Source organism: Lytechinus variegatus, chromosome 14, assembly GCF_018143015.1.
Source record: "Lytechinus variegatus isolate NC3 chromosome 14, Lvar_3.0, whole genome shotgun sequence".
Lineage (NCBI taxonomy): Eukaryota > Metazoa > Echinodermata > Echinoidea > Temnopleuroida > Toxopneustidae > Lytechinus > Lytechinus variegatus.
In genome coordinates this window covers 13,276,624-13,378,355 of record NC_054753.1, presented here as the reverse complement: position 1 = coordinate 13,378,355, position 101,732 = coordinate 13,276,624, and the positions used below count along the sequence as shown (strand labels likewise).

General features: G+C 36.5%; 3 protein-coding genes across 4 annotated transcripts; 2 read left to right on the top strand and 1 right to left on the bottom strand.

The window, feature by feature from the left end:
• Window positions 1-4,690: 4,690 nt before the first annotated feature.
• LOC121427544 (Hermansky-Pudlak syndrome 3 protein homolog) lies at window positions 4,691-34,983 on the top strand. Of its 2 annotated transcripts, none has more exons than XM_041623989.1 (20): window positions 4,691-4,775; window positions 11,348-11,593; window positions 12,164-12,947; window positions 13,653-13,759; window positions 14,315-14,499; window positions 15,306-15,416; window positions 16,071-16,207; window positions 16,575-16,826; window positions 20,010-20,127; window positions 23,972-24,055; window positions 24,540-24,697; window positions 26,457-26,628; window positions 27,328-27,426; window positions 27,948-28,049; window positions 28,789-28,887; window positions 29,308-29,371; window positions 29,946-30,103; window positions 30,802-30,930; window positions 31,193-31,373; window positions 33,055-34,983. In XM_041623989.1, the coding sequence occupies exons 2-20, from the start codon at window positions 11,380-11,382 to the stop codon at window positions 33,231-33,233; spliced, it is 3,333 nt and encodes a 1,110-aa protein (XP_041479923.1). In that variant the 5' UTR covers window positions 4,691-4,775; window positions 11,348-11,379; the 3' UTR covers window positions 33,234-34,983. The 2 variants fall into 2 exon arrangements, with proteins under 2 accessions (XP_041479923.1, XP_041479924.1); XM_041623990.1 differs by lacking the exon at window positions 4,691-4,775 and adding an exon at window positions 10,449-10,550.
• A 4,736-nt stretch (window positions 34,984-39,719) lies between these two features.
• Window positions 39,720-78,376, top strand: LOC121427348 (RING finger protein 207-like). The gene is made up of 14 exons (XM_041623696.1): window positions 39,720-39,823; window positions 61,490-61,736; window positions 65,037-65,148; window positions 65,722-65,866; window positions 69,572-69,653; window positions 69,923-70,171; window positions 70,644-70,785; window positions 71,593-71,816; window positions 72,294-72,510; window positions 73,231-73,323; window positions 74,630-74,722; window positions 75,526-75,695; window positions 76,767-76,970; window positions 77,387-78,376. The coding sequence occupies exons 2-13, from the start codon at window positions 61,519-61,521 to the stop codon at window positions 76,807-76,809; spliced, it is 1,788 nt and encodes a 595-aa protein (XP_041479630.1). The 5' UTR covers window positions 39,720-39,823; window positions 61,490-61,518; the 3' UTR covers window positions 76,810-76,970; window positions 77,387-78,376.
• Window positions 78,377-85,682: 7,306 nt separating this feature from the next.
• On the bottom strand, window positions 85,683-92,502 carry LOC121427671 (protein-S-isoprenylcysteine O-methyltransferase-like). The gene is made up of 4 exons (XM_041624185.1): window positions 92,262-92,502; window positions 88,328-88,586; window positions 87,557-87,774; window positions 85,683-87,214 (listed from the first exon to the last, which is right to left on the bottom strand). Exons 1-4 carry the CDS (start codon window positions 92,478-92,480, stop codon window positions 87,038-87,040), a joined length of 873 nt encoding a protein of 290 aa, XP_041480119.1. The 5' UTR covers window positions 92,481-92,502; the 3' UTR covers window positions 85,683-87,037.
• Between the last annotated feature and the right edge of the window lie 9,230 nt (window positions 92,503-101,732).

The window sequence follows — 101,732 nt, the reverse complement described above, 5'->3', positions numbered from 1 at the left end:
TCAGGGTGTGATCTACCTGTCTTCATTTTTAAAATATTTCTAAAACGTTCCTTTGTGGACTTATGACCCCTTTTGCAACCTAACTGAAAAGGACCTAACCACTTTTGAAAAAAGTGATTTTCTTTGCCACTTTTTAATGGGAATTTCAACTTTTCTTTGATATCTTATACTTTATAGAGCTCCTTAAATCTATACATTGAGACAGACAAATCAAATTTGATTTTCAAAAATGGACCTAACCCCTCTTGCAATTGAGCTCTTCATCTACACTTCCTGCATATGCTGCTCAAATGTTTTTTTAGCTGGTATTGTATTTTTTTCAACATATAATACTCAATTGTGTAAGATTCTTATTTGATCAATAAAATTTAATTTACTTATTTCGTTCGTGTCGAAATGACAGCTCACAGTTCGTCAGGTATTATTTTTTTTGTTAGTACATTTATTTATTTTGTTTGTGTCGTTTGTTTTTCTTCTTCTTCTCCCCGTGATATACACTAAGATTCAAATTTGAACCCTATAGTGGTACAATAGCAGCATGCACCGGCACGATGAGAGTGATAATGCTTATTTGTGCACCAAAGTTGAGAAGAACCATGTATTAATAAAGATTCAAATTTGAACATTTTTTTAATGTTGTAGTATTAGGTGAAAATTTGCACCTTTTACGGTGCAGACGAGCATTTCTGGGTGTAAATAATAATAAAAAGGTGTATTTTTGCATCTCAGTTTTTCCACTTATAGGGTGCAAGACATTACACCCCAATATATAAGTAAATTTTGTACAAGTGTTTAGTTTAGGGTTAAAAATGTCTTCGTGTGTATGCACAAAACCCTATATAGTATGCGAAACAACTACAGTGAATTTAATATTGATTGAAGGAGTTTAAAGGTTAATTTCTATGTACAGACCATATAAGGCTGGCTTTAACTGGAAAATGCAAACCAATCACTTTAGTTTCGATTCCGGGGGGGGGGGGGGGCCACTTACATTGACGGGTGGATACCATGCGCGACCAAAAAAAAACACGTAAAAAGGATGTCTTTTTCGCGATAGGGCACGTTACGTACGTAACGTGATAAGGGTGTCAAAAACACAAAAATAATGAAAAAAGGGTATCTATTTCCCTTGGAAAATTACGTGTTTAGGATCGAATTTGCGGGGATGATAAAACAAAATCAAAATGTTTTATAAAGGATGTCCTTTTTGCCCCAACACTTCGTGTTTAGAGTCCGATTTGCGCGAGATGTAGAATATGGGGTCGTACTAAACCAAATGAGGTAAAGCCGACGACCGAAGGACCCGTAACAATAAAACATTCCTGTACTTGTTTAGGGGTTCATTTCAGGGAATATTTGCCAAGAGTATCGTTTTGTTTCCAATACTTGTAAAGGGTAGGGTTTCACACGCCAATACTTGTTAAGGGGTGCATTTTCAGAATATGGAAATTACGTGTTTAGGGTGCTTTTCGAGACCCCATGGTCGCGCATGGTATCCACTCGTGAATGGAAGTGCCCTTCCCCCCCCCGGGTTTCGATTTACTGCCGTTGTGCATTATTTTCGAGGAAGCGACACTCGGACGGTATCGCCGATATTTCCTTGGCCCTGGGAAGCGGGAGTACAAAATGATTAAGCACCCCCCGGGCAAAAAAAATGCCACGGGGGTGCTGCGTCCATATATACGCAGCACCCCTGGTATTCTGGGAGATGTTTTAAAATTGAATAATTTAACCAAAATGACCTTATTTCGTAATAAAACCCATGTGTTTTCTTTTTCAAATTGTAGTGAACATTTTTTTTCATATAGGCCTAATTATAAAGAAAATACAGTTTAAATTCCTCAACGCAGAGTAATATAAGGACTAAGTGAAGGAATATCTATTTCATTCATTATGTGTGATATACCGTGTTTTTAACAGAACATCTTTCCGTCGCTTTAACATAGATTAAGAAAATAAACAAATAAGTTTTTTTAAAAAGAAAGGGAGAACAAGGAATGGGGATAAAATAAAGCGGTATAGAAGCAGGAAGAAAGCCCCAAAATTGATAGTATACGATCAATATTTTGGGGCTTTCTATATGTCTATAGACATATTACATTAAACTTCTCTAAACTTTAAAAAAAAATAATGCTTGATAATTTTTGCCAAATGTCATTAATTCAAATACAAATAAATATTCTGATGCGAGTGCGTAGCCCGCGAACTAAATTTGGTTGATAACTGAAAGTGAACTTATATTTACATATTTTGTAATATCATAGTCGCGACGTGAAAAAGAATCTTATTGAATAATGTGTTTGAAGCGTGATCTGAAACTTGGTTTACAAACACACACACACACAAAATGACAGTCGTGTGCCTTGGAAGAGAGGGGAGGGGTGATGGGGTGGTATTCAGCAGAAATCCTTCGAGGCGAAATTTAGCTCCATTTTTTGCGAAAACCTTCTTCTTTTTCTTTTTGCTTGTCAAACTTTCTTAGCTCAAACCCCCTCCATTTTAGAGTGATTTTTTTTTCTTCCAAACCAGCACCCCCAGTAAAAAAAAAAAAAATCGTGCCCATGTAGGGACTTGAATGCAGGCATGAGTGCAAAATGGGACTTAAGTTGACAAAGGCCTCATTAATCTGGGGGGGGGGATCAAGCACCATTTTGTGATTTCTCTCTCTCTCTCCTTCTTTCCCCATCCTCTCCTTTACATTATATCAATTTCCCTCACTCTCCTTATCATTATTTTTCTGTCCTTTCCCTTCATTTTCATATTAGGATTATGTTGTAATTTTTATAAACATGTTCAATTTGGTCATATGGGACCTTTAATTTTATCATGTATCTCTGTTTCAAACTGAATAAACAAAATAGAATAGATACATGAATAAAATTTTCATCCCCCTCTATTTTTCTTTCTTTTCCCTCCTATTTTCTTTCTTTTTTTTTTACTTTTCCACAATCCCTCCATTTCTTTCTCTTTTCTCTCTCACTTTAACTCTTCATTCTTTTCAGGCTCCTTTGCTTATTTCCTCCTGTCCAGTCCTCCCTTTCCCTTCGCTTCTTGCGGTGGGGGGAGGGAGTGGCCCCATCATACTGTGTACACGCAATGCCATCGGCTGAACCCGCCAAACTATAGTGACCAATTGCAAAAGCTTTTGCAAATGTGAAAAGTGACAGAGGTTTTTTTATCCAATCAAAATCATTCTTAGGTATTCGCAATCTACAGTATTTTCTGCAAAATGTCTTTTTTTTATAGGGTCTATTGTGATGTATATATTTTTTACAACAATGCATGTGAAGTCGCACCAAACGTTTCGTTTCCCGCACTTGCCCATTGGCTCATGTACAAATGGATTTCCAAAATCATCAAGAAAGGTCAAAAACCTCAAAAGTGACAGAACTTAATTTGACAATAAAAAAAATGATATTGAAATAACAATGAAATAATGATGAAATAATGAAGATTTCAAGGTAATCTTCAAGATAGTCTCGCAACTCGACCACCGATAGGACCCACGCCGAATCTCATGTTCAAGGTGAGAATCTGCTCTATTCTATTCTGTTTTGATAGATCACCTTGTTGACGCGTTTGGGAGATATCTTAGCAAATCCCTCAAAAACTGCGTATATTTTCTATTATTCTCCATAGGGAAATAATTTAACACGCTACGCACTGCAAAAAAGGAGCGCAAACAAATTGATATGCAAGTGCATGCAATTGAAATTTTATCGAAATCGGATGTAAAATAAATAGTTATGACAGTTTGAATTTTCGCTAGCTTTCACAAAACAGCAATATGCAAATCAAAGAGTCAGTGATATCCCATTCACTATTTTTTTTATTGTTTGAATTATTCAATATTTTTATTATGATTTGGTGATAAGCCTAGGACCCTCTTGTTTGAACCTCAAACTGTTATAACAATGGTTATTCTACATGTTCAGGAAGGAATCACACTCTACGGTTTCACATCATGACAATCGGGGAAAATTAGAATATGTCATTATGTTAGACATGTAATTCATAGTGAATGGATGACCGTCTCCAGTCTCCATTTTAGTGACCCCTGGAACATAACATGATAACCATGATAACTGTTTTGTGAAAAGACATATCATAACTTATTTTTCTGACATCCGATTTTGAAGAAATTTTCAATGCTTGTTTGATATTTCTCTTTGTATTCAAACCATGGTTTTGTTGGGGTGGATTTTTATTAAATGTTCATCGGCTCGATCTATGCACATTCAATGTTGTGATGAAACCGATGACGTCACCTACTCACCATATCACTTTTTTTACAATAGAAATATGAATTATCCTTTCTCATTAAAATATGAAACAAGGTTTGACTCCGCCCTGATCATGCGGAACTTTTTGCAAATGTGATTCTTGTTGACAAATTAATAATAAAAAAAACAAGATATCTAGTGACTAATAAGTGACACCAAAAATTGTTATAGCATTTTTTTTTCGCTGACCATGCAAAAGTCACAATCCTATGGTCATTTTTACGTTTTTGTACATGGTTTTGGAAAAAGTGGGACCCCAGCTCCCGCTTCCGCGCCCCCTGGCCCTCCACTATACTAAATCTCTTTTTATTCACAACTACTTTTAGTTGGGTACCGGATGTAGAGACCGTGCTGCCAACATCCGCAAAATAAAAAGGAAAAGGCTGAATAAAGACTAACCTTCGTTTCGTGATTTTTTTATTTTTTCAGCTGAGCCTAGGAGTAGGAAAAGGGGAAATTGGTCCTAGGCCCGGGTCCTAGGGCAATACTTTGGTGAGTTTTATGTGTATTGATTTTATGGCCGATTTAATGTATGCTATTTATGTATGTTCTGTCCGTTTAAGATTGTTTGAAGCCGATTTTGTGACCGCGGCGTGACTCATTTTTGGTCTGGCCGAGCATCCGCCGCGCCGCCGAGCCTTCGCCTGGCCTGGCTGGGGGAGTGCTTTACTGCGGCAGCCCGAACTGTCTGAAGACGTGTCGGGTCCCCGGGGCAAGGGGAGTGCTGTACTCCTGTAGCCTGCAGTGTAGGCCTACTGCTGGTCCTGGGGCCGCGGGACTGCGATGAGAGTGGGGGTAAATTAGGATGGCTTTTCCTTTTTGGGAGAACATAAGATCTAAGTGAGACCAGGAACAGGGTCCCGTAACACAGAGGTTAGACTTAAACTTGAACTTGATGATCGTACACTTGATTTTCATGATTGAATCTAGACCAGTATACTCATGATATTACCGACCGGCCTTTACCGAACGTGCGCATCATAATTCATATGCGTCAGAAAATAATCAAATACGCTCAAACCTTTGCAACTTCCTTCCAAAGGGAACTTAAATAGAAAAATGATGAAAAATTATCAAAAACACAATTTCGAAGTCTTTATATCCTCAAAACAATAAAATATTGTCAAAATAGCTCATCAGTGACTTTGTTGTTTTCCCAACTTTTCCCATATAGAAAACACATGTTCGGTAATACGACACCTTTTCTAGTGACCAAAATATTTCACTTGCGAAGAGGGGTCCGATTGGAAGCTGATGTCGTAAAAATGAAAAACAATTTCGGCAAAATTTCTGCATGTTTATATTTTGTAGGTATTTGTGTATTTATGGTGAAAGTTTGGTGAATTTTATTGGAATAATGTGTTTGATATGATCAAATTCATACTCATGATATTACCGACCGGCCTTTACCGAACGTGCGCATCATAATTCATATGCGTCAGAAAATAATCAAATACGCTCAAACCTTTGCAACTTCCTTCCAAAGGGAACTTAAATAGAAAAATGATGAAAAATTATCAAAAACACAATTTCGAAGTCTTTATATCCTCAAAACAATAAAATATTGTCAAAATAGCTCATCAGTGACTTTGTTGTTTTCCCAACTTTTCCCATATAGAAAACACACGTTCGGTAATACGACACCTTTTCTAGTGACCAAAATATTTCACTTGCGAAGAGGGGTCCGATTGGAAGCTGATGTCGTAAAAATGAAAAACAATTTCGGCAAAATTTCTGCATGTTTATATTTTGTAGGTATTTGTGTATTTATGGTGAAAGTTTGGTGAATTTTATTGGAATAATGTGTTTGATATGATCAAATTCATGAAAAGTGTTCGGTAATACGATCCACTACCATATAGTATAGACAGAAATACCCGTCGTTTCTGGCATATTCTGCCTTTTCTGGGGATTTATTCAACAATTTCTGGCATTTTACCGTAATCCCCATTCACCGACGGTAAAGTGTCCGTGTGGGCTCGCATTTGTTATAACACCAGCACTTTTGTCAATCCAGAGTCCAAAATTTGGGGTTATGATACACATGGAGGTTACACTCTAAGGATATATAAACTACAAATTAAAAATATAGAACTATTCACAGAGATGCCAAGTTCAAAGACCAGCTATGCGTGAGATTTTCTGTAAATCTGAGTGAGATCACAGACATTGTGTACAATGTATATGGGGATAGGGCCGATAGGCTGTGATAGTTGCGTGAGACAGAGATTTGAGGGGATGAACAAGAGTCCAAAATGCTTGAGTCTCACGCATAATGCGTGAGACTTGGTAGCTCTGTATTCAACATAAAAATAGTTAAAACGATATAGATGAAAATGCATGAAAATTATACTTTACCGATGTTTTGTTGGGAACGACACAGGAAAACAGATCAAAATGGCAGCCAAAATATGAAATATTTACAAACGAACGGAGAGGGCATCAACAATTTACGAATGTGATATCAATATTGCATTCCACCTGCACACCTACAAGGCAATACGATACACTACACGAAGACAAACGATTCTAAATATAATCGCGATATATCGAGACATTACTTAAGTTAATAACGATAATGACGTCATTCAAGATGGCAACTTGCAAGAAAATTTAGAAAAACCGCCAGGTCAGGTGAAAATGTCTTAGATGACAGATTTCTCAATCATCCAGTGGATTTTTTTCAATAACTCCGGTCCAAGGTATGCAATTACTTAAGTTATTTATATTTCCCTGATAATGGAAACCATGAAACTGTAAATTTCGCTCAAAAAAAAGTTTTAAATCGCGATCTATAAAACGCCAGTTCACTATACATTGTCTGTAGCCACGGGCCCCTAAGCTCTTCAGTCTATGTATGGTGAGTGGAGCCAACGTAGTTCAGCGGAACAACCAAAATACAGAGACTGAAGCTTTTGGTCTAGATCGAATCATGATTGATGGGGTGACCATAATTTGCACACATCATTGAACATAGGCCTAATAATGCAGTTCATTTTCAATAAAAAAATTTCTCACAGTTCACAAAAAAATCAATCAAAATCATAAATTATACCAGATGAAAGGCAAGATCCCAAAGTCAAATTCGTTTGATGGAATAATAAAGTAGGTCAAGGGTTCCGCTCGTATCACGATCTAAAAATTCCTTGGAGATCGACTAGTGTGCTCTTGGCTGAAAAATTGTCATAAAAATTAAGACCTCAATTTGCGCACGATCGTTTTGCAAAGCTCGATAAAAGAAATCAAGCAGAAAAAGGTAAGAAAATTATATCAGATGGAGGTTAAAATGCCATAAATTTGGTTGGTATCACATTCTAGTTCTACTTATTTGGAGACCTCTTCTTGCAAACTGGCGATTTCTTGATGCTTGTCAAGAAGATCGGATTTTCTTGGAGCGTACGCAAATGGTTACAAAATTTGCCGATTTTTTTACTAATATTTTTTACAATGTGAGACCTTACCCTCAAGAAAATTGCTATACCGAGTATTTTTGGGTCGATTTTCTGTTGGTGATATCGGTTTTTGTCTCACCTGCGAAGCAGAGTGAGACTATAGGCGCCGCTTTTCCGACGGCGGTGGCGGCGTCAACATCAAATCTTAACCTGAGGTTAAGTTTTTGAAATGACATCATAACTTAGAAAGTATATGGACCTAGTTCATGAAACTTGGCCATAAGGTTAATCAAGTATTACTGAACATCCTATTAAAGTTTCATGTCACATGACCAAGGTCAAAGGTCATTTAGGGTCAATGAACTTAGACCATGTTGGAGGAATCAACATCGAAATCTTAACCTGAGGTTAAGTTTTTGAAATGTCATCATAACTTAGAAAATATATAGACCTAGTTCATGAAACTTGGACATAAGGTTAATCAAGTATCACTGAACATCCTGCATGAGTTTCACGTCACATGACCAAGGTCAAAGGTCATTTAGGGTCAAAGAACTTTGGCCGAATTGGGGATATCTGTTGAATTCCCATCATAACTTTAAAAGTTTATGGATCTGATTCATGAAACTTGGACATAATAGTAATCAAGCATCACTGAATATTTTGTGCAAGTTTCAGGTCTCTTGATTAAGGTCAAAGGTCATTTAGGGTCAATGAACTTTGGCCGAATCGGGGGTATCTGTTGAATTACCATCATAACTTTGAAAGTTTATTAGTCTAGTTCACTAAACTTGGACATATGAGTAATCAAATATCACTGAACATCCTGTGCGCGTTTCAGGTCACATGACCAAGGTCAAAGGTCAATGAACTTTGGCCGAATTGGGTGTATCTGTTGAATTACCATCAAAACTTTGAAAGTTTATGGATCTGATTCATGAAACTTGTACATAAGAGTAATCAAGTATCACTGAACATCCTGTGCGAGTTTCAGGTCACATGATCAAGGTCAAAGGTCATGTAAGGTCAATGAACTTTGGCCATGTTGAGGTTTTTTTGTTGAATAACCATCATATCTCTGTAAGTTTATTGGTCTAGTTCATAAAAAGTGGACATAAGAGTAACCATGTATCACTGAACATCTTGTGCGAGTTAGAGTAGTATTCAAAGTCAGCACTGCTGCTATATTGAACCGCGTGATGCAGGTGAGACGGCCAGAGGCATTCCACTTGTTCAAGATATTGATTAGATAAAACGATATTCGACTGCGCAAAATTAGGTAATGCACAAATCAATGTCACACCACCATACATTTGTAGTCAGTGCAATCACTTGTAGAAAAATTTTCTAGTTGCAAAGCTAAGCATTATAATTAGTGTTACGGCCCGGCGTTGGGCCCCAGATTTCATAAAATGAAATACAGGACAATCGACAAAGCATGCTTGCACGAGCGGATCAACCAAGATGGAACGACCGGGCCAATAAAATCAACAAAGAAGGCTACACAAGGTTAGACTATTGTGAAAAAAATTATAAAGAGAAGGAAAGAGAGCAAGAATCAGTAAAAAAAGCTAGGAAAGATTGGATATAAAGATAGATGGAACAAAAAAAGCAAGCAGGAAGGATAGAAGGATGAATAATGAAGGACAGAAAAGAAAAAGGTGGGATAAGAAAGCCCAAATGTTGAATTTTTAGATTTCATTAAGAAAAAAATGATAGTATGCATATTCATGCTAATTTGGGGCACCTAATTTGCATAGTTGGTAAAATGGGTGTTACGTATGGGACAATTGTAATTTTCAAAAATAGAGTTCACTTTTTAATTAAAACTGCAGATCTTTTCTCTCTAAAAGGTCAAGGTCATTTGTCAACCATTTTTTGCATGATTATTCTCCTAGATGTCCACCATCATGAGGGTATTCAATCTAATCAAAATAATTTAACACTATTTTTCAGGTCATTAAAGCCTCTGAAATGTCCCATACGTAACACGCACAAATTCCTGGACTTGCCCAAGAATGAAGGGAGGAGAGAATGGAAAAAAGAAAGTACCGTAATGGAAGGAGAGAAAAAATGAAAAGGAGAGAAAGGAAGAAGGAAGCAAAGAAAGTTTAAAGAAAAAAAGAATGAAGGAAATAAAAAAGGAAATTTTAAAAAAGGTGGAAGTAAGAGAAAGGATCAGTAATAAAAGCTAGGAAAGATGGGATATAAAGATAGATGGAACAAAAAAGGCAAGCAGGAAGGATAGATGGATGAAGAATGAAGGACAGAAAAGAAAGAAAAATGAAAGAAAGAAAGAGGAAAAAGGTTCAAACTTCAAGCAAACAAACGCAAATCTAACAAAATGATGGAAACTTTTCTCCATAGACGCTGTTTTTGTGATGCAGAAGTACCAGAAATGTACCTAAAAAAATCTCCAAAATTATTTTTAAAATGAAAATTGTGTATGGTGTACCCACCTCAATTCTATAGATATATTTCTTTTCCCGGTCCATAGCTGTAGAATGGAATTATGATTCAAGCTAGTTTACCCTGAAAAAATGATGAATAGCTCGACATTTGATCTCTTCCATTCATAACATGGCCAAAGAGGTACTGATGCGCAGGAATTGCAATTGCTTGTGTACTAATGGTTGTGCAGAGGGGAAAAAGGACAATAAAATGGGGATTTTTTTAAGCTCTGCTGAGCAACACACAAAAGCATTATTCTGTTATAAAAAATCTATACTGTGGACTGGGAAAAGGAATATCCATAGAGTCAAGGTGGATGCATAATTTTATTGGTGTATTGAAGTACATTTGTGATACCTCTGCATTGCGAAAATCAAATAGTGTGTTACGATCCTGGGCTCCTGCTGACATCGAGACTACCTGGGTAAGAAGGTCACTAGCAACTTACAACAATTCAAAATGTCAATGATCAAAGATGAAAGTGCATCGTTAGTCATGATCACAGCTACTTGCCTTAAAGTTAATGCCATAGAATACTAGGTTCTAGAATTCCATCTTGTGCTGCTCTCTGGTTGAAAAAAATATGGGGGTGTAATAACCATAAGCAAATTGCAGCCTCTGTGTTAAGTTCCTTCAGCAAGAATTCATCCACAGTCACTGTGCTGCAATCTACTCAGGTGAGCTGGGGTATGGCAAGAAGGAATTCCTCAAGCTATGAGCACAAAATAAGTAGCCTATCTAAGCTGGAGTAATTGGCATCATTAGCATCTAATAATGTGTGAATATGTGCGCAATTTTTTCTTCTACTTTTTTAATCATGTTTTTTTTTCTTAGGAAATAATTAACCTCATACAAATTTTTGATAGATAGGTCTATTCACTTCTGTTTGAATCTTTGAGCATTGTGATTGTGTACGAAAAATACTATATTTTTTATATTTATAAATTACATTTTAAGTACTTTGGATGAGATACCCAAATGCCATCCCCTTCTCCTCAACTCCCTTATCCTCTCCCTCTTTCACTTTGCTTCCCCTCCTCTCCTCATCCCCCTTTTCTTCACCTTTCCTTCCCTACCCCTCCCTTTCTCCACTCCCTTCCATACCTACCCCTTCATCTTCTTCCCTCTTCCCCTTTCTTTTTCCCTTTCCTATCCCCCTATTCATGAAGAAATGGGACTTATCAGTTGAAAACAATGAGAAACTTTCAATTTATTCTGTAGGGCCTATAGAGCAGTAAGAGGTAGAACCAGACATGGTCCAGGTACTATCCTGTCACCACTTCAAGTCTCAGACTGTTGTGAGTCCAAGCCATGAGCCTCACATCATCTTTGCTTCAGGAAAGCACCTCTTTGTGGCTACATCGCATCAAACAGTTGAGGTGTACTTGCTTGATGGATCGGACTGTACCCTCGTCCATACAGTCAAGACTATTGGCCTTGCATGGAAAGGAGCATTCTGTCTACCTGGTGAGAGATCCAAATATAACCTAATAACCAGAGAAAAGATGATAAAAAATTCTCTCTCAAATCTGTATAAATGTACTTGCATAATACCTCATTTAGTAAACTTATATCTTGTTAATATTTTTTCTCACTGATATTTAACATGGATGCATTGCTTATGATTTCTTTTGTATATTTCTTATTTTACACTTGTTAGATCTAGATGTATACTTAGACAAACTTCATATGCATGTACATTTGTACATGTTATTTCTTTTACAGAAGACTAATGCAGAAAAATAATGTACTCTGATCTTATTTTCCTTTTAAATTTGAATGATACTAAAATGAAGTCTTAAAAAGAAAATTAAAAAATGAACTTGGAAAATATACAATCAGTTGCAAGACCTTTGATTGATTTTTAAACCAAATATTGACTTTCAGTTGATTGCAGATACTTTCAATTCCCCCTAAGATCACATTTATTTGAAGCAGTGAAATCCGATAAGAGTTGCTACACTGAAAATTTTAAGGTTTTGACATTGCTGTGTCCCATTGATCTTTTAATATTTAATGAATAACTTATTATTCTAGGAAATTACATACTCCTCCTGGAGGACGAGGATGGCAAGTTTAACAATGTGAGAGCTTACTTCAACTGGGATCAATGGGACAAGTCAACCAAAACTAAGTCAGGTTCACCAACCAAAGTAGTTCCAACTGAATCACAGGGCTTGGAGGTTGTTGAAGTGCGCCCCAAGCGTCATGTGCAGTGTTTCTCTTGCTGCAGTGAGAATGGGAACTTGGTCTTGGGAATGCGGGATATCATCAGCATTTACCGATTAGTAGTCCATTCCGGCCAGCATGACTTTCAGCTTTTCATCGATATTGTCATTGATGGCTTCAAGACAGCCAATGTTGATATCTGTGGTGCCCATCTTGCCTTCACGTCATTCCACGAAGCCCACGTCCTCCGCATCAACTCCCAGAAATTCCACATATCCTGTGCTTCAGATGGAGCAGCCGATTCAATAAGTGTAAGAGCCACAGGGTCGTCAAAGCCTTCGGAGGGTAAGTCCCACATGTGCAAGTCCACGTTAGATTCTTTCACTGACCGTAAACCGTCGGATACAGAGCAGGACAACTACTTTGTCAATGATTCCCATTTCATTGAATGTACTTTTGATGCCAGGAGTCTGTCAGTGAGACCCTCTGAACCATCAGCAACTCACAATCGTATCGTTCTTCAAAGTATCCTAGATGAGGAGTATCTTAAACAGAAGGATGGTCCTGCAGAAACCCTTGGGCCAGTCAGCAGTATTCCTGGCATTGCACCATTCAAAGTGAGACATGCTGAGAAGGCCAAATCAGAAAAGAGGTAAATAAATATAATTTTTGTCTTTAGATATAGGCAACTAATAACTTGACAAATGGATGCTTAAAATAAAAATTTCACAATCTTTCATATTGTGTGTTATGATGTTTAATAGCCCTTACTCTCTTTTCTCATTTCTGTATTTTGTATTTCTACTTCTCTTTACTTGAGCTGTAAAGGCAAGTTAACTGCAAAGTACTTGTTGATTATTCAAGAAATGGTGTCATTTTGATAACATTCTGTACTTGGGTTATATTGTGCAAAACTAAATATGGTTGATTCCTCAAGGGAAAAAGGAGTACCAAAAATGGCAACGAATGCTGGGTAATCTCAGCTGCTGGCTGTAATAGTCAAAGTGATCAACTGTCTCAAAAGGCCATTAACTTTGTTTCCCTTGAAAAGAATCCCTGTATAAACATGTATCAAAATAACATTTTTATAAAGACCACCTGCTCATGACTATTTTTGTGTCCCTCGGATGGTCTTTAATAGTCAGGTTTCATTTTATTCAGTTGTACAAATTGAAACAATTGACTGTTAAAGATATACTGTATCCATGCAAGTCCCAAGTTTTTCTTTTTCTGATCAATAGATCATCTTATTGAATTAAACATGAACGGATGATTGCATGAAATTTTGGATGAAAAGAAACTACAGGAAGTTTTGGAAAGTGTTTATGGTTTTAGGTCATTATTTTTTCAACCCTAGGTCCAGCTCAGAGAAAGTTCCATCCTATGTTCATCTGCTGTACTGTAGGTTTTCCAGTACAGAAGCCAGCCTCATGCTCGCACAACTCCTGCCTACCTACACAAAAGGTATTGACATAATGTTACAATGGTTTAGGGAGGTGTCCTTGCTGCTGCACATGTTGCAGACTATTATTCTTTTCCAGACCATTCTCTAGGTTTTATCAAACACACAAATATCAACATTTCACTCTTACTTTTCAAGTTACACAATTTAACACTTTGAATTTCTTATGTCATTGTTTTCAAGGAAAAAAAAATGAAATCAGTTTCCCCAAAATTTCAGTCATTACTTCAGTCTTTCCAAACCATCTGTACTTTTGCACTCTTTCACACACAGAGAAAAGAGAGAAAAAGAGACAGAGGTAATGTAAAAGAAAGAGATTGAGAGAGAGAGAGTGTGTGTGTGAAGTATATATATCCTTTATCATGTTTAATAATGGGACTTTGTTATATGTCCTATTTCAGCCATTTCACACTGGAGAAAGCAAGAGAAAGAGAGAAAAAAAGGGGGGGGGGAGATAAAGAGTGAGTGTTCGAGAGAGGGGTGGGAGGAGATAAATATCAAAAGCATAGCCTTTGTCATATTTGATAATGAGATTTTTATGTGATGTCCTGTTTCAGCCCCCTTTACACTGGAGAAAGCTGCATCGGCACAAGCACAGACTTCTGAGTCATTCCATAGTCGAAAACTACTGGGCATGTGTTGCCTCCTCAGTACCCCCAAGCAGGGCCTGGTCTATGACGTCACAGGCCAAGTTATTCCCCTCTCTTGTTACCTATATACGGGAGAAGCAATATCTTTGCAGGTAAGTGGTGGATGCATGTAGTTTTTGCAACCCCCCCCCACCCCAAACTCAGGCACTCTTAGGGCCCATTTCATACAACTATGGTAACTATGGAAACAGCCATGGTAACAAAGCTTAGCAGCCAATCACAATCAAGGTTTCCATGGCAGTAACAATAATGGCATAGTTACAATAGTTGTAAGTCACTATGAAATAGCTCCCAGGGGCTACCTACAACTGTGTTCAATTTTACTGGTAATTTTTTCCTTTCAGACTGAATGTTGCATCGAGTAGGCATCTATATATTGCTGTCTATCTAGAATTCCGAGGCAGAAAATTTTTATCATTTCATTTGCTCTAGCCCCAGGTGCTGTTTTCAATGCCCAATACATGAAATGATTGAATCCTACCCATTTACCTTCTCAGAGTCAAGTGCATTCAAACATGGATGAATGATATTTCTATGTCATCAAAAAAGTCCATTCTGGCACATAGTATACTTCAATTTTTTGTTACCTTCGGAGCATTCATGAAACAGATATTCAGTGATTATCACTGGCTATTTGTTATAAGCTACTGAATTTCTTGCATCTGGTTGGCTCCGAGCAAATTTGTCTGTGAAATTTACTGACAAGATGCTTCAAGAAACACTTCTAGAGGCAACTCCCTGCAGCAATGGGGCTACCAGCATGGAGGCAGTGAGGAGGGTATTCTGACTTCTTGTTACAAGCTATTGAAATCCTTGCATCTGATTGGCTCAGAGCAAATTTATCTGTGAAATTCACTGACAAGATGCTTCATGAAACACTTCCCTTATGTTTCCACAGGCTGGGGAGGATTTCCTGTATGCTGCTTCATCCAGCGGCCTGGAGACCTACTCCCACAGAGTGAGTGCGGCCGCTATCTACAATAAAGAGACATTCGATGGCAAGTCTAATGTGAGTGAACTCCCTTTCTCTAATCTAACCTCATACATGTATATCTTTTAATGTTTACTTTGTTTATGAATATATAGCAAGGCTGTAGGCTGAAGCAGAGGCCAGACTGTCCAAGGCCAATGACTGACTGCTGATCCCAAGGTCTTTGGAACCCCAAGGCCAAAGACTTGTTATCTGAAGCCAATTACGAGGCCAAGGCCACAGTTTTGTCATTGAGTCTGACCTCAAATGAGCATAAATTTATTGTAATTTGAATCTTTGGTAAAGATCCTGTAATAATTAAATATAATTGTACTCTCCCCCCCCCTCAAAAAAGAAAACTTTCAAAACTGAAGTGGCCTTTAGATTTTTTTTCATCAGTTTGACCATTAATGAGATTTGAGTGCCTTCTTTAGATTAGGGTCAATTTTTTCTTAATATTGGGCCGTTGAATGCTTTATTGATATAAGAAAGCAATATACATTAAAATCTGCTTTAGCACCCATCTGAATAGGACCACAAGTTATTCTCCCTTGAATAGTTCTTGCCATTGAAATGCATGAGAGGAACCTTTCTATAAAGAACACCTTCTCATAAAGACCGTATTTCTTGTCTCCCTTGGTTAGTCCCTTTAGACAAGTTTCATTGTATATGTATCTTTACCTGTCCAATTAGGCTTGCCCTGATCCAACTACGGACATCTGCCTAGTAGGACTGCGGCCGTTCTTGAGTGTTCAGAAGGTGGTGTCATGTGACAGTCATGTGATTCTCCTGTGTAAGGCACCCAATGACCAGGGAGAGGAGTCGGGCAGGTGAGTCCACCTGTCACTTTCTAATAAACATTATACCCGGTGGCTGTTTCAAAGAGCTGTTCGGAAGTTATACATGACTTGTACTTGACTTTATGCACAAATTTATGCTTAACTGGTGAATCTTTCTTTTGCTAAATGATGTATCCCTATGTAGCTGACTTGGCATGTAAGAACATGTTCCAGTCATGCGTATCTTTTGTAATGGGTATCTAGGCACTTCAGAGGTACAGAATTATTTTCACTAGCAGATGTTAAAAGCTACTGAAAATCCTTGCTTCTGATTGGCTGAGAGCACTTAATTCGGTGAAAATCAATGACAAGACTATGAATGACATTCTCTCCTGTATTTTTCCTCTTCCAATCCCAGTGATTGGAGTGTTTATGTTCTTCAGAAGGCCCCGGCCTCCGACCTCCTCGACGACATGATCGAGCTTGCGACAGGTTTCCGTCAAGCAAGCGTTTCGGCCTACCAGCATCTCATCATGGAGGCCCATCTGATGATGCGATCCAAGATGCTCCAGTGTTGTCATGGTGATGAGGAAGATGAGACTGAGGAGTACAGAACAATCGAGCATCGGTATCGAGAGACGAGTGCTCTTCTTGGCCAGATTTATGCACAGTAAGTTATTTTCTTCATGATCCATTTTAGGTCTGCATGTGATATAGATGTAATTAGTTTGATGTTCAATTTATTGATATATTATGTAATTTTTTTAAATTTGTAATACATATGTTGATATGCTTATGGTGTGTTTCTTTTTGTGCACCAATTTTGTCAAAAATATTTCTCATTTCTGCACTGGAAGGTATATTTCTAGCTATTGTATGAGTTTTATGATATTGTCATTCTTATTTCATTATAATTTTTGTTCATTTGTTTATTCATTAATTGATTTATTAATTTGATTATTTACTTGATTATTTATTTAAAGTATTTAAATATTTATCTATCTGTCTGGCTGGTCGTCCATCCATCCATTTTTTTTTTGGGGGGGGGATTGTGACAGGGTCACATATAATTGAAAATTATTGGCAAAGGTTTGAGGAAATCCATCAAAGAATAAAAAAATTATTATAATTTTAATTATTTGATTTCTGACATCATGTACAAGCAGCTTGTTATTAATGTGGCCTATTATACATTATGGGTATTTCCTAATTACACATTAGACAATATGGTTAATGGGCTAAAGGGCAATGAGACAAAATGGCTGATACACCTGATTGTAGATGAACCATGATCATTAGACCATGTTGGATGAGACCAAATGGAAATTAGTCCAAGTGAGTGTAGACCAAGTGCATTAGACCATGGACCTATAAGAAATGGACGAATAACGCGAGCATTCTTTTGATGCAATCATAGTCACCATATCCTGATTATGTGCATAATTAAGGAGAATATACAGGTGTTTTGACAATAGCGGCTACCGAGGCGAATCTGATCTAAGTTACAAATTAATCTTTTTCCTCTTGGCATTTGTTGGCTGATGTCCTGTAACAGATTATACCTTTCAATTAAGATGGTTCAGTTTTGGAACAGCAAATTGAGAAGCAGACGATTTTTGTGATATCAAATATATTATTATCGATTTGCACACTTCTGCACACTCATAATGACCTTACTAACAACGAGAGGGGGACGACCCCTACAAGAAACCCACCACGTTTCTCTGGAATGTCATGAGGAAATCTTTAAAATGTGATTATAAATTACAATCAATCAATTTCATTTCAGCCTCTATCTCGAAATATTCATACATTTTCCCAAATAAAAACCATGGAACTAAGATATTTATTTGTAAACCAGAACTGCACATTAATTTCAGAGAATTTAGTTAATTTATTACCTTCTGCGCATACAATTTGTCTAATGTTAAATGTCTAATCACCGAAAGCTTCTGTAACTCATGGTTTAATTGACGGCGACCATGATGGTATCACAGGAGATAAAATATGAAGAGAATGTTATTCACATGACAATAACAGTCAGATGTTAGTGAATTCATTAACTAACCGATGACTGTCCAGCTCCCATAGGTCCATGATTAGACTAAATGGTTGATACACCTGATTGTAGATGAACTATGATCATTAGACCATGTGGAATAAGACCAAATGGAAATTAGACCAAGTGAGTTTAGACCAAGTGCATTAGACTAAATGGTTAATACACCTGATCATAGATGAACTATGATCATTAGACCATGTGAAATGAGACCAAATGGAAATTAGACCAAGTGAGTTTAGACCAAGTGCAATTAGACTAAATAGTTAATACACCTGCTCGTAGATGAACTATGATCATTAGACCATGTGAAATGAGACCAAATGGAAATTAGACCAAGTGAGTTTAGACCAAGTGCAATTAGACTAAATAGTTAATACACCTGATCGTAGATGAACTACATGTATGATCATTAGACCATTTGAAATGAGACCAAATGGAAATTAGACCAAGTGAGTGTATACCAAGTGGCAATTTACCCCATAATCCACTTGATAGCCTTCTGTACTCCTGGCTTTCTAAACACAATCTACTCACACTGCAAGTAAAAATATATTTCTCCTGCAATGAACAGTATTAATCTCCTTGTCCACATGTTACTTTGGGGCAAATGAAACATTCTTAGTTACTGTCAAGGAAATATGGCCATTTACTGATAAGTAATAATAGCCATGCTCTCACATCAGTCTTTATGATGTAGTTTGACATCCTTTGTGATATTGCCTTTCCTAATGCTAAAATTACATCTCGTTTTAAGTAGAAGGCCATGTGGTACTGCAGTGATAATGATGCTCTTGTATTGTTTGACCATGTTGATCTATTGGAAAGCATTCTCCTATTATTGATATTCTATGAGCTATCAAGAAAACATGACCTTTTTGTTATGGGGACAGTAGCTCTATTACACTCTTATCTATTCACAATGTTCTATTTCTTGTTAGTTATTACACACAAATTGAACGTACTGAAAGAATTGTATATACTTTTCAAATGGGTCTTTTAACCTTTTATTATGATTCTTGTAGTGTTATTCTTTTGAGGTATCAAGGAAATATCATTTCCTTACTGAAGAGAGTAATAGATCTGTCCTTCCATAACCTCCTAATATTGTTGGTTTCTTGTTGTTGAAACCAAATCGAAAAAAACATATAAAGCATTTTAACAGAATTACAGAGATTACATGTATTTCCCAGCATAGTAAAGTGTTTTCACATATATTGGACAATTACTTTATAGTAGTAGATAAATATCTAAATACTTGAATGGTGAAGTTCATTAGGACCATTTTAACGTTTCATGAAAATATTTTCACGTTTATAAATTGGAAAATAAAAAGCTTCAATTGAATAATGAAGTACAACATGAGCATGAAGTGATAGAAAATAGTATTTTTTAAAAAATTCTAATTGAAGTCATTCAAAACCAAATGAAGATTGAATATTTGTCAGGCTGGAGTGTTTTTTTGTTGTTGATGAAATGTGTTAACACTTCCAGGTTCAAAAAATGCTTGTAGGTTAAAGATTTTTTTTTCTTTCATAAGTGAACATTTACTATTGATATATATGTATACATGTACAGTACATGTATACTGATCCCTGCCTATACAATTTTATCTCTCTCTTGATCCACTGTGCATGCTAAAGAAAAACTAAAGATCTGACTCAGTTTTCTCTTGTGGCCAATAAAAAAACCCAATCTGTAATAAAAAAAAAGGAGAAGATAATAAATTGACACAGTTTTCTCTTGTCGACCATGAAAAAGCCCTAATTCTGTGATCTCAATTGTCTTCCCAAGGTCTACTAATGCCACAGACTGGTCGCTTGCTGTTCCGTACCTCACGATGTCTGAGCATTCTTTGTCAGAGGTGCTAGAGGCAGTCACTGGATCCTTCACAGAGCCATTCATACCAGAGGTAATTTTCACATCTTTTGAGTAGTTAGAATTGATACAGATCATTCAAAATTGTGGAAGGCCAATACTGTCATAATTCATGATCTGTTCTACATGTAATAGTATCATAAAAGGGGCATGTCTGATCATTCTATTTCAGAGGTGTAAGAGGTAGTCACTGAATTCTTATAAAAAAATTCATGTTAGAGCTAATGTTTCATATCCCTCAAAGAGTTTCAATTGATATAGATCATACCTAAGTATGGAAGGCCACTGCTTGCATAATACATGTATGAGAGCACATCTTGAACATCTTACAAAGCTTTGATAATTCTTGAAAGACTGGTATTATACAATGACAGATCAAACGGGAGAATGTATTTGATAAAATTTGAGCAAGAGAGAAGAAATGCAACATTTCAAAAATCCTTCGTAGATCAAATGAGTGGTAAATTTCCCTGTTTTGTTGCAAAAGAGGGGAGACACATTGGAGTAAACGAAGGATGATTCTTCAAATATGCAAGGTTTATTTACTGTTTAAGCACTCTTGTCTGAAGTGCTCAAGGTTACTAAAACATCCTTCACAGAAAATTTTCTACAGCAGATAATATTTAACTAGGCCCTGTAACATGAAGCTTTTTGATTGATCGTAGGGCTGATTTTACGATCGATCATGCATAATAGTCAATGCAATCAATCGTAGAAATCATTTCATGATCAATCGCTTAGCTTTATGTGAACAAGGCCATGATTTCATAGCAGGAGAGAAAAATTTTAATCATTCACTCAAGCTTCATAGCAGAGCTTATCTGCTCATTAGTCAATCATAAAAAGAAAAACATTGATTCAACCTTTTGGAGTAAAGATAATCTCTATTTGTAGAATGGGAGTGTCGGGTAGGAGGATCATTAAATAATCAGATTTAATGGTTGCTTGGTTTCTGCTGTGGTTAAGATACATGTACATGTAAAGATGGCGCTCTTTCATTGTAATGAGCCAGTGCCATTGATTAGAATTGTTTAGGCTTTAGCTGTGCAATGCTATTGCTTGCAGACAATTACAATGTCAGGCATTCTCGAGGAAATATTTGGTCATCAAAGTAGCATTATAGTTTTTGTTCTCACTATCAATATTTTCATTAAATTCAAAAAGGTTTCTCACTCCCCCCCCCCCAAAAAAAAAAGGAATGAGACAGTGAATTTTTATTCTTGATTCACGTAGCACTTTCTAGAATTAAAAAAAAGTATCAACAAATTAAAAACAAAATTAAGAGGACAAAGTCTACACCATTGCAATTTTGTTAACAGTTCATGTAGTGTAACATATGGCACCCATAATAAAAGGGGAGAAGAAACATGAACACCAAAATAATTTAAACCTCTCCTGTTCATTAATCTTAAACATTTTTGTTACTCAGTCCTTGAAAAGCGCTCAATGGAAATCTGATCCTTAAAAGGAGTTATGTAATGTAATCCCATATCCCTTGAGGCTTCAATCGCCCATGAGTAACATTAATGTGCTTTGTGAGATGTAATCCTATCTATCAATTAGTCGCATGGGGGTATTTTGTCACTTTGCCACCAATTCAGAAGTCTGCATCAGGGCCCTGTCACATAAAGCTTAGTGATTGATTGTTGAGCTGATCTTTACAATTGATCATACATGTTAGCTTATGTAATCGATCACAGAAATCAGCCTCACTATCACTCGCTAAGCTTTATGTTACAGTGCCCAGGATTGTCCTTGGTGCCAAAGAGTTGCTCAAGTAATGTGGCCTTCCTTTGCAGAATACTTTGTAAAGGGTCTGTCACACATAGGGTCCCTTCGCAGAAAGAGTTGCAATTAAACACAACTCTAAAAATCAAGTGCAACTTGATTTTAAACCAATGACATGCCTGTATTAAAAGAATGATGATAATAACATATTTTACCCAGGGAAGCCTTTTCGCTTCAGAAAACTGTTCTCCCAGCAGGCCCTGATAATGTTATTATGGACTCTTTGCGCTTGAAGTTTTTAGTCGTGTTTCATGCAATCTCTTCATGCAACGGGCCTCTGGGCAAATAAAGCCAGTGTATACCAATATATTGTACAGCAAGCTTTACTACAACATTGCATCATGGCAATTGAAAAGAACAAAAAAGTATGATTATATTCCAATAGAAGTCTGTACCTGAAGGGAAGAAGGACCTCTGTAACCTCTTTATTTATATCAATAATTGTTATATTTTCAATAATTGAAATATGATCAATAATCATGCAGGTCTGACAGCCTTTTAAGAAGAAAAAAAAGTATAGAGGATCCCATGATTGCTTTACACCTTCCCTCTCAGGAAAAAAATCCAATAAATCATGAGAACATTTTCAGGTCTCAAAACATATTATGAGATGGTCATTCACATCTGCCTGTTCCATGTAAAGTTCTTGCAAGTATGTTCTTAGCCTTTGACAAGTCTTGCATTCCTATAGCAAATATCTTCCTACTGCAAATATCACTGTGACCTCGTAGAAATCCTGTAAGCATTTTATTCTTGGGATATCACAAGTACTTGCGTTCATGCTGTCAAAATACTAGGGGCCTGTTTCATAAATGACTTAAAGGTCAAGTCCACCTGAGAAAAATGTTGATTTGAATCAATAGAGAAAGATCAGACAAGCACAATGCTGAAAATTTCATCAAAATCGGATGTAAAATAAGAAAGTTATGACATTTCAAAGTTTTGCTTTTTTTCAACAAAATAGTTATTTGAACAAGCCAGTTACATTCAAATGAGAGAGTCGATGATGTCACCCACTCACTATTTCTTTTGTTTTTTATTGTTTGCATTATACAATATTTCAATTTTTACGAATTTGACGATTAGAACCTGCTTGCCTGAAGCACAAAATGTTAAAATAATGGAATTCCACGTGTTCTGGGAGGAATGAAACTTCATTTCACATGACAATGACTAGAAAATAAGAATATTTCATATAATAAAATACAAAAGAAATAGTGAGTGAGTGATGTCATTAACTCTCTCATTTGGATGTAACTGGCTCGTTCATATATAACTATTTTGTTGGAAATAAGCGAAACTTTAAAATGCCATAACTTTCTTATTCTACATCCGATTTTGATGAAATTTTCAGTGTTATGCTTGTTGAATTTTTCTCTTTTTATTCAAATAAAGTTTTTGTTGGGGTGGACTTGTCCTTTAACAACTATGCTAACTTTGTAATTACACCATGATGGAAACCTAGATTGTGATTGACTTCTGAGCCCAATAACCATGATATTTGGCATACATGTAATTAAACCTCTTTGTGAAACAGTGCCCCAGGTATTTTTTCATGATGAGGTGGTGTGAAGGCACCTTTAGGGGCTTCTTGACAGATCTGAAGGAGCAGGTCTTAAGGGTTTACGTCTCATCCCATTGTGATGGGAATGATTAAAGAGGTATCTTGCAAGGCTTCCTGTTCATAGCAGGATTCTTTGTGATTCTACACAATAGCATATGCTTAGGCTATGTTTACGTGGAACCACTGCAGCTAAAAGTCACAAGTGTGAACCTAACTGATATATTGAAAGGGTAACATGTGGTGGATATCACTAAGTTTCACTTCAGCCAATTTGAGAATACGTTGTTGGTTTGATGAAAGCATATCATTCATTAATTTGTCAATGTGAATGAATGACCAAATTAAAAACTTTCTCCACAAAGTTCACATGCATCACTTTTGGTAGTCCTTCCATTTCTGTTGTCAATATTTTTATGTTTTGCTATTTGCATTTATATGGATAATTGATTAATGTAGTTAAAAAAAAACTAATATCAGTCCTTACATGCATTAAAACGTAAATTTCTATATATTTTTTTTTTGATAGGATCATCATCTTGGACTAGGGTTGACAGATTTTTTAGATGTCAAGCTCTTCCAGGAGGATTCTTCCAACGAACCAATGAATGAGGTCAGAGAATGAGCTTTATTGTGTACCTTCTCTATTCAGTTAGCATTGTATGGACCCCATCCCTCTCCCCCATGATTTGTCAAGTATGAAACAAGGAAACGAAAAGGAAAGGAAAAAGAATGGAAAAATAAAAAGAGTGAAGAATAAAGAAGATTATAAGGAAGAGAGGTCTGGACGTACATGTAACTGTGTTATTCATGCTACTTCTTTGAGCAAAAACAATGTTCTGTAGGGAATCTTGGCCTCCCCCTGCCCCCACCCCACCCCAATGACAATAGATGTACCTTAGAACTGCACCTGTTCAAAGGGTGAGGTTCAAATCCCAGCTCAGTGCACACATTCTTTCTGTGACTCAGACATTGATTTAAACTTATTGTAAGAGCTTCATTCATACAAGGGTGCTCTAACCAGCGAAGCCAACATTATTAAAGCTTTCTATACAAAACTTGTCATCAATTTATTCATCTTAACTTTGTGTTTATAGGAGATTGCAGAACGTGTAGTTGATGTTTATCATCATGTCGTTCCTTCGCGATGCTCGCAGCTCTTTCTTTCAAGTGAGGTCAAAGGTCATTTGAGTCCGCAGAAGAAGTTGGAAGTCCTTCATAGTTTGAAGAAGCTGCAGTCAGAGAATAGTTATCAGTGAGTTTTTTAAAGTTACCCCTTCAAACTTTTCTAATTTAATTGTATGGCTATGCAAGACTCTGTGAGTTTTTTTAAGTTATCCCCTTCACACTTTTCTAATTTAATTGTATGGCTATGCAAGACTCTGTTGTATGATAATTATAGCTATCTATTTACATTTAGTTTGAATGTCAGTATAGTGTTTGTTAAGTTTTGAATATCTGCTATTCACTGTTGACAGACAACTATACTTTCTTTTCAGTATTTTTAACTCTTTTCCCCCAAAATGGTCGAAAATATTGCTGTCAGCCCTCAAAATACTACAATGCCTCTCTCCTATTTAAGCACCAAAACTGGTCTGTAGGCACAGACCTGATTAAACTTAAGATCAACCAGTGGTTCTTCACCCAAGACTAGCACATTTGCCTTCTATACACCAGTCATTGAAGGCTATGTATTGTGACCACTTTAACCCAAGTGAAGGGTTTGCACAGCAGACTACATCAACTTCCTGATGTTCAAACCCTTACTGTGCAATTAGCACTTGAGTATTGAAATAAAGACTGGGCAATAGATGGCGCTATTCCACAATCATATTTGGGAATTTCCCTTTGAAATATTCAGGCTCAGATTCACATCAATACAGTTGTAAAATGGGAGCCAATACTTCAGTCACATTTGCTCTACTGTGAGTTGAAAATAGCCATTATAACATTTTTGTACCAGCTACGTGTCGATGGTTTGAATGAAAACGTTAAAACGGCTGTTTTTGACTCGCTATAAAAGTAAATGTGACTGAGGTATTAATGTGGAAGTGAATTGGGATGAATTAAGTGAAAATTGATGACATAAGCAGAGTTGGCTTTATTAAAGGATTTGTGCAAGTGTTAGAAGATGGGGAGTGTTGATCCCTTACATTTGATGGTTTATATGAAAGTAATGAATTTTGTGTGAGGCTTAGCTGGTGAAAAAGATATTTTAAAAATGCCTTGGCACACAGGGTTCACGATAGTGTGCAGAAATTAAATTGTTTTGAAGTTTTCTTGTATAAATTATGCTCATTTAAACAAATTTCAAATGCTGATGCACGCTTTTGCCACAGGAGTGTTGCCATGATTGTACACTATTTCATTAATGAAAATTTAGCCATAGCAACAGGCATCAATTTAGCATGGTATGGCAAAAGTGTGCATCAGCATTGGAAATTTGTTTAATATACAAGGTAAATAAGCATAATTGATACAGGAAATCTGCATATACCATGGGTGTAACTGATGATTTTCCAAACCACCTTTGTGAATTCGGGCCAATAAATGCCAGTTAGGAGGAGCATTTTTGGCCCACTGGAGTAGTCTCTGAACTTTGAAAAAGAGGGTCGTTGGTTCGAATCCCAGCCATGGTGTAACTTCCTTCAGCAAGAAATTCATCCACACTGTGCTGCACTCAACCCAGATGAGGTAAATAAGTACCTGGCAGGATCAACACCTTGAAATGCATGTGCATTGTCAGGCTGCCATACTAAAGCCAGGGTAATAATATACCCAGTCCCTTGGAAACACATAGAGAAGTTTATAATTATTATTTTTATTCCTCTAAACAGGATCAAGTCCATATTTTTTCTTGAATGACTTTGCTCTAACAAAAAGCACTAGGTAATTTCAAGTGCAACTAGGAACTTTACACAATATTATTATTATTATTGATATAGCGCCATCTATCTCAAACTATTCTGAGTCATTAACACCATCATCAACACCTCTGTTCTCTAACAATACAGGTGGTCAGCCCGTGATAATATAGCCATGATTCTCATCAATCTAGAATTGGGTGAGATGGAACAAGCAAAGTTTGCCACGTCCTGTCTTACGCCGGATGAAGTAACGCATCTTATTCCCGACAACTCCTCCCTCATCCTAGACGCAAACAGACAATTCACCGACTTTGCTAAGGTAATCCAAATATCCATATATATCCTATATTTGTATTTTATTTTGTCCAATATTTCCTGTATATTATTAAAAAAATATATTTGTATTTTATTTTTTCCCAATATTTCCTGTATATTAGTAATAAAAAATGTAATGGTGTTGATTCTAAACAAAGGGACGTCATTTTATTATGGCCAAATAGATGCAAAGAAATCCAACAAAATGCACTTGAAAGAAAGGAAACAAATTTTACAGAGAATGTCCATTTTCAATGATATTTTATTCGGTGTGAGAAAACACTTTAAGAAAAATAATATGAAAAGTCCCTGAATTGATGACAATGTTAACAGTCACCCAAATTTTGGTCTATAGGTATTTCCTATTCCTTATCATTTTGGGGTAAATAAAAAGAAAATGAAGTGAAATTATGCTTGATGTTGCCAATTTGAGGAATAAAAACTGATCTAATTAGACTTTAGAGTTTTGTCATGAATGTGTCAAATGAATTTCCGAAAAGATGTCAATGTCATTGGAGGTATACTGAAAATTTTCCCAAGGATTGGAGATAGTGCATATATTGCATGTAGGAAAGAGTACACCTGATCACCAACCTAAAAGTAGGTTTAAAAATTCCATTCATGTATGAATCAAAGAAAGGCCATTTTTATTCCTATGCTTCCATAATATTTCATTTGTAAAATTATCTTCGTCTCTTTACAGCTGATGTGTAAAGAAGCAACAGAGTGTATGGTCGAAGTCTTACTCTGTCTCTTAGATCATGATCAGCTCACTCTCAAAGAGACTCTATGTATTCTCAAGGTAAGAAATAGAGATCAGTCAGAAATGACTCTTAATATGGTAAAGGGAGTAAAATGGAACTTGGTATCAAGAGATCTGAAGTAACCGAAATCCTAATATAATAATAATGTTTCATCTACCAAGGGTAGCCACTTCAGTTAGGAAACTGCCCTACCAGCGGGCCCTGCATAACATAATAATTTTATTATTACCCTTCTCAAATCTAAATGCTGAGCGCCTAGCAAGCATGCAGAAGGTCCCATTTTTATAAGTCTTTGATATGACTCGGCCGGGGATCGAATCCATGACCGCCCGTTCATGAGGCGGACTGTGCCTCTGAGCCACTGAGCCACCATGATGTTTCTTAACCCTTTCATTGCAGTGGATAATAAAAGGAACTCATTCACAATGAGTGAAATAAATCTTGGTACAAATCCAAGGATGTGATATATTATTCATAGTTGATTTCAAAGGCATTTCGACTTTGTTCCTCTTTGCGATTGCCAAAACTTTGGTTAAATTCTCTAACCTTTTTCATGCAGGAATACAGCCCTGGTTCACTAGGCAGCTGCCCATTGCTGACCAGATTATTAGAATTGGTGATGTGCTCTGGAAAATGGCAAAATCTTTACTCTGAAGCAATGGTGAGAATTCATACAGTTCATAGAATGTCTGTACCACATACAGCTCAACCTGCTCTAGCTTCCACCTGTACAGGAAGACCACAAGTTCTGTTTCCCTCAGAGAGTTTTTCCCCATTGAAATATCAGAGCTACCAAATCTCACGCATAATGCGTGAGACTCAAGCATTTTGGACTCTTGTTCATCCCCTCAAATCTCTGTCTCACGCAACTATCACATCCTATCCCCATATACATTGTACAAAATGTCTGTGATCTCACTCAGATTCACGGAGAATCTCACGCAAAGCTGGTCTTTGAACATGGCATCTCTGAAATATGTATCAAAAGAACCTGTCCATAAAGATCTTAGGTTTGGTTTCCCTTGAAAAAGGGATCCCCGTTGAAATATGTATCAAATCCACCTGTACAGAAAGACCAAATTTTCAGTTTCCCTTGGAAAGCCCCCCCCTTCCTGTTGAAATAAGTATCAAATAAACCTGTCCATAGAGACCACATATTTGGTTTACCTTGAAAAGTTTTCTCCATTGGAACATGCATCAAGGGTACCTGTCCATAAAGGTCACAAGTTTGGTTTCTTTTGAAAAGGGTTCCCCACTGTAACAGGCATCAAAGGAAACTGTTTCCTAAACACCACATTTCTTGTTCTTGTCTCTCTTGGGTGTCCTTTCTTGGAGAGCATTGTAAATGCTGGTTGTGTCTATTGTTTTAATGAATTTTCATGTTTTATTTCCAATTGTAGCCAGAGATTGTCTCGATATACTTATCCCAGTTGCTCCATGCTGACCAGCCTTCTATGATGAACACATCCAGAGCTTGTAGACGTACACATGCACATGTGGTAAGCTACAAATGTCATATCCTCTAGTGGTTTTGACTCTCGCCTTTCAAACAGAGGGTCATGGGTTCAAATCGTAGCCGTGGCGTGTTTTTCTTCAGCAAGAAATTTATCCACACTGTTTCACTCAACCCAGGTGAGGTGAATGGTTACCGGCAGGAAATAATTCCTCAAAAAGTGGTGTGCACCTGAATCGGTAGCCTAGCTCAGTTGGGTAATAATAATAGCAGGGCTCGCTGGGAGAACAGTTTTCGGAACTAAAGTGGCTACCCTTGGTAAATATGCTGTTATTATCATTATTATTAATATTATATTTTGCATTTGGTTTTTGTCCCCCTAATGTTTTCTATTGTTTGAGATAAAGCCTCAGACCTGATTTAGACCCCACCCTTCATTCCATCCTTTGCATTTATTTTCTTATAGCCACAGGGAGACGGCTGCTTTGCTGCAAGATTCAACTGGCTTAACAAGCTCCCTCCTTTCCAAGGTAAGACACACTTTATCAGGGGTGCATTTCATGAAAGAAACCCTCATTGATTTGCAGTGGTTATTTGTTAAAAGCTACTGAAATCTGTGCATCTTATTGGCTCAGAGAAATTAGTCAGTGAAAAATCATAAATTGTTTCATGAAATGCCTCCCAAGGTCAGGATGATTCTAAATAAGTTGAGGATTCTCAAAATGATATTCAAAATGATATTCTTTAGGAGAGAGCAAGTCTGGGGAAGTCAGGAATTATTTATCAAATCTTCTCGAAAGTCATGGAAAGTGATTCATTCAAGATACATTTTGAATGATGTTGAATTGATTTGTGTAAAGTTAAGTACAGTTAGCAAAAAAAATAATAATAATAATTCACACTCTGACAAGCCCTCGATAAATGACATTCATTAAACACAGAAACTATGAATCAGAATTCAAGTTATGGCAGGAGAGGAAATTAACAAGTACATGAAATGCATACCAAATTAAAGGAAAAAAATGTGATAATTAAACTTGGGGCAAGTTTCTTGTTAAACTATAGTAGTGGTGAAGTGCATTTTTTTCTTCTTCATTTTTCAAGGTTCTTTAAGGCAGACCTGCACTGGTCTAGAACAGAAGGCCAGGAACTGGAGGCTACAGAGAGGCCGGAGTGGTTCAGTGACCCAGCCCCAGACGCCCACAAAGAGTGGGGCTCCTTGTCCCTGCTGCTGCTGTAATGAAGTCCTTATGAGATTACAGGTCAGTAAACCTCACGCAAGGTTCCAACTTATCCATGTTAGTTTTTGGAGATGCAGTTTTTAATTAAATTGAATTTATTTCCGTTGAAAAATGAATAATGGTACATATAAAATGAAACATGTAAATTGGTAAATGAAAAAGTGGAGAATGGTCCTACTCAGCAGCATCAATCATGGTGCTGCTGGTCTACCGAGGGGTCCTCATTATTAAGGGGTTCATGCACATAACTTTTCCTTCTCAAGGGTAGATGCAGACAAAGAGCATGGTTCCTTGCTTCCTACCTGCTGTAATTAATTCCCTATGAGATTACAGGTCAGTAAAGCTCTGGCAAGGATAGCCTTGTGCCATTGATGTGGAGATGCTGTGATGTAAGGGTTCATGCATAGAACTTTTCTTTCCAAATGTTATATGCCAACCAAGAGCAATGTCCCCGTTTCCCTAATGAGAATACTGGTCAATAAACCTCTGTCGAGGTTCCAACTTAGGCATATGGGTTTTCTCCAGATGCTATGGATTATTGCTTGCTGTGATATAAGATTGCAGTGGTTGTTTGTTTTTTTCTAAAGGGTTGAATGTTCCAATTCTGTCTTGGTAGTTGTATCCCTAGGCAAGGCATTTATTTATTCTATTCAACTCTACACCCAGGTTATTAAGTTGCTCGGCAATTAACCATCAGATTTCCTCTTTCCTTTTCATAGAGTCTACTCTGCTCAGAGCACTTGACAGATGAAGTGTCATTGTACGTCATCAACGGCATTGAGGACATGAAAGAATGCAGGGGAAAGGGATCATTGCAGCTCCTCTGCCAAACAAAACTAGATACAAAGGTCAGTATGGTAAAATCTACTAATGATAATGTTCAAATATTCTGTTAAGTTTTGCATGGGGCTATTGACATAGAGGAGGCTTACATCTTTTACTGAGTAAGCACCTAATGAGCATTTCATGAAACATAGGAAGCGATTTTGACTGACTATTGTTATAAGCTACTGAAATCTTATAGCAAGTTTATCAGTTCAAATCACTGACTGATTCTTTCAAAGCACTTCCCTTGCTTCTATGAAATGATTAATATAACTTTTTCCTTAGACTGCTTTATCGGTAGTCATTCAAGAATACCCAAGCATAGCAGTAGAGTTCTCAAGCCAACACTGCGGGCATCGGGAAGACCTGTGGTCTCATGTTCTCTCAGATCTTGTCAAGGGTCTGGAAGAGAAGACTACTGATGGGATGGAGACTCGCAAAGCCATCTCTCTTCAGATGTTGTCAGGTGATTATTTTACCAGGGTAGCTTTTCACAAAGCACCTTACCACATTTTCAATGACAAATCTGTTCATGTCTGTAAATGGACCAATGAGGTACTTGGATTTTAGTAGCTTATAATAACTGTCTTGTGGCAAATTGATGTATGAAGTATTCCTCTATTCAGGGTCAGGGATCCTGCTCCTTACAACTCATTAACAATATTGAAGAAAAGAAATGTTAGAATTCTATGAGATATTTGCTCTTGGCCACATGAATTGCACCATTCAGGAGTTTCCATAAATTTGCATTTGTTGATATCACTGCAAATGACAACGTATGAATCTTAAAGACTTTATAACTCCGGAATTTGCTGAAACCTTTTTAAATCATGATATACCGTAAGTAACGGTGTATTAACCGCACCCCCAACTTTGGACTAAAAAAAAAAAAAAAAAAAATCTTACATTTACATGCATATTTGAGGTACAAAGAAACAAAATCTAAGTTTTTAAGATTTCAAAGTATCCAAAGAGATTACCGGTATGCGGAAATCTGCTGTTCTTGATCAATTCATCTACAAATGTTCGAAAGAAAGAACGGTCCCGACAATATTGGCAACTTACACACTCACTCACCTCACAGTCACAGTGTACACACACAGCACTGTCATTACATTGCAAACTACGATACAGTACCAGTCATGCCAGTACATCAAATTATGATCTGTGTCTTTCCCAGCGTAGGAGGAAGAAACATTCACATTTCTTGCATCACAACCTCACAATCACTTTCAGAAATTTGATGTCTTAGCATGAATTTTGGATACAGGATTACAGGAAGGTTCAAGAAACAAAGAAATTGACATTTTTTCCAGTTGTTTTTTACGGCTTCGTGCCGTCTCTCTCGTGCGTGGTTTACATGGTATCTTATGAAAAGCAAACAGGAAGGAAAAAAAAATCTGGCACGAAACGGAAATTTGAATAGCGCCAGCTTAAGTCGCACTATAACCACATTACAACGCAATATCTAAGCTCACTCAACTCTCGCTCATCGGTGACAAAATATTACCGAGTATGCTTGGCGTCTCTTTTAAATTAGCCAGGGAACTTCACTACTTTAAATCGAGAATAAAGTCAAAATTAGTGTCATGAAGGTGGGTGCGTTTGTTATGGACAACATTTAATTAAGATGATCATAATAATCGATTCCCATTACCCGTGGCTCATACCCCTCTAAACGACATTGCCTGGGCGGCTACGCCCGGCCACTCGATGTGTTGTGAACTGGCAGACATCGTACATGTACAGGAGGGGTTACGGCGGGCTGGCTCAGACCCGTCACCGTGTATAAACCGCACCCCCGACTTTTGATTCTATCCCGCCGAGAAAAAGGTGCAGTTAATACACCGTTACGGTATTTGCCATTATCTTGATGACTTATATACTACAAATTAATGCCAACTTTTCAGCCTTTTGCCTGAATCTAGCTAAATCATACTTTTATTTCTCGCATTTCTGGCTTCATTTTGTATTGAATATAAATGGGCTTCTCATCTGATATCATTTAATGTAATTTGTATCTCTGTGTATTACTTTCTGCTTGACCTGTTTGCATATGGGGATTAAAATTGTGGATTGAGATGAGCCTCTAATTCTTTTTTTTGTTGTTGTTGAAAATTTACTCTTTTTTTTCAATCTCCTTGTAGGTGTACTTGGCTACCTTGTACAGGAACTGGAAGCATCAGCCCTTATATCCCTTTTGCCCTCCGACCTGCCTCTGACCCTTACCATGCCATATATGGAGAGGTCATTGCTTAGAGATCGAGCTAGCAGACTCAGAGAGGAGATAGTAGCAACAGGAATGGAAAGCATCAAGGGATGCTAAGGAGATAGAGAGAAGGAAGTAGAGGAGGTGTGGGGTGGATTAACAAGTAGATGTCCTGTGGAAAAGCTGCCCATGACCTTTACTATGTGCTACTAGTGTATGGAGAGGTCATTGCTTAGAGATCAAGCTTGCAGACTAAGAGAAGAGATAGTAGCAACAGGAATGGAAAGCATCAAGGGTTGCTAAGGAGATAGAGACAGAAGGGGGTATGATAAGGGTGGAGTTGACTAACTAATTGTTGTCCTGTGGAAAAGCTGCCCTTGACCTTTACTATGTGCTATATGGAGAGGTCATTGCATAGAGATCGAGCTAGCAGATTCAAGGCCACCGCACATCTTATGACTGCTTGCGATCCGATTTTGGAACAAATCGCATTTTGCTAATTTTCTGAGATTATGAATGGAGCATATGATTTTATTACAGGTTGAAATTAATTGAAAGAATACTGATATAACCATTTTGAAAGATTGCAAGCGTTTATTTTGGAGTATAGGCCAATTTAGTTTCAAATCCTAACCAATCATACGACTGCTATGACGTCATTACGGCTAGATGTTAAATTTCCTTTTATTCTAAGAAGGATGATAGCATAGTCACAGATTTGAACATGTGTATTCGTAAAATGATTTCGAACATTACACAGTAAGATATTCCATGTCTCTATATTATCATCAAATTATACTACGTATTATTCCAAAATCAGGTCGCAGACCGATCGTAAGGTGTGCGGTCGCCTTTAGAGAGGACATAGTAGCAAAGGGGATGGAAAGCATTAAGGGATGCTAGGGAGAAAGAGGTAAGAAAGTAGGGGAGGGGTGGAGTGGATTAACTAATATTTGTCCTGTAGAATAGCTGGCCTTGACCTTTACTTATACCCTATGTGAAGCTATCATTGCTTAGAGATAAGGCCAGCATTAAGAACTGAAGCGGGGGAGTGTTTCTTAAAGCTCTTTGTAAGTTATGACCTAAGTAACGAGCGACTGAATGAACAACTGGTGATCCTTTTTTGTGGTAAATAATATACTGCATATGTTCATTGACGGTTTATTTAGCTTCTAAGACAGGATTACCAGTCGTTCGTAAAGTCACTCGTAGCTTGCGAACAGCTCTATTAAACACGTACCCAGGCTGGAAAAAAAATTAACTGGTGCAAGGAAGGAAAATAGGGAAAGAGAGCTTCAGAAAGAAAGAGAAGAGTGGAATCAACAAAGTAACTGAAGGGCATCAAAGGCTTTCAGGTTGAGAATGAGAGAAAGAGAGAGTAATAGTAAGGAATTAAATGTAGATATATGTAATGCTACATTATCAATAGGTGCTATGGATGTCCTAAGAGTGTATTGTTTATAAGAGAATATTCCCATTTGAACTTGTATTTTGTCAACTATATTGTTTCAATAATTTGGAAATGTCACAGTTTAACTAAAAAGTGCAATATTTAAACTATATATCTCATATAAGTGTTTGTATTTCTATGCATTTTGTTATGCATGGCCCCATTTAAAACAGCATCTCATTTACTGATGGGGCTACTGCGTTTTGAAATAATATGCAATAGATAAATATATATATATGTATATAAATATATCAAATGATAAAACAAGGTTGAAACGTTCATGCTTTGTTCCAACATGGTTGTACATAGAATTGCATATTTTGTTGTCAGTCACTTGAGAAAGACACTTGGGCATCGTGAAAATTTGTGCATCAAATAAACTTATATGTTGAAACAAAGCATCGTGTCAACCCTGTTTTTGTCTCACCTGCGAAGCAAAGTGAGACTATAGGCGCCGCTTTTCCGACGGCGACGGCGGCGGCGTCAACATCAAATCTTAACCTGAGGTTAAGTTTTTGAAATGACATCATAACTTAGAAAGTATATGGACCTAGTTAATAAAACTTGGCCATAAGGTTAATCAAGTATTACTGAACATCCTATTAGAGTTTCATGTCACATGACCAAGGTCAAAGGTCATTTAGGGTCAATGAATTTAGACCATGTTGGAGGAATCAACATCGAAATCTTAACCTGAGGTTAAGTTTTTGAAATGTCATCATAACTTAGAAAATATATGGACCTAGTTCATGAAACTTGGACATAAGGTTAATCAAGTATCAATGAACATCCTGCATGAGTTTCACGTCACATGACCAAGGTCAAAGGTCATTTAGGGTCAATGAACTTTGGACGAATTGGGGATATCTGTTGAATTCCAAACATAACTTTGAAAGTTTATGGATCTGATTCATGAAACTTGGACATAATAGTAATCAAGCATCACTGAACATTTTGTGCAAGTTTCAGGTCACATGATCAAGGTCAAAGGTCATTTAGGGTCAATGAACTTTGGCCGAATTGGGGATATCTGTTGAATTCCCATCATAACTTTGAAAGTTTATGGATCTGATTCATGAAACTTGGACATAATAGTAATCAAGCATCACTGAACATTTTGTGCAAGTTTCAGGTCACATGATCAAGGTCAAAGGTCATTTAGGGTCAATGAACTTTGGCCGAATCGGGGGTATCTGTTGAATTACCATCATAACTTTGAAAGTTTATTGGTCTAGTTCGTTAAACTTGGACATTAGAGTAACCAAGTATCACTGAACATCCTGTGCGTGTTTCAGGTCACATGTCCAAGGTCAAAGGTCAATGAACTTTAGCCGAATTGGGTGTATCTGTTGAATTACCATCATAACTTTGAAAGTTTATGGATCTGATTCATGAAACTTGTACATAAGAGTAATCAAGTATCACTGAACATCCTGTTCCAGTTTCAGGTCACATGATCAAGGTCAAAGGTCATGTAAGGTCAATGAACTTTGGCCATGTTGGGGTTTTTTGTTGAATAACCATCATATCTCTGTAAGTTTATTGGTCTAGTTCATAAAAAGAGGACATAAGAGTAACCATGTATCACTGAACATCTTGTGTGAGTTAGAGTAGTATGCAAAGTCAGCACTGCTGCTATATTGAACCGCGTGATGCAGGTGAGACGGCCAGAGGCATTCCACTTGTTATCATTAATCCATCATGTAGACCACTTAAAGAATATATATTTAAATGAAAAAAATGGGGATGAATGATATGTGTATTGTATTGTGCATAATTGAAATTGATGAAAACTTGGAAATGTGATGGAAAGTTAGATGAATCTGTAAGCTTCTAAAATTCATCAGATATATATATATTTGAAAACTGAAGAATTTGTATATAGTAAAAAAAAGAATTATGTACAAAAGTGAGAGCTTTTAGTGTGAATGATTGTGTACAAATTACCCCCTCTCCCACTACATCTAATGTAGAGGTTAAACCTCATGGGCAGTATTCTGATCATTAAACCTAGGTTTAAAGGTAAATGCCAGTTTTGGTAACGATATCAAAATGAGTTTGTACAGAATCCAATGAAATGACCACCAAAGTGTCTGTTTGTATAAATAAAGAGTATGTGCCAAAGGATTCTGGAAGAAATTGTGTAATTGCTGAGAAATTAGTGAATAAGCACAGGATTCGGGTCAAGTGTCGGGCACGACATTCAAAGCAATGATGTCCCACGTGCGCTTATCTGTGTTGGTGATCTTCAGTGTGAATATTTTCAGCGTAGATTTCAAGATTTCACAAAGTTCCGTTTATGTGACTGTACCAGATCTAGATCCTCGATGATATACTGACAATTAAGCCTGGTTTTACAGACTTTCTCATGAAATCAGTGTTTACTGCAACTACTGGCATTTCTCTTTAACCCCAGACTAAACTAGAATTTTAAACCACACATCTATTGTATGCTGGCTTCATGATATTTCTTCCAGATTCGTGGCATTTGTAATGTATCATTTATTTTGTAAAAGTTCATTATATTTTTGTATTTTCCTATTCCCATTTGACGACTCAATTATTTTTTGACAACTCTTTGCAGCAGGATAAGAATGGTTTTTGATTGGTCAATAAGTCGACAACTTAAAGCCTGTCTAAACTTTTGGTAAATGGTTAGTCATGTGAACCATACCCAAGTATCATTGAACATTACAATATTAGAGAAAGCATGGTAATCTTTGAATGAATTTTTTACCCATTAGAATTTAAATGTGGCTTTTTCCCAGTAGTTAGGTTTCAAATTTAAATCAAGCGCTTTCTCTCTCTGCAATGTTTTTCTTATTTTTCAAAATAGTTATTTGTGCACTTACCTTGCATTGTTTAGTAATTGGATATTAGAAAGCTACTGACAAAGATTATATTCTGAAATTTTCAGCCCATTGTCTGAGAAGGCGTTATATATAAACGAAACAAAAATATGCAGATATTCTATTATGATCGGGCACCCAATGGAATTCTGATGTTAAATTAGTAAATTGATCCAATAAAACACCTTTTTTTTTTGTTCACACCACAACAGTATAGGGGCACATGTATTGATAGAATCTAATAATGGACTTTAAAAAGACATGCATTTTTTTTTGGGGGGGGGTTACTAAAGATAAATCTAGGTTTTAAGGTTCAGAGTTGGTATAATCAATGGTTGGTCCAATGACCTCTTGGTCTCACACTCATTTGGGATACTTTCCAGTTTGTCTAATCATATCAAATCTTTTCAAATTTTCATTTGTTATAAGTAGACCAACTGAGCATTAGACTAATGAATATTGGACTAAGTGGGTGTTAGATCAAGTGTAGTGTCGACCAAGAGGCAATTGGGCATATTGGTGGTAGACCAAATGGGTTTAGCCCATGTAGTATTAGAATATCTGAGAAGTAGGCAAATTGTTGACAAAGTGAATAAAAACGGTTTTTCCCCCTGAAGGAAACATGAACAGATATTTATATACAGGCATATTATTCCGAACGAGATGTGATATTTTCACAAGTATTTATACCTCGGTCACATTTGCTCTAAGGTGGCCCTACAGCGAGTCGAAAACAGCCGTTTTAACATTTTTTGTACCAGCTACATATAGGTTGTCTGTATAAAAATGAATAAAACTGCTGTTTTCGACTCGCCGTGAAGAAAGAGGAAACTGTCAGAGATAGTATGAATCATTATAAAGTTGAAACATATCAAATGCAAATTTTATTTTGTGCAATAAACTAGCAAACTAAAGACTTTCTGTTTTATTTTTGTTTTAAAATGATTTTGCTGGAGAAGGATGGATATGGAAGAATGATGATGATGATGATGGCGGTGGCGGTGATGGTGGTGGCGGTGATGATGATGATGATGATGATTGTAAAGTTGAAACATAAAATGCAACTTTTATTTTGTGCAATAAACTAGCAAACTGAAGACTTTCTGTCTCATCTTTGTTTTAAAATTATTCTTAAAAGCGATCATGTTTGTGTGCTGGAGAAGGATGGATATGGAGGAATGACGACAATGGTGATGATGATGGTGATGTGGTAATGATGATGATGATGGCGATGATGATGTTGATAATGATGGTGATGATGATGGCGATGATGATGGTGATGATGATAAAGATAATGATTGATGGTGATATGATGGTGATAATGATGATGATGATGATGATGGTGATAATATTGGTGATGATGGTGATAATGATGATGAAGATAATGATTGATGGCGATGATGATGGTGATAATGATGGTGATGATGATGGTGATAATGATGGTGATGATGATGATGGTGATGATGATAAAGATAATGATTGATGGTGATATGATGGGGATAATGGTGATGATGATGGCGATGATGATGATGGTGATAATATTGGTGATGATGGTGATAATGATGATGAAGATAATGATTGATGTAGTGATATGATGGTGATAATGGTGATGATGATGATGGTGATGTGGTAGTGATGATGATGGCGATGATGATGATAGTGATAATGATGGTGATGATGATGGTGGTGATAATGATGTTGATGATGGTGATAATGATGATGAAGATAATGATTGATGGTGATATGATGGTGATAATGCATGGATGATGATGATGGAGATGGTGATATATACCAACTCGCGACACTATTCTTTTCTATTATATTACATGAAATAAATATAAAAAATCCTCATTATAATATGCTGAAAATGTGGAATCGTTACATAGCTTCAAATAAAAATGTGTCCTTGTCAAATCTACAAAATTGATATATATAATTCATATGATAAAATAAAAATATCATCTCTCTAATTTGCATATCACCTATGCTGTGTCTTTAAACTATTTTTTGGAAATAAGCAAAATCTAAACTGTCATATTTACATCTGATTTTGGTGATGTTTTCAGCATTATTCTTGTCTTATTATTTTCTCTCTCTATTTGGGGTAGAATTAACCTTTTACATCACCAGTATATCATATAGGGAAAATGTTGTTTTTTAGGGAATACTTATCCCTTTAATATATCCCTTTTCTTTTAATTTTTCTTTCAGCATTGACTTTTAAAACTGACTATTGAACGCTTTGCACCCGGTATATTGTATCTTGACTAGAGTTTTCTTCAACCCATAGTCAGTCCTTTGTATTCTCTCAGCCACCGTATACGATTCAATTACCTCGGAATTCCAAGAATTGGTGTCGTCCGCCAAGTTTGAATTCAATTGAGGCGAAAAAGGAAGAGGAAATAGTGGTAAATATTTGCTTTTCGGTATTTCATGAGCTTTTGAAAAATATTTTCTTCGATATAAATGCCATTTAACCTTTATAATTACTGAAGAAATGTCAAATTTATGCATCAGTCTTATAGAAATTAATTATTGAATTTGGCATCTACCTACGGCATTTTCTCTATCAAAATCCCTACATACCATTGCGAGTGCGTCGCGCGCGTCCGTTGATCCTACGAAGCCCCGGATGATGCTTCCTCTTGACTGATAATTTCACCCTAAATTGAGTTATTTCAGGTAGCTAAGAATATTTTGCTATCTAAAGGATCGGTAATTATTGGTCAGTGGTTCTTTAGATCTTTATTTTTTCGAATGGCTTACCTCTACTTGTCCATTGAATGGGAAAATATCGTACTTTGTCCTTGTATTCCACATGAATTGTGCAGAGTTTGTATGTGTATAAAGTCAATGGGAAATTCAAAGTTTTGCACACGAGATCCGTTACCATGACGTCACCACGATTGCGTGTGAGCGAGCCAAGTTCTTGATTTGGGGGCGGCGCCCTCCAAAATTTGACCAATAAAAATTCTGCATTTGCTGCATCTTTGGGGATTTTCCCTAAATTCTTGTCTCAGGGGCCGTCTTGGAAGTTCATGCAGAGCTGTATAATCTTTTTGAAGGACCCGCCCTTTTCTACTTCAAGATATTCACTAAAAACATCTTGGGGTCCGTTTTGGGACTTTTCATTCTTAAAAAAGATGGTTTTGGGACGAAGTCTTGCATCTAGATTAATTTAAGAAAAAAAAATTAGTGAACTGACTTATAAATTCCAAAATGCAAAGCAAAAACCTCCATATGACGTGTACGTGACGTAATTTTCGTCATGAAGTTGAAGATCGCCCGAAGTGGTGGGAGGGGCCTATCACGAACGTAGACCATGTGATAGTCTTGATTCAGGCAATTTTTATGATTTGTAAAATTTGTTGAAACTCTGTAACGTTGTGAACGAATATCATAAAAATAAAATTCATAAAAATAATTTTAAAATGTGAAAGGATGAAGGCTAGCACAATTGTTCTCTTGGGAACATTCACCCCCCCTTAGTTACATGTACAAATGTTAATCACGTGTAATCGCCGTGATTTTGAAAGGTCGTGTGTATGAGATATTGTACATGGCATAATGGCGGTATACAGTTACTGTGTGGTGTGGTGTGAATTCTGTGCAAGGATGTTTACATTTGCGTGAGGTCTGTGACCGAGATGGTGGCATGGGAATAATTAGAGTGGATGAGACTACTGCGTGTGTAAAAAAAGCATGGACATGTTCGTTGTAACTTAAAGGAGACACTCGAAGAATCCAAAGTATTTTATAATGCCTTTTTGTGGTCATCATTGTAAAGGGGAAGTATTCTAATCAGATATATAACTTCACTTTTCAAAATAGTCATTAGAGTTTGCAGAAATCAGCTCTCAAAAATGATTTATTTTCATGCCATATTTCTGCCTTCCATCGGTCCTCTTGCGAGCTCCAGCTGAGTGACGTCACACAATGAGCGTGAGCAGCTGAGCTGACAGCAGCCCATTGAAGACGATCTTTCCAATCAGCGTTTTTTTGCTCTTAGAATTGTTTATTCCTCACAAGATTGGTCTTGTTATATAGATAAAAGTTTGAATTTACTGAACAGTGAAATAAAGCGCACATTTAACGTATTTTGGTAACCGATATTTAGCTTAGAAAAAATGATTTTTTTTCAAGAAATATATTTGAATAAACAAAGCATATTTTCACTTAGAAATCACACTTGCGACAAATTGATATTATAATCAATGGAGTACCTTTAGAATCCAATGTCATGAATCGATTACAAGAGCAACGTCCTATTCCTAATAATGTTGCCTAGCCTCCGTTGTGCAATGATAGCAATTTGTCGCCCTCTATGTTCGTGAACGAATTAATCGGGAGATGGATAAAGGATAGAGGGGGGGGGGGGGTAGCCCCGTAAGGAGTAAGGTACACGACTTGTCCAATATGGTTGATGCCCGGGGGTTGATGTGTAAGAGAGAGTGGCAGCAATATTAGATGTAAAATGAGAGGACTTATAAAGGGAAGATATGAAGGGTCAATGAGGGGGAGCGTGATGGAGGACATGTGGGAAGGTATATAATCATGTTCATGATGTTTATATTTTGTAAAGGAATGATATACGTTGATATGTATACAGGGATAACGGGAGATTTTTATGTCATGTATATGAATACTTATACTTGAATACTATTGGATACATGGATACGTGGATACTTGGATACTTGGATACTATTGGATACATGGATACGTGGATACTTGGATACTATTGGATACATGGATACTTGGATACGTGGATACGTGGATACATGGATACTTGGATACTATTGGATACATGGATACTTGGATACGTGGATACGCGGATACGTGGATACGTGGATACTTGGATACTATTGGATACATGGATACATGGATACTTGGATACGTGGATACGCGGATACGTGGATACGTGGATACATGGATACTTGGATACTATTGGATACATGGATACTTGGATACGTGGATACGTGGATACGGGGATACGTGGATACTTGGATACTATTGGATACATGGATACATGGATACGTGGATACGTGGATACTTGGATACTATTGGATACATGGATACATGGATACTTGGATACGTGGATACGTGGATACGCGGATACGTGGATACGTGGATACATGGATACTTGGATACTATTGGATACATGGATACTTGGATACGTGGATACTTGGATACTATTGGAAACATGAATACGTGGATACGTGGATACGCGGATACGTGGATACTATTGGATACGTGGATACGCGGATAAGCTGATATGTGGATAGTTTGGTACTATGAAGGAACATCAAGGAGTTCCTGATACTCTAGAACATGGAAACCACATAAAGAAGTACATGATACTAAAAGAACTTTTAGAACGAAGCATCACGCACCCTAATTACCCTTTCTGCCAGATAATTTACATCGTTTTTAATTTGTATTTTTCTTGAGAGAAAGATAGAAAAGGCTACTTTAATAAGTTAATTGTTCCAAATTGGCTGCTCTCTTTATAGCGAAACATGTATCAATTGCCTATGCCCATATAATTACAATTTTAGCTATAAATTTTAATCCTTTTTAGAATTGATTTTATTTAATTAAGTTGATTTCAGTAAACAAAACATAAATAAACTGTTTGGATTATCATAGATTTTTTAGTAAAGGCTAATATAATAACATGTACGAATATGCAGCTTATAAAAGGTGAACTCTATACCCAAAAAATTATTGATTTGAATAAGTAGAAAAATGAGTAACAAGCTATTTCATCAAAAAAGGTAAAATAGGAAAGTTATGCCTTTTCAAGTTTTTTTAAACAAATTAATTTCATTCAGGGCTATGTCTTGTTGCGCTTTTATCTCGTTGTTTATAAAGCGCTAAAGAACCAATTTTACTTAAACACCTACAGATTCGGTCATCGGATTTAAGCAGTCATTCCTACTCCCTGGGTGTAACTTAGCCATTCGTCAATGTGATTGTCTCGTTTTGATTATGAATTATCTAATATGAGTCGTTCTATTTATCATTTTTAACTTAAAACTAGAGATTTAATAGTTCAAAAATGACCTGATAATTAAATTTTTTGTCCGATTTTTTAAGAAAGATGTGAATAAGAAGTAAAGGAGTGAATAAAAAGTTTTGTTAATGAGTTATTGCATGAATGGCATATAATTTATTTTTTTCAAAAATTATAGAAAGAATGAACTTGATGAAGAGAAAAGGATAGGAATAAGAAGTAAGGAGTGCAATATTGGCATATAAATTACTTATTTAAAAACAATTATCTTCCTACTTAACATCCAGATGACTTTCAAAAGAGCATGGAGTACTAGAACTGCATTTGTAACAGAACATCGGCATGCAATGACGCGTTTGATATAATATTTCGTTTTGAGCACAAATTGGATTTGACTTTCATTGGTTGGTTATTATGTGAATGTCTCGTTCTGATTATAAATACGAATAAGTATTAGTCCTATATGACTCGTTTTATTCTTAATTCTTTATTATGAAATGTAATTTATAATATGTCATGAATTTATGCCTAGATAAGTATTGAATAAAGTGACCGGATTATGAAAAGGCTGATTTTCTTACCGCTATTTGAAGTGGTGAAGAGGAATGTTATCTGACTAAACTTAGTGATTCGAGTGCAAAGCGCGAATAAAAATATGTTATGGGCCTATTGCGATCAGAAATTTCTTATATTTTAATCACGTTTTGTATTCAGTCCGGAGCGCGTTTTTGTGTGGAAATTTAAATCTAAAACTAAAAACGGACATTCCTGACTCTTTTTGTAGTGGGTGTTGTACGTTGTATGCATTTTTATTTCTTTAGTAATTTGTGTTAAATAATGTGCTTAATTGTCATTAATTATTTTTACTACGATTATGCTGTACACAATGTATACACGACATACCTATAATTAGATCATCACCAATTAATAAACTGGTAATTAGATACTGTCTTGTTGGAATGCAGTATGTGATATGTGTCGTACGCCCCTCCTTATAGGACAATTTGACGCCCCATTCGGTCCAACATCAATTTGGTGCCCCTTCTAGTTTAAGGTTAGTCTGGAGCCTCCTCGCCATGTTAAGGTCATTTTTTCCCCCTCTCCTTATATTGTCTCCCTCCATCCAAATTTGAAGGTCAGCTTTGCGCCTCCCGTTACAGGTGAATTTGGTGCCCCTCCTTTCGGGACAAATCGGTACCCCCATATTTATTGCACTTTGGGGTCCCCTTTAAGTTGAAGGTAAATTTGTCGCACTCCCTAGGATGAAGATCAACTTGGTGACCTCTTTTGTTTAAAGGGGAATGGAACATTTGGAACAAATAGGCTTGTGTAGAAAAAGAAAAATAAAAAATAAGAAGAAAGAAAGTTTGAGAAAAAAAAGGACAAAGTGAGAAAGTTTATATAAGCATTTGAATATTACAATTACTAATGCTATGGAGATCCTCCAATTGGCAATGGGACAAGGATGTGTGATGTCACTGATGAACACCTTTTTCTTTGGTGGACTATTAAATACCCTCAAAATGTCTCTTTTTGGTTTTTCTTATGATGATCTTATTCCGATGGTTTCATTCTCCTCAGTTTTGCGCCCCCTCCTTACACGGAAAATTGCCTGGGTGCCCGCCCCTTAAGTTGAAATTATTTTGACGCTTTTCAAGTTTAAATTATGGTTTGCGCCTACTCAAACATAAATTTGGCGCCAGTTTGGCGCCCGCCGTTACAGGTCAATTACTGTAGGTGCCACTCATTCTTGGAAATATTATTTTGCTCCACCTTTACGCGAACATCTTTTTAGCGCCCCTTTTAAGGTCAGTTTGGTGTCGCCTAAGAATTTAAGGTCAATTTGGGTCTCACTGGGTAAAAGATAAACCTGGTGCCCCCATGTTTAAGGTCACTTTGTCACCCTTTCCTTATAACACAATTTGATTCCCCCGTTGGTCATGTTGGTCTAACATCAATTTGGAGCCCCTTCTAGTTTAACGTCAGTCTGTAGCCCCCTCATTACGAGCAACTAGGCGCCCCCTTGTTTATTGTCAATTTGGTGCCTTTGTTATGTCTTTTTCTGTTTTCCTTTTCCCTCTTTTTCTCTCTATCCCCCTTATTTCTCTTTCTCTTCATGCTTCCTCCTTTTTATTCATCTTTTCCTGTTTTGTTTTTCCTCTTCTCTCTTTCTCTCTCTTTCCCCTTAGTTCTCTTTCTCTTCATGCTTCCTCCTTTTTATTCATCTTTTCTTTCCACCCGCTGCTTCCCCTTTTCAGCGCCCCCTTTTTTGCCTACCCTGGGAGCAAGGGCAACGACCCCTCCCAGAATACGTGCATGTTACTTAGAATACATAACTCTTAAAGGAGAATGAAATCTTTGGAACAATATCGCTTGTGTGAAAACAGAAAATTCAAAGAAACAGATCAACGAAAGTTTGAGAAAAATCGGACACAGATCAACGAAAGTTTGAGAAAAATCGGACAAATAATGAGAAAGTTATGAGCAAGTAAAAATCAATCCACAATTAAAGAAGAAAAAGTATTTTATATGAATTTTTAGAAATATGCATAAATTAATTTCGCATATATTAGCATAAAAATAGTTCTTGTCGCAATTATAAAGCAGAAAAAAGGAAAATGTGAAGAAAAAACTTGCGTTTAAACGATTAAGGACGGATAATAAAGAATGTATTCTCAATCCTGACTAGACAAGTACCTTGGTAGGTCCATGATTAAACCAAGAAAAGAATTATAAACCAACCAGTTTCTACTTTTAGTTAACGACCGACAGAAATGGATGGAAATTTTTCAGACTCTCCCTTCCTTTCCCCCTTGTAGCGAAAGCTGGATCCTCCCCCTGTAAACATCCTCGTATCCACGTATCCTCGTATCCACGTATCCGTTAACCACATGTATCTACTTAGTATATTTCCACGTACGTATCCCAGTATCCCCGTATCCGCGTATCCTCGTATCCACGTATCCGTTAACCACATGTATCCACTGAGTATATTTCCACGTACGTATCCACGTATCCTCGTATCCACGTATCATCGTATCCATGTATCCACTTATCCTACGTATCCACGTACGTATCCCAGTATCCACGTATCCTCGTATCCATGTGTATCCACGTATCTTAGTATCCATGTATCCACTTCTGTGTCAAAGACTTATTATTAGTTCAGTTCTGAAAAAGTACAACGTATCCGTTGTTTTCTCGTTTTAAAATCTAGAGATTTTTGTAATCGATTCATGACATTGGATTCTAAAGGTAAGCCTAATCAATATAATGCATAGACATTCTTCGTCACGACTGAAAAAAAATTATGAAATTTCATTACGTAACAAAGTCAGGAACCACAAAATAACATGGCAATATCCATCGCGAAATGATCGAAATTGCAGTTGAATTGCCGAAACATGATTAGCCCACAGCGGCGAGCGGACTTTGTTTGATATATCTTAAAAGCACACCACAACGTAGAGAGTGGTCTGTGGCCAAACGTGTTGGCCATCGTTTTGTCGTGTGCGAGGACCCTGGTTCAAAACTCGGATTACCTTGGTTATTTTTTTTTATTCCTTCTCGTCCCTACCTGCAGCTTTTTTTTCTTGTGAAATCCCATTCAGACCTGTATTTATCAAATCTTATTTAATTGCTGCTTTTGATTTTCAAGTTCTTGATTAGATTCTACTCTTATTTGGGATTGGAGGGGTACAGGATGAGTTAAAAGTCAAGTCCACATCAACTAAAAATTATTTGAATAGAGTAATTTCCCTTGCTGTTTTTACTCAAAACAGTCACAAAACAATGATATGCAAATTAGTGTTGTCACATCACATTCGTTTCTAATTTTTTTGTGGCATTTTGTTTTTTAATTCTTTGCAGATTTGAGTATAGGAATTTCTTCATCCGAACACAATAGGTTACATTTACGGAACTGTAACTCTAAATGTTATTTGGAGGAATTAAAATCCCTCTGAAAATTTTTCAGAAAATAAATAGAAAATTAAATATCAAATCTACATGTCATGTAAATATATCAAACAACAAAATACAAAAGAACTTAGTGCGTGTGACATAACGGTTAGTGTAATTTGCACATCGACACAGATGAGCATATCATCGTTTTATAAATTAGGCAAAATTTCTCAATGTTAGAGTAGTAATTATATTAATTTGAATCAAAGTTTTTATGAAATTTCCTGCAATATCTTATTTTTCTTTAAATTCAAATGAATTTTTGATTGTGTGGACTTCTCCTTTACTCTTAATGTAGGGAATGCATAGCAATATTTATCCAGAAACAAAATTGTCTTAAAATATGCAAATCTGTAATTGGGCACATGTTCACTTTTCTTTCATCCAGGCCACTTCCTCACACCCACCAGGCTTACAGTCTTAGAACAAAACAAAATGATGAACCATCACACAACATTCAGTGCTTCACAATAAATATTTCACTTCTGTTCATACATGTACATGCAATAAATATTGTGGAAAACAAATAAAAGGCGTACCCATATTCAAATACCGTTTAAAAGGACAAATATATTATACCTTTCGAGAAAAATCAGCACGTTAGATATCTGATAACAAAACACAAATATGGGGCACTGCAAGAAACTTATGTTCCATTGCAAATCAAGCGTAAGTCTTAAATTCAAATTCAAGCGTAATAAGGTTGAGTTGCAATAGCAGTTCAACTACATGTACATGTTTGTCTTTAATCAAAGGACTTACCCTTGATTTGGGACGTGTGATTGATTAGAAAATTTCTTGCAAAATGCCCTAATAACATTAAAATTGTTTTTTTCGTTTTAAGTTGTGTGTTCTTATTTTCGACAAGCTGTATTCCTGTCCAAGTCAATTTTTTTAGTTCTCTCCAAAACTGTGCTCAAAATCGTTTCCAAGATCGATAAAGATAAATTTTCTGTTGCATCATTATCAGTCCAAAACTTGCATCGTAGCTCCTGGAAAGAGTGAAAAAAAAATGGCTATATCCAAATCAGTAAGAAGACATGATGGAATCTCCCAGATTGAAGTAGCGAGCAGAGACCAGAAGTCACCAGAGTCAGCAAGTGTGCAGATCTGTGTGTAGAAGAGAGAAAAAATAAAGAAATAATTTAAATAATCAAATCAAAGTATGAATTTCATTATCTTGATGATTGACGACGTGCGGTGGCATGTAATTCCCGGTCAACAACAAATAATAGTAGGTTTAGACACCTGAAAAATTCCACTCAGAACACTGGTGCTCTACCTCAACGCTCAAGTGATGTTTGTGTAGGCCCCACTCTACTTACCACTTAGCGGTAGTGAATCACTTGAGGTACGGTACTCTGTGTCATTACAAAGAGTGCATTTATCTTCATTGTTTTATGTTGAAGGCACTACGCATTCATATGTAGAAGCACTCTAATCAGAAAGAAACACCAGACTCTAGTTTTGGCCAGGAATCAGCATGATCAGGGTAACCACTGCTGAAAATTTGTCTTGCTTCATGACATCGGCATTATGGTGATATAATTCTGTGTATCTGGATGTATACGATACAGGGCCCTCCTGAGCATAAACGCATTGGGTACTAGACCTGTGTATAATAAAAACTTAAACATTTGGCCTTATCGTGAAAACATTCGGCCTTATCGTGAAATTTGGTGTTTGTGCGCTCGTTGTGTACAAAGTCAATGGGAGTGGATCACCGCCGTTGACGAAATAAACGGCAGTGAATGGACTGGTGACAAAAACTACGATAATGCCAAACATTCCTCTGAAACAGCATATTTTCAGCCATGGTCCATGCCAGTGCTCCTAAATAATTTAATCGCCTGAGTCCTGACCAGTTTATTTAGAAATCTGACTGAAGTCTTTGTGAAGAAAAATCTGCTGGAATTGTGCAAAAACATTATTTCTAAAATAAAGACTTTTTAATTTTAATAGTAGTCATGCCAAAATGCATGATTCTAAAATTATATCAGATCTGTATCTGTCATCTGACCTGAATGCATCGTCAGAACAAGTACAGACTACAGTTTCCAAACATGCTTACCTTGACTTTTGACTGGATCAAACAGCGTAACCTGCATCGGCAGCAAGTGAATGGGACCGTACAGCTTGGAATCAGAGCAACACAACGAAGACTGTCGAGTGGACAAAATCGGTCTTTCCAGTTCATAATTCAATAAAAATGGACAAAGTAACACAGTTCTGGTTCTCTTATAGTCTGAAGATGTCGAAATCGGATATCACAACACATGAAGAAAACGGTAAATTCGAAGAAAAATAGAGACCAGGAAGGTGTATCAGTGTATTCTGCACAGAGAGATAGTGTGTAGTCGATCATGTGACGTCATTATTCTCGACTGTTTTCGATCGCGTGAATGTCTGCCTGGGGGCGGCTGGGGGCTGAGAAGGGTCTCTATTAATGTCATTTCTTGCATTTCCACAACATCTGTAAGACTTTTTAGTGACATATTTGTGTATAAAAACTAAAAGACAAGACCTTTCCATTCATATATAATTTGTCTATAATCATCACTTTCGTGAATTTTCTTTGTGTGTATCCTTTAACTGTACACTCGCTCGTACGGGCTAAATTAAAATAGGGGAATCCCTCGGTGTGTAGCTGAATACTTTTCAATTAGTAATCAATTGTTTAGGCCTACTAAAATATATTTTGTTTATTAAAAAATCAATGTTTTAATGGCAATATTTACGCACAATGCCCTCTCACAATCACACATATTTAAGATTTTATTTCTACAGAGATCATACATTCTGATTATTTTAATATATAGGCCTACAAAAATTGCTCGACGAGACGTCAGTTATTTTTATTTTCTAATGCAGGCGGAGGGGGGGGGGGGTCTCTTCGTTCCCTCGGTCCAAGCTGCGCCCTTGATATCATTGCCATCAACAAAAATAAATAAATTAAATAAAAAATGATTTGCCTAATAGGAGAAACGTACGTATGTCCTGAACTACGATAATTATTCTGCCAATTCCTGCAAAGAACCTTTTTACGCCCCCCCCCCCCCTGGAAATTGGAGGTCATTGGTATGATTGAGCGGAGAGTTGGAAAAAACATGTTTCTCGTAGAACCCCCCTGAATTATACATCCGTAATCTGCTTATCATGGGAATATATTTTTCAAACACTTCGTCTTATCATCATGCCCTGTCATGGATGAAAAGATAGTCAAAACATGGACCTGCGTTGACAAAAAATATGGGGCTTTTATACCACTGCCTACCCCATAAAAATAAATAAGGTATCCAATGCGACTGTCAAATTGAAATTGAAATCTGATATATCAAGGGATGTGCCATATATTGATTTTTTTTACACTGGGAGGGGGCCTTCATGGCTCATTCACATTTCTCCATTTAATTGTCTCCTTTTCCGCGATGAGTCTCAACTTAAACCTGTGATAGTTGAGGGTCGATATGAGGGGACAGGGATAGGGTGGGGGTATAAAGGGTATCATCATGTAACAACGATCAGACGATCGAAAATACTCACTTTTTATCTTATTGCCCCCTCCTTTGGTGTCCCTGGCTACTTGTGAGTAGTCCAAAAAGAAAAATATTCTGAAGGTTGCTATGTGGAGCTCTTCTCGTCAATTTTAAGATATGGCATTATTTCACAAGTCATAATCATGAACATTTACAAAAAGTATTACATCAGAAGAATTAACAGGTGTACAAATCAGACATGGCATCATTTATGAATAATACAGCGATAACATGAGGGAACCTGCATGAGAAAACGTTTTATTTGTTCAGTCTGCAAGATCCCCCAAAATATGAACTCTTCATGTATGACAGCACAAAAGAAATTATTTGATTACGTAAAGAAATGCCAAAATATTACAACTGTCGGTATTTAAAGGGTGTACTTTAAAAGATCGATATCGAAAGGTGTTGACAAAAAAAGAAAGTAATTTACGGGGATTTTTCGGAATAAGGAGGGTGTGAAAGAATTTGTTTCTCTGAAGTTGCCGCGGTGTTGACAGACATGAAACCGCATGTCCGATAAGGTCTTGGAAGCCAGACATTCCGTCGCCATCGATGGGAACATTTCATGAGATGAATGATTTTTTTTCTTGCGTTTTCACTTCTGATTGGGTCAAAGCATTCATGTGCCGACCAGTGAAAAAGCACCTCTTTCCATTGATCTTCTGAATGAACCATGATGGGTTTGTGTGTTCTAGCCTGAAAAAACGAGAATACTCCCAGGGATCCCTGAGCTGGGCGTGCCCCCTGCCTTCCGATCCAGGGAATACTCCAGATGGACGAGGGCATCCGGGTAAGAATCATCCATTACAATTCATAATTAAAATCAATATGTAGGCCTTATTCAAATTTATTTTCCACTGCGGGAATGTTCAAACCTTATAAATTATAAAGACAGAATTCGATATAAACATCCCCCAAACCTTACTCAAATTGGGCCTATATGTACATGCAAAGATAATTTTTAAATGTTCTTAATAACTTGATTCTATTCCATAAAAACATAAGATTAGATCACTGGCTTTTACTGGTATATGATTTCTGTGTGTGTAAGCATGTATAGAAAATATATTTCAAACAACGGATAAGGGGGGGGGGCGCCAAACCCATAATCTCAACAACTTACTCTTTTCCTTCAACCCTCATGTCCCTCAATGCACCCCTCGTATCTTTGTTCCCACTTGCGATGAGAGGGGGGGGGGGGGAGAAATATGAAAACATTGAGAAAGGTCGACATTAAGTCATTATCGTAAGTGGGAACAATAAAGGGGAACAATGTGCTCGCGGAAGAATGATCTGGTAAGAGCTAGGTGTGTTTTTCTTGGGGGCGGTATAAGATCGTCTAGAAGTCATAAAGAATAAATAATCATCATTATTTCGACTTGGTCTTGACTTACCCCCCCCCACCAAAAAAAAATTGACAAGCAAGCAAGCAAAAAAAATAGGAGGGGGGAATTTAAGGGGGTTAAGGTGAGCCCCTATATATACCCCCGCCCCCCCCCCCTTCCGCTTACGCCACTGGAGCCTCTACCTCGGTCACATTTGTTAATACGACGGCCGTTTTATTAATTTTTATTCAAACCACGGAGCTATTTAAAATGTTAAGACGGGCGTTTTTTCACACCTCCGACGGCCTTTGCATGCTAAGCAAACGCAACCGAGGTATTAGCTAGGCTGCCAAAATAAAGAGACAGAGCTCGTGACATGATTATCTAAATAAGAAGAATTCACCATCCTCTAGATCAAAGTAAGGAATGAAATCATAACAATGTAACAATCTAACGATCAAATTATCTGTATTCTGCTCGTCCTCTTCGAGCTTGCCGGGTGAGCTTGATGACTTCATTATTACATAAATGACACACAAGCAATATCTGAAAACAATTTAAATACTCTCCCGATTGCCCTCTCTGTTTTCTCTCATTTCCTTGACTCACTCACGCTTTCTTTCTGTTCAGTCAATGTTCGATGGATGCGTACATTAAAAGTGAAATAACTGGGTGGAAATATTTCGGGATCGAGATCATTTATTGATAACGGCGCGGGTTGACGACGTCTTTTACAAGACTAGATTTAGGGGTCATCGGACTTACGCGATGCGCCAGCGATCACCTGATATTTTCGCGCAGTTAGCTCCGCCCCAAACTGTCTAAAACTGCATGGCCGCAAAGGCTATATTGACACAATGCAGCGCGGACGGAGTCAATGGGAAAATTGAACGTTTTTGGCCAAGTTTGAACCCTTTTTTCCACATTTCATTTACATGTTGGAATAACAAGACCTGTTCCAATAGATTTGTAACACTTATTTCAATCGAGGTAAGTGCTTTTAATAGTGTAAAACGAAGGAGATTTTTGTTTGATTTTCTCGATTGGGGTCCCTAAAAAAATTTAAAAAAGTAGGAGGTCACCTAGCTTGAAGGCGCATGCGATTTTTATGCTTACGATGTCGAATAGGCATTTCACAAATCTGTGATGGAGTAACTTGAACTGTACGAGAGCTGAATCGCCGGGGAGCGTACAGTTGTAGGTGTAGAACTAGACAGCTGGCAGCCGTCTGTTTCGAGGAGTTTTTTAACATTTTTGTTTTTTTATTTCTCCTCGTACACAGACGGCTCGCTATCGTGCAGCCACCATTAGGGGACTTGCAATGTAAAATCCCCCCGTCGGGGCTTTTCAATTTTTGTCTTTAATGAATAAAAATTTCGAAAATTATAGTGACCAGAGTGCAAATTTATATTCCCTCTTGGCATCAATTGCCAAAAAACGGAGAAAAATGAAGTTAAAAGGAACAAAAACAGTGACTTACCTCGGCTGTCGCGCAAATTCACTTCGCCGTTTTATCCGATCTTAAGTACATAAACATATGGCCATTGAGTCCCCTGTACAGATCGCGCTAGAACTTCGGTCTCTGTATTTGGTGAGTGAAGCCAACGAAGTTCAGCTGAACAACCAACAAAACAGAGACCGAAGCTTTTGGTCTAGTGTAGAACATGCCCATTTGAATGCGTTGTGTGTAGGCCTATGTGTCTAGGCTCTAGCCAGGACTGGCAGGAGGTTTTACTTACTTACTTGGATGTAGAGACATAAAGCTGGAAGCTTATTTGTCCCTCATCATGATGTAGCTATGTGCGAATACGGGGCATCGCGAGCGCTGGTTTTGGTGGCACGGTTTTCGCGCGGGTTTTGCTGCGAGTGGCATCGCCTCTGTCTGGGAGGCTCATTGAAAATGGGGTTTAAAGCGCATGCGCACATAGTAGGTGCAATCTCGTGCCTTTTAACAGACAGCTGAAGATGTGCTCTTTCTGTACATATATTATAAGTTTCAATGTGGAAACTCGCCTGTAAAGTGTGGATATCGGAGCTTGAAAGTTCATCAAATTTTTGGACGCGTAAATGTTCGAAATTTTTTTATGGTAAGTAAAACAAGAATCCGATTAGGTATACAATTTGACTGGAAATATATTTGAATTATCAAAAAATCCAAACTTACGTGATTCTGACGTTGCGCAGTCCAGATATAAGAGATGCCAGCTACCCTTGTCACAGCCGGTCTCTCGGCAGTCGAGCTGCCCGATGCGCCTGCGGTTGGCAGGGTGATGCTACCCTTGTCACAGCCGGTCTCTCGGCAGTCGAGCTGCCCGATGCGCCTGCGGTTGGCAGGGTGATGGGAGCGGTCGATAGTGAGTCGTTCATGCTGGATTGAACTAGATCGTCAATTGCTTACTTGATGATTATGTTGTGCCTTTTTTGGGAAATCTCTGTCATTATACCGTAGATAATTATTCTGATATTGATTTTAATACATACATTTGTCACAGAAAGATTTTATCATCCCAAGGTTATGTGACTCAAGTCAAAGAGTCTAGGTGGTTGATTATCGTTTCATTTGGAAATTGGATTTGCTTTTGACAGTGGAATATCAATGTTGACTTTTCTAAAATTAAATTCATGGGTGGAAATCCCAGGGGGACACGTCCCCCTACCCAAAATAATAGGGGGACATGTAACAATAATACATTTTTTTTCTTTCTTTTTTTCTTTTTTGGTCAAACTTTTTTGGGTTAAAATGAACAGTTTGGGGATAAACTTTTTTTTTTTAAACTTGTCAGAGTTGCCAGCATCCATAGGCGGCGAAAGCTGGGGGAAGTGTACCCCCCCTTAATTTGAGGTGGGGGACGATCCCCCCCACCTCAATTTTTTTTTTTTATAACCTTTTTTTTTCTTTTCTTTTTTTTTGCTTGTCAAATTTAGTTTTCTGCGTCCCCCTATAATTTTTGGTTGATAACCTTTGGTGTATTTTTTTGATTATCAAAATAATTTGGTGGTCCCCCCTAAAATTGTTGGCTTTCGCCGCCGATGCCAGCGCCCCCCTACCTTTGGGGCCAATTTCCGCCCATGATTAATATGCAAAAAATTTGTTGTTTAATTTTTCACTCTCAGAGGAAATATTTCACTTCCACATGGCTCTATTTTTTTTCTATGTTATTCATTTTTTTTTCTATTTTATTATAATTATTATTTTTTTTCAAGAAGGGTGCAGGAGGGGGGGGGTTGTGTTCATAAGTTGAAATGGGGATGGGATTTGTATAAGTTTTTGTGTCACTTTTGTTCTCTTGTTTTGAGTGTTGGAGCTTTGATGCCTGTTTTTGTTGCTGTTCAGAGCTTTATTTATGTGCAGTGATTTCATGCTAGAATATGAACTTATTTTTCATTAAAAAAGGAGTGCTCGAACATGGCCTTTGTTGTAATCATACATATCTAAGAAATGCATATATTAAAGCTTAATTTTTATGTTTCCTTCTTGATACTTGAATTACATGCAATGCTACATCTTTACACCCTCAGACTCTGCTGCTCATCCTTCCTAAAAAAAATTGGAATCGAATGCCCACGGTCTCCAAAATGAAAGCTACATTATCCATCTATAAACAAATTGTTGAAACAATAAAATACATAAAGAATTGGTGAAACAATCAAATACATCAGAAAAGCACACTTGTATTTTTATACCATACAAAGTACATGTACAAAAGGAATGATATTTTTCATTTGTAAAAAAAAGACCCCATACATACATGTACACAATACTAAAGTTGAAAAAGAGCTAATTAGGTGGTCTGTCATTTATGACAGATCACCTCTTAATTTCGTCAATTTCTTCTTTTTATTACTTTATTTATTTTTAACGATTTTTTTGTCGCCAAGTTATCTCAAAATGGACTTGATCAATTTCATTGAATTTCATGTCATTTATGGGATCTGTCATGGACACGTGCAGTGAAGCTTTTCAAGGTCATCAGGTCATGATGACGTCATCTAGGCGCCATTTTGTAAAATCACATTATCAATCATATCTCCATTATCAATTATCAAAAATCAATTAAATTAACATCACATCAACTTCAGGTCAAAGGTCATTAGGTAATGTCATCAAAGGTCACCTGGAGGTCACGACGCGCGCGTACGCGCGCGTCAAAATTTTAAAATGCTCAAAATCACTTTTTTACCAAACGAGAGTACGTTTCAGGTCATTTTAAGCATTTCAAAAATTTGCGCGCGCGCGTTTCCGCGCGTTACACCTTAACGAAACTCAGAAACACCGTTTTTTTTACATCATTGCATTGATAATATAATTCTGAGCAATTTGATACCGAATTTAGCTCTCTACGACCATTAATGACGAAATTAACACCCGTTAAAGTCTGCAGCACGTGTGCGCGCGAGCTCTCACTATAGGCCATATATGGGCAAAAACATGCCTATTTAAAATTCACTGTAGCTCTTTAAATAGTCCATTGACCCCCAATTTTTTTTTCATATATCGATAGAGTATGAGTTGTAGATTTGATTTCATGTCACCATTGTCCCTAAATTATATCGTGACGTCATCAAAATGGCGCCTAAACTAAAAATTTCATTTTTTCAAAAATGACGTCATCAAATTTATGCAAATTTGGTTGTAACTTCTCGAATATAGATCGTTTTTCGCCCAGATTTCGATATGTTGTAGTTTAGAATGTACTCTTTCTCTTTAGTTAACATAAATATTCGTTTTGAGAAACGCATCATTGCGTAAAACAGCGATGAAAAGAGGCATGTCATTTTTCCTCATTTTGCGTGTAATCTCTATGGGACATGACTTTTTCTCAAAACCAGATTCGACATTCCTCTATTTCGTGAGCCATATCTCCATTTTTTCTTGTCAGTTTTCCCTGAGCTTTTAGTATGTTGTAGCTGAGATTCTAAGCTTTCGGAAGTGTGCCCTCCATTTTTTGATCAGATGCCGGGATCATGCCCGTATTTCGCTTGCAAAATTTGAATTGTAATTCTCAAACTTGCTTACGTGTAATCTCTATGGGGAATATGCTAGCTCAATGGATAACGCATTTGACGTGTTCGTCCGTATTGCTGACGTGTATAGGTCCGTGTTGCTGACGTGGTGGTCCGTGTAGCTGACGTGTAGGTCCGTGTTGCTGACGTATTGGTCCGTGTTGACGACGTGCTCTGCCGGTATGATCCGTGTAGATCCGTGTGAAGCTGCCGTGTTGATGCCGTGTTCACAGTCATCTGGGGCAAAACTATCCCGGACCTCCCCGGATCATGCCGGCATTGCCGTGTTGATCCGTGAGGTATAATCATCTATCTTGTATGTATCTGTTTGAAGATGTATGTCTGACGATTGTCATCACCACATCAATAATCACATTTAGTAATGGTCAAAACTTATTCTTAGGATGTCTACGATCAAGATTATCAATGATATCTAAATGATTTATTTCATACATCAGCCGACACTGAATGACAAATCATGACAGACCACCTAATTCGTCCGCATGACGAATTAAATTCTAGTTTATTTATTTATTTATTTATTTTTACGGATTTTTCTTGTCGCCAAGTTATCTCAAAATGGACTTGCTCAATTTCATTGAATTTCATGTCATCTATAGGATCTGTCATGGACACGTGCAGTGAAGCTTTTCAAGGTCATCAGGTCATGATGACGTCATCTAGGCGCCATTTTGTAAAATCACATTATCAATCACATCTCCATTATCAATTATCAAAAATCAATCAAATTTACATCACATCAACTTCAGGTCAAGGGTCATTAGGTCATGTCATCAAAGGTCACCTGGAGGTCACGACGCGCGCGTACGCGCGCGTCAAAATTTAAAAATGCTCAAAATCACTTTTTGACCAAACGAGAGTACGTTTTAGGTCATTCTAAGCATTTCAAGAATTTGCGCGCGCGCACGCATGCGTGCGCGTTTCCGCGCGTAACACCTTAACGCAACGCAGAAACACCGTTTTTTTTACATCATTGCATTGATAATAAAATTCTGAACAATTCGATACCTTGATCAACCTTCTACGACCATTAATGACGAAATTAACACCCGTTAAAGTCTGCAGCACGTGTGCGCGCGAGCTCTCACTATAGGCCATATATGGGCAAAAACATGCCTATTGCAAATTCACTGTAGCTCTTTAAATAGTCCGTTGACCCCCAATTTTTTTTTCATATATCGATAGAGTATGAGTTGTAAATTTGATTTCATGTCACCATTGTCCCTAAATTATATCGTGACGTCATCAAAATAGAGCCTAAACTAAAAATTTCATTTTTTAAAAAATGACGTCATCAAATTTATGCAAATTTGGTTGTAACTTCTCGAATATAGATCGTTTTTCGCCCAGATTTCGATATGTTGTGGTTTAGAATGTACTCTTTCTCCTCAGTTAACATGATTATTCGTTTTGAGAAACGCATCATTGCGTAAAACAGCGATGAAAAGAGGCATGTCATTTTTCCTCATTTTGCGTGTAATCTCTATGGGACATGACTTTTTCTCAAAACCAGATTCGACATTCCTCTATTTCGTGAGCCATATCTCCATTTTTTCTCGTCAGTTTTCTTTAAGCTTTTAGTATGTTGTAGCTGAGATTCTAAGCTTTCGCAAGTGTGCCCTTCATTTTTTGATCAGATGCCGAGATCATGCCCGTATTTCACTTGCAAAATTGGACTTGTAATTCTCAAAATTGCTTACGTGTATTCTCTATGGGGAATATCGTGGCTTTGACTGCTTCTTAAAGGGCGCGGGTTCGAGTCCTGGGGTGGACAAGATGAATTTTTTTTTTCACTTTTTTTTTTCTTTTTGCCACTTCTTACATGATCCTTTATGATAATTTAAAGGTATAAAAGTTTAAATTTAGCAAGATAAAACAGATTATAATTACTTTTTTTCATATCACATGTATTTTGCGTGTAATCTCTATGGGACATGACCTTTTCTCAAAACTAGATTCGACATTCCTCTATTTCGTGAGCCATATCTCCATTTTTTCTTGTCAGTTTTCTTTAAGCTTTTAGTATGTTGTAGCTGAGATTCTAAGCTTTCGCTAGTGTGCCCACCATTTTTTGATCAGATGCCAGGATCATGCCTGTATTTCGCTTGCAAAATTGGACTTGTAATTCTCAAAATTGCTTACGTGTATTCTCTATGGGGAATATCGTGGCTTTGACTGCTTTCTAAAGGGCGCGGGTTCGAGTCCTGGGGTGAACAACATGAATTTTTTTTCACTTTTTTTTCTTTTTGCCGCATCTTACATGATCCTTTATGATAATTTAAAGGTATAAAAGTTTAAATTTAGCAAGATAAAACAGATTATAATTACTTTTTTCATATCACATGTATTTTGCGTGTAATCTCTATGGGACATGACCTTTTCTCAAAACTAGATTCGACATTCCTCTATTTCGTGAGCCATATCTCCATTGTTTCTTGTCAGTTTTCCCTGAGCTTTTAGTATGTTGTAGCTGAGATTCTAAGCTTTCGGAACTTTCCACTTTATTTTTTTATCAGATGCCGGGATCATGCCAGTATTTCGCTTGCAAAATTTGAATTGTAATTCTCAAACTTGCTTACGTGTAATCTCTATGGGGAATATGCTAGCTCAATGGATAACGCATTTGACGTGTTCGTCCGTATTGCTGACGTGTAGGTCCGTGTTGCTGACGTGGTGGTCCGTGTAGCTGACGTGTAGGTCCGTGTTGCTGACGTATTGGTCCGTGTTGACGACGTGCTCTGCCGGCATGATCCGTGCAGATCCGTGTGAAGCTGCCGTGTTGATGCCGTGTTCACAGTCATCTGGGGCAAAACTATCCCGGACCTCCCCGCATCATGCCGGCATTGCCGTGTTGATCCGTGAGGTATAATCATCTATCTTGTATGTATCTGTTTGAAGATGTATGTCTGACGATTGTCGTCACCACATCAATAATCACATTTAGTAATGGTCAAAACTTATTCTTAGGATGTCTACGATCAAGATTATCAATGATATCTAAATGATTTATTTCATACATCAGACGGCACTGAATGACAAATCATGACAGACCACCTAATTCGTCCGCATGACGAATTAAATTCTAGTTGTAATTTATATCAGAAAAACAAAGAAATACATTAGAAATTACAAAAACAATACTTTAAACAAATTCATTTAGGAAATTATCTACATGATGCTGTGTTGATGCCAACTAAATTATATACAAATTATCTCTCATTATCACCTTCATTTGGCAAAAAAAGAGGCGAGTAATTGTAATTTGCATAATTAATTAGAATTAAAAGAAATTATTTTACACATAAGAAGAAAAATTACCAAGTGAAATGATTACACATCAATTGAGTTTTCTTTCACCTTTCCATTGATACCTAAATCACTTCAAAGGGCTCAAAAACAAAGAAGTTAGAGCCCGTTGAAGACTTGGGTTCAAAATGGTCACAAAATGGTCACAAAAATCGGTTATGCACTCCATTGACTTTACATTAAGACAATGACCACAAATTTGGATAAATATGCGCGACTTAAACTGGAATAACTTTATAATTTCTTGATGAAAATTTGAGTTCTTGGTATCATTTGAAAGGTCTTTTAAAGGGCTTTCAAATGATACCAAATTCATTGAGATTTGAGGACTTTCATTTTTTTTGTCACATACCTACATGATGTAAGGTTGTCGCTGAGAGTCTGACTGTGTGGTCATGGTGGTGTCTGGTGGTATGGTGAATATTTTAATTATTTTTTGTATCAATTGTATTAATTACGGAAGTGTTTGAAAGGACACGTAAGCTCCACAGACCACACCCAAAAAGATCTTTTGGAGGTCAAGGCTTTCATACGTAAAATTTGTACGATAATTTGTGTGAAATTTAACTGAAATTTACCTCCGGAGTAGAATTTGAATTCATGACATGATTGTGATACTGATAGCGTTCGTGATTCTAGTTTGGTTTCACACATGCCATAAACATGATAAATTCGTCATTAGCAATATTTTTCACTTGAATCATTTAAGTTACAATTTTTTTTAACTTGTGAAAGGGCGGTAAATCAAAAGTTAAAAATCCATATCTCTGTTTTTCTCTCATTGATTTCCGCCAAATCTTCACTAACTTCTTTTTTCATGATTTTATTGAAACCAACTATGTCAGAGTTAACTTCCCCTTTGAATCTCAAATTTCCATATATTTATTTGAAACCGGTTTCCAGAATCCGTTGATGTCGGAATCAAGGATGCGATGTGCGACCCCTTCAAACCTCCAGCGATGTCAGGTGAGATCTTCCAGCCTCTCGAGACTTTCGAGGAGCAGGTGGAGGCCGGGCGTGGCCCCCTGACATGTCGTCTCTGCACCCAGCAGTACGATGACCCACGGATTCTCAACTGCCATCACGTCTTCTGTGGAAACTGCCTGCGTGGGAGGGCTGTGGATGGCTTCATGACGTGCCCTTTATGTGGGTGAGTAACTGGATGATATTAATGAGTAGGCCTAACTAGTTATGAGGAGCAGACATTTTTTTTAAAGGGGAATGAATCCTTTGGAACAAATAGGCTTGTGTAGAAACAGAAAAATCAAAGAATAAGAATAAAGAAAGTTTGAGAAAAATCGGACAAATAGTGAGAAAGTTATGAGCATTTGAATATTGCAATCACTAATGCTATGGAGATCCTCACATTGGCAATGCGACAATAATGTGTGATGTCACTGATGAACAACTTTCCCTTTGGTGGACTATAAAATCACCTCAAAATTTTTATTTTTGCTTTTTCTTATGATGATACAAACTCTTTATCCATGATGTATTCTTAGAAAATATGTATTACATGCCCACATGTAGAAAGAACACATGATTTATGGATAGATGTGATAAAAGAGGCAATTCAAGTGAAATACATACTACAGTAATGGGAGAGTTGTTCACAAGTGACATCACACATCTTTGTTGCATTGCCAATATGCTATCTCCATAGCATTAATGATCGCATTATTCAAATGCTCATAACTTTCTCGTTATTTGTCCGATTTTTGTCTCACCTGCGAAGCAAAGTGAGACTATAGGCGCCGCTTTTCCGACGGCGGCTGCGGCGGCGGCGGCGTCAACATCAAATCTTAACCTGAGGTTAAGTTTTTGAAATGACATCATAACTTAGAAAGTATATGGACCTAGTTAATAAAACTTGGCCATAAGGTTAATCAAGTATTACTGAACATCCTAGTAGAGTTTCATGTCACATGACCAAGGTCAAAGGTCATTTAGGGTCAATGAACTTAGACCATGTTGGAGGAATCAACATCGAAATCTTAACCTGAGGTTAAGTTTTTGAAATGTCATCATAACTTAGAAAATATATGGACCTAGTTCATGAAACTTGGACATAAGGTTAATCAAGTATCAATGAACATCCTGCATGAGTTTCACGTCACATGACCAAGGTCAAAGGTCATTTAGGGTCAATGAACTTTGGACGAATTGGGGATATCTGTTGAATTCCCATCATAACTTTGAAAGTTTATGGATCTGATTCATGAAACTTGGACATAATAGTAATCAAGCATCACTGAACATTTTGTGCAAGTTTCAGGTCACATGATCAAGGTCAAAGGTCATTTAGGGTCAATGAACTTTGGCCGAATTGGGGATATCTGTTGAATTCCCATCATAACTTTGAAAGTTTATGGATCTGATTCATGAAACTTGGACATGATAGTAATCAAGCATCACTGAACATTTTGTGCAAGTTTCAGGTCTCATGATTAAGGTCAAAGGTCATTTAGGGTCAATGAACTTTGGCCGAATCAGGGGTATCTGTTGAATTACCATCATAACTTTGAAAGTTTATTGGTCTAGTTCGTTAAACTTGGACATTAGAGTAACCAAGTATCACTGAACATCCTGTGCGTGTTTCAGGTCACATGTCCAAGGTCAAAGGTCAATGAACTTTAGCCGAATTGGGTGTATCTGTTGAATTACCATCATAACTTTGAAAGTTTATGGATCTGATTCATGAAACTTGTACATAAGAGTAATCAAGTATCACTGAACATCCTGTTCCAGTTTCAGGTCACATGATCAAGGTCAAAGGTCATGTAAGGTCAATGAACTTTGGCCATGTAGGGGTTTTTTGTTGAATAACCATCATATCTCTGTAAGTTTATTGGTCTAGTTCATAAAAAGAGGACATAAGAGTAACCATGTATCACTGAACATCTTGTGCGAGTTAGAGTAGTATGCAAAGTCAGCACTGCTGCTATATTGAACCGCGTGATGCAGGTGAGACGGCCAGAGGCATTCCACTTGTTCTTAAACTTTCGTTGATCTGTTTCTTTGATTTTTCTATTTTCACACAAGCTATCTTGTTCCAATGGTTTCATTCTCCTTTAAATACTTCAAAGAGCATTTATTTAAAAAAAATAGCTCATTTTGAATTTTATTTTGTGGAGATCCCCCATCCCCTGCAATAGATTACATGCATAAATTTAAATTTTGGTGAAAGACAATTGTCTCAGTCTAATAGAGATTAAGTCAATTATTTCTCACCAATTTTCATTGTGATCGTGCAGTCAACAACCAAGATCTTTGAGCGAGGGGCAGAATCAGCTCCTCTATAGTCTTTTAGGCATAATAATAACTCTATGTTTCCAGGGTAAATGCAATATTGATTGTTAACAATGAGAGCGCACTATCAATTTGGCTCTTCTTTTTTCAGTGGAAGTGAACTACTCGATATTTAACACAATTTTTAAAACAGTAAAACATGGTTGTATAAATGTTATCAAGGTGTCTTGGGACTGCAGCTATATTTGTGCTTTACAGTGATACAATATTAATGGTCACCTCCTTAAAGGACAAGTCCACCCAAAGAAAAATTGATTGGAATAAAAAGAGAAAAATCCAACAAGCATAACGCTGAAAATTTCATCGAAATAGGAAGTAAAATAAGAAAGTTATGACATTTTAATGTTTCGCTTAATTTCACAAAACAGTTTTATGCACATCCTGGCTGGTATGCAAATGAGGAGACTGATGACGTCATCCACTCACTATTTCTTTTATATTTTATTATATGAAATGTGAAATATTCTAATTTTCTCCTCATTGTCAAGTGATGCAACAATTAATTCCTCCCTAAATATGTGGAATTATTAGCATTGTTTAATACTATATGGTTCAGTCAAGTTGGTCCTTATTTTCAAATCTATAAAAAATTATATAAAAAAAAAACAAAAGAAATAGTGATTGATTGACATCGACTGACTCACCTAGTTGTGCATATCACTGTTTTGTGAAAAATAAGCAAAACTTCAAAATGTCATAACTTTCTTATGTTACATCCGATTTTGATGAAATTTTCAGCACTATGCTAGTTTGATTTTTCTCTATATATTCAAGTCAGCATTTTCCTGGGGTGGACCTGACCTTTATTTTCTTATAGAAAATTTGACAGTTTTTTTTCTTATACACCTACAGTATTTTGTGGATTTGATTTTATTGCCAGTATGTTCGGATGAAAAGACTGTTTTATGTCCAACTCAGTCCACATTCTAAACATTTCGTTATGGGATTGGTCAAAAGTAAATGTATATTTATCTTCATAAAGCCAGACTTCATAGCTTCAACTCTAGATAGTTATGATTAAAATAAAATTGTATTCTGCAGGTGCATAGTATAAATCTTGATAGAGGATTGGTCAAAGTTAATAATTTTTGGACCAGGCTGTATTCAGAGGTTCAACTGCAGATTTTTTTTTCTCCAACAGTACTCGTAGCTTCCTCACCAGTGGTTCTAATCTACCACCAGCTGATCCTGTCATCAACTTCCTTCTAAAGTCGTCTGAACAAGAGAGGGCACTGTGTGCTAACTGTGACACTGTAAGTATGCCCCTGAACAAGGAATTTGTTTTGCATTACTCTACAATTAAAATGAAACTGGCAGTGCTGCCATAAGAATGAATTTGCTTAAAAATATCCGGAATTCTGTATGCATAGTTTCTTTGAAATGTCAGATGATGATTATCCTTAGACGAACTGTTGTAGGACAAGAAAATTCCCTTTTTTTTCCGTTGAAGAAATATTTATGATATTTTAGGGCTTGAGGCCTTGAGCATATCCCTAAAGGAGGCAAGAGGCAAAGAAAATCTTGAATAATTGTTCCTATTTATGATGTAAAAAAAAAGCCAATGGACCTTATATGCATATGACATCATAATCTCATAGCGCCCTCCCTCAGAGGATATAGAGATACTGTATGCAAACCGAGTTGTCAGAGATGTGCCAGACAAAGATCACCAATGCATGTTAGGCAATGGCTTCGGCCTCTAAGATGGCAGCATGGTAACGTCAATACATAAGGTCTGTAGGCTTACTACTGTTTGAGGAGTCCTTATTAAAGAAACATGTTCCAATACATGAATTAATGGCTTTCAATGCTTTTCTATTTTGTAGGTTCAAGGTTCTATGTTCTTCTGCAATACCTGTAACCAGGCTCTGTGTTCAATGTGTAAAGAGGAAACCCATATGGCCAAAATGTTTGCCTCCCACAAGCTTGTTCCTCTCAAGAAACGGACAAAGGAGCAACACAGGAAATGTGGTATGTTGGTAGATAAAAGAATTTGATAATACGTTGATTATAATATAACTTGATTATTGTTTTAATCGATTCTTGTTTCTGTAACTCCCGCAGCTTTCTGCTATATAATGCCAAGCTGGTATATAACTAATTGCATAGGAAACATTTACATCCAAGTTAATCGGGTGTAGTGGCTGACCTTGAGAAACAACAGATATTATAATTATCTCAGGTATTTTTTTTCAAAGTGGACACTATGGCAGAGAAGAAATTCAAACTCACAAGCTCATGATCATGAGTCAGTGCTAGACCACATGGTTCTTATGGTCTAGCGGTCTTTTTCTGATATTGCTCCGATAATATTTTTTGGGAGGTGTAATAGTGCTCAATAAAAATCATTTATTTGCTTCATCATCTTTACATGCACGGGTCAATTTTCATTAAAAGTATAGCTACCATGACTTGAAAACAATCTTTACATAATTATATGTAGTTATGTGGCACTATAGGTCATTCTCCATCACCTTCATAATACAGACTTCTAGTTTTGACATTTTGATTCACTTGAATTATAACTTTTCATGTTTTTATTCTTCCCTTGTTTGAATCTATTTGGATTTAAATATTAATACACAATACATATGGTCATTTTCAAACAAAAGTGGACATGGGGGTGAAAATTAAAACTTGCCAGAAATCATAAGGCTTCAATGTTTTTTTAAACTAGACATCTTAAAGTATATTTTTCCATTTCATTTACATAAAATTATTAATTATGTCTTGAGATACAGTGAATTTTATGCAAGGGAAATTAAATGTTACAAAATGTTGATTTTTGCATTAAAATTCACATATTGCCTATCACAATATAAAATTTGTATTAGAAGCGCATTTGTTGGCAAGATACAAGCTGTGTATTGTATCTAACTCCTAAATAGCAAAAAAAATTCTGTGAAGTGTTTTTCTGAAAAAAATTGGGTTTCGAAGTTTTCAAAACTGGTTGTCGTGTCACTCACGTTTTAAATGCAAAAAGTTTTCTAGAGCTGTGTATTCTGAAAATTAATTTATCCCAGTACTGGAGCAAATACAGTTTATCTGTACCTTATTGTATATAAAGTAACTTGGTCCAATGTGTTAAGGTAAAGCTAAAATTAACTGTTAAAGTTGTGTCGTGTCACTCACGAAATGTTGTGTCACTCACGGTATTATATTGTGTATAAAAAAGGACATCCAGTTATTTTTGAAGCGTTTTACCAGGGATACAGTCAAAATGTTGTTCCTGACATCATTTAGGCCTATTTTAGGCTAATAATTTCCTCCATCTTCCTAATTTTACTCCTTTTTATGGAAATATTGAATTTGACATTGAGTTCATCTATTTTCTCTCCTCCTCTGTGGTTGCCTTGGTTTAAAAAATCCTGACAATTTTCCATTGGTGTGAAGACTCGGATCCTAATTCATATTTTGGTGAATGTACTGTGATTAAGAATATAACAACATAATCAACACAAAATTATGAATGTATCAAGAGAAAAACCACTATACTTTAGCAATGGACATATTTACAATGCATAAAAGGTTGGTGATGGTGATGGTTCAAGTCATACCTACATGTAGGTATTACTCGAACATTCTCTGTCTCCATTTACAGAAATGAGCAGAAAGTTCACCTTTCTTTTGAGCAATGTTATTTCTTTGTTATACTCATAGCTAGAAAAGTCAGGGATCTTTTTTTTTAAATTTGCAGAAATTTTAGTGGTAAAGTAGTGTACATGAGATATAAGAGATCACCATGAACACCAAACATTTTTTCAAATTCGGAAAAGAAAATATTTTTCTTTTCCTTCTGATTGATTAAATCAACCTTTTCATTTTCCATAAAGCTTGTATTCCAGGACATGGAATAAACAAATTTGCAAGAAAACATAAACATTTCAGGTGAGAATGTATTGAGATTTGATAGAACATTTTGGATATTGCTTGAAGCAGATATATATGCCAAGTTCAAAATCATTATTTGTTCGGCCACCATTCATACCGCTAAAGATTAACTACATATTGGGTCTGAACAGCAAACTACCGTAAGCGGGCCGATGTGTGTTCAGAGCAGATTTGCATTTACACATATTCATTACAACAAAATGATGCATGTTCATGTAGGTCCCAACAAGTCCCAACCGAGACCGCATTTTGATTTGAGCAACTTTGGATGGGTTGCTATGTACCAGTAGATCAATTTTTTTTTGGGGGGGTACCCTGATAAGAACAGAGCTGGACCTCGAGGGGAAAAAGCTATTGAGGTATAAAGGGAGCCTGGTTGGGATGCTGAATTGGATTTTAGTGTGACATCCAAGGGCTTAGAAAAGGAAAGGCTAATGACTTGTAGTTGTTATGTAATAGTAGCAGACTGCAAGAATCAGGTACTGACTGCGTCTTTCACCTTGTGGCTTTCCCTGGATTCCCGTGGTATGGTATATGATCAAATAATTAGCAATGAAAAGGCGCTTACAAGATTCCAGCTAAAAGCATAGCTCTGAATTTTGGTACAGTGCCTACATGTACTGCCTTGGGAGGGTCCACATACAAGCAGTGTTCAGGAGAAAACCTATGCTTGTTGAGTTGAATTCCCAAGTTTCTCAAGGATTTGCTGATAGTCCATCTGAAGTGTGCAGCAACGTGATTGTGGTTTGGTACCAAAAAAGACATTGAAACTGCCATGTCCTACATGTATGGACAATGCCTAAAATACATGTATTAAAGGAGGATAATATTGTAATCCAATATTTCAAGAAAAAGGAGTCATACATTACTAGTACATCATTGGCTACCAGAGTGACTATTGAGAATACCTTTCTTACAAGGAAAAATTATTCCATCCGTTGTGGATGCTGAATTGTATAAACCTGTAAACTTTCATAGGGAGATAGAGTTAAAATTTTTGAATGATATCAGGCCACAAAAATAATGTTTGAGTTGATGTCAATGCCAAGACCTCATAACACCTCCTTCAAGTGCCCCCTCCTCCTCTAAAAAGGAGAGTGGTAGAAGCCCTAGTGTGACAATGTGGTATGGTATAGGGAATGTGAGTTGATGGGCAAATATGACCATAGACCAAGAATAAAACATCAGGATGACATATTTATTATGAACTTTAAAGAAAGCAGTTATTATGTTATTAAGCTTGTTTTTTTTGGTTAATGATATTTTACTCTTCTACATCATGCAAAAAATACTTTCAATGTTGAGATAAATGTTGTATTTTTGCACTTGTCGTGTCACTCACGTTTTGGATGTCGTGTCACTCACGATACATAGGAGGGTACCATTTTCCATAGAGAAGGTTTGATTGATTTTGACTATATGTGTTAGATAGGTACACTATTTATGTCCATTTACTGGTACTCACAGTACTCCATGACAACTACTTGGGCACGAATCCAACCATATGTGTTAGTGGTCAGAAACCCATGTCCAAAATTTGTCGTGTCACTCACGCACCGTTTTTTAATCATATCTACTAAACGAATTGTTGAATTCAAATCAAACTCGTAGTGGCCCATGCCAGTCCTACATTGTATATAATATAGTAGTCATGAATGATTCATAACCTTTAAGTTTGAAGTATGAGCCCTTAAACCTCTCCGATTGTCGTGTCACTCACGTTTGAAAATGACCATATATGAATGCATCAATGCTGTTATTTGCATTTTTTTGTTGATCCTGCAGCCAAACACAATGATGATTACATAATGTATTCTACAGAAAAACAAGAGCTGCTCTGCATCAAGTGCTTCAGAGATATTGAAAAGTAAGTTTTTAATTCTTCTTATGTTGTATAAAATTGTTTCCTGCATAATCCATTCTTTTTATATCAATGTTGTATATGATTTCTTTTATTGTGAATTTAAAAGTCACCGAAAAAATATAAATTTAATAACATCAAGGTAAAAATTAATGTTTTCTTCATATTAGCTATTTTTCCTGCATCTGCTAATCCCAATAAGAAAACAAGGTATCACAAGAATCCAGAACTATTTTATTGACTATTTTTTTTATTTGTAACCATCAATATTAAAGGGATGACAGAGCGTTCTGCCTGGATCTCGAGTCCGCCTACAATCAGAGCTGTCGACAGCTGGAGGAACGCATCACAACAATCAGAGACTTGCAGAGCTCCGTCCATGATGCCATCATCCTCTTCCAGGCTCTGATGCAGGAGGTGAGGAGCAATGCAGAGAAGGAGCGGGTCTCCATCCAGGAGCTCTGTGCTGAGATGCAGGAGAGGATGATGGAGAAGAAGGAGGAGCTACTGAAGAATGTTGACAGGTAGGCTATGATGATGATGATGATGGTGATGATGATGTATGATGATGGATGATGATGGTGGTGGTGGTGGTGGTGATGGTGGTGATGGTGATGATGATGATTATGATGATGATGAGGAGGAGGAGGAGGAGAAGGGAGAAGAATAATGAGGAGGAGACGGAGGTACAGAAGAAGGGGAATAGGGAGAGGAAGGGAAAGGAGAAGAAAAGTGGGATGAAAGAGAATGACAAGAAGGATAAATTTGGGTGAATAAGAATGAGAAAGGTTGTAAGTTTTTGGGGGGAAGGATGGGAGACAGTGAGAAGCAGGAAAAATGTATTCTCATGATTAGAAAAAGCTTAATGGTATAAAGTCATTCTGAAATACCTCAATAATGAACATCCTTATTTATCTAAAACAGGGATGAACCGGGCAAGGATTTACTTCATTAGATAACTCTTACTTAATAGTGTAATGATGTTTTCATTAATAGTCAACAGCTTCAGAAAGAGCAAGCATTTAAGGACCAGCTGCCGAGTCTTGCCGCCATGCTTCCTGCTCTCCAGACATACCTTGCCATCAGTACCATGTTCGTCAGCAATGCCAACATGTACGAGTTCCTGGATCTTGGTTCAGTAAGTACTCCATCCCCACCCTTTAACCCAATACAACCAGGTTATTTAGGTTCATCTCACATTGATCTTTATCCTGTCCGTTCGCAATGAAAATCGGTACACACATTATCCACAACATAATTTACAAAATTTTACAATCAATTATCTGATATATGCTAATCAGGCCCCTGGGGCCCGTGATTAGAAAAAGCTGGGGCCCGTTGCAGAAAGAGTTGCAATCAATCGCAACTCTAAAAATCATGCGCAACTTGATTTTCAACCAATCAACGGCGCGCATTTGGGACTTGCGATTGATTTTTCGACTTGCCTTTAAACGCAACTCTTTCTGCAACGGACCCCAGTATGCTAGTTCATGCATATATCTAGGATGTATTCTAGTCGACTTCATGAAGCTCCAAGAAACTAGTTCTAAAGGTAAAGCAATTAGTAACTTTGTCTAGGATTCAGAATAAAAATCGCCATTCCAGCTACTATTATATTGAAAACTGCAAACTTTTCGGTCAAACAGGAATAACCTATACTAGACAGATTAATCAGATGTTGAAACATTAAGGCAAGCAAGTGAGAATTTTAAGCTTACTACCATACCATTGAAAATTTGTCTGATAGACATAATCTCTGTGTGTCACAGGCTAGTTGGCTTTATTGTATTTTGTCAAACATATTCAGCACTGCCTAATCTCTGTGCTTATTTCATTTTACTTGCAGTACTTTAACATTTGTTTACATGTATTCACATTTAAATGGAAATGAGTGCAATATCATTAGCATTATAAATCAAATTTTTGTTAAACTTTTGTTTTGTAGTCCTTGAATGGGAGACTAGAATCCATAGCCAGCCAGCCTCATCAGCTTCGGCCGCAGGAGAGCGGGGATATCAGCACCGACTACGAGGTTAAGTTTGCTCGATGTCTTCAACCTTTGCTTCGTATCCACCTGGATGATTGCTCTGATTGCGGGAGCAGCTCACCGATCATCCATGTTTCCATGCCGACAACGAGCACCCCACCGCCCCAGCATCCTCCAGCAAGGTGAGAGGATAAATTCATTAATGTCACACCAATAAAACAATTCTCCAAACTGATTAAAGTATTATCTTATTTTTTTATTGTGTCAGTTAGGAATCGGTTTCGTAGGTCTGAATTAAACCTCGGCCTTGTTTGGAAAATTTTCTGGTGCGTAGGAAATCTGTTTTTTATAGCTATGTAATAGAAAATTGACAATGATACCAGATTCAGCATTTTGATATACCTTTTTTTTCACACTAAAGATTAATTCTGCTTTTTTTCACCTATTATGGAGTTAGGTGAAAGATGAAGTTGCTCTCTAATTACAGAGTACCTTGTGTGAAAAGTTGGAAACAAATTGAAAATGTTCTTAAAGAGTACCCATGACTTGAAATGATACAAAACACTCTGACTGTGAAATATGTAAAACAGTTGATGAAACTTAGATCTGAGGAGAGTTTACAAAAGGAAAGTAACGAGTTTAAATTTATTTTCTTTCAGAACCAGAGAGCAGCAGCAAGCGGCACAGTCCCTCTCCAACGCCTACATATCTAGCGCCCTCGCTCGTCACTTGTCTCTAACAAACACACTCCAAGACCCCCTGACCATGAAGGGGACAAGAAGGGGTAGTAAGATGGCTGCCAGCATCCGTCATCGCATGCAGGAGGGCAACGGACCCTTCGTAGAACACTGCAAGGCCTTTGAAGCAAATTTCAGGGTAGGTGATCAAGAAGGGTGTGGTCATAGTTAAGAGGAAGTCTACCTCAACGTTACGTTGATTTGAATGAAAAAAGAAAAATCAAGCAAACATAGTACTTATAGTTTCACATAATTGGATATAAGATAAGAATGTTTCATATTATGACAAATATATAGCCATTTTAAAGTTATGCATGACTTAACAAATAAATCTATAGTGCCAAAATCAAGCCCAAAGATATGGTTGACAGCATTTTAGATAGCTTTATTGAAGTTAGGGCAATAAAGAAAACACTTCCCTTCAAAATTGTATCATATGAATATTAATAAATCTGTGCCTCATTTATTTCCATGTACTGTAATTGTATTAAAATTGATGGAGAATCTCAATCAGCTTATCATAACCTTTAAAGGCTTGGTGCAGGTACTGTAAACTTTTATATAATGTTATAAATGAAAGATACAATTCTCTTTGTTCCTGTTATTCCTGTATGTATTTTGTGTAAGATTGATTTGGGGAAATTGTAAGCAATGTTTGTTAAAACAAAAAATTATAAACTTTTTAACCTGGGAACATTCATGAAACAAGTATTCAGTGATTATCCCTGAATATTGTTAAAAGCTATGGAAATCCTTGAATCTGATTGTTTCAGAAGAAATTACTGACCATTTTTTTCATGAAACAATTCCCTGTGGTAATTCTCTAGTGGTTGTTTTCATTCTATACCATGTCTTGTAGTTGCTTCAGCATCGTATCCAGAAAATGAAAGAACAGGTTCAGGAGATCCACAGAGATATCACACGTAGGAAATGCTTGGCAAAGAAAGAAAAGGTAAGTCCTTCAAATTAGTTTCATAACAACTAGTTCATTGAAATATAGATATAAACTGTTCACTGTCATATACATTACATCAAGCAGTGGAGATCTAGGTGAGTGCATGCCTCCTCTATATTTTGAGGATGTACATACATATTGATATATGTATAAGAAAATTGTCATCTGCGCCCCCTCTATTTTCAAATTTGCCCTTTGCACCCCTCTATTTAACCCTATCTAGGCTGGGGTATTTTGGGAGTTCATATAGCCGGGGGGGGCCTCCCAGGCCCCCCCTTAAGATCTCGGCCGTCGACCGCGCGATCGCGCCGAAAATCGGCACGCGGGTTGCCTGGGACATAATCTACAAGATTGTGTAGTAATTTTTTTCATGCGAATCGCTATTAAGTGATTATGCTAATTTATGCATAATTAGTATGCGAAATCATTCTTTTTCCTCTAACTCCCTAAATAAAGCTCCAAATGTACTAATTTTTGGTATAGAAACTCTTTGTGGTGTTCTTAGCAAGTGTACATGAAAAAAATTGCGATATCAAATCATTTTCTTATGTATTATATTGTTTTTTGCAATTTCTTATGTATTTCTATGTTTTTTGACCTTTTGTTTTTCATTTTTTTTTCAATGAAATTTGTTGGGGACTCTTCTGTGATCATAAAAAGCATAAAATAAATACATTTAGACCAGCAAAACTAAAAATAATCATGCATTTATGAATTTTGGTTGAAAACACAATTTGCATTGACTTTGTACACGAAATCACGTTTTTGAGCAATTTTTGGTCTGACATGCACTTACATAATGTTGCGTAATTTCGGAACCGAGTACCCGGGTGACGCAAAATTGGTCTCAAAAGTTGCGCAAGACTTGAAAGTAAAAAGTCAGCGAGCAGCGCGGTCAAAAAATTTTGCGCGGCGAAAATATCGCGCGATTCGTTGAGGGGGGGGCCTCCGAGGCCCCCCCCCCCCCCGGCCTAGATAGGGTTAAAATCCTGGATCCGCCACTGCAACAAGTGTCTTGATTCTTTTGCCAGCATCCGTTTAATTTTCTTGAATACCATTTCAAATGCTTACAGTATTGCATCAAGAAATATCTTACTGTATATTGATTCCCACCTACCCCTGCGTGGAGAGTGGCAAATGTACATTACTGTTTTGATTTTCATTGATTAGTTGAAGGATGTACATGGTGAGTGCAGTCAAATTTAAATCCTGATCGGTGCACATACCTTTCTACTGGTTTCTTTCTACACCCGGGTAGAGAGTGGCAAATGTACATTAATGACATTTTAATTTCCTTGCTTAGGTGATGGATGTCCTTGATGAGTGCAGTCAAGTTGAAATCCAGATCGGTACCCATACTGCTACGCTAGAACATATGAAAGTCATCTTTCAAAAGGTTTGTTTCCAAAGTGCTCATAATTTGCCAGTGATGGTAATAATAATATAATAATATGCAACAGTAATATAGCGCAAAATACAAATGTTTCTAAGTGCTGCATACTATTACCCCTGCTTTAGCATGGCTACCCTGATCGGGCGCATCGAGCATTCAAGGAATTCCTTCCTACCGGGTAACCATAAACTACACCTGGGTCGAGAGTGGCAAATGCAGATAAACGTCTTGCCAAAGGACGCTAGTGTTGCGGTGGGATTTTAACCACGGCCCTTGTGGTTCAAAGTCCCAAGACTTATCCACTCAGCCACAACACCTGTGATGATCTAATGATGTTTGTTTTTTTGTCTCCGCCTACCGCCGGTGGTTTCCTAAGGCATTATTTTCTTAGGGCAGTCTGTCTAAATTTATTTTGCATTGGAAGAGGCAAATGTGTTTACTGCGTCTGGTTGACTCTTTTTTTTCCCACGTCCCTGCTTTTCTACAAAAATATTTCTATGGGTGATTTTTAATGCATGTTAATTATAATTATGATGGAAGAATGATATTGATATAGTAGTTAATGTATGTTTCCTAATTTATTTTATTGCTGTTTTCTTTCTTTCATTCCTTCTTTATTTTCTTTCTCCCTTTTTGATTCTTTGTGTTTTCTTTCATTCTTTCTTTGATTGTAACTTCTTTGTTCTTTTCTTTTGTCATTTTATTATTTTTTCCTATATTGTCTTCCTTCTCTTATGAATTCACTCTTCTGTCTTTTCTTCTTTTTCTTCCTTTCTTCCTTCCATTCTTTATTTCTTTACATACAGATATGGCAGGAGATGTTGGATAGGGTCTCTAGCGAGCAGGAAATCTACCAGACTCATCTCAAAGACATGAACTACCTCAAACAGGAAAACAGCCACCTAGCAACCATCGCTAGGCAAATAGCACCTTATATTAAATCTATTGATACCATTACCAAGCAGATAGATCCAAGGTAATGTTTACATAGATCTTTTTAATATTTGATACACTTTATGATCCGTTGATAATGTATTTCAACTTTCCGTCACTCATTGTAATCTTTATTGAAATCCTTTGTGACAGTAAACATGAAATGAATTGTAAAATAAATTTTAAAAAGCAGAAATAATGATACATTTATGAATTTTTTATATACAGAATTTACATTGTAATATTTGTATATTAAAAATCGTGTTTTGAGCAATTTGGGGTCTTACATGCAATCTCAAAATAATACGGGCCTGCTAACCCGGGCATCGCAAATTTTGTTTCCAAATATTAAAAGATGAGAGATTATTAAGGCTTGGAGATTCTTTAAAGTTGTTGGGCAGGGAATTCCAATACTCTGGTCCAAAAAAAGACAGATTTTTTTTGCTAATATAGTACGGGTTGGGGGTAGGTGATAGCACTTACTTTTGGCTCATTGGGCAATTGTGTACAGAGGAGTTTTAGAGAACATATTTGAAAATATGTGGGGAAATCATCTTTGATTAGTAAATATTAGCAAGGGGCACATTAAAAACATCTTGCGCGGCAGAATGGTCATTAAAAATGTTGAGGGGGCCCTCAATCAGCCAAATAATCACTGATTTTAAAATAGTGTTTTTCACTGAGTATTCTCATAAGCTACTGATATCCTTGCATCTGATTGAAAATCACTATTCATTTTTTGATAAAAATGAATAGATATTTAGGAATATTATTATAGGGTCCAATGCAGCCAATTGTTCTTAAAGCTGCCCTTTATTTGAAAGTTTGAAATTTGTATGAATTCAGTAAATTTGATCTGAATATTTACTTTCAATTAGGAGTTATGTCCTACAGATTTGCTATTGACATAATTACAAATGGTTTATGACTTATTGTAACTAAATACTGAGTGATTGCATTTTAGCATGAAATTATAATGGTAATAGCCCAGATATCTGTTTAACAGCGTACACCCTCCCCCTCAGTTTGTTTGTATTTTGTTTTCATGTGGTATTTGACTATTACATGAAATTCTGCATGCTGAGTGGTTTGTTTGTTTTCCACTTCAATTCAGGAGAGCAACAGACAGTGATGAGAACCAAGACAGCACCAGATGACATCGGCTGTTTGTCGCCCTCTCTTGTCACCACCTTGCATGAACTTTCAAGCCTTGTCTTCCCATTCCATAACTCTTGCAATGCCTCTGTGTGATTTTCAACTAATCTTGTGTTTGGGGCTGTTGCCAGTAGCGACCAACTTCTCCTCACGTAGAAGCATGGTACGTGTTTGTGCATATCTCAAGAAAGTAATTTGTCAAGAAATTCAACAATATTTTAAAGATCAATGCCCTTAACCCTGTATCATAAAAGATGCAGTCACTTTTACCATTAAGCATCATTGTGTGGCCAACCAAGTCGCAAGATTATGCGAGGGAGGGGTCAATATTGATTTTTGATGTGTTGTAATGTTGCAAGCTTATTGGCTGATATTGGTCTCTTAATTCCTGTTAAGAACTTTTTTCTAGGCAAAAATAGTAAGCTAATTAGAATGCCATAATCCTAAAATCAAGTTTTATTATGGTGAGTTGTCTTTATTACATGCAAGATTTTAATATCCCAGGAATATTATGTGTTCTTTATCAAGTCTTTGATGACTTTTAAACAAATTTTGTTAATATTTCTTATTTCTGTGCAGATCAAGATCAGCCAGTCCACAGGAGAGTGATGATGAAGTGGCAGAGGTCAGTTCTGTGCACGTCTCAAAGCTTGTACTTACCAGTAATGCCAACAACTGTGCCACAGACACAAGAGATCTGGATACATCCCCAAGCCAGTCCCTCAAGTCACCTGTTATCGATGATGATAACCCACATGATACCTCCAGCATTGTGTCACATGATGCCTCTGGTGCCGTGTCACATGATTCATGTGGGTCACATGATGTACAGTCACCTGAAGATGGGACGGAGGCAAAAAAGCAGTTTTATCGGACCCTGAGCGAGCAAGAAGAGTACGAAAGGCAACGAGCCAAAAAGATAGTCATGGATGCCATCATGTCTGAGCAGTGCAAGGAAGCCCTGAAAGAGAGCAGTGCGAGCAAAGTCCAGGAACCTGACCTTCTCAGTGGCAGTTATCAAAGGCCACTACCTAGCGAGAGTGTGGAGGACACTCAGAAGTGCACTGATGCTGATCAAAAGGTTAAAGTTATTGATGGGCTTGATGCTGAACATCCTTGTGGAAGCAGACAAAAGCCACTGTCTGGCAAGAGGCTGGAAGAGTCAAAGAAACGTGTAGAAGATAGGCATGTGAAAGTAACTAATGGTGTGGACACAGAACACTCTTGTGGAAATGGACAAAGGCCAAAAGCAGAGAAGGGTGTAGATGAGACAAAAAAATATGACAAGGCTGATAGGTTGTTGACAGTTGTGGATATGAATGGAGGTGGCAGCGATTTGGGTCACGACTGCGGGATTGTGAAAAGGAGAGTGAAACGCGAGAGACTTGGTGATGAAGGGATCGTCCACACGACCTCTACTGAAGCAGATTGCGAAGAGGGCAGCATTTCCGTCAGCTCTAGAGTGAAGCGGTTCAGCTTGAGCGATGATCAAGTGGAGATGGCACAAAAGCAGCAAGCCACTGCCTGTCCGAGCTCTCCATGTTCTCCTCGCACTCATGACACAAAACGCATGGTTGTCAAAAGAAACGATACGGAGGTGAAGCAACGGTCTGTTATGAGTGTTACGGTAACAACATCGGAGGACAACCCCTCCACGCTTACCAGTGCTACTAGCACAGAGTCCCCAAAAGGGAAAGGACCGATCACAGATGAAACAGAGAGTATTGTGTGGAGGGTCAGGAATCGTAGAAAATTGAAGGAACAGGCCAATATGATCAAAAACTCATGATAATTCAGTCAATCCCGCATTATTTACCACCTCTATACCATGTGAATAAAAAAAAATTGACAACTTACAAATCCCCAATTTAAGGAAAAATCATGTCATTAAAACATATATGGCCTAAAAGAGTATGTTCTCCCGAATAATTTGATACCATATTTACGTGGTGTGTGTTAACGCTTGGATGATCGTTTGCAGTGATATAAATTTTGATTTACTTTAAAGTAAGGCATGACTGCAATGAATGAATCCAGATATCAATGATGTCATAATCCTACAAAGGTTGCATTAACATCCATTTCAAAACACCTTTTCAATAATTTACATTTTAATTGTTTACTTTACACTTTTTAGTATCAATTCTCAAATTGATTTCATTGAAAAGGGATTTGCATATATGTTTACTATTAACTCATGTAGGATTATGACATCATTGACATCTGGATTCATTCATTGCAGTCTTTCCTTATATTGGTGCGAGTCAAAATTTACATTTACAAGAATCCCTACTCATCATTCAAGCGTTAACACATACCACATAAATATGGTATCATATTGATTGGAAGAAGATACTCTTTCCAGCCATATATAATGAGTATGCGTTCATGACATATTTTTCCTTAAAATGAGAATTTGTGAGGCGTCAAGTTCTTTTTTTTACTCACACGATAGAATTAGAAGAAATACCTGTCTGCAGAGATCACTAGTGAGGTTACAATTGAATCTGAAAAAAGACTTGTCTATAATGACCACCTAAGACCACCTGTTCATATTAAGACTGTCTTTCTTGTCTACTATGAGAGTAGTCTTTATAGACAAGTGTAGGAAACCGATGGATAAACTGAAGAAGAAATAAGCCAGTTTGTACAGGAATCCATGGTTGGAGTATGATTGTCATTTAAATATTAAAGTTTTAGAAAACAAAGGAGCTGGTGAAGGATTTCTAAATCTGATCAGAATACGATGAGAAGTTAAAGGAAATTGAGAGATTAACATACTTTTTTTCCTCAAAATTTGTTATTGATTCAAATAAATCATAAATGGTTGAAATTTACCTCATCTATGGAAAGCCAGCAATGCATGAATTTGTCTTGTAGTGAAAATGTAGGTATTCTCAAATGAATACACCGCTCGGGAGAGAGACCATGCAAATGCAATAGATGACAATCTATGTACCCACTGGCTGTCAGTAGTTGAGATTGAAGACAGGACCTAGCCGAAGGTTGGCCCATTTCACAAAGAGTTACAGTAAACATAACTCAAATGAATCAATCACGAGTGTACGTGCTTGACCCTGATTGGTTAAAAATGGGATGAAGTGATTGATTTTGGGGGTTGTGATTAAATGCAAGTCTGTGTGCAATTCGCCCAAGAAGTCTTGAAGTTCATGTAACTTGATTAATATCAAGTGAAATGTGTGCCTTCAGATCAGGGGAGCATTTCATGAAAGAATGATTGTCATTGACAATTGTTATAAGCTACTGAAATCCATGCATCTAATTGGTTCAGAACAATTTAGTCACTGACTATTTACTTTGTGAAATACTCCCCAGATGTATATAAGAATCTTTGCCTTGAAGAAATATAGAATATACATTCATTCAAATGAACTTTGTCTGCTGAAGAGAAATGAGTGTATATTGTAACATTGTACATGTTGTACAAAAAAAAAGAAATATATTGTTAAGATTATAATTACTTGAAATACTGTATTTATTTATTATTTCATTCATGTATTTGAATACCACAATCTTGCTCCATGGCATTAAAAATTACAAACTAATTATATTATCAAAGGTGATATTAATCAATTGCCTTTACTGAAATTATTTTGAACTACTTCTTAGCCAATTTAATGTATTCTTTTAGTGATTTATACTTGCCCAATTTGTGGTTCATGGTTCATTTCATTTAGTATATAATAATATGAACATATTTAAGGCCAGGAAAAATATTGGCTCAAAGATTTCAGAAAGTGATTTCTGTTAAAAGTTTTGTAAGAATCTCTCTGACATCTCAGTTTTGGGGTTAGTACCATTTCTCTTTCCTGTTCTGTTTTTTTTTAATTGCTTTTTGTGTGATTGGTCTTTCATTTAGAGAAAAATCAAATTTCCATTTATGGTCACAATCTTTGTGTGTTTTGAGCACTACACAGAATTGCATGCAAGGTTCTGTTGACAAAAATGAAATTGATATGATTATTTTTGAAGCACAGTGTCTTTGAAGTTCTATGTCATTACAGTAGCAGTAGTAGTAGTACATACATGGATCCAATGGGGGAGGAGGTGGGAGGTGCGGGCGTAGTAGGCGTACCCAATAGAGATCATTTTTATGACATATTTTTGTTGCTATTTTTTGCTTGTCCTGTTTTAGGGGAGAAAAAGTGCCCTTCATTTTTGAGTGATAACTTTTTTTGGCGGGGTGGGGGGGGGGGCTTGTCAAATATTTGAAACAAAGAGCACCCCTTCAAAAAAATCCTGAAGCAACACCTGTTGTTGTAGTAGTAAACATATTGAAAACAGAAGTAGTAGTAGTAATAGTATAATTTATTTATTAATTTATTTTGTATATCTATCTACCAATTTAATCCATTTGATGCTGTTATTACTTTATAGAGGTCTGTGAGCCTATAAGCATGAGGGGTTGTCTGGTTACACCGATTGAAGAGATTTGTATTTTTGCTGTGCAAGATATTTCATATATCATATTGTGTGACTTATGACCTGTATGTTTCTTGTGAATAAGTTCCTAAAATGATTTTTTTTGGTGTGATTTTAGAACAAAATTCTTTCACCCTTGCCATTGGATTATCTGTACGGATCTGAATCTTGACTGGTTATAAAAGCCAATGCATGATTTATATAACAAGTTTACTATCAGTGGGGCAGCATGGTCTAGTGGTTACGACTCTTGTCTTTCAATCAGAGGGACGTGGGTTCGAGTCCTATCCATGGCAGGTTTTCCCTCAGCAAGAAATTCACCCACATTGTGCTGCACTCAACCCAGGTGAGGTAAATGGGTACCCGGCAGGATTTATTCCTTGAATGCACCAAGCGCCTTTAGCAGCAGGAGCTAAAGCTGGGAATAGACAACTAGATAATCCGCACCTCGTAAATGCTACATATTATTATTCTTTACCAGCCAGTCAAATTGATTTCAGGAGCTTTCAACTGTTGCAAATTTGTTTTCGTAACAAGTTTTATGAAAAGGGCCTCTGTTTAGCCTTGATGAGGAAAAATTTGTTCTTTGTAAGGAAAGAGAGGGGGGGGGGGCTAATGTATGTTGCTACATGTATTTGCATGTATCCACGACACACAATTATTTGAATAGGATGTAAATTTGTTACTTTGTGGAATGCTCTTTGTGCTGAAGATGACTGAAATATGTACCAGGATGGATTTAGGATTTAGTTTTTCTCGTTTATTTCAGCCCATTGATCAAGTATTCATATTTATTAAGGAGCCATCCCTAAAGAAAAGATATTTGTAATAAACTGACCTTTTTTTGTGAAATATAAGTAAAATGATGTGTGTTTTGTTCCAGGACTTGTAGGAGGCAAAACAATAGTCAATGCACTATTCATGATGAAGCTTTGCAGAGACTTAGGGTTCACCATGTGTTAAGCCACGACAAAGAATCATTAGATAGTGGAATGAAGAGAAGTTGATGAGAAGTGAAAATAGGAGAGATTGGGTTTGAATGGAAAGGCAGGAAAGAAATACTATTAGTTGAGAGTAGAAATACAAAAAATATGTTGGTTTGCTGTAACTGAGAAAAAGAAAAATAACACAAATTGTTGATTTTTTTTTTGTGGAAAAATGCTGAAAATAATGGTTGGTCAGCACTTTTAGTTTGGACCAGCAGGGTGGGGTGGTTGTACAAAGTTATTGAATGAATATAAGTCAGCAGGTTTTACTAGGGCTGGTTGGGCGGGCTACACCAAACACCCTTTTCATTTGCCTTACGGAATATTGTCATTGTGGTAACTACCATGGTAACTGTGCTAAGCAATCAATCGAGTTTTCCATTGTAATACCATAATGCCAAAGATACCATAATTGTAAGCTCTCCATGAAAAAGACCCAACACAAATAAAATATGAAAAACATTCAATTTTAGACTAATGCTTCTTTATTTCCCACTTCCATAATTCATATTTTCATGCATACATATACATGTTGATGTACATATACAATTGAGTAGATTGTTATGTCATTTTAAATTTTTGTCAGACAATCTATTTCAAGACTGGCTCAAATTTTAATTCTCGAAAGCTTGATATTGTGAAAAGATGTCTACATCTGTTCCATTAATAAAATACAACAGTACTGGCATCAAAAGAAATTATTCTCTGTCCAGTGTGTTTATTTTGCATCAATTGACATAAATTGCAATTTTGTCAAAAAAAATCTCTTGCATGAAATTCATGAAAATAGATAAGAGTAGACATCAAAAAATAAGTGTATTGCCAGGGGCAGATCCAGAAATTTCTCATGGAAAGGGGTCCGTGAAAAGGGCCCATTTTTTCTTCAAAAAATTTTTGACAACCAAAATAAAAGAGGGAGAATGTCACCACATTTGAAACTTTCCTCTCTTTTTTTCACAAACATTCGTAATTCTGAAGCTTCGTTATTCCGAAGGTTCGGATATAAGGTTTGTAATTCTGAAGGTTCATAGGTCTGAAAACGAAATGAGGTTTGTAATTCCGAGGGTTCGTTAATCCAAAAAAGAAATGAGGTTCGTAATTCCAAAGGCTCGTTAGTCCGAAAACGTAATGATTAACAAACCTTATTTCGGACTAACGAACGTTCGGAACATCGAACCTTATTTGGTTTTCGGATTATCGAACCCTCGGAATAACGCCACAAATTTTCGGGTTAACGAACCCTTTTACGTTTCCGGATTAACGAACATCGAGGAATAGGCAATTTACATGTTTCGGAATTACGAAGTGTAACCTTTTTTAAAGTAAAACTCCCCCCCCCCTCCCTATCACAAGGAGTCTAGAAGGTCCCCAAAATAAACAAACTTGTTATACACTTTTCTATAATAAAAAAAAAATGGGGGGGGGGTCCCACTGGATCTGCCAAATGTACACTGCAAGTGGATTATTCCATCTTTTCATCAATGTACATGCATCAACAATTTTTTTTTAATAATCAAGTGATTCAAGCTTGCATTCATTCATTTGTCAAATTAGCATTTAAAATCTAGTCAACCAACATCTGATGAAAATATTGTTTGATCTGGGGCCCGTTGCAGAAAGAGTTGCAATCGATCGCACTCTAAAAATCACGCGCAACTTCATTTTCAACCAATCAACAGCGCGCATTTGGGACTTGCGATTGATTTTTGGGCTTGCGTTTAAAACGCAACTCTTTCTGCAACGGGCCCCATATCAGCAACTCTACCCAAGTCAAATCTCAAAAAAAAATCTGTTAGATTTGGGAGAAATTCAACTTCAAGAGGTAAAAATTACACATTTTGCATATTCTCAAATTATGGAAGGGCAATGCATAAATACACAACTACATGTATACATAAGAGGATATTGCAGTCATAAAGAAAAGGTCTAAACAATTTTTTGGGAAAAAATAAAATTGAAAAATAAAATATACCTCATCTTAAACAAGCTTCTGGCTTCCTTGTGTAGAAAATTACATTTCCTGCAGTTACAAAAACATCCCTCAAATAATGTTTATTTGCACAAGCTTATTCAAACTGACAGTAAAACAAACTAAAGGTAAAACTAAATATACAATTTTCAATTTTTTACAACATATATTGCAAACATAAATTGAATCACTAATAGTAATACATTGTGCCACTCTCAGGGGCCTTATAACATCAACAATGTTGATTCAGCAGTCAAGATGTACAAAAAATTACAAATCAATAGTAAATATTAATATTGATGGTTGCTTTAATGTTACTGCCCAAGTGTTAATTCACATTATCCATATCAAAGTTTTTTTCTGTTTAACTACATTAATATAAATAGCAGAATTTCATCAAATGAAACTTAAACTCAAAGGTGGAAAAAATACTGATTGAAAGAGTGAAAAAAAAATTCTATAAATTCAATATACATTTAACTTTATTACATAATTAAATTCAAATATGAAATGCAAACAATGAATAAATACAATTCAATAGATTTCGCATTAAATTTGGAATGACTAGAAAGAAGCAGTGCAATCAATTGGTAAAATAAAATATCACTGTAAAATTCACATTATATAGCAAAAAGTTTCAAATTAAATACAGGTTAATGCTGGAGAGAGGTACCTTTACACCTGAAAATAATTTCAATGACATATTGAGGTTAACACAAGTAAAGTTTAAACATATTTTGCAAAATATTGTACAAGTCACTAATGAAGGCTGGCCCTTTTGCACACATTGGCCCATATTCTGAAGTCGGGTTTAATTCAAACTCAGGTTTAAAGTTGTGGTTTAAGTATGGAAAGCCAATTGTGACATAAATCACTAACAATAGAGATATAACATTTCAGCTCACTTGACTCTCAAATCATTCATAATGGTCTAGGAAGTATAAATAGACGATTGTCTTCACCATCGATGAATCAGGAAAGAGATAAGAAACATACAACTTAATACAAATTTTGACACTATTAGCTTCCCATAATTTTAGCACAGAGTAGACCATGGTCTAAGTTTAACCTGACTTAAAGATAAATTCCAGTATTGGTAACGATCTCAAAATGACTTTTTACAGAATCTTATATAATGACCACCCAAGTGTCTGTTTGTATGAATAAAAAATATGTGCCAAAGGATTTTGGAAGAAATTGTGTAATTGCTGAGAAATAAGCAAAATAAGCGCGGATTCGGTCACTTCCGTCGGGTCTTTATTCCAGCAATAATAATACACTGTCCCACATGTGCCTTTCTGTGTTGGTTATCTTCAGTGTGAACATTTTTCAGCGTAGATTTCAAGATTTCACAAAGTTCAGTTTATGTAACTGTACCAGATCTAGATCCTCGATGATATACTGACAATTAAGCCTGGTTTACAGACTTTCTCATGAAATCAGTGTTTACTGCAATTACTGGAATTTCTCTTTAAGAGTATGGGCAATTATCATGAACCCGTCTGGCCATGGAAGCCAAGAGGCAATTTCTTATTGGGGAATCCAACATTGGTCATGAAATGGTGGGAGAGAGAGAAGAAAATAGGAAAAACTATTTAAAAATTTGAAGAATTTGGACATGGAATAAGAAAGTTATGGCTGTTGTAAATATAAATCTGTAAGTAAATAATGATAAGTGCTAGGAACTGTAAATTGTGTTCATATTATATTACTCACACCATTCCTTTAAATGGACAAATGCAGTTCTTATAACTGTAATCATTTGATTAATAACTCTTACATATCAATTTGTATTGAAAGTATAGAATGCTACATGAATTTTATTGTGGTAACATTTCAATGATGTTTTACACAGTACTTAAACCTCTCGGCCACAAATAATGTCCTTTCTGAGATAGGTCATTCTAAATTCATAAATCAATGCCTCGGGAAACCAGCCCTTCAAAAATAGAATTTGTTATTTACTCTGGCCAATAAGTTAATAAGTCACCCAAAATATTAAAAAAAATACATCAGCAAGTCATAATCTCTTCACAAATGTATACAAAAGGCACATTTTATATTCTTTCAAACTTATCATAATACAAAACCAAATATACAGTACATAATTGAATATGCATTTATCAATAGTAAAAATACCCAAGTCAAAGCTATTACCTGAAAATCAACTTAATTTTTTTTTTATCTGCCTTGTACATCACCTTCTAACAACAAATCTAAATTTAATAATCTAAATTAAATTCAATTGTGGTGGTCAAAGCTCCACTTTGGTGGTCCATATTAAAAGAGCAAAACCAGGCTTTTATGAAATAACAATGCCGATCCACTATGCGATGCCGAGATGCATTAAAATTTATCTATAATTTTGTGAAAAGGAGCACAGCTTGTTCCCTTTTTTCATCCCTTATTAGAAATAAATATGAAAAGGACATACATGTAACTCTGGGGACTTCTGACTGCACCGACCTCACAATGGAAGCTCATGCATACAAATAAACAACAAATGGATAATAGAAGTGTCAAATAGGGCAAAATGTAAAGTAATGCCTTGCCTGAGGATGAAGGTGCTAGATCAGGGATTCAGCTCCATGTGTTCCGACCTACAATCTGATGATTCACAAAGCAAAATCTCATTCAACAGAATTATTTCAGATATACTTTGAAAAAAAAATAGTTGTCATGTCCAAGCCAGACACACACAAAATGTTGCCTCACATAGCAACATTGATATCCATATAACGCTGACACACATTTGTTTTGTTGTAGATATTTTGCAGGCATCAAATTATTTGGTCAATGCGGCTCACTGATATTCCTCTGACATTGCTTCGGTCATAATCTGTAGCCATGGATAAAAGGAAGCTTGGTGCCGACCTTCTTCTGGTAATCAACATAACTCTGGCCAAAGAAAGCAACTAATGTGATCTCCTCGTCCTCCACCCGCTCGTTAAAGAAGCGCCAGGATGTGATGCTGTACGCGAGACAGCATAGAGGATTGCATAATATCAACTGCAAAGAAATGTATCATACAGTTTATTTTCAATCTTTTGAAAGAAACAAAACAGCCTCAAATAGAAATTCAACACAGTTTGTCAAATTGAAAACAGTCATGATATGAATATGCAATGGGAAGTATCATGGTCTAATGTTGGTTTCGTCCTTACTAGAGGGTTAATGCCATTTACAGGATCAAATCTGACAGTGTTATGGTATCAACCCACCCAATTGATGATAATCGGAAATGGGCCATACAAAAATGGATTATTACTATCATTATTTTCTATGCCCCCCTCATTTATCAAATCCCTGATCGGCCCCCACCACAGGGTATCCCACAATCCTCCTACAAACCTGTGTTCCTATGCTCCAGTAGAACCAGCCCACGTAGGATGGGTGTCTTGACCAGGAATACACCCCGTGAGTGACCAGCTCGTGGTCATCAGCTTTAGTGGTCTGGATGTAGTGGTTGAAACTCCGGCCAGCGGTCAGCATGGCACCCTTCCGCAGAAACTCTCCGCCCACACACAGCACAATGCCCAGAAGACTGATGTACCACATCGATTTCAATCCTGACAGAGAGGGCATATACCAGAAGTTGTCAAATGTCAAATATGAATTCTTAACAATTTATACTTAAAGTTTAATGTGTACCATGTCTTACCAAGAAGCACATACACATACCAGGGCCTTGTAACACAAAGGTTAGTGACTGATGGCTAAATGAAATGGCCTATCAAGATCATTGTTGCATGCGCACTTTGCTCAGTAGACTCTGAATCAACCAATCAGAATCGTTCTTTCAAATTGGCTATTAATCGCTAACCTTTGTGTAATACAGAGTCCTGAACTCTCAAAATGATACTGTCACTTGGCACCAAATGAATACACATAAATGCAATAAAATTGTGATTTGTCTGACAAGTTAAGCATAATTCTGGCAAATCTAATGAGTATTACCAATAGTATGTCTGAAATAAATAAAATAAGAGAATAAAAGCAAGATTCGAGTGATGAAGACCAACCAAGTGTGCCTTCTGTATGCCATGTTAGTCGCAAGATGATGTAACCAAACTCTGCATGCATGCTCTAAAATAACAATCCACCTACATAACATAGGCTTACCTGGGAAGAAGTAGAGTTCAATGAAGAACTCCAGCCAGCTAGCGAGGGCCGCCACATGGTATGCTATGCTGTGGTTCAGGAGGTAAGAATCCAGCGACAGGCTTTCGTAGTTGTAGATGCAGGTGCTGAAGAACTCTGAGAAATGGAAGAAACTGAGGATGACAAGGTACCAGCCGAACGGATGAAACGTGTTGGACGTGAAGCCGATGATGAGCCCTGTCCCGGATAGTACGCCGAGAAGACAACCCTGGAAAGCTACCTGTGGGTTAGATATTGAGAGAAGTCTGGAAATCTAGTCCATCACTTATTACTTATCCTGACCAATTCATGTAGAACATCATGTAGATCTTCTACACACCAAAAATAATAATAGGCATTTATTGGCATCCTTGGAAAGACACCTCCAGACATGTCCAACGTAGGCATGATCTTCTTTGCTCGCAGCCCGTCACCGCCGGCATTGATAGAAAATGCATTTACGGCAAGCCACACTGACATATCACCATAAACATTTCGATTGCACTCTGATGCATTTTATCTTGGATAGCGGTAAGTTATTTTTTATATGGGGGCTGTAATCAATGTCACAGCAAAACTGATGTCAATTTCAGGGCAAGGCGACCCAAAACGGATGTCATTTTTAACTTCTCCGGGGTAATCTAGGCCCAAATATATTTTCTTAAATATAAATGTTTTCTTTTATTTTCTCACAATTTTCCCTCTTTTCCCCACCCCTTTTCCATTTTTGTCTCGCCTGCATAGCAGAGAGAGACTATAGGCGCCGCTTTTCCGACGGCGGCGACGTCAGCATCAAATCTTAACCTAAGGTTAAGTTTTTGAAACAACATAACTTAGAAAGTATATGGACTTAGTTCATGTCTTTCCAAGGACCATTCTTCGTATCGCCCAAATTGGCACGACTGATCGCATGCGATGTTTTGAAATCGGCCATGAATAATACGTGTGAGGAAAAAGATATTGGCCAAAATCACCAATTTTGAGGATAACCGGAGGATGGACACGGAGTGAAATAAGGGTGAAGACTGAAGAGTAAGAAATAAAGCTACTTTTCTTTCTTGTTATATTTTTTTTCTATAATTTTTACAATAAACCCCCATTTGATCCCACCTTTGTCACTCAGTATATCCGAGCTGGTTCGCTGTCCCGAAGTTCAGTTAGGTGGAGCGTAGTGTAGCGGTAGTTAAGTGGAGCCTGCACGAACTTCACCTGAGGTATATCATAATCTAGACAGCTGGCAGCCGTCTGTTTCGAGGAATTAATTTTTTTTTTTTTTTAATTTCTCCTCATACACATACTGCTCGCTATCGTGCAGCCACCATTAAGGGACTTACAATGCAAAATCCCCTTGTCAGGGCTTTTCAATTTTTGTCTTTAATGAATTAAACTTTTGAAAATTAATGCGACCGAAATGCAAATTAATTTTCCCTCTTGGCGTTAATTGCCCCAAAAACAGGGAAAACTCAAGTTAAAAGGAACAAAAACAGTGAATTACCTCGGCTGCCACGCAACTTCACTTCTCTGTTTTATCCGAACTTAGTACAAAAACATATGGCCATTGATTCCCCTGCACAGATCACACTAGAACTTTGGTCTCTGTATTTGGTGAGTGAAGCCAACGGAGTTCAGCTGAACAACCAACATAACAAATACAGAGACCAAAGCTTTTGGTCTAGTCATAACCTTGTTCATTGATGAGGAGTGATATTAAATATTAAAGGACAAGTCCACCCCAACAAAAACTTGATTTGAATAAAAAGAGAAAAATTCAACAAGCATAACACTGAAAATTTCATCAAAATTGGATGTAAAATAAGAAAGAAAGTTATGGCATTTTAAAGTTTCGCTTATTTTCAATAAAATAGTTATGTGAACGAGCCAGTTACATCCAAATGAGAGTTAATGACATCACTCACTCACCATTTCTTTTGTATTTTATTATATGAAATATTTTTATTTTCTCGTCATTGTCATGTGAAATGAAGTTTCATTCCTCCCTGAACACATGGAATTCCATTATTTCAACATTTCGTGCTTCAGGCAAGGAGGTCCTAATCGTCAAATTCGTAAAAATTGAAATATTGTATAATTCCAACAATAAAAAAATCAAAAGAAATAGTGAGTGAGTAAGTAACATCATTGACTCTCTCATTTGGATGTAACTGGCTCGTAATGTAACTATTATGTAGAAAATAAGTGAAACTTTGAAATGTCATAACTTTCTTATTTTATGGGATTTTGATGAAATTTTCAGCATTGTGCGTGTCTGATTTTTCTCTATTGATTAAAATCAACATTTTTCTGAGGTGGACTTGACCTTTAAGATTGGCATTTCATAGCTTTAACTTTAAGTTAAAGCTATGAAATGCCCATCTTAAAGGTAGGCCTAGATCTCGGCCTATTGTAAATATACAAGTTTTATGGAATTGATCCCAATTTAGGACCCTCTCTCAACAAATCAACTTCCTCAACTCTCAGTCTTATTACTAACTTTAATAATAGTCTCATCTTCTCTCTAAATAAAAATGCATAGAAAAATTGTTTGAAATTGAATCGACAGTTGACGATATGTAATCCATCAGGCATCATGTCCATTATTCCAATTAATAGATTTGCAGGAAAACTGCAGAAGTATGTTCAGCTACGATGGATGTCAAGTTGACAACGATTGCCCGCCACCACACACACAGACTGCAGCACTGTTCAGAACCAATAGGGACTTTTAAGGTTAAAACAAGTGGAATGCCTCTGGCCGTCTCACCTGCATCACGCGGTTCAATATAGCAGCAGTGCTGACTTTGAATACTACTCTAACTCGCACAAGATGTTCAGTGATACATGGTTACTCTTATGTCCACTTTTTATGAACGAGACCAATAAACTTACAGAGATATGATGGTTATTCAACAAAAAACCCCAACATGGCCAAAGTTCATTGACCATACATGACCTTTGACCTTGATCATGTGACCTGAAACTCGCACAGGATGTTCAGTGATACTTGATTACTCTTATGTACAAGTTTCATGAATAAAATCCATTAACTTTCATAGTTTTGATGGTAATTCAACAGATAAACCCAATTCGGCCAAAGTTCATTGACCTTTGACCTTGGTCATGTGACCTGAAACGCGCACAGGATGTTCAGTGATATTTGATTACTCATATGTCCAAGTTTAATGAACTAGACTAATAAACTTTCAAAGTTATGATGGTAATTCAACAGATACCCCCGATTCGGCCAAAGTTCATTGACCCTAAATGACCTTTGACCTTAATCATGAGACCTGAAACTTGCACAAAATATTCAGTGATGCTTGATTACTATTATGTCCAAGTTTCATGAATCATATCCATAAACTTTCAAAGTTATGATGGGAATTCAACAGATATCCCCAATTCGGCCAAAGTTCATTGACCCTAAATGACCTTTGACCTTGGTCATGTGACGTGAAACTCATGCAGGATATTCAGTGATACTTGATTAACCTTATGTCCAAGTTTCATGAACTAGGTCCATATATTTTCCAAGTTATGATGACATTTCAAAAACTTAACCTCAGGTTAAGATTTCGATGTTGATTTCTCCAACATGGTCTAAGTTCATTGACCCTAAATGACCTTTGACCTTGGTCATGTGACATGAAACTTTAATAGGATGTTCAGTAATACTTGATTAACCTTATGGCCAAGTTTCATGAACTAGGTCCATATACTTTCTAAGTTATGATGTCATTTCAAAAACTTAACCTCAGGTTAAGATTTGATGTTGACGCCGCCGCCGCCGCCGCCGTCGCCGTCGGAAAAGCGGCGCCTATAGTCTCACTCTGCTTCGCAGGTGAGACAATAAAACGAACAATTTTGACAACGACTCGCAAACATATTTTCTATCATGTGGGACAACACATTACGGTACCTGTCTGGTGAAGTACGTCTTGTAAAAAATCCAGCAATACAAGAAGTTGATGAGTGCAAATACGACGATAGATGCGAGATATCGCTGGGAAAATGTTTCGAAAAATGGACTGGTTGATGGGTAACTTCTCAGCAAAAAATACAAGACGGAGATGCAGTTTCCCTGGATAAACCAGCGAAGGCTAAATGTAGCTTCTGGAGGAACTCGGAGCGCGGCCATTTTTCTTCTTTCCTTTTCTAATGTGATCTGATTGATGATATGATGCAAGCGCAAAGCGCGAGCTGGTTGAGACGCGCGATTACGATGATGGAAACAGGTTGGACGAATATGATGATGATGATGATGAGGACGATGGTGGTGACGATGATGATGACGATCGATGATGATGACAGTGATGATGATGATGCATGATGATGAGGATGATGATGATGATAATGATGGTAATTAAGATGATGATGATGATCGATGATGATGACGATTGATGATTTTTTTTTGTATTGAGTAGTTTTTATTGACAACTTCAATTCATATACAAAATAATATAGAGGCCTATATAACAAATAGAACTTTGAAATATAATATTTTCATGAATGTTACAATAAAACACAATGTCAGACATCTTCCAATACATAATTATAACATTGCTGATAATTATATGCATCAAGAAGAAACTTCTACAGAAAATTCCAACATATTGATTTTTTTCAGTGTCAAATAAAAAAACATAAGAGAAATTTTCCAAATACAAAAATAAATAAATCATTAATAAAACCTAAACGAATTGAAGCCATCAGCATATATATTTTTTAACCCATATCACCTCGGCCTCTTCAAAATAAATTCAAACACAAACTCAGCCCTGGTCCTTATACACCCCCGGCCCCCATCCCATATCCGGTGGAGAACTGGCTCTGATGGGCTCCGATACAAGGTCTAATATTTAAGTTTTCCCATTTAGAGAAATGGATTGTAAGAGTCCCCCTCTTTGTTGCTCATTTTCTTCTCTTTGATCCCCCCTAAACCTTTTTTTTTATTTCAATCAATGGAGGAGGTTTTAAGTTAATTCTCGGTTTTTGTAAATAAGATATTTAACTAAAATCAAGACATGATTAATCAATTGATATTTACCTTTACTTTTCTTCTGCTTCCCGAAAAGAATTTCCTGCCAAATAAAATTAATTATTTCAAAATTTAAACTTCTTGCACATAGATCCCAAAGTGATTTTGAGAATTCACAAGTATCAAAAAGATGTTCATAGTAGTACGTTTCTTCTTCTTTTTCACAAAATGAGCATAAATTGGTCGAAATAAGACCAAAACGGAAAAGGTGGTTAGTGTATAAAATATGCAAGAATTTATCCTGGAAACTCCCTTAATCGACTATTCAGTGTGCAATATCTTAGTCTTAAAAATATACTTTCTATTTCCTTATTGGTAAGATCATAATTCGTTCTAATTCTGTCAAAAATAGAAGGTTTAATTTCATTTTTATACAACAGCTGTTCGTATATTTCTTTTGATTTTAAAAACATTAAATTAGTCGTTTTCTTACCCAAATTTAAATCGATTCCAGATCATGCTTTGCATTTATTTCAATATTGTTCTTCCAAATTGACAGGCATACATATGCTTAATCTTTTCAACGTCATTTGCATCTAAATTCAAATTAAGAAAATGTGTATCACATTTTAGTTTACCGTTATTATTCAAAATATGATGCAGTCTATAAACCCCTTAATTTATATCGAATAAGCTTATTATTAAAATCACCACTTTCCCAAACTCTGTACTTCTAATAAGTCTTATGCACTCTTCTAATAAGTCCATGTAAAATTTGGAAGCTGTTACTTTCAATAAACCTGGTATATAGTCGCATGAAAATAACAAATCTCCATCCAAATGTTTAGTGGCAAAATTAAAGTACCGTTTCCATTTCATATCTTCATCTTTATTTAAAAGTCTTTTAATCCACATTATTCGCTGTGCCTTTACCTGTACAGGGAAGTTTAACATCTTTAATCCTCCTTGCTTATAGTCTAAAAACATTGTATTCCTATTAAGTTTGTTTTTCTTACCTTTCCATAAAAAATCAAAAGTTAATTCATCCAATGATTCATAAACCCACTTAGGAACAGGAGTATATAAGAGACGCTCGGAAGAGGACTTTAGAATAGATATGCATCTTCAATAGTTGAATTTTCCCCATAAGCGTTATATCCCTTTGCTTCCAAAAGTTCAAGAGTGTTTTAATTTTGCTTAAGATGTCTTTGTAATTTAGATCTTCTTTCTTATGTTCATCTAAGGTGAAAAATACTCCTAAAACTTTTTTTTTAAAATCCACGGTCTCGCCGAAGGAGAAGTCATAATGCAAATATTGGCATTAACCTAATTTTAATACTTTAGTTTTGTCGATTTTTAATCCAGAAAGCTTTTCAAAATCTGCAAATAGAACTTTTAGTCTATCCACTGATTGTACATTACGAGCAAAAATTGTCATGTCATCTGCATAAAGAGCTAATTTAATTTCTTTATCTCCAAATTTAATTCCTTCAATCAGATTATCTTTTCGTTATTTATGAGCCATTACTTCAATACACAAAATAAAGAGGTAAGGACTAAGCGGATCCCTTGCCTTACCCCCTTTTTATTTCAAAATAGCAGGTGGAATTTCCTACACTTTAAGTTGCGTTTTAAATGAAGGAAATTCCACCTGCTATTTTGAAATAAAAAGGGGGTAAGGCAAGGGATCCGCTTAGTGTATACAAAACTTTGACCCATCTCTGAAAGGATGGACCAAAACCAAAAGCCGTCAGAGCATAATTGTAGAAAATGATGTGATAACGAGTCAAAGGCCTTCTCAAAATATAGCAAACAAAAAAACAGGTAGATTAAAATGGGATGTATGGAAAATAACATCATCTATAGTACGAATGGCTTCACCGATATTTCTACCTTGTATGTAACCCACCTGATCCCCCACAACGATTTCATTAAGTATTTTCTTGATTCGCTTAGCCAAAATCTTTGTTAAAATTTTAAAATCTACGTTAAGAAGAGATATGGGTCTATAATTTTTCAATAAAAGAGGATCTTTCCCATCTATAGCGATTAACGTAATAACTGCTTGTTTTTGCGACGAAGCCACTTCCCGGACTTAACTAAATCTCCAATATCCGGCCAAAAAGTATAATAAAACTCCGGAGAAAGACCGTCAATTCCAGGTGATTTGTTATGTTTCAATTCTTTTAAAATCTCTAGACATTATCTGTCAGCTATTACTCCTTCACAAAGTTCTCGAGATGTCTCCGCCAATTTAGGTAATCCTTGAAAAAATTCATCATAGAGCTAGGACACACGCACATTACTTTATCATACAACCTACTGTAAAATTCCCTGATTTCTTCACTTATTCTTTTTTTTCATCAAAGCTGAAGTTTCCGTCTGTGGTTTTAATTTTTTTATTGTGGTTTTGCTATAGTACTTTGCATCAACTGGTTGAAATAACGCGAGTCTCTTTCACCACATTCATACCAGGAGGCACGAGATCGAACCTTAAGACCTTCATTAACATAACTGTAGATTTCCCTTAATTTCTCTTTTGTATTTTCTAGTTTTTCTAAGGTATTTGCATCAGTACGATCTTTCTATTGTTCTTCTAAAACTGCATTTCTCTTACTAAATCCGCTTTTATTATCCTTCTTTTATCAGCCAATTTTTTCTAGAATTTTAGTGTAAACCTTCGAATTTTCATTTTTAGAAAATCATGTCATAAAAAAATCGGAAATGTAATATTCGGAAAACATAAAAAACGACGAAATTCGCGACGTCGTGAATTTCGTCGCCAATTTCGTCGTGAATATTCGCGATTTGGTCTATATGCGATGTCCCTTCAGGGCCACCATAGATATCACCTTCAGAGTACAGTCATCATCAGACTTACCATGGACCGTGGACTCACTCATGTTCCTGTATTGCCATCATCATCAATTTGTTTATAATCTTCAATAAATGAATGAACTGTACATCCTGCGGTGCTTTGTCTCATTTAAGTCTGGTTGAAAATAAGAGAGCGTTGGATCCAACGACAACACAACGCTGTTAAAATATTCTATAACAATAACATCAAGCATTCTTGAAATGCTGTGAGACTGTATGTTAACATAGATATAACTAAACGTTTTTTATGTTTTCCGAATATTACATTTCCGATGTTTTTATGACATGATTTTTACATTTTTTCAGAAACTGAGTAATATTACATTAACATTTTTATGAGGGTATATAATTTGATGAAAAACGAACATTTTAAAAATGTTGTTAGAATTATGATAACAACATGAACTATTATCAAAACATGTTTTTATAATATTTCAACAAAGCAGTAAAGAGAAACTTTTCCTAATATTTGCCAAAAATATTTCAAAATGTATATGAGAGCATCCTTATCTGTGTCTATATGATACATTTTAAACAATTTTTTAAAAACTATATCATCTTTATAACATTAAGTTATACATGGGATCTAAAGATATTTTTCAGATTGTCAATATCAAGACACGTTCTTGAAATATTATGAAACTATATTTTGAGAGTATTTTCCGAAAAAAAATATTGTTTAATACGTTTTAATGATATAACATTAATTCAGAAAAAAAAACATTTTACTAAAATCGTTCTTATAATGTTGTGCAAAACATAATTTTATTATGATAAGAGCATAACACATTCTCGAAATGTAATTATAATATGGTTGTCAAATATCTTAATAAGAAAATTGTTATATAATGTTTAAAATCTGTTTTAAAATGTATCAGAAACATCCGTATTTTGACATTTTAAAATATCATTTTAACATTTTTTTTTAAATAACTATTTTCTAACATTTTTATAATGTTATGCATTGGATATGAAAATAACATCAAAAGTTATCTACAAATTATGAAAATATGCTATAAAAGAATAACTAAACATTTTTGAAAAATAAATAGTTTTGTAATGTTTTCCCAAAGTGCTAATGTACAGGGCCGTAGCCAGAAGCATTCTGTTGGGGGGGTGTACCAGCTGAAATTTGCCAACTAAATTTGGTGTGACAGCGCCAACGTGAGCACAGGGGGAGTCTGATGGGGGAAGTGCCCCCCCCCCCACAATAATCACACGTAAATTTTTTTATAATTTTTAGAATTGAATTAGTGGCATTTGGTGAATACTTTAAGGTAAATTATACAAAGATATGCAAAGATATTTGCACTGTAAAAATAAACATTTTGGATCAAAATAGAAAGGCTAGTGTGCCGTAGTTGCTAACTCGCAGTATAATGATTTATCCTAATGTGGCTACCGTGGGACACGGCATGGAGGGGGGGAGGGGCACTGGCAAATTTTTGAGTCACTTGGCGAGCGCGCAAAGCGTGCTCAATTGCCACGTATAGGCTTATTGACCTTATAGAGACATTTTAAGGACTGTGCCATTAAAGGGGAAGTTCACCCTGAAGAAAAGTTTGTTGTAAAAATAGCAGAAAAAATAATAAAAAATATTGGTGAAGGTTTGAGGAAAATCCGTTAAAGATTAAGAAAGTTATTAGAATTCAAAGTTTTGGATTTGTGACGTCATATGCGAGCAGCATTCCTATATAGCGAATGGTAAAAAATCAATGAATTTCAAATTTTGTACGGTTCCTGATAACTTTATTTTGTTTTCTATTTATGATCGGGTGTGAAATGATTTGTCTATTGATATACAAAAGGTACAGTAAAAACCATTTTCAATTTTCTGAGAAAATGACATTTCATAGATTTTTTACCATTCGCTTTGTAGGAATGCTGCTCGCATATGACGTCACAAATTCAAAACTTTGAATTCTAATAACTTTCTTAATCATTGACGGATTTTCCTCAAACTTTCACCAATATTTTTTTTTTATTTTTTCTGCTATTTTTACAACAAACTTTTCTTCAGGGTGAACTTCGCCATTAAACGGATATGTAATGTACCTCACTGAGCAAATGATGCGAGCGCGAAGCGCGAGCTGAAAATTTTTGATATTCAGACCTAAAAAGGGATATAAAAGCAATTCTTAAAAAAATAAAAATACTTATCCGTCTCGCTAAACAAAGCGCATATATTCGTAATTCCGAAGCTTCGTTATTCCAAGGTTCGGTTTTTCCGAAAGTTAGTTAGTCCGAAAGCGAAATGAGGTTCGTAATTCCGAAGGTGCGTTAATCCGAAAACGAAATAAGGTTCGTTAATCCGAAGGTTCTTATTTCCGAAAACGAAATAAGGATCGTTAATCCGAAAATTGAATATTGTTCGTATTTCCGAAAATAGAATTAATTCATTTTGGTAAGAAAAACGGTGTTGTCCTTGCAAATTAACAGGATATTATGAAATAATAGTAATAACGAATGATGATACATGTGTGTGTTTTGGCCAAAGCATGTATTGATTTAAGATAGGCGCCTGAATCTGAGCAATTGCTGCCCAAGCAAATGGTTGAAAGATCAGGGATTAAAATGTGTTGGTCGCGTGCGAGTAACCTCCAGATAATAGAATTTGTATTGGAGGGGATGTCAGTTTAAGAGCTTCTGCTGGTAATAAAAATAGAAATAATACTAATGATGATCATATTAATCCTAAACGATTGTCATAATTAAAATGGTGATAAAGAATATAAATGTTAATAAAATTTTATGTTACGCATAGTGTTAACAATGTTAATCCGTTTTTCATGATTAAAATGTTAAAATGCTCGGAGTGTTTACTTTTTATGTGGGGCGTTTTGGCCCAGTGGAATTGTCTTCTGACTATGAAAGAGAGGGTCGTAGGTTCCTTGAACAAGAAATTTATCCACACTGTCCTGCACTCAACCCGGTTGAGGTGAATAGGTACCCCGTATGAAGAAATTGATTAAATGCATGCCTTCCTTTGGGCGCCTATTGGCAGCTAAAGCCGTGGTATAATATAGCAGGGCCCACTATAGGAGAACAGTTTTCAGAACTGAAGTGGCTTCCCTTGGTAAATAATAACATTATTATCATTATCATTATTATTATCATTATCATTATTATTATCATATCTTATTAGGCCTACCTGAAATTTCCAAAGTTTGAGCTCGTGATTCGCTCGCAATGTCTCACAAGGATGCCCTTTTAACAGTAATTAGGTCTAATTATTGACCAAAAATCTAGTTTTTTTTCCCAAACCACTTGCTACGCTTGCTCGCGAAAATAATACCTAAATATGTATCTTATCAATAAAAAATGAATTAAAAAAACTTTACTCAACTTAATTACTACAAAACACACAATTTTACACAGATGATAATCTCATGGTGAAAATATCCGTTCGCACCAAAATGCCCGTTTTGGCATATAAGTGCACCTTTTTGGCTTTGCCCCTCCCCCCACAGGAAAATACGTTCCGCCGCCCTTGGTTGAAACATGTATCGTTTTCATGGCTAACTGCAAAAATCCCTTAACATGTCCCTTTTGGATCAGGTCAGAGCTTATGATTACAATTTCTGCTCGCGCTTCTTGCTCGCAGCTGTTATCTAGTTACATAGCCATCTGGTTTTGAAGATCACAAACATATTGCCCATCATATTTTCAACAAAAAAATATAGCTCGCGCTTCGCTCTCGCATTATTTAAAAAGGGCTTATGATATTATTACACATTTACTTTATTTTTTAAGAATAAAGCTGATTATTGGCTATTAGGACCACCCTTTCAAAGAAACAAACAAACAAATATCAACTTTAAGTTGCTGATCGGGGAAATTATGGGAGAAAAAATTTGCCCCCCCCCCCCTATTGGCGAAAGTTGGATCCGCCGGGGGGGGGTTGCAGGGGGCATTGCACCCCCAAAATAAATAACAACCAGCATGATAAATTCCTTTTTTAAGTATACATTTTAGACTAATTTTCAGGAGAAGCTCTTAATAAAAATGGCATCCCCTCCAATACAAATCCTATTATTTGGAGGTTATTCGCACGCGACCAACACACTTAATCCCCTGCATCTTTAAACCATTTGCTTGGGAAGCAATTGCTCAGATAAAATCGAAATTATGCGTATGCTTGATCAGGGCGCCTATTCTTAAATCAATAATGCTTTAATTGGCCACATCACACACATGTATCATCGTTCGTTATTACTTTCATTGCATAATATCATGTTATCTTGCAAGGACAACACCGTTTTTGTTACCAAAATGAATTATTTTTCATTTTCGGAAATACGAACCTTATTCAGTTTTCGGATTAACGAACCTTATTTCGTTTTCGGACTAACCCTTCGGAATAACGCACCTTATTTCGTTTTCGGATTAACGAACCTTTGAAATTACGAACCTCATTTCGTTTTCGGATTAACGAACCTTCGGAACAACGAACCTTCTTTCGTTTTCGGATTAACGAACCTTCGGAACAACGAACCTTATTTCGTTTTCGGATTATCGAACCTTCGGAACAACGAACCTTATTTCGCTTTCGGAATAACGCCACAAATGCTCGGATTAACGAACCCTTTTTCGTTTTCGGATTAACGAACATCGAGGTATATAGGCAATTTACGTGTTTTGGAATTACGAACCTTCGGAATTACGAACCTTCGGAATTACGAAGTGTAACCAAACAAACAACGCGAGTGCGAAGTGCGAGATGAAATTTTTGTATTTATTGACCCCAAACAGAGAAAGTTTAAAGACTATTTTTAGGAATCAAATAAAAGAATACTCATCTCACCATACTCATCTAATGTGAGTGCCGAGCGCTTGCTAATTATGTCAGAAAACACTTTTTGTAGTCATTGTAATCATGATTAAAATACGCATCTGACTAACCAAATATTGCGAGCGCGAAGTGCGAGCTGAAAATATAGGTAATTCAGACCTGAAGAGAAGCATTTTAAGTCTTTTTTGTTGGAATTTACGAAGACCTTATCTATTTCGATAACAAAATGATGCGAGCGCAAAGTGCGAGCTCAAAATTATGTACATATTGACCCTAAACAGGGACATTTTAAGGACTATTTCTTTTTTTTAGAATCCATTAAGAGTATACATATCTCACCATAGTCATCTAATGAATGCGAGTGCTAAGCAATTGCTGATTTTGTTAGAATCACATCCAAACACATGAAGAGTTTTTGTAGTCATAGTATCCAAATAGTATCCAAGTCCTTTGGAAGTGCATACAGAGACATTATTCATAATTGTGATATGCGCTATACAAATACTGTTCATTATTATTATATTATTATTACTAGTTATGATTATCATACGCATCTCACTAGCGCAAAGTGCGAGCTGAAGATATAAGAAATTCAGATCTGAAGAGGAGCATTCTTAGGCTTGTTTGCGGGAATCTACTAAGATTATACGTCCCACTATACGTATTTCACTAATCAAATTATGCGAGCTGATAATTTTTGATATTTAGATTAGAAAAAGAGACATTTAAAGAACTAATTTTAG

Coding starts and splice junctions, on each gene's coding strand:
- LOC121427348 (XM_041623696.1), top strand. CDS start 61,519: ATGTGCGACCCCTTCAAACCTCCAGCGATGTCAGGTGAGATCTTCCAG. Junction 61,737..65,036: donor ATGACGTGCCCTTTATGTGG/GTGAGTAACTGG, acceptor TTTCTCCAACAG/TACTCGTAGCTTCCTCACCA. Junction 74,723..75,525: donor TGAAAGTCATCTTTCAAAAG/GTTTGTTTCCAA, acceptor CTTTACATACAG/ATATGGCAGGAGATGTTGGA.
- LOC121427671 (XM_041624185.1), bottom strand. CDS start 92,480: ATGGCCGCGCTCCGAGTTCCTCCAGAAGCTACATTTAGCCTTCGCTGG. Junction 87,775..88,327: donor TGAACTCTACTTCTTCCCAG/GTAAGCCTATGT, acceptor CCTCTCTGTCAG/GATTGAAATCGATGTGGTAC. Junction 87,215..87,556: donor ACTGGAGCATAGGAACACAG/GTTTGTAGGAGG, acceptor ATTTCTTTGCAG/TTGATATTATGCAATCCTCT.
- LOC121427544 (XM_041623989.1), top strand. CDS start 11,380: ATGGTCCAGGTACTATCCTGTCACCACTTCAAGTCTCAGACTGTTGTG. Junction 16,827..20,009: donor CTTGGCCAGATTTATGCACA/GTAAGTTATTTT, acceptor TGTCTTCCCAAG/GTCTACTAATGCCACAGACT. Junction 26,629..27,327: donor AATTCACCGACTTTGCTAAG/GTAATCCAAATA, acceptor GTCTCTTTACAG/CTGATGTGTAAAGAAGCAAC.